General features: G+C 42.8%; 10 protein-coding genes across 11 annotated transcripts in view; 3 read left to right on the top strand and 7 right to left on the bottom strand.

Moving 5' to 3' along the window:
- Positions 1 to 9,668, bottom strand: part of cldn19 (claudin 19) — a 12,272-nt gene extending 2,604 nt beyond the window's left edge. Inside the window, exons 1-4 of the mRNA XM_070841893.1 lie at positions 8,968 to 9,668; positions 3,425 to 3,589; positions 2,987 to 3,071; positions 1,540 to 1,686 (exon numbers count right to left, since the gene is read on the bottom strand). Coding sequence (XP_070697994.1) covers positions 1,540 to 1,686; positions 2,987 to 3,071; positions 3,425 to 3,589; positions 8,968 to 9,190 — 620 coding nt within the window. The 5' untranslated portion in view covers positions 9,191 to 9,668. The remainder of the gene's footprint in view (positions 1 to 1,539; positions 1,687 to 2,986; positions 3,072 to 3,424; positions 3,590 to 8,967) is intronic.
- A 15,896-nt stretch (positions 9,669 to 25,564) lies between these two features.
- Positions 25,565 to 41,090, bottom strand: p3h1 (prolyl 3-hydroxylase 1). Its single transcript, XM_070845510.1, has 15 exons — positions 40,629 to 41,090; positions 38,970 to 39,122; positions 38,489 to 38,678; positions 38,251 to 38,382; positions 36,677 to 36,816; positions 35,435 to 35,524; positions 35,287 to 35,339; positions 35,064 to 35,191; positions 34,463 to 34,590; positions 28,585 to 28,680; positions 28,225 to 28,375; positions 27,484 to 27,601; positions 27,307 to 27,382; positions 27,044 to 27,184; positions 25,565 to 26,485 (listed from the first exon to the last, which is right to left on the bottom strand). The coding sequence occupies exons 1-15, from the start codon at positions 41,088 to 41,090 to the stop codon at positions 25,985 to 25,987; spliced, it is 2,559 nt and encodes an 852-aa protein (XP_070701611.1). The 3' UTR covers positions 25,565 to 25,984.
- A 1,721-nt stretch (positions 41,091 to 42,811) lies between these two features.
- Positions 42,812 to 46,362, top strand: c2h1orf50 (chromosome 2 C1orf50 homolog). The gene is made up of 5 exons (XM_070848819.1): positions 42,812 to 42,934; positions 43,304 to 43,419; positions 43,534 to 43,620; positions 44,223 to 44,354; positions 45,308 to 46,362. The coding sequence occupies exons 1-5, from the start codon at positions 42,886 to 42,888 to the stop codon at positions 45,491 to 45,493; spliced, it is 570 nt and encodes a 189-aa protein (XP_070704920.1). The 5' UTR covers positions 42,812 to 42,885; the 3' UTR covers positions 45,494 to 46,362.
- On the bottom strand, positions 46,279 to 50,331 carry ap5b1 (adaptor related protein complex 5 subunit beta 1). Its single transcript, XM_070848807.1, has 3 exons — positions 50,093 to 50,331; positions 49,113 to 49,907; positions 46,279 to 48,330 (listed from the first exon to the last, which is right to left on the bottom strand). Exons 1-3 carry the CDS (start codon positions 50,228 to 50,230, stop codon positions 46,432 to 46,434), a joined length of 2,832 nt encoding a protein of 943 aa, XP_070704908.1. The 5' UTR covers positions 50,231 to 50,331; the 3' UTR covers positions 46,279 to 46,431.
- Positions 50,332 to 50,701: 370 nt separating this feature from the next.
- Positions 50,702 to 55,674, top strand: nuf2 (UF2 component of NDC80 kinetochore complex). Its single transcript, XM_070847512.1, has 13 exons — positions 50,702 to 50,889; positions 52,477 to 52,551; positions 52,700 to 52,776; positions 53,041 to 53,102; positions 53,196 to 53,293; positions 53,476 to 53,549; positions 54,014 to 54,107; positions 54,191 to 54,253; positions 54,393 to 54,530; positions 54,625 to 54,765; positions 54,854 to 55,029; positions 55,137 to 55,272; positions 55,402 to 55,674. Exons 1-13 carry the CDS (start codon positions 50,767 to 50,769, stop codon positions 55,507 to 55,509), a joined length of 1,365 nt encoding a protein of 454 aa, XP_070703613.1. The 5' UTR covers positions 50,702 to 50,766; the 3' UTR covers positions 55,510 to 55,674.
- A 465-nt stretch (positions 55,675 to 56,139) lies between these two features.
- cfap57 (cilia and flagella associated protein 57) lies at positions 56,140 to 66,210 on the bottom strand. The gene is made up of 21 exons (XM_070850348.1): positions 66,054 to 66,210; positions 65,648 to 65,961; positions 65,290 to 65,549; positions 64,219 to 64,390; positions 63,984 to 64,136; positions 63,471 to 63,610; positions 62,962 to 63,127; positions 62,737 to 62,850; positions 61,881 to 62,093; positions 61,488 to 61,661; positions 60,108 to 60,269; positions 59,719 to 59,874; positions 58,834 to 58,927; positions 58,547 to 58,737; positions 58,273 to 58,446; positions 57,951 to 58,109; positions 57,548 to 57,691; positions 57,183 to 57,299; positions 56,825 to 56,965; positions 56,510 to 56,647; positions 56,140 to 56,309 (listed from the first exon to the last, which is right to left on the bottom strand). The coding sequence occupies exons 1-21, from the start codon at positions 66,208 to 66,210 to the stop codon at positions 56,148 to 56,150; spliced, it is 3,501 nt and encodes a 1,166-aa protein (XP_070706449.1). The 3' UTR covers positions 56,140 to 56,147.
- Positions 66,211 to 69,288: 3,078 nt separating this feature from the next.
- On the bottom strand, positions 69,289 to 85,360 carry efcc1 (EF-hand and coiled-coil domain containing 1). Its single transcript, XM_070848724.1, has 8 exons — positions 84,686 to 85,360; positions 83,065 to 83,504; positions 75,403 to 75,551; positions 74,398 to 74,533; positions 72,927 to 73,083; positions 70,271 to 70,429; positions 69,633 to 69,702; positions 69,289 to 69,472 (listed from the first exon to the last, which is right to left on the bottom strand). The coding sequence occupies exons 1-8, from the start codon at positions 85,358 to 85,360 to the stop codon at positions 69,339 to 69,341; spliced, it is 1,920 nt and encodes a 639-aa protein (XP_070704825.1). The 3' UTR covers positions 69,289 to 69,338.
- A 2,807-nt stretch (positions 85,361 to 88,167) lies between these two features.
- cfap92 (cilia and flagella associated protein 92 (putative)) lies at positions 88,168 to 96,262 on the top strand. The gene is made up of 13 exons (XM_070839373.1): positions 88,168 to 88,248; positions 88,443 to 88,560; positions 89,124 to 89,308; positions 89,491 to 90,353; positions 90,465 to 90,659; positions 92,199 to 92,466; positions 92,542 to 92,706; positions 93,598 to 93,783; positions 93,867 to 94,017; positions 95,203 to 95,231; positions 95,268 to 95,432; positions 95,814 to 95,965; positions 96,076 to 96,262. The coding sequence occupies exons 1-13, from the start codon at positions 88,168 to 88,170 to the stop codon at positions 96,260 to 96,262; spliced, it is 2,745 nt and encodes a 914-aa protein (XP_070695474.1).
- On the bottom strand, positions 95,971 to 106,201 carry acad9 (acyl-CoA dehydrogenase family, member 9). The gene is made up of 18 exons (XM_070848640.1): positions 105,941 to 106,201; positions 104,793 to 104,886; positions 104,592 to 104,693; positions 103,793 to 103,899; positions 103,532 to 103,632; positions 103,265 to 103,343; positions 101,965 to 102,136; positions 101,802 to 101,875; positions 101,645 to 101,720; positions 101,469 to 101,552; positions 101,289 to 101,395; positions 101,076 to 101,204; positions 100,270 to 100,349; positions 99,792 to 99,918; positions 99,628 to 99,705; positions 98,225 to 98,353; positions 96,991 to 97,063; positions 95,971 to 96,686 (listed from the first exon to the last, which is right to left on the bottom strand). The coding sequence occupies exons 1-18, from the start codon at positions 106,127 to 106,129 to the stop codon at positions 96,586 to 96,588; spliced, it is 1,902 nt and encodes a 633-aa protein (XP_070704741.1). The 5' UTR covers positions 106,130 to 106,201; the 3' UTR covers positions 95,971 to 96,585.
- Positions 106,202 to 111,526: 5,325 nt separating this feature from the next.
- Positions 111,527 to 133,506, bottom strand: iqsec1b (IQ motif and Sec7 domain ArfGEF 1b). Of its 2 annotated transcripts, none has more exons than XM_070841919.1 (14): positions 133,347 to 133,506; positions 127,512 to 127,791; positions 123,919 to 125,180; positions 123,176 to 123,337; positions 121,338 to 121,460; positions 120,054 to 120,220; positions 119,439 to 119,578; positions 118,748 to 118,777; positions 118,455 to 118,580; positions 118,257 to 118,356; positions 117,817 to 117,978; positions 117,492 to 117,689; positions 116,132 to 116,181; positions 111,527 to 113,638 (listed from the first exon to the last, which is right to left on the bottom strand). In XM_070841919.1, the coding sequence occupies exons 1-14, from the start codon at positions 133,409 to 133,411 to the stop codon at positions 113,105 to 113,107; spliced, it is 3,399 nt and encodes a 1,132-aa protein (XP_070698020.1). In that variant the 5' UTR covers positions 133,412 to 133,506; the 3' UTR covers positions 111,527 to 113,104. The 2 variants fall into 2 exon arrangements, with proteins under 2 accessions (XP_070698020.1, XP_070698031.1); XM_070841930.1 differs by having other exon boundaries at positions 117,513 to 117,689.
- Between the last annotated feature and the right edge of the window lie 8,013 nt (positions 133,507 to 141,519).

Below are 141,519 nucleotides of genomic sequence, written 5' to 3'. Positions count from 1 at the left end.
CTAGGCTTTGGTTTGGTGACACAAGAGAGTATGGGATGAAGGAGTGTATGAATGGAACGGTGTTAGGAAATGGAGCATGGTGATGTGTGTTAATGAGAACCTCCATGTTCTCTTCTCATCTGTTGACTAAAACAATGAAATGAGCATTAACAGCATTCATACTCAGTACAAGCTAAGCAGGCACCTTCTGCAAACAATTCACCTCCACTGTGCAGCTCTCGTGCAGTGATTTTATGTGTATTAAACAGGACTAGCTTCTTTTAAAATGAGGTGGTCCCTCACCTGTTGCAAAACGGCTGCCTGAGGCATTAATTACGCAGGACACTGAACACACCTGCTTCTTCCTTTTCAGCTATCTTCATCAGCTCCATAGCTACTGAGATCTATCTGGGATGGTAAGGTGGTGGGTCAGCAACCACTGCAGCCACTCGGATAGGCTCCAGTGTTTTTTTAGACTAATTAAACGTAAAGTTAAGACTATTTTTAGGCTGACGAAAAAATAAATAACTAAATGGAGGATTAAGCCTCAAGCCTCACCACAACTGTATTCTAAATGTCTGCCTGGGGACCTGGTCTCCATGTGAGTAAACTTTATCCAAGCTCTGTCTACATTCTTCGTTATGGGTTCCTCGCCCTTTTCTTCTTTGTTACATTAAGTTATGAACCCATAACAGGATCATTTTTCCACAGTGAAACCTCTGCCTCGCTCTTTGTTTATCTGCAGCTGTGCTTTGGGTCTAAGCAGCAGACATCAGTGTCCTCTGTGATCAAGGCCTAACTGCCCTGTTTTCCTGGGTGAGATTGTTCTGTTTCTCCCACAACAGCAGAGGAGCCGCTCAGTAACTTTTCTTCCAAGTTTTTGTACAGTGAATCGGGGCTCTCCCTTTACACAACATTACTGCACCAGTGGACTGTGAATACACAAAGCAATACGGAGGCAAACCACAGATGCAGCTCCAACCAGGAAGCATAGGACATGCTAATAAAGGTTCAGCAAGTTTTGCAGTATTGGTATTTCTAGCTCCATGTCCGTTCTCTCTGGGTATCTGCTGTGATACAACTTATTTTTGGCCTTTTAATTCACTTTATAGGTATTTTTCTTTTGGTGTACCAAGCAATAAATGCTTTGATTTGTTGTGATTTCTGGGATCAGATTTTAGCTGCTGCACTACTCAAGTACATTAAATAATGATATTAAGGCACATGTGAGGTTTCCCTTCACAAAACAAACTTATCATTGTAAGTTATCTGGATGATTGACATGGAATATGTAGGTTGTCTGCTCACAAATTCTTAAAGTTTGAAGCTTTTTTAGCCATGAAAGTGCATCTCACTGGTGGGAAATGTGTGTGTTATACTGTATGTGTACTGTACTTCATGATACGAGTACTACGTGATTGCATGTGTGTACACAATAGTCTTTTTGTTTGCTTTAGTTTCAGCAGGTACAATGTGAGGGGAAAAGAGGAGTGTGTTGCCAAGCCTGTCCGATGCTCTCTGTTTGGGTGGCTGCTGGAAGGGGGTGGGTTTTACACGTACTCCCTGGCTGTGGAAGGCTGTGATTGGCGGTAATATTGTTGCCCTCGCATGTCATCTTTAGAGCAGGAGCAGCACAGCAAGGAGCCGCCCAGAACCGTCAGACTGGCCGCCGCCCAGCCCACAAACAGGGCCGAGCCGAACTCATACCTGTGCAAGGAAGAGGGAGGAGGAGGTTGTCAAGAGGACTGGTATAAAGCATCACTGTGACTGTTAGAGGTTTCACTGTTTTCACCACCTTTAAGATAATTTAATAATTATGATTAGCTTCAGCCTGTTGGGAGCCAAAAACAAGACTTGCTGAAATTCAAGTAGTTTTATGCAGGAAATATCCAAGAATACCAAAGACAGAATAATCCAAAGGATCATGTGTCTAAATTATTTGTTTTACTCAAAAAGCTGCTTTACTGCGTGTCTTGAGGTCTTGCCAATTCTGCCTCTGTATTTCCTCATTTTTAGTAGACCTACCTCTGAGGGAGGGGATCTTTCTATCTCATTTCTCACTAGAGTGAAAAATTACACTAGAATGGATGAAAAAGGATATTATTTACTATCCTTACTATTTACTCATACTCATAGTACTCATACTTTACAGTTTTAAGTGCAATGTAAAGGATGATATTAGCTCTGATACAACTCTTAGCAGATAACGCTAGCCATGTTCATCAGCCATGATTGAGAAATGTTAGCAGCTAAATAACCTGAGGTTGTAGTTCCTGCCCTAAAAAGACTGTGGTCCTCTCTGGATGAATTCCGTAGCACTGAACATGGATGACTGCTTAACACAATTGTTGTAACTAGTTTACAGCATTGCAGCATTAGGACAGTTATTTAAACACTGAACACAGATCAGCGTTACTTCGGAGACAGACTTCCCTCTGCACATCGTCATGGACTCTACCAAATATCACACGCAGCACTTTATCTTCTAATTATGCAAAACGGAAACAGAACTTTCAGGTGTTATCTGCCTAATGCGCTTCCTATTTCATTCAGATACAGCAGAAACATGACTTTAATAAAAAAAAGTTTTAAAGAGTTTTGTTCCTGGGTTCAATTGTTTTCATAGCAATATTATGTTATTTGTTGGCTCAGCATGAAAGTAATAAGAGAGGTTAACCCAGTGGAGTACTGCCTTGCCTAGGGACAGTTTGCCTTAAAGCAACAATTAAAACGAAATACAGTATACATGCACGCTGAATAAAATGCGTCACAATTATCATCAGTTATCTGCAAGGCTCCAAGCCCAACCATAGAAAATTCCCTTTTCAATGCTGAGCTCATAACTTGATGATTATTTTTCTGAGAGCATTTGAGGGACAACAACATCATCTAGAGCAAAGGGCTACAAGAGAGAAGCTCACACATACAATCCCTCCCGCCTGAGTAGGGCCACATCCGCTGAAATGAATAAGGGTTGTATGAGCGTGGCAGCAGTTGTCTCACATACCTGGCATTGGGCGGTGTATTTGGGTTGAAGAACTGATAAGACACCTGAGTGGCATACCAGGACACAGACACCAGTGTACATAGACCTGTGGAGGGAGAAAAGATTAACAAGAGTGTAGTAGTTCTCTGTATGTATCATTAAGCCTGCAAACATCCACTGTGGTTACAACAACTCACAAATGAATTGGTGCATCCTTGTTCAGTTAATTTTCTCCCCTGGGCTTGTGGTTTATGTCTGAGGTCAGCAGCTAATGCTTCTAAAATGACCACTTCCTGTTTACAGCAGGGACTCTAATTACCCAGAAGACCCCCAGTGAGAGATTCAGGCTTAAAAAATGCCACACTACTTTTGCTGAAGGCACTGGTTGTGGGGCGTGCTGCAGCACATTCTTGGTTGCAAACTGAACAAAGCATGAACAGAAAACAGCAGAAATCACACCTGCGAGCAGGAAGAGAGCTCCTCCGGTCACAGCGATGCGGGTCTTGGTGGCCGGGTTGTTATCTCCCACCTTAGTGCACTTCATGCCCACCACGCTGACGATGATGCCGATAAAGCCCAGCAGTACCGACACTACCATAAGGGCCCGGCATGTCTGGATGTGGACTAGATAAAGAAAAAGAAAGCAGGAGGCAGGGATTGCAGAGTGGAGCACAGAACGGTGAATGATAGTGATACAATAGAAGACATAAAAGAAAGGAAGGAGAGGAGAAGGAGGAAAGTGGTGAGGAGATGAGAAGACAAATAGAGCCATTCAGTCCATCGCTTGGAATAAAACACAAACATTTGTGATAATTATAAAAGAATGAAGCTACACATGCCATGCAGGATTGATGGGAAACCACATGCATTTATGACAGAGTCCACCACGGTCCCATTTTACTGCAGGATTATTACAGCCTTTTCATTTCCAGAGGTGACTCTCTTGGCTGACTTTCTTGGACCTTAAATGATCCTCCAAATCTTCTCCAGGTCATTCCACTGTGGTTTTGCCTTCTCTAAATCTAATGTGCTGCCCACGCAGGCCTCAGCACACACATAACTTAGTGGGAGAAACATATTTACACAGACACATGTGCACAAAAGCACAATGTCTGCACACACACAATTGCTGTAGGTGGAATAAACACAGATGAAACACACAACTCTCTCTCTCTCAGAGAGAAGCTGTAGGAGGGCCTGCTTTACATGTTTCACACAGTGGGATTAGTGTGGCTTTGTCACAAAGCAAGATTGTTTTCGTGGGGCTGTCGCCACAGCGATCAGACATTACTGCCTCAAACACAGCCGCTCATGAACGTGTTAACACAAAAGCAATGCTAAGCGCTTAATGATACTGTCAAGGCACTGATGGAGTGTGTCTTATTTACAACAAGCGAGGGGATTGTTGAAATCCCAGCAGCAGGAGAAATCTATCTATCTAAGCTCTCCTGATTCTGATACCTGACAAAGCTAACCAATTATAATTAAAGTAAAACTAGCTTTTCATACTCAGGCATTAGCTTAAAATAAGAGTGACTCGACGTGTAAGACAGCATTTATACATCACAGGAGAAAGAAGAACAAAATAACAGAATAAAATGGTTTGACAAAAAAGTAAAACTTGACTCAAGCTTCACTCATTGTTTTTTGTAGGGCTTTCAACTGCATTTCATGGTCTTCAAAGCTTCATAAATCAAGATTTTTTTTTGTCTAATTACAAATTCCAAGATCAAGAGTGAACTCTCATAGAATAGAGTATTAACAGTATTAACAGTCGTTTAGCTTTTTTACTGAGCTTCAACTGCACCTGTGCTGTTCAAAGCTAGTAAGTAGGTAAGTAAGTAAGTAAATAAGTAAGTAAGTAAGCAGATTTTTTATTTTTTTTGGTTAAACAGCAGTTTCCAAGGTCGAAAATGAATTTATACACTCAACCAGAGTAGTTAAAAAAAAAAATAGTAGTCTAGTACCCTAATAAAGTAGACTAGTTCGCTCACACATCATGGTCTTCGGTAAAAAAACTAGTAATTGGACCTTGAGTTGAGATATTTTCTCAATAACCTAGAAAAGAAAATGAATGTGACCATAAGTGAGAAGGAGAAAAAAGAAAATCACTTCAAAAAAAGCAGTTGAGCAGGATTCTAAAGTCATCATTTGTCATTGTGACAGAAATACACACACCATCATTCATGGTGCTGCAGCAAAGTAGCATTTCAGAGGCTGATCTGAAGGGACTTATGATGGGGAAAGAGAGGATGGAACAATCTTTGAAGCCTGATTTATGGCTCCAGATCTGCGTTTGATGGTGTATCTGAATAGTCTTCAACAGAGAGAGGTTTGATTGTCTTTGCTTTTCATCCACTCTGGGCATTCCTCTTTTCTTCTGAGGGCGTGCGGGGGTTCATGCCGATCCTAAATGAGACCACTCTGACCAGTTTCCGTCAGTGACAAGCCAGAGGGGCAATCGGGGGCCTTTAGGGTGAAGGAGAGGCTAAAAGGAGGGGGGAGGGAGGTATGGGTGGACTGGCTCACCCACTAGGCCCTCTCTTTCCAGTGCCAAGGGTTGGCAGTGCCAGCCACAGCCTTTCAATGAGTGCATGTGCTTGCTGGTATGTGTGTGTGTGTGTAGGCACTGTAAGGTCCCATTGTGAGGTCACTTGTGACTCTGTTGTACGTAATATCTGCTTGCCCACTCACTGCCACACTATAAAACTAAGCTCATGTTTGAAAACTGCAGCCCTTCTAATCCACTTTCACTTTAAAATCAAAGCATAAATTGCTGATATAATGTTCTTAATTGTATTGCCACACTTTTTTGGGGGGCAAAAATTGGATTTCCCTTAACCTGAGTTCACTTTTTAGCAAACAGGGTGGTATTGTGATTATCCTGACTGACCAAGACTGACTCTTAAAGCTAACAAAGGAGACAAGCTACTTGTTACAATAAGACAGGAATAAATGCTGTTATTGCTCACACACACCACCTTAATAGCTCTTTTGGATGGGACGACATTATCTTCACACAACGTGTTTTCCACTGTGGAACTGTGATTCATAGTTATGACCTGAGAACTTGAGAACTTTTTACTGATTTTACTGATACTAGATTTTAATTATTATCAAGAAATTGAATGAAAAGCCAACAGCCAGCATTAAAGGTAACCTACTTAGTACAAGTACAGTGTGTATTTCAGAGCCTGATATATCTTATTCTTCTTTTCCATAGAGCTCCATTGTTGTTCACAAACTATTAAAAACACACCGGTGAGCCACACTGTAACACTGGGTGACTTTTCCTTGCATTACTATTAACAATCACACTAGTTTATTTTGACATAACCCCAGTTACACTTATCGTACTGTCCCAAATACTCTCTAGTGCAGCAAATGTGTATTAACCCGATACTAAAATAGTATAGTATAGTATAATATAGTATAACATAGTATAGTATAGTATAATATAGTATAATATAGTATAATATAGTATAGTATAGTATAGTATAGTATAATATAGTATAGTATAATATAATATAGTATAGTATAGTATAGTATAATATAGTATAGTATAGTACAGTATAGTACAGTATAGTATAGTATAGTATAGTATAGTATCACTGGCAACATTGGGCTTCGGTCTGAAGACCACAAACAGCAGGGAAGCCAGAAAGTATCAAGAGGCGAACTAAATAATTGCTGGTGTTGGTCTTTTCATGGGTTAATTGTAGGGCTGTCGACCATAAGAAACACATATAGTAACGCCAGCCTTATCCCTTAATAAGTGACTAGTATTAATTAGGCAGCGGATCCACTATGAGGAGGGTAAACTGTGAGAAACATTACTGTGTTGTTAAATCAACAGTAACCATTTTACTGAGTGCAGTGTCCTCATCTAATGAATCTTAAGCTGCATTCAGCAAGCAGAAGTACCATTTTACAGGAGTTTACATTAGAGAACTGGACTCAGTTGTCTACTACTACTACTAATAATGATAATAATAATAATAGTCATCATCATCATCATAATAATTATAATAATAATGACAATAACTTAGATTTATATAGCGCCTTTCGAGAAACCCAAGGAAGCTATACATAGAGAGACTACTGGGCAATTATGTGTTGTGACCGAGCAGATTGACAAAGGCGGGTCAACGTGTCTTTCATATCATGCTCTGATGTTTGTGGTTCTGAAGAGCTGTCCTTTCAGCACCACCATCCACACTCTTCTGTCAATAAGAGCCAACCACCTCAACTGTGTATTATCCCGATCATCACCTCCTTTTTGAGCAAAATACTCAGTAAACCTGCAGCAGATCCAACAGTTTCCACTACGGTTGCTTGGCCACATCATCAGTAGACCGCAGCACAGTCTGGTGAACAATTATACCCACCATCACATGCTGCTCCTGCTGCGAATGTAGCCAGGGAGGAGAGTTCCTTCAGAGCTCAAATCACCGCTACAGCTTGATCAAACCAACCTCACGGGGATGTTTGAATGAGATTCAGGCCTGCGGTGCCTTTTCTGACCCCAGGCACATGACTGGATGCTGATCTGCTCCATTTCGTGATCTGTCTGGGGAAACACCTGAATAAACCTGTGATTGATCAAAAAGGCTCGGCCACGTCCTTTCAGTTCTGAGTTCGTTCAGAGGTGCGTAGGGTTAACTCTTTCAAAGGGTTTTCTTCAGTGTTTGTCTTCAGTCTGAATGTGTTCTCTCTGGGTGTGTTAGCGGACAAATGGAACAATGTGCGCGTGTGGGGAAGACAGAGCATTCTGGGAATATCTCTGGTGTTTGGCTCAACACTGCCCTTTTCTTCTCCTAACAGCCCCTATTCATCTGCAAGGACAATACGCTGTTCTTATTGCTGCAATGAACCAAAGGAGATGGGAGATCTGCGCAGGCACCCGTCACACAGAAAGCCACCGAAAATGTTTTGATATAATGACTCACCGAGACACCAAAATGTTTGCAAAGTACCTCATTTGTTATTTCAAGACAAGTGTGCCACAGCGGGAGCGGTGAGCACATGAAGAAAAGCACACAAGAAAAAGAGACAAACTCAAAGCGGTCTATTGTTTGTGAAAATCACTTCTGACCGAGCCCACCCTCCCGTAGTCTTTCAGTAGAAGCTCTAACAGGGTGATTTAAGCAGGCAGTAGATGGATGGATTCCTATAATCTGTGTGCCATTAATTATGAGTCACTAGGTCTTACTTACAGATTGGAGATGACAGGAGGCTCATATTCTGGGCTAATTTATGTCTGAACCCCACATTCCTGACCCCCTCCCACTCCTTGCATATTACATTTCATGATTTTTTTTCAGAGTTTTAATTGAACTTCATTAAATATTTGAACAGAAGCATTTTAAGTGAGATTTACAGCCTCTGAATTAGATTTGTCCCAGATAGTGAGGGCTCGTACTGCTTCTGTTGTTTCTGCTGATTAATACATGTGCTCAAATGAATGGGCCGGCTAAAATACCCGTTGCGATTTGTGATACAACGCCACAGATCTTTCCTGGGGTGACTTGGGAAGACAAACTGAAGGCAAAGGTTTTCCCTGGATCTGTCTTTTGTCATCTTTGCTGATGAAAACTTAAGGTGCTTTATCAAAAAGATGATTATTAAAGAAAAATAAGTACAGCAGCCAAAAAAATCGATCTGAGTATACAGTGTGACACATGATGTGATTTAAAGAGGGAAACCTTTATTGGTGATATAATCAGATTATTGGCTTGCTGGAGTTTTACTTGTGCTTTTCTATCATCTGATAAATTGCTACATAGTGCCCCATGAAGGGTTTTGCACATTTTACTGTTTTCATCGTGTTTCAAATATGATAACAATCTTTAAGACAATATGTTTATAGAAGCATATAATCATTTTATCAAATAGTTGGTAGAATTTCATTAGTTCAAGGTCTAGGTGGACGGTGATCAGAGTAACAAGCCACTACAAGTTAGTCAGGTTGTTGTTGAGCCAAATTCAAACATCGTACTCACTGTCCAGCGAGAGCATGGAGTCAAAGATCTTGCATTGCACCTGTCCTGTACTCTGCGAGGCACAGCTCATCCACAGCCCCTCGTACAGACCCACAGCCGTGATGATGGCATCACCGGCGTACGATGACTGCTTCCACTGAGGCAAGGCGGTGGTGGAGATAATGCCGATCCAGCCCCCTAACGCCAGGAAATAACCCAACAACTGGAGACCTGAGTTGGCCATCCTGATCTAGATCTGTCCCACTGCTTCTGTCTGCTCTCACACTTTCACTCCCTGTTTCACTGCAAGAGCTTTTGTTTGGGTGACCCTGGTGTGTCGCCCTTTCTTTGAGCAGTCTTTGTGGACACACCTGTAGCAATCCTGTTAACTTTCACTTTTCTCTTTACTATCTGGTCCCTCTGAGCATCTCCTTCTGCCTCTCTGCTTTAACTCTCATCTGCAAACCTCCCTTCCTCGTCTCTAACTCTTTCTTTCTTTTGCTCGCCACGTCCTGGGCTGGGTTTTGTCCGTCAGCTGGAACGATGAGTTGATGTCTCCCCACTCAAGGGCAGTCAAGTCCGATTCCTCTGCCTCTCTGGGGCTCAGTCAAAGTGGAAGAAAGACTATCTGGTGGTCAGTGGTTCAGTTCATCAAGCATTGTCGCCGCGCTGCTTCACTCTCTGCATGGCTTCTTCCACTCTTCTCTCTGCTGCTTGCTTACTTTCCCCCCACTACAATCTTTCCATCTGCTCCAGACTCAAGTGGCTCAATGAGGGGTAGCAGAAAAAAAGTAAAAAGAAAAAAAACCCTGAACACAAAACTTAACAGGCTGACCACGGAGGGATGGGGTAAAGGGCTGGTCTGTGATTGGACCCCTATGTGTCAAAGGAACGCCTACTGGGAGGAAAGAGGGATGGGCCGGGTGAGGAAAAATAAGCACTGTTTCAAACAGGGAGGAAAAGAAGAAACAAAAGATGTAGGGAGGGAGGGGAAACAGCATAGGTAAAGTCATAATGACAAGCTCTTCATTGAAACATGTTTCTGCTAGTTATTATGATCCAACTGAGGACTCTATCTGTATTTTAATCATTCAATCAAACCCTTCAACAAAACTTCAGGATGTTTTACCAGGTGAATCATTGATCTTTTAAACGTTTGGCCGCCCCCTTTGGAAGAGTGGAGGAGGTGGTGGTAAAGTGCAACAAACACACGTAAATCAACATCTAAACAACGGCTGGTTGAAAAGGACGTGTCACATCCAGACAGGCTCTCTGGAAATTATGGGCCGCTGGGGAAAGCCTCCCCCATCACCATGGCAACCTCGACAAATGAAGAGAGAGAAAGAGAGCGAGCGAGCGAGCAAGAGTTCAGCCGACTGTACATCCTTACGAGCTGTAAATGCAGACACACTCCAGCCTTTTGTGTCCGTGGAGTGGAGAAACATGTTTTCCCACAGTTGTGCACCCGATCAGCTCTGCTTCAACTCAACTCATTAAATTACCTTCAATCCACTAACTAACTCAATAATTCTATTCTGCCAATTAGACCGTCCACACACTCGTTCTCAGACACAGCCGTTTTCTCACATCTGTAAGAGACATGTCTCACTCCCACCCTGCACACACACACACACACACACACACACACACAACCTGTCTACACAACAACCATGTTCTCACTTAAGAATGACTAGAAATATGGAAAAGCAGGATGTTGTAGGTGGTCATATTGTTTTGCTTGAATGAGTATCCATTTCTCTCAACTTTTGTTTTTTCTCACTTCATTCCTTGTTTTTGTTTTTTTTCTTTACTTACCTCTCCTCTCTACCAAGTCAACCTTGAACTTGAACTTCATCTAGAATAACATAAAAAAAAAAACACTAGCACATGTGAACATGCATGTGACCTCGCTTATCCGGCACCAAGCATGTCTTTGAAAACCCTTAACCCTTCACACACACGCAAATTCGTACATATATATGCATAGAAAGACCCATACATGGAAGTCTAGCCAAGGCTCAAACGAAACTGGTTCATTATCTTCCAAGTATTCCTCATCTACAGTATTCTTATAGGTTTTCATACTCTGGGTGTCTGTACGTGTGAGCGTAACCGCTGTGTGTTCTGGTTCAAGGTGTCTAATGAGGGGCTTGACATATGGGGTGAGTTGTGGTGAGAGCACAGAGGTCAGCTGAGCTGAGAGGCAAGAAGAGATGAAAGAGAGCCAAAACAAGTGCTCAGGTCCGGTGTAGTGGGTGAGGTGCTGGGTGCTTCAGCAAGGCTTTGGAGGTCTTTCTGATTTTGAACCATGACAGCGCATCGGCTCCGCTGAGGTTATGACAAGTTCAAGTGAAAAACTCATCTCAGCAACATTTTGAGAGTCAAACACCCACCGCCTTCAGGCTTAGAGAAACAAGTCCTCAAACCTAGATGATAAAATAGAATGTTTCTCACTGCTCTCCATTATTAAGAGTTCTTCACCTGCACACATTTGTTAGGACAATGTTTGTCAGCACCTTCCAAAATGCATATGCTGCCACCTTTATGGATACATTTTGGTTGATTAACCCTAGAACCCTGACCTAACAGTTAGTAACAGCATCACTAACATCGGGTATAAAAAAATACTTCTCATCAAAATATATTAAAGTACAACAATACATGGCAAATTGAAGTCCTCTTCTTTTATTTTCCCCTATACACCGTCTATGGTAGGTATGAAGGGGGGGACCCTATAAACAGGCTCTAAAATTAGTGAAAAATCCCTTAAAAAAAACACACACACAATGAAACACAATGAAAATCATGTGACCACAATCGCGTGGGTAAAAATCCCCCGACGTTAGTGTTCTAGGGTTAAGACAACTAGAATATAAAATCATGTACATATACATTTCACCTGACAGCCATGCTGTTATGTTACTCTCTTTGAGGGGTGGTTCTAAAAGCACCTTTCATTCAGTAACTGTTAGCCATTTACATTTGTTGTCATGGCACTACATAAGCTTACATGTTGGTTATGAATAACAAACTAAAGCAGATAATCACTCTGTTTTTATCACTGAGCCACTGTTGTTCACCAACAGTGAACAAGAGGATACCTGCAAGGCTCTTCTGTGGTATCGTTTCTGGTGTAGGCTCCACTTTCTAGTCTGGAATGACTCGTAAAACCTGGCAATGACTTTCAGTTTCTGCACTTACACTTCTCTCATCTTGATGTCAATGGGTTTTTCAAATGGGTTTTTTGTCAGATGCCTGAAATAAGGTCTGTGGTGAAGACACGCTTAAGAGATTTTCACATTTTGTTCTATGACATAAAATGCTAAATTTAAAGTTCTTATGTATCTTAAAAAAGGTAGCTGCTAACATAGAATGAGGTCCTATGCCTTGTGGAAAAAGTCTTTACGCATGGGTCTTGTAATGTTTGCTGTCAAAATGTGTAAATCTACATCAATTAAATTACCAAACAATTACACAGACAATCAAGACCAAATATGAAATGTATGGTGTTAAGAATAAGAATAGAAATTTAAAAAACACAAGGGAAGGTGCAGCACAGTGTAAAGGTTTAGAGTGAAGTGTGGATGGAGCAGATATGTAGGAGTTAGGTGGAACCATCTCCTGTAATAGAATAATAGATAGCATGGCAAGTAAGGGGCTGATTATTTTAATAAAATAAATACGGTTGTAACTACCCATTCCTGCCCTCCATGTGCGCCAACATTGCTTGTATAGTTTAATATTCTTTGGTGTATTTCTCTTCTAAAGATCCTCAGGTTTCCTGTACATGTAGACACATCAGCTTCTTGTGTCATATCATATTCTTGTGCACACACTTTTTTATCAAATGTAAAAGTAAAATGCTGCAGTATCTTATTATTCAAAGGAAAAAGTATGAGTGAGAAACATTTGTGTTTCGAGAAAGAGTCGTTCGATCGCTATGACAGCATTCATTAATAGCGTATGTAGATAAGATCCTGTCACTAGTAGAGTTAAATCGATATGTTGCCACACTGGCACAGATATCCACATTACATTAGGCCAATACAATATGTATGCTACTTTTAAAGAGTTGATAGAGTTTACCCTACAATGTTGGCTACTTGATTAAAGATAAGTTCATGACAGAATCTATTACATAAATATATTTTTTTGTGTGTGTGTTTCCTGTCAGGAAAGTGAAGCTGCCCTGAGAAACAGAGCCTGCTAAGTGGCTGCTGCCTGCTGGCTGTAGCTTTAACCTACAGAATCAACCTTCTCATCTAGCTCATGGTGAAAAGTGTATTTTCCAAAGGGTCAAACAATTTCTTTAAGTTTAGGGAGAAGGCTTTGGTTATGGTGAGACAACTAAAAGAATTTTGCGAAGGCTTGGGTAAACGAAACACATTCACCTCTAGTGGTATAAATGTAACTGAAACAGCTCCTTTTATTAATGATGTCCCCCTTACTCTACTCAGTCTACAAACTTGGTGTTGAGCAGGTTTTTTGGGGGGTTAGGTCTTTGGTTACATTGGCATGGCTTCACACCAGAATATATGAAGCATCTTTAACTTTCACTTACTGGCTCAAAACAGCCATAAGTTTGGTAAACAACGGTGTAATTATGGGCTTCCTGTTCACTTCATCTGACTTTAGCCGAAGATCCCTGTGCTGTCTGTCTGGGCTGCACCACTATGACCATTATGGATACATCCCTTCACTTCTCTCACCCCTTATCTCTTTGATATGACTCTCCCCAAACAGGAAACCGGCAAATGTGGTTAGCACAGTCTCATACCCATGCACACACAATTAAGACATCAGGGGCCTATCAGATTAGCCAGTGTTGTCAGGGTTACAGCGAGACACATGTGGACATGTAAACAGCATTGGAGGAGAATTATGTAACACAACAGGCAGCTTGAGGATTAGTCTATTTGAAGAAACACACAGGGATTATTCAGTGAAGCAGCTTCACTTTGATGTCACATGAAGGAAATTTGTATGCAGTCATACATCTGGAAGTTACTATATAATTGATATCACTTGGGATGCGAGCTTGTATTTGAGTTAGCAGTATTCCCAGAGACCTTGTAGTGCTCTCCAGTAAACTATAATTACGGTACGTCAAGCCTTTCCTGTTAATGTTTTTCACCCAGAGAGCCCACATGAGAAGGTGGCGTCTGAATGAATGCTAACTCTGCACAGAAATGAATAATGTATGTCAGTGTCCCGAGGAGAGCTCCTCTGGTCGGGCTCAAGTGGCCCTGAAGAGACTGTTGGCTCAGCTCATTATGGAGTTGAACTGAGCGTCTTTTCCCCAAAGTAGAGAGCAGCATCAAGTGCTTTGACACATAAAAAACGACACTGAGAATGTGGAGGAGAAAAACAGTTTGAGAGTTGAATGTTTGGCAAAGTTATTGTGGACGGATGTCCTAATTGCTTTGATTATGTCATTTTGGATACTTAAATCTTTAAACTACTGTGAGAGGTTGATGGGAGCACTTTCCATGAATGTCCCAGTGTCTAGCGACATACTACATCTAATGACATACAGAGGCAGTTCGTTCTGAGAATTCTTTTCACCCCACTGTTTCCTAATCTCACAATGGTCAGCCTTGCTTTCATGCCTCGCTTCAGTTCAGCGGTTGGGTCAGTGCCTTCTGGTGATGGTAGTCGTGAAGCGTTTGACTGCTCGGGGAGGAATTAAAGGAGACCCTTCCTCTCCATCTTCTCCACCCATTTACCCTCCAACCTGCTTATCCCCCCATCACCATCTTTGCTTTCCATCTTTTCGTCCTCATCTTCCTTCCCCCCCAACTCCCCACAAGAGGATGCATGGTTCAGTGGGTGCCATCAGTTACTCCCTCTCTCCATCATCTCTCCCCACCTCTCACCTCTCTCCCTCTCCCCAGATTTTCCAGACCCCTGCCGCACTAAGCTGAGCTTAAGAGTCAGCTGAGCTGATCAAAGACCGTATCCATGTAGTGGCTAACAAGAGGCGAGAGTTCCCAACGACACAGGACCTCCCATGGGTTTCCACCGGCATAGACTTACTGTAACTAGAATCGACGTGGAGGGACCCGAGCTGATTATACACTCTGCCTGCGTGACTGCATGAGTAGCGGTGTGGTAGACGTAGACAGAAACTGTTTTCCTGAGAAAATGTATTCATTCTTGCAGAGGCTGATCCGAGGTCCATGGGACATTTCGCCAGTTTGCTCTAGTGATTTTAAGTCTGCAGAGAGAGCCACCCTCAATTACCCACTATCCCCCGAACATGGGGAATGCCCATGCCTTATTCCCACCACTCTCCTCCCTCTCACCCCACCATCTCCTCCCTCTTCTCCATCTACCACTCTTCTCATCATGTCGACCCCTTCCAGTTGCCTCTGCATTCTATGGCCCCCTATTATCACTCTAATTAGCCCTAGCAGGCTTTCCCTCCTCTTCCTCCTCCCTTTGTTCCCCATTTCTTCTTTTGTCCTTCATGACCTTTTTTCCTCCGTGTTTCTCTATACTGCTTCTACAGTGTACACTGTATTCCTGCTGGAGGCTGCTGACTGACCAAAGCAGGAATAAAACCACAATCCTCTGCATTTATGTCTTTATTCAAAATTCAAACTATTTAGGATTAAACTACATGGTTTGCATTCACATTAATTCAAACAAATGACCAGTTTCTTCACATTCAGTCTATCCATACAATAATATCAGTTAGATATGTATTTGCAGTACTAAAAAAAGTTTAACTGAAGCTCTAGAAAAATAGTATTTGTAATATGAGATAATATTTATGATAGTAAAATATGTCAAATGAATTGGCAATAAACACAGTTCTGATTCTGGTATGGAAGAAAGCCCATGTAAGAAAGTTATTTAGTGGATAATGAGTTAGGATTTCTTCTTTAAAAGTGTAGGATGCTAATCACAATGACACATACAGATCATATGGGTGGTTGCATTACTTAGTTTGGTTGCGTGATGTTTTCTCTCCTAATTTGGGACTACATTGTCTGGAAGATTGGATAAGACTCAAAATTGGATGTGGTTGGAGAAAATGATTTCCTCTCATGGTGTTAACTTTTAGAAAATTAGGTGTACTGACTGACATGAATGTGACTCAGTGATAAATATTTGCAATTCACCCATTTCCTCTAGTTTTCCTGCTCCTAGTCTCCTTCTCCTTTATCCACATTACAAACATTAATTATCCAGCCCATGCTTTGTCTTTGTCTTCCTCCGTCATTCCCTTCCTGCCCTTCGCCTTTTGGCACCTTATTACCCACGTCTCCTTGCACCATACAGTCGCTGGAACCAAATCTCTTGCACCTGCATGTCCAGGCTCTCTCTGGTTCCCTGAAATCCCGAAAGCACTGTGCTGATCTGACCCTCGTAGAAAATCAGGGTTGTGAAGGGGAGAAGAGAGGGAAAAAAAAGAGGAGGAACAGAGAGGAGAGCAGGAAACCTTCTAGTGGTGCAGCAGTGCTGGTGGTAGTGGGGAGGGCTCCTCTTATGGGTGTATTTTTATCTGGAGCCGCAGAGAGTTTCACTGTAGCATAGGGTTAACCCAGAGCTCTGGAAAATGACTAATGGGGTCCCCGGAAAAAAGCCTCTCTAGTCTGGAGTGGGGCCTCTCAGAGCCTCTGTAACAGGACAGCTTCCTCTAACCCTGGAGTAGGCCCACCTGGGGATATACATTTAAATGAATTTCACAGCAGACGCTGGGTTTCGATCCAAATATTTGAGTCAATTTTAATCGCATCAAACTAGGAAAACTGAATGGAAATATCCTTTAGTTCTCTTGCCTTAATAATATGATAGACATTAATTGAAATGGATTGGCTGGATAAATAATACCATACAGATTTGGCATAATAACAGAGGTAATATTGCTCCCACATATAGTGAGTGGTGGTCTATAGTGATTATATGCCCATCCGTTAGATTAGTAGTAGATTAATATTTTGGCACAATTCAATTTGTTTTAATTTGGGTCTTATTTTGGGGGGTTTTTACCCTCACTTCCATTAGTACTGATTACATTCTACCAACCAAAGTAATTGCTGATGGTTGGAAACATGGTGACATGCAAAGAAGTTGGACAGGAGTGAAAACATCAGGCCAGAAATGTTGAAAATAATCTCTTATCGCACAGGAAGACTTGCATGAGCAGAGATGAAGCATAGAATTTGTTCAGGTAGAACAGTAATCTGCCTCATTCATGAATTATAATCACTGGCTCAGTTATTACACCTGGTTGGCAGTCAGCTGACTAGTAACAAGCATATTAATGCAGGTGTACAGCAAGGCACCTGTACCACCACTCCAACCTTCCACTTATGTGCTCTATTTTGGTATTGCTTCTTTGATTAAGAGTTGAAGTTCATGTATGTTTATTGATGGGGTTTAGTTCTTACAGAAGAATCCTCGTTGCTGCTCAGATTTTTTTAAAGTAAAGAGCAGAGCCCTTTCCTGTTTCTGGATACAAGTGTCTCTGACTGATCTATGCTATGTACAGTGGTTCACGGTGGGAAGGCGATGGATAGTCACAACAGACGGAGGGATAGTTGTCATGTTCCCCTTTGCTTTCTCAGATGGGTTTAGCTAAATTAGGGGCTCCTGTAAAAGTGTCCAATGGTCTGACTGTACGATGTTTTTATTGACCATAAATACAAACATTGTAATTTTTGCACACACACTCAGGGATAAAACCCACTGACTTTGGGGATCCCCTGACTTTTCATCTCACAGAACCAGATGGAAGTTTTCCACTATCTCAGCAACTACAAGATGGATTGCCATAACATCTGGTACAGGCATTCAGGATGATTGGTAATCACTTTTTTATCTGGCACAATCAACAATGCAAAATGTAAAATCATCCAATACTATGATCAAATGCTTGCAAAACTAGATAAGTGATCTGAGTAAAGTGCAAATCTCTGCCAGGTGTGTCCTTAGCTTAAAATGAGCTTTTCATACAGTCAGGTCCATAAATATTTGGACATTGATACAATTTTCAGCATTTACACCACTCTGTACACCACTACAATGGGTTTGAAATGAAACAATCAAGGTGTGCTTTAAGTGCACACTTTCAGCTTTGATTTGAGGGTATGTACATACAAATCAGGTGGACGGAGTAGGAATTACAACACATTTTATGTGTGCCCTCCACGTTTTTAAGGGACCAAAAGTAATTGGACAATTGGCTGGTCAGCTGTTCCATGGCCAGGTGTGTGTTATTCCCTCATTGTGTCATTCATAACAATCTGTGTTTGGAATCTGGTGAGGTCAACTCTCAATATGAAGTCTTTCAGCCTAATGATGGCTTGCTTCACTGATGGTGACCATCAGTGAAGCAAGCCATCATTAGGCTGAAAAATCAAAACAAGCCCGTCAGAGAGATAGCAAAAACATTAGGGGTGACTGTTTGGTAGATTCTTAAAAAGAAAGAACGCACTGGTGACCTGGAAGACCACGGAAAACAAGTGTGGTGGATGACAGGAGAATCCTTTCCCTGGTCAAGGAAAACCCCTTCACAACAATGGCGTGGGCATGTATGGCTGCCAGTGGGACTGGGTCTCTTATGTTTATTGATGATGTGACTGCTGACAAAAGCAGCAGGATGAATTCTGAAGTGTTTCGGGCAACATTATCTGCTCATATTCAGCCAAATGCTTCAGAAGTCATTGGATGGCGCTTCACGGTGCAGATGGACAATGACCTGAAACACACTGCAAAAGCAACCAAATAGTTTTTTAAGGCAAAGAAGTGGAATGTTCTGTAGTGGCCAAGCCAATCACCTGACCTGAATCCAATTGAGCATGCATTTAACTTGCTGAAGACAAAACTGAAGGGACAATGCCCCAAGAAGAAGCAGGAAGTGAAGACAGCTGCAGTAGAGGCCTGGCAGAGCATCACCAGGGATGAAACCCAGCGTCTGGTGAGTCTATGGGTGCAACACTTCAGGCTGTCATTGACTGCAAAGGATTTGCAACCAAATATTAAAAGTGACAATTTGATTTATGATTATGTTGGTTTGTCCAATTACTTTTGGTCCCTTAAAAAGGTGGAGGGCACATATAAAATGTGTTGTAATTCCTACACCGTTCACCTGATTTGGATGTAAATACCCTCAGATTAAAGCTGACAGTGTGCACTTAAAGCACATCTTGAAAATTGTGTCAGTGTCCAAATATTTATGGACCTGACTGTATCTGCATGTGAAGCAGGTCCTCTTTCACTGAATCCATGATGTGGAAGCACCATGTTCCTATAGTAGTATAGTAAAGTTGGTGGTGCGATGGCATGAATGGTTGCTGATGCTGACTAAGCATTTTGTGTTGTGTGATAAGTTTGAGTACCCACATTTTGACAGATGGAGGATTGTATTTATTGTCACCTTAGGGCCGCTAGATGCCACTTAAGATAAGTGAGAAGTCAGAGGACAATAGGACAATAGCTCTCTAGGTTTTCTAAAGATTTTTAAACATTTTATTAATGTTTTTGGTAATAAATAATGTTTGAAGTTCACATATCAAAGTCAAACATTTGTCCATGTGTATATCAAAAGTCCAGCATGCTCTCAGCACAGTGATGATGGGAGTACAGTGCTGCAAATGTTTTATTGAAACGACTTTCAGTCACAATCTGTGAAAAATGTACTTGAATGACAGGATTTTGATGCATTTCTATGGCCAGTGTGTGTGTGTATGTGTGTCTACTGTAAACGAGCCCAACATCAACAGACAGGCAGTGGGAGGTAGAGGAGCAGAGGCCTGGGGGTGAACAGCTGAGGGTGACTATAGAGAGATTAAAATGGGAATGTGGGACTTAATCCACTGTTATACAGCAGTCTCCTGAGTCTCCACTCACAGAGAGAAAGCAAAGAAAAGACAAGCATTCCTCCCAGCCCTTGTGCACAGCACACAGACCAGGGGCTGCAGACGCCATTCTCCTGCCATCTGGCCTTAACCAAACACTGAACAGCCCCTCGATCCTGATCCGGTCCCACCCTCTGCCCCTCAAACCCCTACCACCTCCACACACACTCTCCACCTTCACCATCAACCCTCTGCTGCCTTTCGCCTCCTCCTCAGCTCCCACCCACAACCATCTCCCAAGCACAGCATTAGTATAGTATTGGTCATGTAAAACGGTGGTCATATCTGAGTTAAAGTGTTTATTCTAATATTCATAATTATTAGGTAAATAACAAAAAGAATGCACAGTGGCGGAAGGTAACTGAATACAACTTAATACTTTGAGTATTTCCACTATTGGCTACGTTTTACTTTTACTCCACCACAAATATTCTGCTTTTTAACTGCACTGCATTTATTTGATGGCTGTACTTGCTAGTTACCTTGCTGATTCTGATTAACAATACAAAATATAAATCACCTAACACACCGTGATGTAGTATTATATATTAAACTAACCAACAGCACATAAAGTCACTATATTAGTAATTAAATGAGTAACCTTTACCAGCTACAACATTAAAGTGATGTACATAAATGCACATAAACAACACAATAGCACTTAAATGCATCAACAACGGTAATCCACTAATATAATAATACCTATAATATATTATAGGTATATATAATTTTGGTGCTAGGTAGTATTGCTACTTTTACTCCAGTAAAATGTCAGAGAACTTCTTCCACCAATGCTTAAGTGAATGATGACTTTATAGAATCTCTCTCTTGATCTCCCTTTTCTGTCTTTTCACATTACAAGAGAGAAGTAGGTCAAATTCCTCAATGCTCATATTCAAATATGTGCCACCTGCCTGAAACCAGCACGTTTCCCCACATCCACCAATCCTTGGTCAGGGACTGTGTGTACGTGCTGGATGTACACACTCTGGGGTTAAAGCTCCAATAGAATGGCTGTGGCCTGAACCCAGGACAAATATTGGGTGGTAGAAAAGTGGTACTTTCCTTAGAACCTGAAATGGACAAAACTAAATTCCAGTTTCTTGTCCAGTTTGTTCGCTTGCAAAAGAGAACATTTAAAGGAAACCAACAAAAGAAGCGGGATGATGGATGACAGGCATTTGGAGCGATGTGGGCTCCAAAATATGATCAATCTATGAAATCTGATTGGTTTTTAACTGCAGGATTTGAAGCAACATACGCTTACAAGCCAATAGCTTACACGAAAGCCAGGATACTTTTAAGTGGTGGATGAAAATGACGAGGCGTTAAGACCGACTGGGAGCATTTAGCCCATGGTTTAGATACTAGTGTCTACATAACCTTTCTCACACTCTTTGCCACCTTTTCATTGGCTGCTATTCCAAAAATGTGCCATGTACCTGCTGTCTCGTGAAGGAGGAATCCCGCCCCTGTCTCCTTCACTTCCCCTTTTTGCTGTCTTTCCCACCAACATATGCATTTTTTTTGTAACATGTAAAAAAAAAATTTTTCCTCTTATGCTGCACTCTGTTGTCTGTCCTCATGTTAACATCTCTGCCTGCCTGACTTTCTTCTCTCTCCAAATTCTCTTCTTTCCTCTCCCTCCCACCAACTTTATTCACCCATCTGTCTCTCTGTAAGTGGGTGGCAGTGAGCCAAGCATCGCACGGTCTGCCCTCACCGTAACAACCAGCCGAGACGTCTTCATTTGATGGGACAAAAGGGGCCTCCAAGAATCACTGCTTTTCCCCCAGGGGCTTATGAGTGCTAGCCAGCTGCCTACGGGCTAAGAGCTGGAGGTCTGCAGTGGAAGGTAAAGGTAGGAAGGAACGTGGGAGGGGTTGCCTGGATGGAGCGGTGCTATATATCAACATGGAGTTTAACCTCTCTGAAATACCCCCTAGCACTTTGGACTTGGTCCCCAAAGAGCAGCTAATGCCTTCTCACGGGCTAACATTTCATACATAACGGTACTTAGCGCCACACACACTGACTACTGGACTTCTGCTTTCACTCACAGTAAAATGAAAATGTGTGTGATAACGTGGAATGCATGGCATTCATAAGGAATCATTGTTCCTACATCCTGTTTTATGAGGGCCAATAAAAATGTCATTTGACTGTTAGTGCTGTACTTCACTCAGGCCCATTAGCTCCTCCACACAGCACTAAACAATCATTCAGGTTAATTCCTTCCCAGAAACATAACTTTAACCAGATCCTCACCAAAATTGCTGAGCAACTCTTGTATATCAGAAATGTAAACCAAAGGATACATCATTACATTCTAAACCACAGGATCAGAACACACTATCATTACCAAATGTATAAAGAGAAATTAGAATAACTCTCCAACCCAATCTGCATCAGTCATGCTCAGAAACACCAGGCAGACAGGCTTTTATATTATTTCATTTAAGCATTAAGTTATTTTGTATATTATAGTAATTATATAGAATTTCTTTTAGGTACAGCATCCTCACATTTGGGTTCAAACATGAAATTACCAGTATGATACTTGGCCTGGCACACACAATTTGTAAAATGGTTACCAGTAATTAAAGTATATGCTATTTATGATATTATCTTCTATAAAAGTTCACCGACAGTCCAGTCTGAAACCATTTCTTCCTGTAAGTCTGTATCTATAGGTCTGTCTTCCTGCACATCTATACATGCCCAGCATCTTACTGCTTCCCTCTCAGCTGTGGTCCCATGCCCAGACCGGCACGGCTGTGATCCCAGTCCTATAGGAGAATAAGGAGACAGTTCATGGCGGAGCTGAGGTCATCGGCCAGGCATCCGTCAGAACAGCCACCAAAACAATGAACCCTACTGTCCCACTGACACAAAGTTGGTTTTAGACAAGAGGCCGGACAGTGCTGAGACGGACCGGCAGCAGCAATGGAACTGACAGCTACAGTTTGACCTTGTCTTGTGCCGTAACACCTCACAGTCCTCCACAACCTGAGTGAGCCTTGTATCTCCTAAAGTCAGTCAGTCAAATATTACCATTGAAACTGTATCATTGTGGAACTAAAAAAAACACCATTTCTACAGCAAAACCCCCTCAGGATTGTGCTGTGTCTGACAATCCCACACACACACACACACACTCCCAGAGCGCTGAGCTGAGGGTTTACAGAGATAAGTGAAAGACTGATCTTAAAAGTTGCTGCCAGAACACTGAACAATGGAAAGTTTCCATTGGATGTGCCTCCAGTAGCCGGAGGAGCGGAGAGACGGAGGTCATGTCAGTCCTTGATAGCCTGCTGTTTTATTCTCCTCTCTTCAGAGTCACAGTCACAGTTAATCTCAGCTCAGCGCCCCACTGTGCCCGACCCCAACCTGCCACCTCAATCTCCGTGCCCGCCACGTCGCCATGGCAACAAGGACCAACCATGTGGTACACACAAGTGTACACACGCAGGCCTATAGCAGTTCTTGATTTAGATTTTGATACTTTTGATACATATTAAAATGTATTCAAATGTTGTGCTGCTGTAGGCAGAACAGTCAGAGACGGCTGTACCAATCACGGACCAGACCTCTGTTGTCTACTGTACAATCAAACTCTAGCCCCCAACCCTGCCCCCCCCCCGCCCCCCACGCCCCAACCACCCTGCGTTCTCTCTCCCACTCTTCTGTAGAAACAATGGTCAAATCCATAGGCCACAAATACACAGAGAAACAAAGTGGTCTGTGTGTGTCTCTCCCTCTTTCAATCAAACAAGAGTAAGAAGATACAAAGAAAGCACTGACAGTATACCACACACACACACACACACACACACAAGCACACACACTGCAGTAGAGCAGAGGGGTCCTGTTCATGTATTCTATGCTGTAGGAGGTTGGGAGTTGGTTTATGCATGACAGCTGAGTCCATCTGCCCTTCACATGAATCACAAGCTCAATCAAACTAAAACTAGGCCTTTTCTGAGGGTAAATCCACATGGAACTATTTAATTATTTGACAGTAGAATCCCTGTGTTGATATGTGTGTGTGTGTGTGTGTGTGTGTGTGTGTGTGTGTACTTACATTGACTCTGTATGTGTGTAGGTTCCTATGCATATGTGTGAATTTGTGTTGGTGGATGGGTGGGTGTTGCGTGTACATTTGCATTGCACGCATGTGTTTCAGAGAAAGAGGTCCTGCGTCAGCACTGCCTGCAGTGTTGAACGGAGCTGAGGGAATTTTTCACTACACATTTTGACTCACACACACACACACATTCTGTACATGGGCAGCATATATAGACGAGCAGTGGAACTGTCAAACACCTCCTCTGTACTCCTCGCTGAATGTCTGGGCTATTGCTGATTATTATTATTATTTGGGTTACCATATGTGTGTGTGTGTGTGTGTGTGTGTGTGTGTGTGTGTGTGTGTGTGTGTGTGTGTCCAGATGGCCTCACTGCGCTGGCATGACTTCATCCACATGCTAAACCTACACAGAAGTCACATCACATATCCCAGAGTCATAGCTGCCAACGCACCAGCTCCAAAAGTAACAGAGATAGAACAGACATTTATAAAGGGACCGTGCATATGAAATGAAATTGTAATGTCCAGAGATGAAACTTAGGTGGATCATTAATGCTTGTATTTCATTCCAACTAGACGCGAGGTTACTAAAACAATGTGGCAGTGTGAGAGGGGTCACTCATAATGATGAGCCAACAGAGATTTTTCTCCTCGATCTGCTGCTTTAAGGAGCATAAGAGAGAGTTTCAGCTCATTGTTAAGCTGTCCACCTGCAATGTTACTGTTTTGGTTCGCTCTCACTGCCCTCATAGCATCGTGTTAGTAGGTCTCTGAGGTCTTCTGAACGTTTGTCGCTTGCACCTTGCTTCAGGTTTAACTGTCAACAAAAGTCACCTCTTTTGGACTGAAGATCTGTGGACACATTAGACACCTCTGAAGCTACATGCTCAGAAATACTGTGTTTAGTTGCATTTAATATTCTATATATCATATTACTTGATTATTAATATTGATGCATTTAAACTTGTCGAGGTGGAGCTCACCTGTTTAAGTATATACATTGAGTGGTTTACCTGAGAACAAAGCAGCAGCTTTATAAACTGATGATACGTTTTGAGTAGAATCTAATTCTGCAAAGTATGTAGCTGTAAAATAAATGAAGTAAGTAAGTTTCCATTGAAAATGTGGTGCTACATAAAATGGAAATACTAAAAATGCACTTCAGTGAAGATACTTTGTGACTTTCCACCACTGGACATGCATCATTAAGGATCTGCTTTCTATCAGCTCTGTGGGAAAAACCTAATCCCAACAGATCCAGTGTAGGCCTACGCACACAAACTCACACATGCCAGTTTACCAAAGCAGGCGCTGAGATTTCTAATATGACAGCGGTTGAGCTTCAAGGTGGTCGGTAGAACAATGAGCACTTGGGCTTTGAATTATTCAGGTTGAAATCAAATCACAGCAGGAGAGCGGCTGATTGAAGTTCACTACCGGCGGATTTCTCTCAAAAGTGAATTTGTCATGGTTTGTTCAATGAGCAGTGAGGGCGCGTGACAAATGACTGAACAATGCTTCCATCCTGACACCCAGTGTCAGCTCTGAGTACTGCATCATCATTTTCATGTATTTGTATTATTATTTATATATTATTATTACTCTAATTAAGACCCAATATAGAAACATCATTTTTATTTCACACAGTTTCTCTCAACAGAAGAGTTCTGCTCATATTACCACCTCCTCCCTCTTTGACCCACACGTGCTGAGTTCCACAACAGGACTACAAATAAAAAAAGCTACATAAAATTCAGGTTGAAGACTGAGATGACGATGTGTGTGCCAGCTATACAGACAGAAAGCTTTGGATGCCAAACAAAGATTGTTACAGTGATTTGGGCACTCTAGCAGATTGTCAATGAACAAAACAAATACTCAAGTAGTGATTTCAGTGAGGCCGGCAGGAAAACAGCAGTACATTGGTATTCTTCACTTCTGAATATGCCAAAATCAATGAATTACGGGACAAATAATGTTTTACAACCTCAACCTTTCGCTCTGTTTTCATTCAAACACCCACAGAGAAGACCTTGTAGAAAATAGTAGAAAAATAGACACAGTCACAGGTGCTGTTAGGTCACAGCTCTTCTTTGCCGCTCTGAGAGTTTGAGGCCGACGTGGCGTCAGCTTTAGCTTTTTTAGAGTCCTTCTTGGCAGCAACTTTTACTGTCTTTTTTGCAGCTGGTTTCGCGTCCTTTTTGTCGACCTGCTTGGCTTGTGTTTTCACCGTCTGTTTTCCCTCTTTTTTAGAAGCAGGTTTGACTTTGTCTGTCGTCTTGGTCTTTACCTGGTTTCCAGCTTTGGCCTTTGCTTTAGGGGTAGACTTGACCGCTTTGGCCTCTGCTTTATCCTTTGGCGAGTCGGCAGGTTTGCCAGCCTGCGTATCCGCTGGAGCGTCCGGCGTCTGCTCCGCTGGTTTATCACCTTGCTTATCATCTGCTTTTTCCCGGTCGGCCTGCGCAGGAGACTCCGGTGTTGTTGGCTGGTGCTCGGAGGTGTCAATCACTTCCTTTTTGATGAATTCTTCATTCAAAGGTGTAGAAAACATCTTCAGCATCTCCTGAGCTTGGATTCTCTCCTACAGGTCAGATAAATAATAATTTGATGGGAAAACTCACGTCAAGACCAGAGGCAGAAAAAAACTCCTGACGTTATTTTATACTTTCGAGCTCTTATTTGTCTTTGCAGCAACAAATGCCCCATTGTGGAATTTATAGATTATAAACAGTTATCGTCATTTTTCCTTTTGGCAGAGCAAGGAAAGTTCTTTTTAAAGTATTTTCTCCCCTGATTCTATTCTGTTTAACCCTCGTCTTACAAGAATTATTGTAAAATAACAAAAACTAAATGATTACTTTGGTGCGTGGAGCCGACACATTCACTCCCTAATTGTTTGGATTTCTTTTAGTAGCACATTATCTTATCACTTTGCATGTAAATCTGAATTTGAGTTTACAAGGTTCATTTATTTGTCATTCCACAACACAGACTTGCACAACAAACTGGAAGTTGCGGTCCCATTTATGCCAAACACATGAAAACCTTGTCAGTTAATTCACCTACTTTACACATCAACAGATGCTGCTGGTAACATCGCAGAGTTATACTGATGTTAGTCTACAGAGATCGTCCGTACCTTTTCCTCGTGTGCAGGATCCAGGGTGAACCACAGTGCCACAGCACACCTCTGACCACTGGTGACGGCTCTGACTCCGTGGGGGTTTTCCTTCCCCGCTCCAAACCCGACCACGCGGCCGCACTGTGGACGCACCTCAGCCTGGACAAGTCCAAAAATACAGAGCATGGAACACTGAGTCTCACGTTATATTACATTTATCACTGCTTTTATTTATACATACTGCACATTGGAAAAAACAGAAAGAGAAGCTGATGGTTTACCGTGACTGTTTTAGCGTCTAACTCAGTGAAGATGAAATCTCCTCCCTCAAAGTCATTATTTAGATAGAGGATGGCACTGCAGGAGAGAGACATTAGGGTGTCATGTTCGCTCGTCATCGGGGTTTTCTACTTGAAGGAAAGACTCCGTAATGTACGTGAGTGTGAGTGTGCGCTTACCTGTAGTCTCTGTGTGTGTAGGCAGGAGGTTCCTTCACACACTCGTTCAGCTCAGAGATCAGAAGACAGTTGTCGACATGAACGGCGTGACTCAGGTCCTCACGGTCCTCCTGCTTCTCTGAATAAACAACAAGAAGATTCTTTAAACCACCATCAGCCGCCAAAAGGACGGCATCCAGATCCTCTGCAGCCAACGTGGACGATTTCCTAAAGCAACACTAATCAGTATCAACAACGGGTCTAGGAACGGGATTAATTACTGGATATTGTGACAAACCCACAAACATTAATCTCCCAGATCTTCAGTTCCCGTCAGCTCGTCAAACCTATTTAGCCTCTTTCAGTTCATTGTTTTGGTTTTCCAGCCAGCAGTTGCACTCTAACCAACCCAGCCTGTTTGAACTGCCTTCCTGGTTTGGACCCTTGCCTGTGAATTGTGCTTTTGCTTATTTCTGAGTCATTACAGTGAGAAGGTTTGCAGTGAGGCAACAGGTTTTGCCTTTTTCTGTTGTTTCTATTTCCGTTTAAATCAAAAGTATTTTGAAAACTTCATGAAAATTATTGACTCGAGGGAAAACACTTCCTGAAGCTATATGAGACTGAACTTGATCTGCGGATCATTGTACGAACCAACCAAGAGGACCGGACAGATAAACCAGGACTACAGTATTATGAATATGGAGCAGTGGATCAGACTCTTCCACAGACTCAACACCAACTGACTGTACCCGCCTGACTTACCATCGATGGCGGAGCGACACACCAGGTGGGAGTAGGAGAAGTAGAGCGGAGTGGCCAGATGAAAGTGTGACTCCAGTATCTTCTTCACCTTCTCGCTGAGGTCGAAGAACAGACGAGCGCTCTTCAGTGGAACCTTCCCCTCCTGTCCCAGCTGTAGGAGGTGGAAACACCATTCGACAGCAGTTACAAGGATGAAACCAATGTGGGCCAAAGTCTTTAAATAGAATGTCTTCCAGAAAACTTCTAATTAATTCATTTTTAGCGTGTGGAAAATGAGTGTGGGTGGCTGTAATGAGAACATCACAGTCTGACTAAAGACTTTAAGTTGTGTTTTGTACTTTAGGGAACAGGGATTCTGACCTTCACAGCCTTCAGGACAGTGACCCCCTGAAACGTCTCACTGGGGGAGTGGGGGGATGGTTTCCCTCTGTAGCCATCACCTTTCAGAGCAGCTGCCTGGGAAATATGCACAACATCAGAGTCTTCAACATGATGGGCTGACACACACAAGGAAAATAAACAGACACAAACAGTTATCAGGCGACATGAATGGTTCTTCTGTTAATGAAAATAAATGAATACAAAAACAGATATGCTGCATATATTGCAAATTGATGCCAACCTCTAAAAACAGCAATAACACTGTAACTCTGCTGCCATTCATCTCAAGTTTTAGGGATTTCCATCTTTATTTAAATTGTCTCGTTGTGATAACTTCCTTCAAGTGTTGACTTGACATATTTCTGCTAAAGCTTACAATACTTTTTAGATATGAAATGAATCCTCAGCAGTTTGAACTTCTTTGGCATGAATGAGGCGTTTCTTTGGACAGTGGAACAAACAGTAAACGCAATATTCACATTATTACCAGATAACATTGGTGCCTATTGACACACCCAGCAGCTACAGAGAATTTATTTCTAAGTCGTATTTGAATCCATCCGATGAATATATGTCCAATATTCTCTCTTCTTCTATCTCTTTTTGGTCTCCATCAGCTCCTGAGAAACATATCTGGCTATGTTTTGCTAACTGCTACTGCTTATCAGAGCTTTTTCAACCACAACTGTTGGCAACAAGTGTTTTCAACAAGAGTTTTGGGCCAAAAGACAAAACAATGAGCTAAAAGAGGCTAAAGTGCAGCAGAGTTTGGTGCTCATTCTCTGTGCATTCACCACTATGAGCGGCCCCTTTCACATTACACGTTACTTATTCAACCCACTGTCGATAAAAATACTGACTTGCTATAAAAGTCATAGCTAATTAGTTGTTATGTGTACAGTGTGACATACAAGTTCTGCTGGCAGGGAAGTTATCATTTTGACACAAAGGGTTTCAAAGCTGATTTTGTACCTGTGTCTCAGGTAGAATGTAATCATCAACTAGTCAGAGAACCCTAAAATTACTGTCTTTTCTGTATTCACTCATTGTAATTTGGGTATTTTCACGTCTATTTATATAATGTTTTAATAGTGCATCATTGTATCCCTCCTATTGTACTGCCGAAGCTACTTCTGAACAACTTTTGTTTTCCATAACCCTTTAACGCCAAGTGTATCATATTTGATACATGAGTTTTTGAGACCTCCACATCATCAGTGTGATATTTTTTGTTTTTTTGTATCTTATCTGTGTTTTATATGTTTTTGTTTGTTTAAGATGAACAAACTGTGAGCAATAAATTGCACAAAAATGCCGGATGTAGCAAAAACAATACAAATTAAAGCTGCAAGCAGCGTTGGAGGGCCCTCGCACCTCCGTGCACGTCGTGGCGTGCGGCGGCTCCGTCCTGTTGCTGGACTCCGACCCTTCCACGCGATAAAACAGGGATTTTACCGAACAGAACATCAGTGCTTCTCTTCTACAGCTGACTCAATCAGTGAGTTTGTTTATGTCATTGTGTTACTTCGATGCTTTTAATGGTTAGTTTGGAAAAAGAAATATTTATATAGCACACAACAACACAAACATACTAACCGAATGAGGCAGCAGCAGAGCAGCAGCTTCCTGTGTTCTGTGTGGTAAAATCCCTGTTTTAGTGAATGTAGTCTGGTGTGTGTGCAGAGAGCGATATAACCAATCCATATTTTCTACAGCGCTGCTGCCATCATCAGGTAGTGTAGCTAGTAACTCCTGTTTTTCGTCCTCCAACTCCATGATCTCTCCCCAGGTGAGACCCACAGGCAGCATTGCCTCGACTGGACTGCTGTTGGCTTTCATTGATCTTCTTAATGGAACCAATCGCAGTTGTAACGGGTTTTCAATGGTTGTTGAAGTGTTCTTCGAACGGTGGTGTGTCTCGGATGTGTGGTGAACGTGTATCTCTCTCTGTCTATCTCTCTCTGTCTATCTCTCTCTGTCTATCTCTCTCTGTCTATCTCCCTCTGTCTATCTCCCTCTGTCTATCTCCCTCTGTCTATCTCTCTCTGTCTATCTCCCTCTGTCTATCTCTCTCTGTCTATCTCTCTCTGTCTATCTCCCTCTGTCTATCTCTCTCTGTCTATCTCCCTCTGTCTATCTCTCTCTGTCTATCTCTCTCTGTCTATCTCTCTCTGTCTATCTCCCTCTGTCTATCTCTCTCTGTCTATCTCTCTCTGTCTATCTCCCTCTGTCTATCTCTCTCTGTCTATCTCCCTCTGTCTATCTCTCTCTGTCTATCTCTCTCTGTCTATCTCTCTCTGTCTATCTCCCTCTGTCTATCTCTCTCTGTCTATCTCTCTCTGTCTATCTCTCTCTGTCTATCTCCCTCTGTCTATCTCTCTCTGTCTATCTCCCTCTGTCTATCTCTCTCTGTCTATCTCTCTCTGTCTATCTCCCTCTGTCTATCTCTCTCTGTCTATCTCTCTCTGTCTATCTCTCTCTGTCTATCTCCCTCTGTCTATCTCCCTCTGTCTATCTCCCTCTGTCTATCTCTCTCTGTCTATCTCCCTCTGTCTATCTCCCTCTGTCTATCTCCCTCTGTCTATCTCCCTCTGTCTATCTCTCTCTGTCTATCTCCCTCTGTCTATCTCTCTCTGTCTATCTCTCTCTGTCTATCTCTCTCTGTCTATCTCCCTCTGTCTATCTCTCTCTGTCTATCTCTCTCTGTCTATCTCTCTCTGTCTATCTCCCTCTGTCTATCTCTCTCTGTCTATCTCCCTCTGTCTATCTCTCTCTGTCTATCTCCCTCTGTCTATCTCCCTCTGTCTATCTCCCTCTGTCTATCTCTCTCTGTCTATCTCCCTCTGTCTATCTCCCTCTGTCTATCTCCCTCTGTCTATCTCTCTCTGTCTATCTCCCTCTGTCTATCTCTCTCTGTCTATCTCCCTCTGTCTATCTCCCTCTGTCTATCTCCCTCTGTCTATCTCTCTCTGTCTATCTCCCTCTGTCTATCTCTCTCTGTCTATCTCTCTCTGTCTATCTCCCTCTGTCTATCTCCCTCTGTCTATCTCTCTCTGTCTATCTCTCTCTGTCTATCTCTCTCTGTCTATCTCCCTCTGTCTATCTCTCTCTGTCTATCTCTCTCTGTCTATCTCTCTCTGTCTATCTCCCTCTGTCTATCTCCCTCTGTCTATCTCTCTCTGTCTATCTCTCTCTGTCTATCTCTCTCTGTCTATCTCCCTCTGTCTATCTCTCTCTGTCTATCTCCCTCTGTCTATCTCTCTCTGTCTATCTCTCTCTGTCTATCTCTCTCTGTCTATCTCTCTCTGTCTATCTCCCTCTGTCTATCTCTCTCTGTCTATCTCCCTCAGCTCAGTTTGGGTTCCGTCTCTATTTATATCGTCTCAACATTCTGGAAGCCTCTGAGGTCATCAGTGACACCCTCAGCCAACATTCTGGTTACTTACAAACTTGTTTTTGTTTGAAAAATAGTTTTTCCAGTATTGTTCATCACATAGAAATATCTCAAGACAAGATATCTCAAGATATTTTGTGTATATGTCAATGGTTGCAGGAGTCCTTTAGGAGTTTCTGAGAGCTCTGGAGGTGGCTCTGCTATGACTTTTCATATCCGAAACTTTAAAAATGTCCGATTTATTTATTTCCTCATAGAAATGAATGTGAAACATTTTCAACATTCCCATTTCTTCACCCGACTTCTAGCCCTCACAGCTCCTTCATGCTTTTAGCTAGAAACTCCATTGAAGCTTTAAAACGTTCATCATCTCTCCCTCTTTCAGCACATACCTCTACCTCCTTTGTGCCATTCACCACTTCATCACAGTCGTCTTTTAAAAATTTTCTAAACTTTTTCTCATTTTACATGAGTGTGTATGTGGCCGCGCTAGAGTGGGTGACGTCATCACTTGAGTGTGGAGGAGCGGAAAAATCACATGAAACTTTTGTCTTTAACTCGCTGGTTTGGCTGAACCGTTTCACCCACAGTCACAGTTTATCACTCAAAATGTAGCTTAAGTCTTTGGACACGCAGTCATGTGACTCACAACACACAGAAACGCACGCAGCACGTCCCACGAGCCTCGGAGCGACGGGAGCACCGACCGAACGCCTCATTGACTGCCATGTTAAAATGACAGAGGAGGGAGAGAGAAACACTTCTCTTGCGCTCATTTCACCAGATAGAGACCTTAGATTACATCTACGTGTTCAGGAGACTCTCTTATGTCCACTGGTCTGCTGCACTTTACGGCTGTGACATGGACCGTTTTCAGTAAAACCTGCATTTTCAGGGCAATGCAATAAAAAAAAAAAATCAGGGCATTACGAAATTTTTCACCACGACTGAATTTTCTGCAAACTTTCATGAGTTTTAGTGCATGTTTAGGCCCCCAAAATGCAATTCATTGGGGAAAAGGAGGAGGAGAAGAAGAAGAATAAGAAGAAGACGAATTCCTTGCATTTCAACTATGTTTTTGGCCCCCTGGTTGCTTGCATTTCATATATTTTTCAGCCCCTTCGTGCTCGGGGCCTATGGGGTCCGTACACCTCTTGGTTCTTGGGTACTGGCACGTTTCCTCCCTTGCACATTTTTCCTACTCGCATTTCTATAGGTTCGTCGCACCACTTGGTGCTTGGGCCCTAATTAAATCTGCAAGCAGCGTTGGAGGGCCCTCGCACCTCCGTGCACGTCGGGGCGTGCAGCAGCTCCGTCCTGTGCCGGACTCTGACCCTTCCACGCGGCTCAAAATGTTCATGTATGTCGGACAGTGCGTGAAGGAGTTACACGTCACTTCCTGTTCCCATGTGGCGCCAGAGAACAGCCACTAATCACGTCCTATATTCCAGTATATGAAGTGTTGACTACACTGTGAAAATGTTGTGCAAATCAAATGATCATTGCCATAGATGTGTTACTTCCTGTTGCCACCAGGTGGCAGCTTTTGACGGAGACTCACGGTGTTCGCTCCAGACCAACATCAACATCTTGAGGCTTCCCTGACAAAATTTGAAGTGGATCTGATCAACTGGCTGGTCTTGAGCCATCATAATGTAAAACATAGCATTTCCTGTCACCACCAGGTGGCGCTGTGACTGTGAATGAATATTGACATCTCATCAGACATGTGAAGTTTGGTGCTGATTGGATCATGTACAGTCAAGTTATTAACAGCTTCCTGTTTGACTGCGAGTCATGGTGAGACACTGGACTTCCTGTTGGGTTTAGGTCATCGCTCCAAGAGACTTTTTGTGTTCACCTTGAAGAGATACACGAACCCTCCGAATTTCGTACATGTACATAAAACGCAGTTCCAGGGCTGAGTTTAGGTGGCGCTACAGAGCCATTTTGTCACACACATTTGCGAAACCTATGAAATACGTAATTTTTCACCACGACTGAATTTTCTGCAAACTTTCATGACTTTTCGTGCATGTTTAGGCCCCCAAAAATGCAATTCATTTGCCTAAAAAAGAAGAAGAAGAAGAATTCCTTCAGTTTCAACTATGTTTTTGGCCCCCTGGCCTCCTGGTTTTTTTCATTTCACGTATTTTTTCGAGGCTTACCTGCTCGAGGCCTATGAGGTCCGTACACCTCTTGGTTCTTGGGTACTGGCCCGTTTCCTCCCTTGCACATTTTTCCCCCACGCAGTTTCAATAGGGTCCTCGCACCGCTTGGTGCTCGGGCCCTAATTAAGACTTTTTAAACTTAATTTTTTTTTTTGTAATTTGTCAGAAGGTTCAACACACACTCCAGTTTCAAAGAAATTTGAATTTTCTGGCAATTTTTTCATGGTTCAGGCATTAAAGGGTTAAGTTAACTCAGTAAGTTGTGGATGACTGATTTCTTTAGATAACTCACATTGGAGAGGCGCTGCAGCTCTCTGCACTCGTCATCAGTGATCACCCCATCTAGCAGCACCCGCTGAGAGCCGTTCAGCTGCTTGGACGTCATGGTCACCTTGATATCATCATACAGCAGAGTGCCATCTAGAGGAGAAAGGTCATAACAGAAGGCAGAGGAAAAGTATGACCGACAAAGAGTTCATCTTTTCATTTCTCAGGTGAGTACAGTAGTTCAGTTTAGATTTTAGTGCCATTTTAAGTTGAATATTTGTGTGCGTACAAAATACTAAAGGTTTTTTGCTCCTGCTTCAACTTTTAAGAAATGTGAGTGAAGACATGCCAGTCAGATTTAGGTCCCTTTAGGTTTCCCATAGGTTTTTCCTCACTAATGTCAGCTCCCAGAATAACGAAAATGTAGAAAGCAAGAACAAAGAACACCATGTTTATTGTCCTCTTCTAAAAACAGAGTGTGCACACAGAGGATGAAAACTATTCTAGTCGGACCTCCAACACAAGTATGAGCTTGAAAATGGGACCTTTAAAGACTAATAATGATGCTATTTGGAACAACATTTCACTGACATCTGGGTAACCAGTAATCTGGGTGAAACATTTACCATCCTGCGGCGCTATAATCATGGCCATTTCTGAAGAATCCTTCTTCTTCTCTTCAACCAGAGTCTCAATCTCCTTCATTAGGTTCCCTATTTCTTCTGTGATCCTCGCTGCAGTCTCTCTGTCCGCTCTGACACACACAGAAAGGTGGATTGAGGCCATAGCATCACTTTAACAATACATGTATTCTTGCCCCGCGCTATTGTGTGTGTGGTACAGTCTTACTTCTGCTTGTCTCTGAGTTTCTTAGGCATGACTTCTTCAGGGGTCCACGTGTCCTGAATACAAAATGGCCATAAAGAAAATAAGTCGTGTACCACTGCACCAAATAAGCCAATAAATGTGATGGATAACAAATGATTTATTCACTCACTGGATCTACAAAGGTGATTCCGAAGGCTTCATATCCAAAGTAGAGCAGCTCTTTTTCCAGTATGGACTGCTGAATGTACTGTTTCACCACCTGGGGGTCAAAAATAAATCAACCTTAATTGCATCTTTTGAACACAGTCCCATGAGAGACAGTCGGACGATGCCGCGTTCAATTAAATGTTTAAGAACAGAAAACAGCGACGTCAAAGGATGATCTCTGGTTTTGAGCAGCCTCTACTGGAGAGCAAGCAAAATCAACACATCGTAGCTCTTCCCTTCCCGTTCTGTCCCACCGATGTATAACTTTACATTGCACGTAGAGGTCTATATGAATGGTACAGAGGTGAATAAAGGCTCGTTAGAGCAGATGACACGAGGTTCAACAAAACACTGAAATAACACTTGTAGACTGGGTTGACTTTTTTGCCCTGGCCTTTGCCTCTCAGGGTTATACAGACTGCCCTACCCTCTGCGTGGTTTCGTGTTTGGTGCCGTGCTCTACCCGAGATGAGAAGAACAAGGGAGGGGAATAGTGACTCGAGCCAGGGATAATGTGGTCAATGTTTTGTGCCGTAACCCATAACCGGGGAGCCCCCCCAACAGCACCTTTTGACATGTCACAGCAAGAAAAGCATAGTTGTTACTAATAATACAATGGTTCTGTTTTATCAAAGGTATATGTATATATATATACACATATATATATATATATATGTATCGCTGTGACGATCCGCTTGTAGATTTTGGCATTTTGGTAGCCGGGACTGGGAGGGAGTTGACCCGGGTTCCCCAGGCCGATGGCATGCGCAATTACCCACTGCGCTACCAGCCAGACAAATAAATATAATTATATATAAATGCAGGAAACTACGTTCACATAGTTGAAGTGAGACTCAGCCACACCTCCATCCTTTGAGTGTTTTTATTGCAAAACTGAGAACCTGCTGCAAAGTGAGTTCAGCTGTAAAAGCCAAAGAAATGCTCACTTAGTCATTAGTATTGGCTATAAATACTATATAATATGCACATTTAGAGCCAGGGGGCCTAAAAATCGACGTTTTATGTGCTTTCGATTACCATCAGGGCTTTTTTAATGTGCCCTTGAGTACAGCTGAATGCTAATGGAGACTATTTTTCTCTCACCCCATGTTGTGCATGCTGATTCACCGCTGATAGTTCACACACTGCTAAAAACAGCTTTGGTCAACAGCCTCTATCACATGCAGTGTAAGTTCGACCGTACCTGTCTGGCTGATATGGCTTGCGCCTTGTCTTCGCCCAGCACAGCAGAATAATAAGCCAGGTTCTGGTTCATCACCTCATCATCAGGGTGGAACAGCAGGAAGGTCTTGGCACACTCTATGGCCTGCTCATACTTCTCACCTGGAGAGAGGGAGAAGAGGCAGGAGGTCAAACAACTGGTATGAGATCTCAGGAACTCCAACAGTTGGCTCATGGAGCTTGTGAATAATAAGGCATGAAGTCAGTAATCTGTTGTTTGATCAACATATCATATCTTCTTCTGCACATTTCAGGTTCAGGTTGTAGATTCAGATGGCGAATGACAATTAGGGTTCCTCTCAAAACTGTGTCTTTGAGTTTAGTTATTTAGAACTTTATTCACAGAACAGATTTAGATTCAATAAATTGCTATCACACCCAGATCTTAAGCTCAGGACTAAGTCAGGGTTATGTCAGTATATCTCAGTCTCTGTTGCTTCAATTATTGCTATACCTTTTTAAACCTGCCTCCTCTTGTGAGTCCAGCTCTATGTGTTTTAAATGCAACACTAAATCAGCGGAGCAGCCCTTTAGTGGCAGGAGAACGTACTAAAAAAAAAAATCAATTCTAAACTGTTTTAGGTGGTTAGTGTCTCTCTAATAGAAATCAAAAATCAATGGAAGGCATTACAAGGTGTTTTTCTTTCACTGCAGTCTGCGATGAATCACATGGTGTCTATTTATTATTTGAATGTGTTTTAACATGTTCTGAAAATCTGGTTGATGCTGCTTACATATCTCACGGTGAAATCTCCACCTCCTTCCTTGTTCCAATGCTGGCTGCTGATGGTTGTTATGTAGACGTCACACTGCCTTGCCTTGGTGGCGTGCTAGCTACTTTAAAGGGATAGTTCAGGTTTTTAGGAGCGGGGTTGGATGAGCTATTAATCCATAGTCAGTTTATTAGTTACAGCAGATGGCTGGCAGTCAGAATAAAAACTTAAGCCTCCATTGAGAATGGCAGAACACAGAGTTGCTGCTCTACATTCTAAATGTAGTGTACACTCAAACTGACACATGGCCTCATTTAAAATACATTTTTCTGCTGCCCCTGTCCACAAGATGTACAATGTGCAGGTACTCTCCTCGTACTGGGGGGGTGCTGACCGTCATCTGCTGTCAGTAGAGCACTGACTATGGATAAATACCTCACACAACCACACAGGATCACCTGAGTGTTTGCTATTTAAGAGGCATAGTCGTGACACTGATGAAGTCTGAAACGTTTTGTCTTCTTGTCTCTTGTAAATAAGGTGACTCTGTCCTTATCAGTCGGTTTAATGAGGAAAACGCACCAATTTTTCAAAGCGTGGCGAAAACTCAACAGGGTGGACTCTTCATCACATTTAGTTTTTCATAAAAAGGCCAAGACGTGCCTCATAGTATTCGACTAATACGTCTGACCACCTGCATAATCAGAGATGCTGTAAGTCTCAGTAGATTTAGGGTTTAATTCCACTTCAATTACAGTCAAGGGCGTTGGATAAAGGCAGGAGCACTCAGTACAGGCTGAAAAGGAAAGGCGACGAGACTCACTGTTGTAGTAGGAGAACTGCAGGTAGTTGAAATGCGACGGGAGGAAGTCCTCAAAGGGCTTGTTTCTGCCAGCAGTTGAGGCCAACTCTACTGAGCAGTGCTGCTTACAGTTCAGTACCTGCATGTAGTGGTCTGACACACACACACACACACACACACACACACACACACAGCAGATTTAGCAAACTTTTCATATGAATCCTTTCTGCACAAAACACCCAAGGATGTAGTGCCTCACCTGTCATGGTCTGGAACAGGTCAGCACTGTACTCCATGTAGTTGTATCCGTCGTAGTTGTAGGCTCCCTCACACAGCACTCTGCACTCCTGATTAGCAGTGAAGTACTCGTCCACGGCCACTTGGAAGTGTTCAGCCGCCAGTCCGAAGGAGTCATCGCTGTAATAACTCTTCCCCAGCAAGAACTCAGCCTGATGAGAAAGCAAAGTGTGCATCCAATGAGACTAATATCATTAGTTCTATGAAATATTCAATTCCACAACTCTTTTTACAGCCATCGCCCCACGGGCCAAAAACCATTTGCAAAACTATTTAAAATCTTTAAGGCTGGCCTGTTGCTGCCACCACAGTTCTGAGGTAAACTGAACCAAAATACGACTTAAATGTGAGCAAAATGAAGAACCATTATAGATAATCACCCCCCTCTAAAGACTTGCCTTGAAGCTGCCATGAAACCAATCAGAGAAGGAGTTTGCTCTCACCATATGCTTCCTGGCCTCCAGATCTTTGAAGTCGCCCTCCTGTACTCCCGCCATCATCTTGTAGTACTCCAGGTTCTGTTTCATCTCCATGTGATCCGGGTTGGCCAGGAAGAACGTGTTGGCAGCTGCCACTGCCTTGTCCAACTTATTGATCTGTAAAAACCACACATGGGTTCAGCTCATCAAAGCCTACACGACAGAACTATTCACTGCTGCTTTGTGTGTCTGTGTCTAACGTCAGCGTTTGGTCTGTCTCACCCTCTATTTTTAAAAGCAGCATTATTATTTCACACTTGGGAAGAGTTGCTTATTTACACATCTAACAGTTACGAAGCAACACTGTAATTAGTTCTAACTTCCACCTGGTGAATGGAAGTCCAACGCTCACTCTCTTTTTGCTCAGTTTTTGGTCTCCACCAACACAAACCAAAAAAGCTGCTGCTAGACAAAACTATGAGACGGCGGAGGATAAACCCAAAACAACGTGCTGAAAGATGCTTCTATCAAAACTTTCTTAGTGGTACTTCAAACTTTATCCATAAAGCGTGAATTCTACTGTAAACTACCGAGCCACTCTCTTACTCCAAAATAATTACTTTGGTTACAAAGAGGTAGTGCTACAGAGGCATTTGTAGGTCATATTGCCGTCTACCTTGACTTCAAGGAATTGTAATAACACAGTCCCATCTATATAATCCACAGCAGCCCTCACGTGTGATTTCAGAGGCCTGTATTAACACAGCGAGGTGACATTTTCACATCTGTGACCAGTAAACTGGCTTCACACTGCCACTGAGGAAGTCCTAACATGAAAGTCAGAAATCTGAGAAAAGAGCTTCATGGTTGAGTCTGATCAGCTACTCTGTCATACATGTTATATTACATGTGTAATGTATTACCACACATGTTGTTATCAGTTTGGGTTTTCTTGCTGAATCCTTCCTAAAGTATGTAGGGACAATTATTATTATTATATTTATCATTATTATTATTATCATTATTGTTATAAACAATTATTACTACTATTATTGTGTGTTATTATAATTATATTTATTATTATTATCATTGTAGTTGCTGTCCACACATTTTAGTGCCACATTAAAATTTTACATCAGCTTCTTTCATCATGCTGCTGCTTTCACGTTCTGTCTGAGAGTAGTAATTTCGACCACTCACTCCGAGAAAACAATGAATACTAAAAGATTCATTTGACAGTGAGAATAAAACTGTATATCACATAGCTATCTGTCTTGGCCCCTCCTCACTACACATTTAAAAGTTCCAGTGTGCCAACAAAGCATTTATCACTTTGTCTTGGGGGAGTGTGAGTTCATCGGGAGCTTGCAAATGCAGCATTTGAGGCATTTAAACCGCTGGATCCTGAAAACCGTCCTCACGTCAGACTCCACAGAGGGTGACTCCACCTTAAGACGTGGCATGGCTCGCATGAGTTTTTTTGGGGGCTGGAGGGGGGGTTGGGACATAGTCTCCAAATCCACATCAGCTCCCAGTTCAAGCTTGAATGAGATCAAAACCACAATGTTCTTCACTTTGTCCTGGGCCTGCATGTTTGGCATGAAGTGGAACAATCTCTGCTCAGTGTGGTGCCTTTCACAGCTGCACACTCGGGTCTCAGAGGCTGCTGTATTTACTACATACCTTAAAATATGCCACTTGGAGGTAATTATAGGGGGTCCTCTTGCTGAACTCCAGCTTCACTTCTTCGGTGACTTGATGCACAGTTGGTGAACCCAGTTTCTCAGTTTCGCAGGAGTTCACACAGTCGGCCCGTTTCAGGATTTTCTGGAAGAAGCCCAGGTCCTCAACAGACCCGGCCCCGGGAATGGGAACTCCCATGCCGGCCAGACCATCGCCGAAAGCGGTCTGGTTGGCGCAGCTCAGCCGGCACTGAACCTTCACAGTGCGGACCGTGGCCCTGTTCCTGAGCGCCTTCTCCATGTTCAGGATCACCGCCATCCAGTCCCCCTTATAGTAGGCTTCCACCGCCGCGTCGAAGAGGAAATCATAGGGCTCCAGCACGAAGCGACTGCCCGGACTGGTGTCCGAGGCGCACAGTGAGATAACCAGGCAGGAGAACATGAGCGCGGAACGGAGCTCCATGGTGCTAAAATGTGCAGCAGTCCGGAGCTGGAGGCTGGAGGAGCCGGCAGGAGAGCAGCAGCTCGGGCTTCTGTATCCGACACTAACTTGGCAGGAGGTGGGGTTTGAAGAGTTGAGCCCCCGGTAACACGCCCCTCCAGCCCTCACCTTCCCCCCTCCCCCCTTATTCTACCATTATGATAAGGCCATAACGTAAACCCTCTATAGTTTGCAACCAGTTATCCTTTATAAGAAGAGCATCATAAAACTATTACATCAACGTAACATCATTTCTGAATGAAAGAAGGACTGTATGATATACACTCTGTGGGTTTTACTGGCTTCGCATTGGATTCCCCTGTGATAGAAATGTATGTCTAGGGGGGTCATCGATGACAAACTGTTCAGAGAAGGAATTCAACAACATTTACAATGTTGATAGAAAGATTTTGTCCACAAGAGAAATTGTGTTACTGGCTTTGGTGCAATAATTCATCACTTCATCCATTCTGCTACAGTGCAATCTCTTTGTTATATTTGTGTATATACTGCTTTATTCTGTTTATATTATATTCTACTTATATAGGCACCTGTTGTTTAACTCATCTTTGCACTGTTGTTCTTGTTCTTTGCTGCTGCAAATTTGCAAATTTCCACAATGTGGGACGAATAAAGGTTTATCTTATCTCATCTTATCTCATTTTATCTCATCTCATCTTACCTTATCTTATCTTATCTCATCTTATCTCATCTTATCTTATCTTAAACAAGTGCTGGGGCTTCTTTGTTCTTCAGTAACGTGCTCTAAATTGTGGAAGTTGATGATCCTCACATGTCAAACTCGACATAACAGCTGTCACATTTTGTCCTTATGTCTCCTTGTTGGCCTTAGACTGAGGCTGGCAGATTCCTCAGTAAAACAGCAAATGACAACATTAAGCAAACAGACAATTTATTTAGTAGAACAGCATTTACCAAGAAAGTATGATTAATGGCACAAATAGTCATTTAATGTGAAAAAATGAAGTATTGTTAACAAGAAAAACGACATTAATACAATCATGTGTCAATGTATAGTTGGCCACCATTGTTATAAACACCTTTACTTTTGTCATCCACAAATAGAAAAAGAAACAACTATCTACGAAAAACAACTTTTACCCCCGTCGTGTTTGTCAGACGCACAACTTGTGTAAGTGTGCACGCAATGGATCATGGGTGAGCCCATGTAAGGCGATGGAACAAACTCCAAGAAAAGAGGACTGCTGTAAGTCTGAGTCCTGCGTTTGTTACACACCAGAGGCTTTATGCGGACTGTGAAGCTGTTTCTGTGAAACATTTTGTTCAACTACTGTTTGACGCTGCGCTATCCCAACCTCTACAACTTTGGTTTCTCAACAGTGACACATCTTCTTTATTTATAGGCTCTGTAGCGTACAGCCTGCACTCTGTGGATAGACGGGGCTGTTTTTGGAGCGCCTGTAAAGAATCCAAGTGATAATGAATGATATATAACTTATACCATGAAATTGTTAACATCAATGTCAATTGGGATGAAAATAAATATATCTGATGTATGTATTTTTAATAATATGACAAGTTTAAATAAATCATTTTGTTATTTTAAAATTTTTTATGCAGGCGCAAATCTGGACTGCTATGATAGGCAGAAAGGGGCGGATATTTAGGACCCGCTGGAACCTCCGGTATTTTTGGTCAAATATTAGCTGGTTACAAAAGCAGCAGGTGGACGGAGAGTTTATATTCGACAAAATCACCAGTGAGAGGAGTTTGTAGTAAAAACAGAGGAGTGAACATGGACCGGACGGTCAGCCTTCCCAACCAGCCCGACAAAACCACCACAGGTAACAAACTCACCGAGTTGCTGTTGTTTACTCGCTGTAAACCTTAAATTTAACCTCCTTACCGTACCGACATTATTCAACTGGTTTTAAGTCCACTGTTAATGCTAGTTTGGCTTTAATTGCTTGAATTAAAAATACACAGTACAGCGCACGGTTAACCTGTGTGCTGCATTAGAGGAAACTCACTTAATTGCAACTAAGCATTAGACTATATGTGGATTTCATGAATTGTTTAGTTGTATTTTACATTTATTACAATTAAGAGTCAGTCATAACATCACAGTGTCATATATGATAATTAATTGTTATATTTAATGATAGTTGTAGTTGTAGTTTTAGCTGTTTTACTAACTGTGCCTGTGCCTGCAGTGACTCTGGTTGAGAGCAGCAGCGCCCCCAGCGGGCTGGAGCTGGTCAGCTCCTACCAGACCAACAGAGTGGGAGACCCCATGGACCTGGTGGTCCTGGCAGCACAAGTACAGAAGGTGTGGCCTGAGGTTTTTCTATTTTAATTAATTAAATTGAAACTGTCTAGTTGTACGCGGCAAACCTCTTGATGCGGATGGATATAACAGTCCTGAAAATATTTTGTTTTCTAGGGAGATGAGTTCATTAAAGCCAATGCATGCAACAAACTGACAGTCATTGCTGACCAGATCAGATACCTACAGGAGCAGGCGAGGAAGGTAAGCACCAGTATACCCACTGTTACACTGGGCGGCTTTATCAATATAGTAGTAACTAATACACAAACACTGCAGTTGCTCTGGTGGTAAATGGACTGGGTTTGTATATTTCTAGTGTTTTTGAGTATTCAAAGCACGTTAACACTACACTAACATTCTCACACACACACACACACACTTCGAAGCACAGCTTTGGGAGCAATTAGGGGTTCAGTGTCTTGCCCAAGGACACTTCAACATGCAGACTGCAGGGACCAGCGACCCGCTCTTCCTCTGAGCCAAGCTGCCTACAAACTGTATAAACTGGGCAATTTAAACCATCCAAAACTGATTTTTTTGGGGGGGATTGTGATCTATTAAACAGGACCAGATCCTAAAGCTGTCATTCTCATGGGATCATAATGCAAACAGAGTCTCACTGGGTAATGCTCAGATCTGACTAGTGTTTTGCATCCTGACATTACTGAATAACCACAGCCTATTTGAAAAAGAGATGGTAGTTTTAAAAAAAGGGGAAAAAAGTCATGGTAGTATTTGAGTCAGGCAGACAAGACAAGACCTGCTGTCAGTCCAATCCACATATTTCTCCTCCCCCTTCCTAGGTTTTAGAAGAGGCGAAAAGAGATGCCGACCTCCACCACGCTGCCTGTAACATTGTGAAAAAGCCAGGCAACATGTATTACCTCTACCAGCGGCCATCTGGACAGAGATACTTCTCCATCATCTCTCCTAAGGTCAGCGTTACACCGATAACAGATTGTTCAGCTGCCTTTCATGTTATGTCACCGTGTGGACACTGAGGGTTACAAACTGCCAGCTCTCCTGTTACTTAACGTCCCCTCAGGGAGAGTCCCGCAAAGATGTTATCATGTGAATGCCTAACGGAACACCTGCAAGCATTAGTGTGTAATGCTGAGAGTTGGAGGTGTTTGGTGTTCAAAGTTCATGTAGCTCAGAGGGGAGCTGATAGTGAGCAGGCAACCAAACACAGGCGGTTCAGGTTGGATCTGACTAGTTGCTGACAGGTTTCTACAGGGAGCCTAATAAACTGTCAGGGAATGAGTGGGTCGTCACATTGTGATGTGCCAGAGAATAATTGTTTCATGTGCTTCCTGCAATGAGTTGACAGCTGACTTTGAAGTTTTCTTAAGTGCTAAATCAAGAACACAGAGGCTTTAAAACCTTTTATATGTTGCAAAGATTAAAAAAAGGAAAGTAGGAACACCAATGCTGATTATTTTCATCAGTGTTTGATTAATATACAGTACCAGTCCAAACTTTGGACACACGTCTCATTCATTGATATTGAAGCCACGAAAACTACGAAGGAACACAGACGGAATAAATTAGTAAACAAAATGTTTAACCAGAATGTTTTAGATTTTAGATGGTAGCCACTTTTTGCTTTGACAGCTTTGCACAGTCTTGGCATTCTCAGTCAGCTTCACGAGGTCGTAACACTTGTGCCTTGTCAAGAGTTAACCTGTGGAATTTCTTGCGTTAATGTGTTTTAGACCATCAGTTGTGTTGAGGTGGAGTCGTTACACAGTTCTATACAGTGAACCAGCCCGTTTGTCTACTGTTCTAGACCAAGAGTCACCTCTGCTGCATGTTTTTAATGTTATCTTATGACTTTTAGAGCTGCACATTTTGCCATAACATACTTTGTTTGTCCTCTCCTCTGAAGGAATGGGGTCCAGGTTGCCCTCACTCCTTTGTCGGTGCCTTCAAACTACAATATGACATGTCCTGGACGCCCATAGACGAGGTGGAGAAGAGGGACTCTGAGTTAGCCATCATGGACAAACTCGTCAGCGAACAGACTGCCTTACCTTCTTACACAGAACCCAACTTCAAGGGGCTCTCCGATTAAAAGACAGCTGAACCGGACGGAATAAAAGGGCCGGAGTATTAACAGGACACATGGTGGATGCTCACTTAAGTCTTAATGGACTCACTTCCAACTAAAAATGCATCCATGGACTGGAATTGCTGGTATCAGAGCAGCCATCACACACTGACGGCTACAGGTTTATGTTTGTATACACATCAACTGCTGATGTTAGATGTATAGTCTGAGAGACGCTTTTACAAAGATGAAAATATCAAATTATGCTCTGGCAAGCCTGTGCATGGACACTTTTACATTTTAAGAGGTTTTTGCTTATTAACCTTTTATCAAACCTGTTTCCCACACATATAGTCTGTTACCTCACCAACATTCACCACAAGGATGCTTGTCCCGGGTGGTCAAACATTTTCTGTAAAGCTTTTAAAATATTTAAATCATTCATGGTTAACGTTTGCTTGTTTGCGTTCATCTTTTGTTGGTGCATCAACACCAAACAACTGCAGATCAGTGGAATGGCAAGAAACCAGCAGCAGGTTGTGAATTGTGCATATGAATAAAAACCAGAACATGTGGCACTAATGAAAACTGCTCCATAGTAGTCAGTAACCTTAAGGTGTCCTCCAGCCCACATGCAGTTTATACTTTATACAGCAGGGAAATACAGCTTTGGTATAGCGCAACTCAAGTAAATTATGTTTTTTTTCCTTTAATTTATGGACTGCAACCAATAAGATGTCTGTCGCTGTGACTGTATTTGTTAAATAAATTACAAAATATTTAGTTTAACATTTGTTTAATTTCAGGTCAAGAAAGTTAAAGTGCCAAATCTTTATTTCAAATCAAGTGTCTTCAGCAATTTCATTTTAAGTACATTTGTAATTATTAAACTCCTGAAGATTTTGTTAAAAGTAAGCTGCATTTTTTTTTTAGATTAAAAACAAGCCAGCAAGATGCATCAGTCAGCTGAGAGTGTCCTTCTGTGTGGGCGTGATTGTCAGTAGATAAGAGCTGATGTGAGGGAGAAGCTGCCAGTTATCGGTGGCAACGTTGAAGTGCACAGCGTCTTCCTCTGACCTGATCTTCAGCAGCACGTGAGACTGTGGCGGGAGGAAGAAAAACACTCTGAACTCTTCTTTGTCAGCCAAATCTGATACAAGGTAGGGGAGGAAGTGCTTCTCCACCACGGCAGCCAGAGCTGCCTCCTCCAGCTGGCAGCAGAACAGGCTGGTAGCGCAGTCTTCTCCGCGCTCACAGCTGATTTCATCCCATAAACCCTCAAACAAGCTCCGTTTGCCGTCTCGTCCCGTTGACGGGGGAGCAGGCGGAGGCATGAAGGCCTGCTGGAAAGCCACGTGGATGTCTGGCAGGACGGTGAGCCAGGAGAGCCCGTCCTGGGTGGTGAAAATGGCGCTGACACGGAGGGTGGTGGGGTAGGGGCGCCTGGGCTTCAGTCTCAGCCTCACCTTGGGTGACGGCCTCTCCCTGAACAGACATGGGACACTGATGTCGCTCAGTTCTTCATAGTGGTCGTCTGTGAGGTTGAAGTGGAGGCGGATGCTGAAGAGCTGATCAAAGCGGGCGTCATCGGCATCAGTGTGAGTCAGCTGGTAGTTCAAGGTGATTTCTGAGGCAAAGCTAGGATCATCAAACTGAGCTCTGTAGGCTTCCAGTGTGGCGTTGGGCTCTCCCAGATCACGTTCTTCATTAGTTTTTGTTTCTTCTCGGGGCTCAGAAGGGGCCTCAAACAGCTTGAATATTGCTTTCTCTGTCTGGTGAATGGTTAGCAAGCTCGTGAGCCCCTCGCTCTCGGCCATAATGCAAGACAGCGAACGCTTCTTAACCTGACGTCCTCCCTCGATCAAACCCTGCGCCAACACCCCAGCCAGCTTCTCCCGGGACAGCGTGGTCAGGAGGGTGTAGTAGAGACGGGCGTGGTCCTGGATGTCTGTGTCTCCGTAGCTGCAGGTAAGATGCAGCAGGATGTCGGCCAGAGGGATGAGCAGCAAGTCCAGGCTGGGGTGGACGAGGAGGCGGCGGCAAACCCCCAGCAGACTGTTTCCCAGACGCCAGTCGCCGCTCCTGCACAGAGAAGAGGAAGACGGGGTGATGATGCTGGACAGGAAGCTGAGGGTGCTGTGCTGAGGGATTTCTCCTTCCTCCCCCACTCGAGCCAGTACTTTGAGGTGCCAGGTGAGGTCTTGTAAGGTGACCTGAGTGAGCGGGGACCCTGTGATCTCTCCCTGGACGGCCTTCAGGAGCTCCACAGCCCAGCTGGACTCAGTGAGCCTGTCCTGGGTCTGGTCGGCCAGGTTGATGAGGTGTGGGGCCAAGTAGGTGTGGTGGAGGTAAAGCTCACACAGCTTCTCCACCAGGCTGCTGGAGTAGCGCTCCTCATGCCAGAAGTAGAAAAGGAAGAGGAAGGTAGCTCTGAAGAGGGTCACAACAATCTCTCGGCTGCCTCCGTTTTCCACAATGTGTAGCAGGGAGGTGAGGTGTTCGTAGAGGTAGGCCAGCCCCCTGTCCTCCCCCTCCTCTCCCTCCTCCAGGTACACCAGAGACAGCAGGTTGAGGCGGGCCAGCATGGTGGCACTGTCATTGAACACCGTGGGCACTAGAGCAGAGGCTAGGCGCGGAGTCAGCAGCACGGGGAGGGCCTCGTCACCGTCGCCGCAGCTGATTGGCCGATTCTCAGGAAAGTGCAGGATACAGTCCATGTAGAAAAGCTTCTCCGGTGTACTCAGCAGTGGGTGCTGGGAGAGCACGACAAGTCGCTTGAGGATGAAAGCTTCGTCTTCGGCGCTGAACAGGCTGTCTGTGAAGGCACACTTCATCAGCAGAGTGGTGTGAAAGAGGCAAACCTGGAGGGAGGTCAAAAAAAGATTTACTGCCAGTCAGAAATTCTCACTGTGTCAGAAATGTACAGGTTAACTGAAAGCTGCCATGTGCAGACTTTCTATTTGATCCTAAAATTTAAAATTAAGTACCAATGAAAATTGGTTATGTCTATGAGTTGCGTTCTACCAGGTTTCAAATCCTACACATAAGGGCTGTAGCATTGTGAGCACCATACACATTTGTAGGGTAAATATGAAGCTGGGGCCTGCAGTAGGTTAGCTTAGCTTCACAGAATGACTGGAAATGGGGGTAAAAAGCAAGCCTTGCTCTGTCCGAAGGCTACAGAATAAAACCATCTCTAAAGATTCTTAATTACCATTAATTAGCTTTATATTTAGCACACAGACATGAGTGGTATCGATCAAACTCTCTGCGAGAAAGCAATAAGGTATATATATATATATATCCCCAAATACTGAAGTTATAGTCCTCTGACGTGTATTTTTACATTCTGTAATTACCTGGTTGCTCGTGCCAGTCTGAGTTTGTTTGGCTGCACTGTATACAGATACACCAGTGGAACCTTTGTATTTCTGACAAAGTAGCAGCTCGAAGAGTGTTTACTGCAGTATTATACCACACGTACAGTTACCACGGGCACTATGGGTGTCGCCTAGTCAATAATAGCTAATAAATTGGGGTGAACCAACCATTCTGAACTAAAAACAAATGCTTGTAAACAGCAACAAATGAGTAAAACACATCAGAGAAACCTGTATACTTTTCTGCTTCAGTCCATACAAACCTCGCTCGTTCCCAGCAGTCGCAGCAGTTGAGTTCTGAATACGGCAGGAGGGACACCGGGCACCATGGCAACCACCTCTATCAATCTATGCAGCAGGGCAGCCTGACACAGAGGAGTGAGGAGGTAGGACTCCTCCAGGAGGGAGGACAGGACCGAACGCAGCTCCTTACAGCCCGGCCCGGCCTGGAGGGTCGGCACTGTCCCCATCGGTCCCAGGATAAGAGATGACATTATGGCTGAGTCTTTGTTATTCATCAGGTCGGAGTCCTGCTCTGCTTCCCACGCAACTGATGTATTTCCTCCCAGAAGAGCCGTAAGGTGTTCAGCACCAGCTCCTGTTTCCTGGGTGAGCTGATACACAGCGTTTCTTAACACCAGAGTATGGAGTCCAGCATAGGCCTGGTGGAGCTGGGAGGCTTCCTGCTGCCGGAGCCCACCCAAGAGCTCGAGACGCTGGGCGAGCAGACCTGGAGAGCAGGCCTCCACCTCCCGCAGGCAGTCACAGGCTGTGGCCCGCAAAGGGCGGAGAGCTCCATCACTGTGGAGGTCACTGGTGTCCTGGACTATCTGAAGGAGCAAGTCCAGGAAGTCGTGGGAAGCTCGGGATCGCCTGCTCACAGACGAGGTGCACACCAGCACCGAGGTGAGGGCCAGGAGGAGGTGACACCGGAAGTGGACACACTTGGTAGGACACTGGGCGAGCACAGACATGAGCTCGAGGGCCGTCTCATCACCCACTGAGTCCGAGGGACACAACAGAGTCGGGTGCTCACACAGCGGGGACAGCAGGAGGACCTGAGGTGGGTGACATGGAAGAAACATGGAAGAAGCAGCGTTCACAACACTCAAGACCACAAGCACTACACACTAACGTTAGATTAAACACACACATTCAACATGTCGGAGGAAGTGTTGGCAGCTGTACACACAGTAAACAGCAGTGAAGGGGCTTAATGAAAGTGACCTCCTTTGCCGTTTACCTTGACGCTGTAACCGGCTCTGTCATCCCTGAGCTCACGGAGCAGCTCTGCGAGGAAAGCCTCGGCTGTCGTCCCGGAGAGGAAGCGGGACGGACTGCGGGAGAAAGAGGAGATCCTCTCGGCCCAGCTCACCGCCATTATCGCTCAAATCCCACGCCTTGGCGAAGTGCAAATTATCTCTCTAAAGTCATAGCACACCGTACACACTCTTACTTTAAAATGAAACACAAGTTTTCCTCACGTACATGACACAACCAGAGGCACTCACGACTGAGTTCCGTGTTGTGTCACGTGGACACTTATTACGCGCAGCCTCACATTAGCGCCCCCTGCTGCTTCGGAGTGTGGACCAGGAGCATAGCAAGAATAAAGGTTATTTTGATCTATATTCATACTTACATTTTGTTCAGCAGGGCCATATTAACATTATGTCCAAACAACAGTATGAGGTTAAAACGTGTGATTAAAAACAAAGAGCTTTACACAGTTAGTGCGACAGAGGGTGCAGGTGAGCACAGTAGCATCTCTCTGACAACAGAAGAAGAATGAAATGACCAATCACACGCGTCGGTTAGTGATCAACAAGGAAGTCGTTTTAAGGCGCCAATTTTGTGTCGTCGTTGAATTTGAAATAGTATTTCTGTGTTTTGTCTGTTTTCACTAAAATTTCGACAATGTCTGACAACACCTTCCCTGTCTACACAGCTGACGCGATAGTGAACTTTTACCGAACAGAGGTTCTGACTGGTCAAGAGGCAAAACACTTCACCAAAAGCGACCTGACTCCTGCTCCAAAGGTAACTGAACGTCCGTCCACTGTGGATGCCTGGTCACTGAAATGTAGTATTTATTAAAAACGACATTATATGTACGTTTAAACGGGATGTCAGAAAGTAGTAAACGTACACAATGGACCTGATAGCTAAATTATAACTAATGGTGAGAGAGACTAAACTGAGGAACTTATTTCCAGACATGTTCCATACAATGGGCAGAGTCGCCAGCTGTGCCAAAGCCCATTCAAAAAAGTGGCGTTTTAATGCATTAATGCACCTTTAACCAGCATTAATATGTATTTTTGTACGGAAGTGTTGAAAGAACGTTTTACGAATACGAATGTAGCTGTTACATTAATTTAGAGTTCGACATAATGTTGCATTCAAAATGAAAACATCTGTTAAATCAGGTTATGCTTCCGGAATTTCCACTGCACTTTGACATAAAATGGTCATTACTTGTTGGATTATGTCAAACAACAAGTAATTCTCTGGAAAACAGAGTATGTGAAACAGTAATGTTGGAAAGCATACAACAGTCTACCGCAATCACTGCAGTAACAGGAACATTGACAGTAAACAGAAGGAAAGATGGGTATTGTAGTTGTGATGAAGTCTATAGCAATGATGCTAATGGTTTCTGTGTTTAGTAATAAGTGGTGTCTTTTATCTCAGGACAGTAATTATATGTGTTGCACTTTGTAAGTAAGGGCAGTATTTTGTGTTGTATAAACCAGTTTAGAAATGTATATACATTTTTTCATATTGGTACACTGTTGTAATACAATACCCACATGCCTGCATACACTTAGAGTCTTATATGTGTTATGTAACTCTTCTGCCACTGTCTGGGAAACGCAGAGAGGGAAGTTTATAGTGAAAAGTCTGTGACTTTGGAGAATAGAAGATTAGTTAGATTATCAATCCATTGTTTTAGTTATTTTTTAAGCCATAGAGACAGACAACACCTATATATAGGTACATACACCGATGGGCAATTTAGAGTCACCATTTAAACTTAACCTGCATGTCTTTGGACTGTGGGAGGAAGCCAGAGTACCTGGAGAAAACTCACTCAAACACAGGGAGAACATGCAAACTCCATACTGAAAGGTTCAAGGTTCAAACCACAAACCTGCTGGATTTGTCTATACAATGTCAGAAAATAGTATAAGGCGCCTGCTGTAATTTCCCAAAGCCCAAGATGATGTATTTTTTTATTCAACCAAAAGCCCAACAACCCAAAATATTAAGTTTATGACAGATGTGCTTTTGCACAGTACAAAGACTGTGGATTTTGTCTCACATGTTGTACAGAGGAATCTGATTACCAAGGGATCATTACACAGCCAATATGAACAGGTGGACTGATTACAGCAACCAGTGACTCTTTCATGTGTATACATGTGTGGACATGAGATGAAAAATGTAAAGCTATCCTTTTAATATTGTACAGATTTCCACACCTTGGGATTTGGGTGGGAACAAGCTGTAAACCCTCAGCTGGGTACATGTGAAAGAGACAAAGAAGTGGAACAGGACGAAATAAAGGACCTGTGTTGGAGATGCTGTGTGAGTTTTAACGTGCCTACTGTTTCTGTCTTACAGCCGGAGACCGTTCAAACATTGTACATGAGGGTGTTGCACCTCCTGTATCGTTTCAGACCAGAGTGTCACTCCATGGTAAGTCCTCCTGTCTGGTATTGTGATCTCATTTTCAACATCTACTATTTCTGTAAGGGATGATGTGGTGGTCTATGTTACAGATGGGGACATCACCATATGACTCTAATTGATTAAGACCATGATTTCCCTTGTCATTTTCCCTCAGGTTCCACTTTTGGAGAACATTCAGTACCCAGTATATCATGAGGGGGCAACAGCTATCATGAGCGTCTACATGCGCATGTGAGTTTTCTTGCTTTGTCATACCAACAAAATAATAAAAATAATGAACAAATTCATGGATGTATGGGGAGACCTGTTCAGATATATGTAAGAAAATCAAATAGACTCAAACAAACAAAGCACATGGCAGTTGTTGTTATTCGTAGTTCAGTACTTCAGAGGCTATAACTCTGTAATTGGATTTCAATGTATTTTAAGATGAATGGATATTTGTTTCATCTACAGTTCATATATTTTAACAGCACTTTTTGTGATCTCTGTCAGGCGGCAGTTTCTGCCAATGTGCTTGGTGTACGATTTTTCACTGAATGACCTTTTAGCTCCCAGTAAGTATACATTTTTTTTTTAAACTATATAGCATAAATGGACATTTGATAACTAGATGTCAACCTGGATAATGGCTTGTCCTTCCTCTTCAGAAAAACAGAAGACTCTGACTATTCTAAGTGCCATGATGAACTTTCTTCACTTCAGGAAGCAGAGGATGGACATGATCTTAGAGAAGCAGGCCAAACTTGTATGTAAAGCCTCTTTCACACATAGTTCCTAGGGGGAGAGCAGGGAGGTAGCAACACGCTTTCCTGACTGCTGTGACTGTTAGTCTCCCCCCTGATGACGTAGTAAGCATTGATTATCCTGGTTTCGTGTGTGTGTACATGGAAATGCAGATGTTGTACTAGTTACTGTCTCTGTTGTCAGAGGGCAGACACGGACAGGCTGCAGGCTTACACCAGAGGAAATTTAGAAGCAGAGAAGAAGATTGAGATGCTGACGTAAGTTTTTGATTAAATGTGTCTTTTTTTGTTGCTTAGTGTATGGCTGCTTCCAGCTTCTTTTAATGTTTAGTTTATGTGCTTTTCATGATTTTATATCATTTTAACTGTAATATTTCTGGGATTTGGACTGTTGGTACAGAGCAAGCAAATGGAGATGGCACCCTGGCCTATGGGAATATTTGGAATTTTTTCCTGACATTTTATAGACTAAACGATTAATTGTTTTAGAGCATACAAATCTACAGATATGTATGTTTTTATAGTTGCAGCATCAAACTCAAAATAATCAAATGATCAATTTTGTGATCATTTGAAATGTCAAGATCACAAATTAATAATTTTTTTAATCATCACATTTTCATGATCAGCAGAAATGAGAACATAATGAGGTGCACGTCCTCCCCAGTAACCAGCAAAAGCTGCACTCTGTACACATATCAGTGTTTGTCATTCTCGTTCAGGACCATCCCACCAGAGCAGCAGGCTGAGGCCGACGAGCTGGCAGCTACTCTGTCTGAGCTGCAGGCCACCACCGTGCATGAATACCAGGAAGTGGTAGGTAGTGATGGAACACAGTCAGAGTGATCAAAGCCTGTTGTGTGTGTGATCTCAAGTGAAATAAATGTATCTCCTTTCAGAATGCAAAAAATGACAGCATTGCAGAGTGGAAAACCAAAATTGCAGAGAAGACTCAGAAACTGGTACGTGACTGTGTTGTAAATATTTGGCAATAGTTTATGTCTTTGTGAACAGTGTTATAGGGTGCTTCGTTCTGACGTCTTCCAGAAAGATAAATCGGTAATTGAATAGATGTGTGTACTGTTTGGATGTGTGTATCAGACCCAGGTGAAGTTGGACGTCAGCAACCTGAAAGAAGACATTGGCAAACTCAAGTCTCAGATCGTGGAGTCTCCAGAGGAGCTGAAGAGTCAGATGGAGAAGATGAGGGAGAACGTCAAGAACATCAAGAGCTCCATCGTGAGTGGAAAAGCAGAGTGATCTCCAACAGCTGGCCATTTGAATATATGAGATATATGAGATCAGTTATTGTCATTCACCTGTACAATTTCAGAAAGAAACCGATGAGCGTGTGGTGGAGCTGCAAAACATGGTGCAGAGTGTGACCCACACTGAGACGGAGATCCAGCAGATGTACAACCTGCTGCAGGACCTGGAGAGCAGCATGAACAACACCAAGCAGAGACAGGAGGAGGTATGAGCAGGGTACATACAGGGATCCTTTCTTTGTTCCACGTGTCATAATGCAGTTATTCATTAGCATATCATTTGTGTGTGTGCAGCACCAGGAGCTGACAGCTCAGTATGAGAAGAAGCAGAAGGAACTGAAGAACCTGTGCATCGAGGAAGGCCAGCTGAAGCGAGCTCTGGGCATGAGGCTGGACAAAGAGTCCAAGCAGAATATTCGCAGGCACAAGAAGAAAGAGATGAAGGAGCAGCATGTTCAGGATGTGTTGGGGTATTTAATTAACATGATACACTACTGGTCATTTCTACAATACCGTGGAATTTACATTATAGTTAATTTGATCGGTAGTTAATTGTTTAAAATGAAATGTCCTCCAGGCAATGTAACCAAATCCAACAGAAGCGTGAGGATATGGTTGACAAAATCCAAGAGATCTCCAGAGAGACGCAGCAGCTAAAGGCCAAGATCCAGAGCCTGAGAGACATCTGCAGCAAAGAGACAGAGAAAGCTCAGGTACCAGCGCAGGAACCTCCACCTCCGCCTCCACCTCCACCTCCGCCTCCGACATGTCTGCCTCAGTGCCACAGTCTGTTTGTGTTTGCTTCGTGGTTTGAGACTAACATGTTCCACGTGTGTGTCCAGGCTCTGTATGACACCCTGTCAACTTCAATGGACGAGCTGCACAGGAGGATTGAGATGCACGTCACCGACCTGAAACGTGATGTCACCAAGATGTCTGCAAACTTTTAAATGGATCATTTTACACTTCCATCATTATATTACTATGTGGTATTACTTCTGTCATGTGTTTTTACTGTTCTAACCCTTTGTTGCTTTTTTCACCGTTACTATTTAAAATGTTGATAAAAGATTTTATTATTGAAAGTCATCTTTGTCACTAGTTAATAAATCTTACTACCTTTTCTTTCCACATCTCAAGACAAGTCACTTTTTGCCAACCATGGTGCTGTTTTAGTAAAATATAGTTCCACCTTCCAAGGTATCCCTTGATTTCAATTCATCTCTTTAAAATCTAAAAATTAATGAGCAGACTCTTATTTTGTAGTTTTGTAGTCCATCACAGTGAACATAAGTCTGAGCATGTAGGCTACAAAAATGAATACAAGTACAAGGTATGTGCTCATGGATTATCCTGTGTAACAGTAACAAGGTTCAAGGGTTTGCTAATTGACTTCTACTGAACAGAAATGATTGTTGTGTAGAATAGAAAAATACATTTGTACAGATTTATAGCATGCATTCAGAACTGGTACTGCTAGTAGCAGTAAGAGGACAGTGTGCTATCTGCTGGGCTTATGTCTCACTGCAGGCTCCTGGTCCACATCCAGGGGGTGGGCTGCTCTCTGATTTGGGTTCAGTCTGAATTCTTAGTTGATATCTTCCTCTTTGGGTCCCTCCTCTGAGTTGGGACGTGACTTGTTTGACTTCTTGAACGCAGCCAGCTGAGCTTTGTGCTCTTTGACCTGTGTCCTCACCAGATGCAGCTCCTTGCGCAGGTCATTGATTTCAGTGATCAGAGTCACATTCTCCTGCACAGTAGATGACAGGCACTGTTACAATAAATCTGTGCTCACGCTTGTGTCACAGGGAGAAGAGATACTGAATGCCACGAGCATCAGAATCAGAGAGTTATTTTAATTATTGAATAATTATTTTATTTATTTTAAGAAACATAAGACTTGAATCCCCAGTGACTTGACAGAGGAATCGTCTATGTTTTAGAATTTACCTTCATGATCTTCACATAGACCTTATCGTGCTCCTCAGCAGATTTAGCCAGCCTCGTCTTGAGACTGCTAACAGTCCGCTCTAAGTGATCGCGTTGCCGACACAACGCTTTCTGAATATCTTCATCTGCGCTGCTTTTCTCCAACTTAGAAACAGGAAAAACACATTCACATATCCCCTACATGTCGGACAGTGTATAAATGACAGCTTTCAATAAGACTGTATGTTAGAGAAGTGGAAGTAAGAATGACCCAAACTGGTATTAGACCCTGCACTCAGTGACATTACAGTGTTAGAACATTGAACTACATGAGACGCTCACCCCATCAGCCCGCGGCACATAGCGGGAATAGATCATCTGCACACTGTCCCTCAGTTTCTTTGGCTCCTGGATGAAGCTGACACAGTGATGGAGGTCTGATTTTAGCCGCTGAAGATGTGTCTCCAAATCTTTCACCTGGGCACAGAAACAGTATGACAGGTTCATGTGTTTTCATGTCTTCCTTTTTGGCTTATATATTTGCTCCTGCCGTTCCTGATTGCAGCAACCAGTGACCTCTTAAATGTACACATGGGCATATCAGTGTCAAAATGTGAACCTATCCTTTACTATACAGGTACAGGGTACTGTAATCCTAATCCTAATTCAAAGCAAGTGTTCGGTATGGACTCACTTTCTGCATCTCCTTGTGCATCTCTTTATCCCTGGTCCTCAGTTTGAGCCTCAGTTCAGAGACAGTGAGCCTCAGCTGAGCGTTGCTCTTGTCAATTTGCACCAGCTCCTCCTCCAGCTGTCAAACAGTAGGAACACATTACTGTCAGTGATGTTTCAGTAGCATCCATTGGTACTTTTGACTTGACTGAGTAAAACAAGACTAACAAAAAGACAAAAATGTCTTTCTAAAATACACATTTAACTCTAATTCCTGTTTTAGTGGATGTTTTAATGAAACCTGACTGTATTCTGTACTGTAGAATACTGGAGCTTCTAGAAAACCTGTTCCATCACACACACACACACACACACACACACACAGACCTTATGGATCCGCTCCCTCTTCTCATTGATGTCATCTTGCTGAGGCTCCGTCTGTTTTTTCAGCTCATTCAACTGGAAATCAAGAACAAACTTCAGCTTCTCCAGTTCCTGGTTCTTCCTCTTCAAGCTGGAGATGGTCTTATCCTGTACGTGTGAAGCGAAGAGAATTTCATGGAAGACGGTAATTCTTTCAGTTTATTTTCTATGATTAACAACATCTACTATTTTAATGTCTCTGCAGAAGGACAGGCTGAGAGCGAGTCATTTTTCAAAAGGTTAAAGAGGCCCTGATGTTTCATGTTGAAGCACTTAAAACACTGAACGAACAGGTTTCTCCCACCACAGATCCAAAAGCAGTAATGTTCAATTTAATTTAATTTTAATTCGCCCTGATCTCAGCCACCTTGTCCTGGCTGGTCTTTTCGTGTCCAGAGATCTGCCTCTTCAGGTCCTCGATGTCGCTCTCCAGGGAGCGGATCAACCCCAGGAGCCGCTGCCGCTCCTGTTTCAGCTTGTTGATGTCTGCGCACCTGTCATCGATCTGTCTTTGCAGACCGTAGAACTGGGATCGCACAATCAAGCGCCCAGGTGGAAGAAGACACACAAAAAAGTAGGAGATTACATGAGAAGCAGAGTGGGAGAAAGACAGAGACAGAGAGAGGGACGCTTTTTAAAAAATGCAATAAGAAGTTCAGATTCCACTGAATAACAAGAGCTTTGGTCACCTTTTGTGTCATGATACCACTTTCTCCTTTCAGAGTGGTGTTAGTCTCTTTCTCAGTGTGAAGTTTCTTCTCATACTTGATACGGATGTCATGGATCTTCCTCTCCTCATCCTCCTCTACTTGCCTTACAATCTCTTTAAATACACGAATCTGCTGCTGTGCATCCTCCTGGCACTGCACAAAATAAATGCAGGAGGAGAACAGTGTTTCATGTGGTGTCCCCTGTACGTCATTTCTCACTCTGTGGTCAGTGAAGCTGCCCCTCCTGACTAACCTGAGCCAGGAGCTGAGTCTTCTCCTGCAGCTTGGCCTCGTAGAGCTGCGTCAGCTCCTCCACGGCTTGGACTCTGCTCTCCTCCACAGCCTTCAGCTGCCTCTCATTGTCTTCCTGCGTTCTTTGATATTCACGCTGAAGATCTTGGTACCTCTCATGCTCCACAATCAGCTTCTGGCTAAAGGATAACTCTGTATTTGATTGAATAAGAGACAGATAAACAGATGGATTTAGCCGTTTAGATTGTCTGTTCCTGAACTGTGCTGACACCGATCCTGTCCTCTTACCTAAATCCTTCAGCTCTTTTGAGTGTTTCACAGTGACCTCTGCAGAACTCTGCTGGTGCTCACGTTCCTGCTTTTCCATGTCTGTTTTCATTGTCTGTAGGTGCAGTACATGTTATGAACAGACCACAGAGGTCTTAAAGGCATAGTTCAGATTATTTGAAGCTGTGTTGAATGAGGTACTTATCTATAGTTAGCAGCACACCCCCAGTTTGGAGGAGCAGGTAGGAGTACCGGGAACAGATGCTATGCAGTGTGCGTGTTGTGGACGGGGGCAGCAGAACGGATTTTACCTGCCTAAACAAGGCCCAGCTAAAAAAAACACCACAACACCGCGCAGAATAGAGAATTTTGCAGTGCTGCTGCCACAATCAATGAACTGACACGTTAGTTCAGATCTTAAGAAACCATTTAAAACACAAATTTCACACAATAACACAAACAGACTAACCAATCAAAGTGGCAGTAGACTAACTCCTGTTTTCTTCTAGGTAAAATGACTGTTTCTATCAATCGAGTCTGGTGGCTTTGAAGTGGTTGAAGGGAAAGAGAGAATGGCTTTAGTTGCCCGTTGAAAGGCCTGTTTGGCAGCAATGTAAAGCAGTGAAAATGATCATTTATTCATTATTTATTCTAAATATTGCATACACTTAAACTGACGGTGATTTCTTTAGGTGGCTAAAATTCATTTCTCTGCTGCCCTCATCCTCAGCAGTAGACTGCTTAGCATCTGTGCAGGGACTCCTGCTGGCCTCTATAAACTAGCTTATGTAAGAAATTGAGTTATAGTGATTAAATGCAGGCATTTTTGGTGTCTGGTAGACATTCTGACCATTAAACTGTGAGTAAAAAAGTTATTATATAGGATATAATAGGTGATCAGCAGACCTGTTGCATTGTTTTCAGAGCTTCTATTTGCTGGGTAAACTTGTCAGAAAGCTCCTTCATCTTCTCGTTGTAGTTCATGTCCTTCAGGCGGAGCTGGTACTCGTTCTCCATGTGCAGCTCCTCCAGACGCATCTTCAGCTCCAGCATGTTCTGGGTCTGCAAAACAAATGTCACGATGTCTCCCCCATACTGTGCTTTTACAGTCATCACTGCAGTCAGATGGTTTGATATGTATAATAATTTATTAACATTGGTCTGTCATTAAGATCCATTAAGAGAAGAGCCCACATCTCAGTGTCAGTTTCATGTGGAGAATGCTGACACATATGCAAATACAAGGGCCTAAAGCAGACACACACACACACACACACACACACACACACACAGACCTTCTCCTCCAGGTCTGACTTGGTGACGAGGATCTCTTCAGTGTGGATGATATGCCTGTTGCTCTTCAGTCCTCTGCCCTCTTTATCGATGATCTTCCACATCATCAGGCAGCCATCTTCAGATGCTGTCAGCAAGAACTGATTGTCAAACGTGATCACCATCTGAGGACACACAGAGTTAATCAATGATCAGTTCTTAATGGTTCATATAATTGATCATTTCAGCCATCCAAATCACCTCAGCTGGCTCTTTTTAATGTGAAGGAGCAGCTGGCCGGGCTCCTCACCCTATCTCTAAGGCTGAGCCCAGACACCTGATGGAGGAAACTCATTTCGGCAGCTTTTATTCGCAATCTCGTTTTTTCAGTCATTACCCAGAGCTCATGACCATAGGTGAGGGGTGGAACGTAGATCAACCTATAGATCAACCTTCCGACTCAGCTTCCTCTTCACCACAGTGGACCGATACAGCATCCACTCTACTGCTGACGCCACACCAATCTGTCATGAACAAGACCCCGACATACTTAAACTTCCTCACTTGGGGCAGCAACTCTCTCCCAGCCCACAGGGGGCAATCCACTGTTTTCTGACAGAGAACCACGGCCTCAGACTTAGAGGTGCTGACTCTCATCCCGACTGCTTGACATTCAGCTACAAACTGCCCCCTTTGGCCTGAGGTGGTCTAGTACCATGTACACTTATGAACCACCCAATGCTTGAACTGGTTGTTCATTATGGCCGATCAATGCCTAGCACACAAGTCCAATAACAAAGCACCACTCTGGTTCAGACCAGGCAGGCCGTTCCTCCCAATCACCCCCCTCCAGTTTTCTCCGTCATTAGCGTTGAAGTCTCCCAGTAGAACTATGGAGTCCCCTGACAGAGCCCCCTCCAGGATGTCTTCCAAAGACTCCAAAAAGCCTGATACTGCTTAAACACACACAACAGTCAGAGCCTCCCCCCCCATCAACCTGTAGTTGCATGGAGGCGGCCCTCTCCTTCACTTCAATACAGTGGGGCTCAGCCGGGGGCTCACAAGTACCACAGTACCACACCCTCACCAAATGCGGCAACTCCGTAAAAGGAGAGAGTCCAGCCCGTCTCCAGGAATATAAGTGGTACCGCTTAGCCTCCAGCACCAGCTCCTGCTCCTTCCCCACCAGAGAGGTGACGTTCCACATCCCTAGAGTCAGTCTGTGACGTTCAGGACTGTAATAGCCCCTGTGGGTGGTGAGCCGACAGGGCGGTGGCTCCAGGTCATTACTTCGGGCTTGGCCCGGCTGGGCCCCGTGGATCCAGGTCTGGGCACCAGACGCTTGATTTCTTCTTTTGAATCAGTTTAGTGTGCGCTCAGTATACATCAGCATGCAGACCAACCTTGGTGATGGGGCCACAGTGAGCCTGGTGCATGATCCATTCTTTCTGGATGGGTAATGGGTATTTAATGGCTCTGACGGTTCCACTGGAAGTTCCGGTGAAGACAACCCTGCCAGAGTGAGACACTGCCAAAGTGGTGTGAGCTACTTCATCAGCAGGGACCTCCCTCAGGACCTTTGGAATCAAGGTATACGGTGCATGAACAGATAATATGATCCTGTACATCTGTGATAAAAAAGACTATATTTTCTGCTTCGTCTTATTTTCTGCATGTAGCTAAAACTTTTGATAGTGCACTGACAAATGCTTATGCAAGACGCCTATAAAATGCCTAAAATGACCCTGAAATTTGAACAAAATATCAACAAGTAGTAGTGAGTCGTTCTTACTGACCTGACAATCTTGGACCTCCTTCAGTGTGAGGTCTGTTCCCACAGCCAGGATGGTTTTACAATCTGAAGAGAAGGCAACACCTGTGTAGCTGCAGGACTTGAGGACACTCTCAGACTCACGCTTGCCGGTGTGTGTGTTCCACTCGTACACCGCGCCATCCATCCCACACGACACCAGCCGGCTGTCATCCAGGCTCCACTCAATACCCCGCACCTGCAAAAACGTTTGGACTGTACTAAAGCTTTTACAGCACGACTACTCTATCTGACTTTAGACACATATCCAAAGGGAAAGGTTACCTCCAAAGATAGACCTGTAAGATCCTTTTTGTTTATAGCCATTGTATACTAACCCTTTGAAACACCACAATAACGCAGACAGACTAACTCATCAAGATAGTGATAGACCAACAACTCTCATGTGAAATTACTGCTTTTGTCAGTGAAGTTTGATGGCTTCGAACCAGCGGTATATAGCAATATAATGGCTATTTCTGGTTAAACAAGCAGGTCTACAGGTCTATATCTGTAGGGATCCGTTCTGTAATGAAGTCAGAAACTTCAAATAACAGTCTGGGCCTGCCATTGGCTAAAACAAGCACTTCTAGTGGACGTACGGCACTTTGCCCTGAAGAATTACATTACAACCATTGGATCTTATTCATCGCCTGTTCTTGGCTCCAGGCTGAGGTGATCTACTGGACCCATTCCAAAAGTTTTTGTGCCTATCAGTCATTGCTGAACCCAAAATATGTAAAAAAATAAAAAAATAAGGGCCAGGTTTCAAAATATAAGTTCTCCTTAAATTCTCCCTTTTTCCACATGCTGTCTATGACACACACTTGTGCCTGACTCACCTTTCCATTGTGGCCCTTCAGATTGAGGATGTTCTCAAAAGAGGTGACAGAGTAAATGTGGATGACATTTCCATTGACAGCAGCAAACATGTGGCCACCGTAGCTAAAAGCACACTAAGGTGTGGAGAGGGAGAGTGATACAAATGGTAAGTGCATTACGTGGTAGCAATATTAGTCATTTTGACATTCTGACTGAACAACATGATCAACACACATATAACCCACCTCTCTGCAGCCGCGCACAGTGAACTCCTTGAAAGTGCGAATGTCGTCGATAAGCAGGTTCATGAGCCTGAGCTTGTCTGAAAAGCCCACCAGGATGAAGAGGCCAGTGGGGTGCAGAGCCACGCTGTACGCCTCCTCCTGGAACTCCCTGTACAGCTCCAACACTCTAGTGACAGTTCACAGATAGAGGCAATGAAAAGACACAGTAGCAGGTCCTTAGCATTTCATACTTAGGCTCTGTGTTTCCTAGCATTTGTGTTCTGTGTATATAAATGACAGTGAGTACAGGGCTTGACTGTAAAGGACTGTCACAGGACTGCAAAACGACTCCCTCCTCTCCTCCCTCAGAGGTTTCCACGTGTCTCACCAAACTTCAGCATACAGTATAAAGTGCAGTAACCCACTTTGTTTATGTGTGATTAAAAAATAACTGTGTTCAGAAATGAAGCCAATGTCTCACTCAAGAAGGACCAAATAGCAAAGGGCCTGGGTGTGCTTTTGTCTCCTACTTTGTCTCGTAGTTCCAGATGCGGACCGAGTGGTCCAGAGAGCTGGTGGCCACAAGGGGCTTTCGAATGCAGATGGACAAACCAGTGATAGACTTGGAGTGGAAGGACTGTGACAGGAACTCAAATTGAAGGTGTTCCTCCTGATAGACAGAGTTAGAAACTTTACATTAGAGGTCAAGGAGAACTTGCTTTAATGTCTAAAACACGAAGAAGAGAAGGAGAGCACGAAAGAAGGGGGAGATGGGACAAATTGGTACGGAAGAAGGACTTGAAGCGTCGGCTCTGTGAGGCTGTACTTCAGGATGGTGGTGCTTTGAGCTAAATGCTAACATCATGTTTGCAATGACAATGCTAACATGCTGAAGCTAAGCAGGTATACTGTTTATCATGTTTGCACCTAGCTGTGCTAATGCAGTGGTCTCATTGAAATGAACAAGAAGGCTGTGTAGTTTTCATTACACCACCATTTCTATAACACTACAGTGGTGGTGCTTGTTAAGGTGACTGTACTACCTTGTTCGTCTCAACAGAGGACAGGCTGAAGCTGTACAGCTGTCCTCTGTCTGTACTGATGGCCAGAGTTTCCTCTGCGGGGCTGATGCACATGGTGTCTATCCCCTGACCTTCAGCCAGGGTCAGCTCGTTGGTGTAAGGGTCCAGAGGGATCTGACAGAAAAGATCACATATGCAATCACTGTGAAGCACACATAGAGCCTGCAGAACCACTGCTACCTGCTTTAATGTTTACCCGAATGTCCCTGCGTCTTCTATAACTGTCCTCGTTCTTTTCAAACAGACAAACTGTGCCGGACCCCAAAGAGCATGCGAAGCCCTTAGAGTAGGACAGAATGGCCGTGATGCGAGACACACTGGGACCTTCATCCACGTCAGCGTCTTTGATCTTCTTCATCTCCACTTGCCTGTGCAGTGAATGAATGAATCACATTTACTACAGGAAGAGCAAAGAACAAACAGATCAGTCAAGGACGCCCCAAAAAATGTTCACACTTGTTAACAAAGTCATCAGGTATGGCATATATATATATATATATATATATATATATACATATACACACACACACACACACACACACACTACTCACAAAAAGTTAGGGATATTCGGCTTTCAGGTGAAATCTCAGGATGAACCTAAAATGCATTCTAACCTTTCCAGGTGAACTTAATGTGACCTTCTCTAAACCTTTGAATGCACATGTCCAACTGTTCAGTGTCTCAGTACTTTCTGCACCAGCTGCTGTTCTCTAACAAGAAGCTTAACAGCAACATTCACAACAGGTTTGATCCATGAATCCACCAATACATTTCCTGCTTCAGGTAGAATTGGTATTTAAACAGTCCTCCTCATCCTGCTGTTCACATTCTGACATCATGAGACCAAGACGACACCTAACAGTTGATCAGCAGCACCTCAACACTGGAGGCTTCAAACAGGAAGTCCTCAGACGGAGGTGTTCACTGAGCTTAGAGGGTCACAGAGTGTCATCAGGAGGTTGGAACAGTGATACAGAGACTGGAAGAGTCACAGAAAGGAGAGGAGTGGACGTCCTTTGGCCACATCCCTGCATCATTGCATACTGATACTTAAATGCCCTACTTTCATGATATAATATCACTGTAGCATTCACTTTTTACATTTTCCATAAATTTCACCTGAAAGTCGAATATCCCTAACTTTTTGTGAGTAGTGTGTATATATATATATATATATATATATATATATACATAGAGAGAGAGAAAATAATCTAAAATATCTGTGGATAAACAACACTGACACAATGTTCATGTGGTCCAACCTGACCTGTCAGACTGCTCCTGCACAGCCTTAGAAGCCATGTTGATTTCTCTTCGCAGGTCTCCAGACTCAAACACCAGCAGCCTGCCCGTGTCCGTCCCTGCGATCACACGCTCCTCCGTCATCCAGGTATGGCACAGGAAGTTGATGGACTCTACCTTTGAGAAGCTGCTCTGTTTCAAAGCTCCCTCTGAGTAGCGGAAAAGCTTGAACACACCGGCTCCACTCACACAGAGCTGCGTGTTGTTGTGAGGGTTGAAGCTGACCTGTAGGGGACATCAGAAAAATAGCAAACAGTGTTCAGTGCGTGCACGCCTGCATGTGCAGGAGCTGGGGCTGCACTGACACAGCATGGATGAATCACCTGGGTAACGGGATTATTTGAGTTACTGCTCTTCACTGTTGCCAGGACTTTATGTTTTTCCCAAAGCCAGAAGATCAGCATCCACTCTGGGTCTCCCGTTTGGCCAATAAGGTACTTGGAATCGGGGGAGAAAGCCATGCACACAAACTCTTGAACAAGCGTGTCTCCTGCAGTCAGGACTTTTCTCTTCCGGCCCTGCTCATGCTGCAGGTCCAGCACCGTGATGGTGGCCCCCTCACCACCCTCTGACACTGCCAGGTAACGCCTGTTGGCACTGATGGCCAGAGCCCGCATGCCCTGGCTTTTCTCTGAGCCTGTGGAGATGAAACATAGGGAAATAACTGAATGTAATTTCAAAAGGAACTCAGTAATGGGAACATCAGCAAGGTCCACCACTGAGCCTAACCTGGGATGAACCTCTGGGTCCTTTGGGCGCTGTTGTAGCACACACAGTTGTTACCGCTGGGGAAGACGACGGTTTGTTCATCGAAGAAACACAAATTGTTACTCACACCTGTGCGCAGACCGAAGATGAAGTGGGACTGAGCAACAACTGCAGCCATTTTTCAGTGGACTTTAAAGTTTGTTTAAGCCGCGAACAGACTTTAAAATGATTCCGACCTAAAACCCTGTCCACACACACACACACACACACACACACACACGGTGGTCACGTCCCCCAGCACACATTCACTCCCGTTTGAAAGCTAGAAAAGAGCTGAGGCGACTGAGTAAAACACACCGGGACAGGTACGCTAGGATGATTAGAGTCCCGTCGCTAGGCAACGCCGGAACTCCCGCGAGAACTTGGACACTGGCTTAAAGTCGCTTTTCCTGCTGCGCTGTTTTGACCAAAGTCCAGACTCCGTCCACCCACCGCCAAGACTTTATTTTCACCCCTCTTTCTTTATCTTCATCTGGCGAACTTATGATATGGATTTCATACTGGATGGCAACGTCTCGCGGGAGTTCCGGCGTTGCCTATAGCGACCCAACACTTGAGCGCTGCTAGTGAAAGTAAAGGCATGAGTGGTGCTGGTGATGAGGGGCTGAGGTCTGTCTGGTGGACAGGACTCAAGTGCAATGCTTACAATGCTTCTTACAGCCTTGAAGTACTTCCTTAACTTGAGTACTGTCATATTAGAGGTGCAATATTACAATATTAACCCCTTACTGCCTGAATTTATTTACAATTATATAAAAAAATAAATGATTTGTGTTTTTGCATTCAAGCAGATGCTAAATTAAGTGGAGATTGTTAATTTGAATATAGCATAGCATAGAATAGTACAATGTAATAATAGTATAATATAATATATATGTATATATGCAAAGAATATATATATATATATTTATTTATGTATGTCTGCATCTATGTATATATAATATATACATAGAATATGCATCAACCAGCATTAGTGGGATACAGAGGCCACCTCAGCTGCATCAAGACCGGAAGAGGTTTGAGGCGAATTTGCGACTATAGGCAACAAGGGATTAATACTGTTACTCTATACTTCTGCTCCATATTTCAGGGGGAAATATTGTATATTTTACTACATTTCTAATTTGTCACACTAATTTCCTTGACTACAAAATCATTTATTTAAAACAGATTTATGGCCAACAGTAAATAAAGTGGTTAGTGGCTTCAGTGATAATAATCCAACAATATAATCCAACAAAATGATATTCAATAACATAGCCTTACTCTGACAAGGCCATTCTGCTGCATAATCAGTACTTTAACATTTGATAGTTCACCGTGAACCATGAGTAGGATTTTGAATGCAGGACTTTACAGTATCTGAATCCTTCTCATACAACTAGGTTGGGCTTTAGGGCTCTTCATTTAAAAGGAGGCAACAGAGTCCGGTAGATTTGTGCGAAAATACAGTAACCAGGAGATTAGGAGTTAATGTTAGAAGAGGATCAACATATGAACAGTGCATGCAAATGACTTAGGAATAAAAGATTGTGATAGTTTGGTACTAAAACAGACAGTACATTGGAAAATGAATGGATGAAACTGAGAAAGAGTGCACAGTCCACTGGAGGTCTTGCACAGTAGAAATTCAAGTCTTCATCATTTATTCACCAGTGAGTGGAAGTATTTAAATGATCACTAAAACAACAGGAAACCCCAAGTCTGTATAGTGGACAAAATGAATTTACAATAAGAAATAAAGTTGGGTTGTGGGTTTATATATTGTCATATAAATGAATGGCCAATGGGAGTGTGATCTGACATTGCAGTGCCATCTTGGTGGTGACATGCTGTCTGAGGTTTTCAGTGCTGCATTGTTTTCGTATGGATGTTCCAGCTTGTTTGAGCTTGCGGCAGAGGGACCTGCAGAGGGACTTAAACATTTCCTTTACACAGACATAAATGAATAAATCACAGCAATCCTGACGGCGTTCGTCAAAGGCTTTAATGGCACGATTCACACCAGTGAGAGCTTCTGCATCCAAGACTCTCATTTCAAGACACCAATGGCAATACAGCCAGCTGACATAAACACGGTTCATGTGTCAGAAGGAGCATTTAATTGAAGGTAAAACTGCTGTGTTATACTGAGAAACAGGAACTGAGACGCTGCTGTTAATAGTTGATGATGCATTTTTGTCCATCCCTCGTCCCTCTTATACTTAATAACATGTTCAACTTTAGCCCTAGGACCTTTCAGACAAACTACTAAATACCAGTGGTGATCCATTCAACCTCAACGTATCACTAATGATTAGTGTAGCAGGTTGATGTACTGCATTCAACAAGTCTGCATCTGTCTGTAACCTGTAATGAACTACAGGCTTTAGGCCGACCAGAAACAGCTGGACAGTCCCATTCCTTGATCTTAGAAACAGCAGGTGGCAAAACAATCTCAAGTCAAGGTCCACTTACTTATTCTGAACTTTTGACCATATCTCATGGTCTTTATCAACAGGTGGATTTTGCTCAGATGTCAGGGAATTGAAATTGAAATGAGATGGTTGAAGATTTACAAAAAAATCAATCTGTGTGCTGATGAAAACCCTGCGATATGGTCAAAAACTCTGGTAGAAACTCCAGTTTCTAGAAAAGAAAGAAGCGGGTGTAAGCCTGACTGTGAGTGTTTACATTTTGCTGGGCTTTTTCATTGGTCCAGTTCTTGTGATGTGTGTACCACTGGCAGATGAGCCCCTGAGGGTCCTGAGGGTTGCCAAGTACACATTAATAGCATTCCCCACATCGGGTCAAACATAGTAGGCTGCACGTCTCTGCTACGCTCCGTTTGATCTTGAACTGCAGACTTAGATGAATGAAGGCACTGATCAATTCCAGCAGGGATGCTATAGACCTCTTGGCCGGTGGAGGTCGGTACATTTCAAAGACTACTTTATGCCCCTTTAAGGTTTAGCTTATTTCAACATTTTCACATTCAGAACTCTGTTGTGGAAAAAAGAAAATCCATATTGGATTATGAAAGAATTATGTGCAACAAAAGAACTTAGAAAAAAATGAATAAGCAAGAATTTCCTTTATAAGTAATAAAGCCCTTTGCTACACAAATTAACATTCTAGACTAATATCCCTTATAGATAGTAGGGTCTGGGGAGTAAATAAGCCTCAGTATAATACACTATACACATGGTTCAGTGCCCTCTGGAGAGGCTGCTGGAGCACCACTGGCCCAGCAGGAGGCAGTCTTGATTAGCAGGAGATGATGAGGGTGTTCAGGGACTGCTGACTCTGTGTTCGCTCCAGAGGTCCACCCGTAGACAGGATCTCACAGGCAGCCAGCTCATGATAGAGAGCGTTGAGCACCTCCAGAATGTGGGCTTTCCCTGTGCAAAAACAGAACAGATGTGACTGCTCAGGGAGTCATGTTACAGGCGACCTGACCAGAATCTAATTCAGCTCCCCGCCCACAGTAACTGTACATTTTCATTATCACATTTTGACAGGACTTGTATTGATTTTACTGGCCGTGTGAGCTCTTCTAACCGTGCTGCGGGTCACTGCAAGACTCCAAAGTGCTGAGCAAGATTTTCCCGAGGGACCTCCGCGAGACATTCTGAAACAAGAGATTGCTGTTCTCAGATGACTATCAGGCAATTAACAGGCACTTTAACAGGCAATCTGAGTCTTGTAACCACAGAGGCTCTCACACATGTTCAACAAAAGGAATTAATTCACCCTCAGATCTGCAATTAATCTCCCACCACTAGGGATACATTACAAAAGCATGGCTGAAAACAATGACAGGTAAGACATCTGTTTGCTGACTCAAAAGGTCAAAGTGGACTTTTAATTTCGAAGGATTCGTGGATGAACGTTCATATGGAGGTTTGTCCTGAACAATGCTAGTGAAAACTTTCAATTTGCTTTTCTGTCTGGTGTCTAACCCGAGCAGATCATTCCAGTGCAAGCGTGGGTGGATTTCTCTGAACTGCCAACTCAGCACGATGATTTCCACTACTTTGAGTTTCAGTAAAGAGTTTTGGTTCACATGATGGTCTGTCTGCTGTTCACAAGATTTTTATTATGAAAAACATGTTGAATATTCACAGAAAGCCTTGGTTGTTTTGCGGTTTTGACCTCCTCTGACTCGACAGTGCAGTTCTCCTGTGACTGTGACTGACCAGGTCCCTGAGCTGCTGCAGGAGCTGCAGGATGTCCACAAGTTTCTCCTCCACCAGCGACAGACGAACCCTCTCTGTCTCCAGCATCTGCAGCTCCATCTGAAGCAGCTCCGTCTCCTCAGCCTTCTGCTGCAGCTCCTGCACTAGAGAGTCCTTCATCTGGTAAAACACAACACAAACCAGTAACCTCCTCCTGTCCGTCACAGGTCAGGTCTCATTCCATGGTTCATCTGAACTCAGGTTTAAAAAAAAAAAACAAGCCCTATTGGAATTACACAAAGAACACTAAAGCACAAAGAAAACACTAAAGAAGCATTCAGACCCCTTATGATAAGTAAAAGTACTATTACCAACAACTGTTACTAACTGTTACAAACAACAGTCCTGCATTGAAAATATGCTTTCAGCATTAAAAGCCACAGTACTCAGTATGAAAAGGGGCCCCTATGCCTGTTGTACTACTATATTCTATCAGCAGATTATTAATCCTCATCATTCATGCCATAGCAGGACTTTACTGTTGGAATTGGTATAGCTGGAGTCTATTTTGGACTATCTAATATTGCACTGCAGCTAATGATTATTTTCATTCTGGATCCGCTGTTTGATTGATTGTGTGGTTTGTAAAAATGGTAAAAACAGTAAGAAATGCCATCAGAATGAGCCAGAGCTCAAAGTGACTCCTTCACAATGCTTGTTGTATCATAACAGCAGACCAAACCTCAACATTATTAAAAATATATTCAAATCATTCAAATGAAAAGCTGCAAATCTTCACATCTGAGAAGCTGGAACCATGAAATATTTGACATGAAAATTGACTCCTGAATCAGAGTAGCTGCCAATTAACTGTACTTAGTTTAATTAGGGTTAAGGGTGGTTTATTAGATTATTAGGGTAGTTGAATTGATTACAAAACGACATATTATATTAACACTATTTTGAGTACAGAAATCATAATTAAAAAAATAACTAGTAACTAAAGCTATCAGAAAAAAGTACGACATTTCCCTCTGAGATCTAATGCAGCAGAAGGAGCATGAGTAGCATGAAGTGACATCACAGGAAAACAGTAACAGTAGTAAAACTTGAGTAAATGTACTTAGTTAGATTCCACCACTGAGATACTGCACAAGAAATCAGTGTGCTTTACAGTTCGGGGCTAACAGGAAATAATACAAGATGTGCCTCGATGCTTGTTTGTTTTCTAGGATCTGTCTCACTGTCTCACCACTGTTACATGTTTTCCACCTGTGAGTAGCATCAGTGTGTGGCACAGTTTTGACTTTAAAGAGGTCTTGCACACCAAGTCTGAGTGACAGGTGTGATGGATGAAAAGCTTTTTTGAGTTGAAAAGGAAGTAAAAGAATCTCAGACACTGTCCATCACTTGAACCTTGCTTTCAACAGCAGAGTAAAAAAAAACAACAGGTTCAGACAGACAACAGGAATAAATACGTATATAATTGGTTGGTAACTATTTTCAGCAGGGGGACTAATAGGAATTTGGTGCTTTGGTGAATATTTACAACAGCATGAAGGTGTGGAACTGAGTCAAAATAAACCACAGTGGATGTGTCTGTGTGTGTGTGTGTGTGTGTGTGTGTGTGTGTGTGTGTGTGTGTTCATGGTAATGAAGGAACATGTCACGCAGTGCAACTCGGAGGCTCACTGGTGGGTTTTTGGAGCTCCATGATACAAAGGAGAAAGATATATCAGCCTTTGGATACACAGCACTTGTTAAAGGGATCAATTCGTCGCTGCCTTTGGTCTTTTCTCGGGATTTGTTGAAAATAAGAAAAATGTAGAATACCAGCAAACTTGTTCTTTAAGACCAAGCACAGATGAAGCGGCTTGTCACAAAATCAGCTGGACATGTCACTCTGTTTTGGCCGGTAGGCCTGTTACACAGCTTAATACAATATCAATATACAAATGTAAATGCATGTCAAATGAGGAAAGTCTGAGTGAGTTTTGAGCCGATGATGCCTGCCAAAAATGTTGGAAATCCCTACAGTGCCTTTACGTCATAGCACATTGAAGGACAAAGGTCTCACCTCACACATCCTGCACATAAACAAAGCCTCACAGTCAGGACTTTGTTTAGTTTTAACTTTTCCTCTCTGAGCGCTGAGACATTCTGGGAACACATTACATCATCACGGCTCCCCTTCTGTCCGTCTTCCTGTGTTGTGAAAATACTACTCAACTGTAACAAGAGGGCTTTAATTTATGATATTCCTAAGTGTCATGCGGGACAAGGGGGGAGTGTTTCTGTGGTCGGCTCCAGTGAGAGACAGCTGCAAACACACCCACACACACACACACACACACACACACACACACACACACACACACACACACACACAGGGAGGCTTTGGTGCTGCTGCTGGTGGTTTGGTTAGGTGGAAGCTGCAGGATCAAGCCACTAGCTGTGGTTTTGCCTTTGAAGCCCTCCACTTTCATAACAACCTTCAGCAGTCCTCTCTAATCTAGTTTAACACAGCGCACACAGCCACAAAATGCCTTGTGATGTAAAGCAAGGCACAACGTTGTCCAGAGAGAACAATTTCATTTAAACTGATCCAGCAGAGCAGGGCAGAGAGGATGCTGTAGGAGCCCACCCTGGTGGGACGGAGGTGAGTGGTGGTTCGTACCTGGTACATGTCTATCTCCGACTGGCTCTCCTTCAGCTCCAGCTGCTTATGCAACCTGGTCACCCTCTCCAGGAGCTCCACCACAGCGCTGCAGCTCTCCTCGCTCCTGGAGCTCCCAAAATTAGACATCAGCTTCTTGAACGCCTTGTCGTCGCACCTGGTCAGCAACACGCACCAGAGAAAAGAAACTCTATCAGGCACACAGAGCTGCAGTGGCTGTCAGATGGGATGGTCTCATTATTGTTCCTCACGGTTGTGAGCAGTTTTACTGTTACTCGCAGCATTTTACTGTATATTTAGTCTTTGTTCAAAGCTCTAGGCTGGAGCAAACTACCATGTTTGCTAGTCTGTTGCTTCTTACTAAAATAATCATTTTACATGTTTCCAAAGTATGTTTCGAACATTGAACTGACTGACTGATATAGACAGGATAAGCAGTTACAGAAACAGTAACAGTGTCTTTTCATTTCTGTAGATTCATCTCTATATTGCTGGGCGACAGATTCCACAACTCTAATATACTTGACACATAACATAACACATACTTAAGGATTAACACTTAACAAAGGATTAATTAACACCACTAATAATAAATCTAATAAATGTGTGTAATGTGAAAGTGAATGCATAGTGGCTTATCACACCACATGGAGTTCAGCAGCAAAGGGTGACACAGAGGTTTTTCTCAAACAAGCAATTTCAGTGATTCAGTTTTTCTATTCTCATCAACCTTATTTTCCAGCTGCCTCAGGTAACTATTTTCAGTTTAAAAGCTCTGATATACCCACACATTTAGCAACTAAGCTGGCTGGTGAAGAGTCTCGTTCTTTTGTCCCCCACTGGCCAAAAAGACTTTGGTTGTTTTGAATCTGTTTTCACAAGCTTGCTTTTTTTCTACTCAGAGCAGAAAAACGCCCGACGACATTTGGGTTTTTTTCCCCAATGTCCCAACAGCTGAACTGAGATCTGTGGTGGTCTCATCTATCGCACAGATCTCTGTTTACCGTCTCCAACACTCTATTTGAGGTTCAGACTCTCACCCTCAATCAGAGCCAGAGCTCATCAAGTGTCCTCTGCCTGTACATTGTTAATGCAGATGTTTTTTCACAAGGTAAGGTAACTAGCTTCTAACTATCTAACTAATTAACTATCAAAATAATAAAAAACAACAGTTAGGCTAAATAAATATGACTGGCTCAGTTCTAAATAGGCCAAGTATTTAGTTTTTTGCAAGTTTTCACCGATTAAAAAAATGAAGGAATGTATAATATTATGTATAATATCAATATAGGCCTACTTAGATGATCCTAACACTGTTAAAACTTGGAAAATAGGATTTTTTTTTCACACTTGCTTCACTTCCGACATGTACTGTCTGTGGAAAATGTGACATTAATCTTATGTTGTGGTCCATTGTGCTGGCTATCCTATCAGGAAACCGAGGCAGACCCTGAAACAATCCTTGCTTTACCTTTCTCCACAGCAGGACAGCCTGGTCAAGATCCTCTTCACCTCATCCACCTGCCTCTGCTGATCTCCGGTCCACTTGTCCTCCTCCTCGTCGGAGGCAGCCTGGCCCTCTACTGAACGAAACAGCTGCTCCTCCACTAGACACCACAACACACGCCGTCAATAATATAATCAGTCATCATTACCATAAAGGGTGCTGGCCTTTGGTGTGGGGCCTCAGACTACAGCTGAAATGAAATCATTGGTTAGTTGGTTAGTTGAGCGAAAGAGAATTTATCAGTAACTATCTCAATCCTTTTTTTTTTTTACATTAAGATTTTATTACAGATTTTCCTTGGCAAACAGCGGAGGAAGTCAGTGTGACAATACAAGGACAGACATAGCTATTACACAAACAAGACAAACTAGTGGAAAGGGGGAAATAGAGGCTGACAGTATTGAATTATTTTGAGTATGTCTTTTATATTTGACACATAGTGTGACCATAGGGACACAAATCCATGTGGTTTGACTGTTGATCGAACATATATATATATACACACAATAATAAGATGTCACATTGGGGTCTGAGAGGATGTTGCATTCATTTCACTATTTTCAGTTTTAAAAACTGAACAATTAATCTAATAATTATAAAACCTTCGATATGTAAAAATACTATATGTGAGTGTAAAGGATTTTGTTGGAAGTGCTCACACACACACACACACACATATATATATATATATATATATATATATATATATATATACACACATCAAAATCATTAATTTTCTATCGTGTTTAGATGGTAACCATAGATTGTATGCATTATTTCTTCAACCAGCATTGTTGTTTGTCATTATGTACCACTAACCCTAACACTAACTTAACCCTAAGCCTAAGTCCTAATGCAAGAGTGTCACCATCTACATGGAACCTTGATTTTCTAATAATTTTCTTCATGCTGGTGAAGTAAAGAGCCGATAGCCCTGCTTTCTGTTCCCTCATGGGAAACAAGTCTTACTTTTATCTGGGGTTGTCACAGCACGCCCTGTCGGAGAACAGCGGTCATGTTGGGAGTCTGAGCAGCATCTTTGGCCCGTCCTGCTGCCAACACTCAGCTGCTGCTCTGCCCTGGTGCTGCTTGGGAGTTGTAGTTTTGACACCTCTGACCTGAGAGAGAGAGAGAGCGCAGTAAGTTCAATGTAGCTGTTTGTCTGAATGTTCTCTGCAATTACACGAGCCCATCTTTGTTGCTATGAATGTCACGCAAAACGACACTGACCGAAGGGATACAACTGCTCCGAGATGAGAAAGACTCAGTCCAAACCAATTGCAAGCATCAAAGAGAACATATCAAGTAACACAAGGCAGTGTGTATTAAGCCACATCTACAACCGCCATGATAATTTTATAGAGGCCTGTGATGTTGTATGCCAAATCTGGGTGGGGTAATTGAAGCCAGACATTGTATCTTTAAGACATTTTTACAGTAAAGTGGGTCAGTGGTAGAATGACGCTGTTACTGTGCATGAATTAGCTTGCAAGATGTGAGGTAAAAGCACGCAGGCTGACACTGGATGGAACAAAAGTGGAGCACAGAAATGTTTGAGAACACGAACACTTTTCTAAGCTCTGCTCACATTCTCATAGAAATGCATGTCACACCTTTATTCTTAATGTCATGCTCTCCCATACGTCAAAGGCACATTCAAACATTTCTTGCTGAAAAAACAGACTGTAGTTTGCACGGATCAATCGTTCTGTAATGGTTTGAATTTTCTAGGTTTCTCCTGCTGTCTGCTCTTTGTGTTGGGGGGAAATCCGATAGGGGGCCTTCGTAAATCACAGAGTAAGTGTTTCCAGATGATGATGTCTTGCCGGAAAAAAAAAAGAGAAAATCTCAAAAAGGTTTTCAACAGCCTGACTCCCCGAAAAAAGAAAAAAAGTTAGAGCACTCATGCTTATATCCTGTTGGCACGAGGGAGACTATGCCGTAAGACAACATTATACATCTGTGTACAACTTTAGGCTTCTTTGTGCAAAACTGGGGAGAAACAACTGACTTCACTGAGGGTCAAAGATTACGGCATGATTTTAGACAATCAATCAGAGACTCATGTTTAAGTTAGCGGGGGCCATGGTGGAGGAAAGGAGTTAGCTCAAGAGGGCCAGCAGCTGCAGCCACACCAACATGGTACTGATGCATGGACGTGAACACACACACACAAAACTTTGCTGGTTGCTGTGGAGACACTCCGACTCTGGAATGAACTGGTGGCAGGCTTTTTCAAATGCAAGCTTTGGTGTGACTAATTGCACTTTAATTGACAGTGGTTGGAGGAAGGCTGCTGCCTCTGTCTAGTGAATACTGTAGCGAGGCCACAGCTTCTGGCTCGGGCCTTTGACATACATAGAAAATGTCTTTGTGTCCCGAGAGACAAAGAAGGGTTCCAACAGACACCCTCACTTCTGAAGCTAGTAAGAATGGCCTCCAGACTGTCATATGAAAACTGACTCTAATTTGTTTTTGTCTGTGCATGAGATTTAAACTGCTTAAGGAGGGTTTCCCATCACATGGTTTGACAGTGATGAGGTACTGTGGTGGTGCTGAGCATGATAATTCCAACTAGATGAACACAGACACCTGAAAGCAGTCCAGACAGACGTCTTGGATAGTGGTCAGACTGTGGGATGCAGCAGACATAGACATGGACCAAATACAAGAGCAGCATGGGTGGGATTGACTTGCCGAAATGAAAATATCTGTTCATTTGCTTATTTGACTGAGAGAGAGAAAAATACACTGCAGACTTTGAAGTGTAATATGAGTGTAAACATCTTTTTTTTCCACATATGAGAGATGACAAGTTGTTGAAAATTCTACCAGAATATATCGTTATGTGACATTTTCACAATATGTACTAATGTTTAACATTTTGTGCACAGACACAACTTAAAGCTGCACTAATCAATACTGATCAGTACCAACAATAATGTGACAGCAGTAAACAGGACAACTCAGTTTTAGCTTCTTTCAGCTATTTCAGCTTTGGGCATTTAACTTTATTGTTCCTACTGTACACTACCTGCGCAGCCCCAAAAAGACAGACACATAACTTCAAATGAATGCTAATGTTTAGCCTCTAGTGGCTCATTATTTTGACTTTATAGTAGTTTCACAGTACAGACCACAAACTCAAGAATCCTGTTTCCAGCAGAGCAATAGCTGGAGCTTTCACAAAAAGGCCCTGATAAACCACCTGCTCAGCACAACACCGCAAACAGACAAAGGTTAGAGACTAGCATATGAAAGCACTCTAAGTGTCTAAGAGCACTTGGAGGAGACCAAAACAGAGCCAAAGGGAGAGCGAATACTGTACTGTACTGAGCAGCTGGTGGAAGGATGCATTCATATAAATGCAATGTTGTGTGTTGCGCGTTGTTGTTTGCTGGACTAGTAAACAGGAAATTGTTTGCTAAAAACAGAAGCCATTCAATACAACAGGGCTGTGTCAGTCTTTGTCAGTTCATTTTGGAGTTCCTCCCCCAAGAGGTAAAAACGGATTACTGCTGAATTAAACATTCTAACTTAAAGAACATTTGGCATTTGTACTGCTTATCATGTGTCCTGTTTTCTAAGGACATAATTCAGCTGGTGTATCAAAAGTATTTAGAAAAAGGCCTATTTTTTCGAGGAAGTGGAGCAGATAGATAATCAGTTTACCATTTCCCCTCTTTTATCATATTCCTGTATCAAAGGCACCTCTTGGCTTATCTGTATCCAAAATTAAATTGAGACTCATTAATGAAATGTAAGACTGCATGTGATTATATATTACATTTTTTTTTTTTTTACAGTAAAGGAAAATGTCTTATAATTCTTAGATTGGTATATTATTGGCTTGACACTTAAGCTCTTGGCAGAGAAAAAGAACCAGTGGTATAGTTAAATGTATGTGGAAGCATTTTGTAGCCTATGCAGGTCTAATCATTACTACATCCCTCAAGGCACACTCTCAGGAGTAAAATTATACATGAAGAGCTCCATTGTGCTATGTCAGGGCATTTCTAATTAATATGATCCTGTATTCTGCCCTATTAGCATCAGTCAAAAGCTCTTTCAGCCTGTGGAAGCTAGTCCAGCTGTTTGTTGTTAGCGCCAGGACACCCAGAGTTTTCCCTGTGTTTATCACAGTGTGGCACTGAAGTGAACTTTCCATCAACACTCCCACCCCCCACCGCCCCATCACTGGTCCTCCTCCTCCTCCATACCCTGAAGAGCAGTTTCCTCTTTCAGGTGTCATCAGTCAATGACAGTCTCCTTTCTCTGCAGAGGTTAAAAATGAGGGCACGCTGTAAACCTGAGCTTGAACTTGAAGTTCAGCGCTTGTTGGTGCCCTGCGGCCATGACAGAGACGGGTGAGGGGTCATGTTTACATAGCTGACAGATATTAATCAAGTCCTTTTGGGTCACACCCATAACATGAGGTGGTTTCTGGGATACAAATAAAGCCACTTCAACGATGTGATTATTATTTAGCACTAGCTGAGGAATTAATCCAAAAACCAATGGCTGTAACATGTACAGAATGTAGTAAAGCTTTCTTAGCAAGGAAAGTGCAAAGAAACCCCCAAAGTTAAACAAATAAGGGTATTAAAAGTAAAGGGAACTATACATTGGTAGAAGTCCAACATGGGTGGGTGGCATGAGTTTATAAGATATTTTGCGTGTGATGTATTTCTGCTGATGTCAGCATACCTCCAAACCAGAGGGAGGGAACGCAGGGCAGCAGTTCAATGTGAAAATGAGCCCACTTGGCAGTGTGAGCTTTTGAAGGCTGTTCAAGAACAACAGTAAGGAAGCAGCAGCAGAATGCCACAGGTCCCACACATCCCTTGAGTGTGTCCTTTCCACATTATTTAAAGGGCAGGAATGCCGCGGCAGCACCTGCTCCACACAATGCTGCAGCTCTTGTGCAGAGGCGGATAAATAGTCTGCTAGACACTCCTCTCCTCTCCGCTTTAAGGCGCCATGCAGAGAGCATGAAAAGGCTGGGAGATTATGCCTCCCCTGGGGGCTGCCTTCAGAGGGCCAGGGGTTAGAGGCACACAGAGAAGAAGTCTGCGGGCGTGCTGATAAAACGAAAAGCGAGTTTTAAACTTGCACACTTTGGACACATGTGCTTGGGTATGCTCTCTAGAAATCCCTGGACTATATATACAGAGACACCTGGAATCAAGAGGATAATGAAACTGAAGCCGTTCTGGATGACAGTTCATTTAAACGAGTGACTTTGTATCTCCAATTTACATCTTCTCTTTGGAACACAACAAGAAGATAGAAAGATGAATGAAGTCGTTCCTCTTTGTGGGCCTTGCAAAACATGTCTGTCATTTGATGAACAAACAGTTCAGTGTTTGCTTCTTCCTCCAGATGGTCGACTTTCCTCCCCCTCATTTCGTTTTGTTCCTCTCACCGTGCTTCCTATTGTCTAAGCCCTCTGGCCCACAGAGCTCTATGGGCTACAGTGACTGATTTAGACTCCTTCTCCTTCTGGAGTTAAAAAAAAAAGAGCAGAAATAAAAGTGACACGTTTAGACGATCCCAGTGGTATACAAAGACCAATTAATTCCAGCCGAAGGCGCGACTCCCATCCGAGTATCACCTTCTGCTATGTTCTAGCAAATAATCCAAAGAAATCACAGACATGTTATGTAACAACGCCCACACATCTTAGGTTTCATACCAATGACCACAATTTTTTACACCCACTTCTGCTGAGAAGCTGATGGAAAGCTGAAAGGAAATTGTCTAGATAATCAACAAAAACATTGCAAATCACATGACAGGAGCTGTTCCACAGCTCAAGAAATATGCCAACTGGCTGAGATTTAGATGAGAAAAAATGATACCACACTCGTGTTTGTACGGTAAATATATAGCCAAAGAAAGCTGGATACAAAGTGTTATCCCTCTGGACAGAGCCTGACTAGCTTTGTCCCATTATTTCCAGCCAAGCGCTAAGCTGAGAGCTAACTGGCTGCTGGCTGAAGGTTCACATTCACCATAGCGACACGCGAGTGGTATTAATCTTCTACTCGAAATTTCGGCAAGAAAGCCTGCACATTTATTCCTTGAAATTCCTTTTGTTTGCAAAACTATACTCAGAGGCCCACTGGACCAGGTGAAATGGATGGTTATTCTAGTGGGTTAGAACTCACACTAGATGCTTTACCAGCACAAGGAGGCATAAGCATTGACTAGATCCATCTTTATTATCACGGTGCTTAAGTGGAATCTGAAGGACCAAAACGGTGCCAGTTCCCATCCACCCCCCCAAGCCATGTAACTCTGTATCTCTGAGATCCAGCAGCATCGAAGTTAATCTCATTATTTGTCACAGCAGTTTAGGAATAAGCCGCTGGGATAAAGTTACGGTCAATCATTTCAACAGAAACCTCCACACAGTACTTCATCTCTAAGCTCAACCACATATGATCTGAGACATCTGACACCGGGACGGCGCGTTGAAAGAGGAATGACTTCATGTTGAGGTGACTCACGTAAGAGTCGCACAGTTTATACGCAAGAAAACAATTGCATCCCACTCAAATCTTAAAACACAACACCACAACTGGCACCTACACTACTGACTAAAGTTAGGGATATTCGACTTTCAGGTGAAATGTATGGAAAATGTAAAAAGTGAATGCTACAGTGATATTATATCATGAAAGTAGGGCATTTAAGTAGAAGCATGCACTGGTCATTTTATTCATCTCAAACAATTTATTGAAAGAAAATCTACCAACAGTGGTAGGTATACCACAACAAAACATTTTCAGTGTCTCAATAAATTGGGATGTGGCCAAAGGACGTCCACTCCTCTCCTTTCTGTGACTCTTCCAGTCTCTGTATCACTGTTCCAACCTCCTGATGACACTCTGTGACCCTCTAAGCTCAGTGAACACCTCCGTCTGAGGACTTCCTGTTTGAAGCCTCCAGTGTTGAGGTGCTGCTGATCAACTGTTAGGTGTCGTCTTGGTCTCATGATGTCAGAATGTGAACAGCAGGATGAGGAGGACTGTTTAAATACCAATTCTAACTGAAGCAGGAAATGTATTGGTGGATTCATGGATCAAACCTGTTGTGAATGTTGCTGTTAAGCTTCTTGTTAGAGAACAGCAGCTGGTGCAGAAAGTACTGAGACACTGAACAGTTGGACATGTGCATTCAAAGGTTTAGAGAAGGTCACATTAAGTTCACCTGGAAAGGTTAGAATGCATTTTAGGTTCATCCTGAAATTTCACCCGAAAGCCGAATATCCCTAACTTTTAGTGAGTAGTGTATCTTCCTCTCCTCTCTCCTTGGATGAGACGTGACTGAGCAAGCATGAGGCTTTCAGTGGGAATATTCATGGAGCTTGGTTGCTAAGATCCATAGGACGGGGGTGCCTATGTGGTATTGTTCAGTTGGGAGCAGAGTGAAAGAAGTGAGCAGAGATTGATGAGAATGGTCAGTCTGTTGAGGTTCTCACTCAATGGAGCTTTCTCTTGACAAGTCAGGGCCTTTGTGGTGTTGAATTATTTGCCATTAGAGTATCAATGGAAGGGCAGTGAAAAGACTTTGGAACGCAGTCTGCATAGATTAGTGGAGTGTAGGGTTAAAGGAACGGGATTGTGGTTTCAAAATGTGTAATTTGGAATAATCTGAAGGTAGGTAGTAGTCAGTACTTCAATTATGTGGGTCTGGTTTGTGTGTAACTCGGTGTTTGACTTCATTATAACAGCATTATCTAGATGCTACAACCATTTAGAGCCATCTGCTACCTAAGAAAGCCAGACCTGCAGACGCTGATTATTGGTTAGAGCAGGAACAACAGACACAGAGATAAACATTAAACCAACGGCTTTGTACTTTAAAAGTCCAATTACACCCTTACTTCCACCAAAATGAATGGTTCCCAACAGTAGCTGAGCTCAGACAAGACCGACCTGCCACACACGATGCCTCTTAAATAAACTAAAACACAACGAGGCTGCAAATTGGAACAGTGAACCACATCAAGCCTTCATAAGTAGCATGGCAGAATTTTCTGGGCATAAAGCCAGAAGTAAACAGAGTCATTTTATTCTAGGAGGAATTATAATTCATTATGGTTCGTTCTAGCCACAAAGGCCTTCCTAATGTAGTAAACAGCCAAAAAAAAAAGTTCTTCTCATGACACGATGAACAGCCAGACACTTGTTTTGCTCAGGACTCGACAGCTGCAAGTTGTTAGTTTGTTTATACGATTTACACAATTTATTCATGTGATTATTTTGGTGTTCTATTATTCCTCAACTGCACAACAACACTCAGACCCTGGTGTCAAACTGCCTTCTCGATCTCTCTCTCTCTCTCTCTCTCTCTCTCCTAGAAATGTGTTTCTTCCCAAAATGAAATTGGTAACACAGTGAATACAGTGTAAGGCTGAATGAAGTGAAACAGTTCATCCTGATTATTGTGTGGTGACGTGACGCTTTTCAGTGTTTGTCTAGGATGCAGTGTTACCCAGATGCACTCAGTGACTACACCCTGAGCTGCAGAAATGTGTCCTGTTCTACTACTGCTGCAACATTAACATGGTGGTTTGGTTGGTGCTAAACTGCTGCGTGTGACACAGTGTTCCCAGTGTTTTACCTGTAGTAGAGGAGCTCTGATTCTAGCTGGAGGATGTGACTCTGCAGCGCTGGCACGTGACTGGCCTTGGCCTCCAGTTCCTTCACTTTACCCAGGCCGCTGAGCAGCGCCTGCCTGGCCTCTTCCACTTTCCTCCTCATGCCAGTCTGCTCCCTCCTCAGGGCTTGGTTGCAGTCCTCCAGAGCGGTCACAGTCTCTTTAGAGCTCCACAGTTCCTGCTCCAGTCTCTGATTACACAGCATGGCTTCCTCGACCTGTCGGTCTCTAGAGCTCCGCAGCAGTTCTATCTCATGGATTATGTTCTGCAGGCTCTTCAGGTTACTGTAGGTGCTGCTTCTCAGGTTGCTGTTGCTCATACTTTTCTGGGCAGCTTGTTTCTGATGGGCAACAAAACAGCCTTCCTCTGCTTTGTGTATGGAGTGGCTTTTCCATAGTCCTACCTGAACAGAGGTCAACAAGTGACTGGAGGGGACCAGAGAAACACATTCCTCACAACCAATATTGGACCTACTCAGTCACATCCCAGTGAATGTGACTGAGTAGGCCCAATTTATAAATCTTCTATTAAGGACTTGTAAATTGTATCTAACGGCTTTGTTCATAGATCACTTATAAGCCATCAATAAGAGCACCTTTTGGATTACCTTATAGGTTATGAAAAATATCTCTTGTTGGTGAGTCATTCAAGTCAGTGATAAACTCTTCTAATAAGAAGAGTTGTGAGCCATTATTCAGTGATATTGGATTTCTCACTTTATAATATACCACTAATTCTGCAGGTAAAATAAAAGTATCCATAAATGGTCACAGGTTTCAATAGCACGTTCCAATAAGGCATGCTTTATTAGGGTTTGGTAGTGAATACGTTGTAATTAGAGAAGCATTTGGGTTGTTGGGTTGTGAAAAATCTCTCTAAAAAAATGATACATTTCTTACTTTCTAATGAGCCACCAGGTCTGCTGTTATAACTGTTACTGTAACTGTTATAACTGTTACTGTAACTGTTATAACTGTTATTGTAATATACATAACAACTTGTAACAAATGACATTATCAATACCTAACAATACTAATGCTGATTACTCAGTTGTAAGGCACGGGTTGCCAGGCGGTGGACCTTGCTGGTGTTTACCTTCCTCCAGGATACAGGTTGATGTATGAACTCTTTGTCTGTTTAGACAGCTCTTTAGTTCGACACCCCTCCAGAGGACACTTTGACCACTTACCTTCTTTAAAAGGGAAGCAGGGCCTCTGAACCAGACTCCATTTATGTTCAAGTCATTAACATTTAAAGCAACAGACCTGATGGATCATCATAAGAACTTTTTTTTTTATCAATAACTAAGAACATTTTGAAAATAAACTAGTGTTTGCTGTTGGCTGGTTAGTAGTGAGAAACCTGGGCACCACTTATGAGCTAATAACTTGTAACCTGTGTCTTAATTACAGATGATAAGTTATACTCTACTGCTTGATCATTTATGAGCCATTAATAAACCCATTTTCTGTGTTTGTGGTTGTCTTTCCTGCATGTATGACTGTTGTGCTTAGTGACACTTGATATTTACAGTCAAACTTGTAGAAGAGTTTTGTGTGTTAGGCCAACAGCAGCATCACCCACCTGGAGAGCCAGACAGCGGGCATCGCTGCTCTGAAGTGCGGCTCTCATGTCCTCGATCAGCTCCCTCAAACTCGCATTCTCGTCCTCCAGCTTCGCTATTCGGTCCTCCGCTTCCTCCAGCGCCACTATCTCCTCGTAGCACTCTTTGGTGCAGGATCCCAGTCTGCAGCCGGAGGCGTGCCGTCCCTCCGAGGAGGCACAGGAGCCTCCGCTCACACCCACACAGAGCAGCTTCTCCCGCCGCCTCAGAGGGCTTCTCAGGCGGATCTGGGTCTCTATATGCTCGCTGTCCTTCCCGACCAGCAGCCGCCCATTCTCATACTGACACCCCGCCTTGGTGCTGAAGTATCCGCACAGTTTGGCGTGGAAGTGCCTGAAGGTGAGCTCGCTCGGTAAACTGTCCCAAACACCGGCGCACTCTGTATCCCCCGAGTCTTTGTTCAATCCCAAAACTTCGCACAGGATTTTAAAGTCCTCCACGGGGATTTTGCCTCCACCTTGATAGTCCATGTGATGGAAAATCTCCTGCAGGTACTGATCCAGTCCGGTGGCCAAAACTATGATCTCGTTCTCCACTCCCCGGTCCAGTCCGTAATGGTAAGCCAGGGTGCTGACTATCCATTGCGTCCTGCGCGCTGGTCGGCTGTACGGATCAACGGAGTCCATCGCATCCATCGTTTCCACCGAGCAACATCATATTTCCTCTAACTGGACATGAACGTTGTCTCCCCTAACACCTCCCTGTGTGTGCTCCATGCTTGTCCTCTCAGCAGAAACTCTAAGCACACTGTGCGGAGCTGAAACGAGGCGTGTGTTAAGACGGAGCAGATTTGAATTTAGCACAGCCCCCCATAATATCCCAAAACCAGGGGCCCCAACCAGGAGTCGGTAACATACACGAACTATAACGGTCCCACACTGCCCCTTGCCTGAGTGTAATTGCCACCAGGTGTGTAAACTTTTGTCATTCACTGGGGTTGGACCTTGTTAAGATGGAAGATGCCCAGGAGACCAATAGGCTGAGCTGCACAGCCACACTGTCTTTTTTTTTTTTTTTTTTTTTTTACAGCATGCTCTTTACGCAGAGCTCAAACACCCGCTTGTGCACGTCTTTCTGCACAGTTTGCACCTGGCTTTGTCCCAGATGTAGTCTGCGTGAGTAGTCCGAGTTTTTCACCAGAGCTCCTGGAGTGTGATGCTCATCTGTAACACGGAACCTTCTGGAAGTTCCTCTATATTGTAGGAATGTTCTTCTCTGCGTTACACAGTCTGAGTCTTTGGTGTCTGGACTCTTGTTAGATTATAGCAGAAGCCTTATGATGTGCTATATATTGTTTACTTGCAGACAAACAATCCAAGTGATCGCACATGTACGACAACAAATTCAGGCCATATAACTTGTGAGGAAGTGACACATAAATAAAACTCCCAACATTATTTTAGAGTGGATTACTTTCACTGTAGATGGCTTGAACTTGTGCTTTCTTCCCTTCATCAGACACTGGCCACATTTCTCTGTAACACTCTGGTCTTGGGTTTGAACTGAACTATAAGACAAAAGATTTCATTAGTATTTTTCTTCCTGCACGTGGGGGCAGCTGCGCCCCTCACTTCCGCACTACAGTGGTTGTCATGGCGACGCGTGGCACTCACACACATCAGGCAGAGTTTGGAGTTGAAGTGTGTGTGTGTGTGTGTGTGGCAGCCGGACCCACTGAACACAGGAGACCAACGGGAGAAGAGGTGAGTTATTTCCACAATAAGCTGCCTTATTTCATTAGCTTTCGATCATCAATTGGTCCTGATGGAGAATAAATCCATTCTTACCTGAGTACTGAACACAATATCATCTGTTATTCATTATTCCAGACTACAACCATAAACCAGTCCCAACATTAATAACATTTGAAATTGGATTATTGTTGAATTCTTTGAATGTGCAATTGAACACAGAAAGGGACTGTTAAAATCTACTTCATTGGTTCATTACTTGCTTTTGGGAAATGAAGTGTTTTAGGGTGTTTTCACCATTTCAACAGTTCAAGGTCATTTGAAATCTCAAGTTCATTTAAATGTGTGGGGTAAACTAAGGATCAAGTGTTGTTTTAAGAGACTGTTGTCTCATAATGGTTAGAGGACATATGTGAACTATGTGTACATTGTGTTAAACTGTGGCACTTAACTCTTACTTTTACAGGCTACTATGAAAATCCTCCGTTTGTCCATTTCCATTTACCATCCTCTTACTGTGTTTTTCATGGAAAATATGACAGTGGAATCAGGCCCCTTGGTCAACATGTCAGAGGAGGCACTTTGTGATTCACGGCCGCACTGTGATCATGGAGAAGTTACAGATAAAGGACAGGAAGATGTTCTAGCCCTTGAGACTAATTTGTTGTCCTTGAAGCATGGTTCGGAAAGCAGGTCAGGTTCAGAGGAGGATGTCACAACACACACGGATGGCAGCTCTTATAACGTCACATGGACAGTTTACATTGTCCTAGCCGTCCCAAGAGGTGAGACTGTCATACAGAATGTTGAAATGATAATAACATCAGCACCGTAGAGATAAACTACTCAAACTGAAGGAGGGATGAGTTGGAGTGAGAATGTTATTGTGCTGAAACGCACTACAAATCACAACTATAATGTAAGAAACAGAGATTACAGATTCATTTAATTCTTGATCCAATTCATAAACATTTGTCATTTTTAGGGGAAGAAGCCGATGTCCCTGAAGCTCCTGCAAAGGCTAAGAAAACAAATAAAGATTCTTCTTCTGGATTGGTGAAAGCCTGTAAAGCTCAGAGCTGCTATCATATTGAATACAAGTTGCTGCCAGGTGATACACAGACAGTGAAAGTGGACCTAGTAATGTTTGGGCCGGTAGTGAAAATGTACAAAGAAGATGAGTTCAAGGTAACCACGACCTGGTGCCTGTGTGTACGTTTCTCTGTGTGTGTCCCCTTAATGAACAATTCATGAACATCCTGAATGAACAATAAGGCAGCTACATTGTCTAGAGTTACAGTAAATGGCCCATCACTGCACAGTGACTGTAGTTTTCATCATAGGGATGATAATCTCTGGTAGTATATACAAAACAGTAACGCAAAAATAAACGTGTGCATTTTGTAACAGATACTGAGAACGTGGCACGAGGGAGATCAGAAATGGGTTGGTTGGTCCCAAAATTTCAACGTCAAAGTCAACAGGGACATTTTGATCGGCCTCCTTCGTCATAAGATCAAGCTCCAGATATGGAACAGTAAGGACAAGTTATCCAGTCAGGCCCGCTATGAGAGACTGATAGCCATCAGACTGCCACAGGATCAGCCTGAAGATGCAACAGACACGAGTGGTGAGCATCAATTTCAACGTGACCCAAAATGACCAAACATTGCACCAATAGTGTGTGCTGTGTTTTTATCTAAAGTGATTTAATGAATATTCTATCTTCACTCTAAGGCGACATCAAGACGATGGTGAACAAACTGAGAACTTTATGCGAGAAGAAGGCAAACACACCTAAAAAACACAAAAGTGATGTACTTTTTAATTCCATTTCAGAGGTTGGCTCCAAAACAGGTAAATCTACAAATGTTGCCTTATCAAATATGGAATCATAATCAACTGTAAACAATGGTTCATGACTCTACACTAGAGTCTTATTATGTATCTTTACCAAATGTCAAGCTAATATACTTTCATGTAATCCATGACTATTATATTTTTCATAACCCTTATAGGAAATAACCATGCTCCTGTCACCAAAACAGGATTTCAAAACCCCACAATTGATGCTTTCAACCTTGAAGATATCAAAAACAATGGCACTGCCTCAGCTGAAATCAGTACCATTGGTTTTCTGGCAGGTGAGTCAGCCTGTTATTACACAAATGGCCTCTAAAATGGTGTTGCCCAACCTTGCTTGGCTTGGAACACTTTAAAACAAAGAAAAGTCTATTTATCCTCAGTTGTGTACTGTATGTCTCTCGCTGATGACCACTGCAACCGCATGGTGACTTATTTCTGTTATTTCTATGTTTAGAGTGCTGAAGAGGTACAGTTATCCAGTAACTCACTTGAAAAGTGGAAATGGGAAAGTCTGAAAAAATAATTATTACAGTGATTGATGTAGCCGATATTTCATCACCTTACAACCCCTCCAATTTATTTTTTTGGGGGGGCAGGTTGAGAACAGCTCTAAAGGAATGAACTTTCTTTTCTTCAATTAACATGTCTTTGGATATAGATATATTATAGTCATCTGATCACCAAAAAGTGTGAACCAATGTTTAACTCCTTTTTTAGGTATTACTTATATTAAATGGATCAAATTTTATTGCGACCAAAGTGGTGGACCCTTCTGCCACCCCTTGGCCGACGCTATATTAACCACAAAAGAATTTATTTCTGTTGTTTTTGTGATGAACAGGTGATACTTCATTGACCGAACGCTTCCCAGTCTGTTCGTCTGACGTGTTTGAGGTCATGTGCAACATCTCTCTGGACAGACCCTTAATGTCTGACCAACTGATGGCTGATCTCAATCCGCTGGCCATCACAATTTTGTCAGCCACCTCAATGCCTTCATCCCCGGTCCCTTTCAGTGTCCTGCAGGTGTGACGCACAGCTCACTTAATGTTTAGTAACGATGTCACTTGTACAGTACATGTGTGTTTAACACATTCCCTCTTCATTCATTTTTTACTAATGTTTTTAGGAGATGATGCATTTCATTTAAAAGCTTTGACATTTAGGAATGAGCTTTGATATGGCAGTTTCAATTTTCTTTTTCCCAGGAAAAATGTGTGCCTGTATATTGCAAGTACAAGTTCCATAACTTGTGTACGCACAGAACAAACTATCACAAGCAGGGCACCAACATCTACTTCAGAGATGTGAATGTGATCCTGACTGGCTTAATGCATCCTGAAGAGCTCAAGGAGTTCCTCTCTGGTCCACCTCTGGAGATAGAGGTTCACGATCATGACAGAAAGTTGGAAGAAACACCAAAAGTGTCTCTAATGTTTGGCTCTGAGTCAGATGGCGATATCCTGTGTGGTGCAGCACTATCAAGACAGAAGAAAACAGCCATTGACTCTTATGGTATTGCAAGCTTGGACCTCTCAGAGTTGCTACGTGGGCAGAAAAGCCTAAAGATGCACTTACCAATCAAGTGCTGCCCTCCACCTACACTGATGGACAGGGAGCCAAGTGCACAGAACAGGAATGTGATAGACTCAGCAGCTTGCAGTGAGCCCATGCCACAAGGGCATTATTTTGATGCCAATTCGCAACTCAAAGTCAAGGTTGAGATAGGTTATCCACTCAATGTTAAAAATGACAGCTGTGAATCGGAGCCTGTCGATGGCGCGTTTGGACGTATTATCTACCTCTTTGATTACAGCAACTTCTCTGTGATGACCAAGCTGAGGTCAGAGATCCTCAGGATCAATGCATCAGCTTTCCATCTGGACTTACGCTCAGTAGAACATATCGAGAAAGCCCTGTCAAACTACTTGTTGAATTTCAAGCACGATGAAAGCAAGGATCTGGATTTTGTCACAGGATTCCATGTGCTAGATAAGAGGACACACATCTTTGTTCTTGAAGGGTTGAAACATGAAGCAGTGAAGAGGCTTTGGGAGGCTGTTCCTATGAAGTAAGCTCATGAACACTATCTTGCTAAACATCCTCGCTAACACTTTTCAGCTGTGCTTTCTAGTTTTTTAAATTCCAATGAGAATCCTGCTGTTTGTGTGATGTTTTGCAGGCTAAGTGGGAGTGAGGAGGAGCAGGTGATAGTCCTCTACAACTCAAACCTGGGTTTCTTCAAGCGCATCTATGACTCATTAGATATGGGCCTGAGTCCTATCCATTTATGTGAGTCACTAGATACCATCATGAGACAACCTCTGGTCTACATTAGAGGCATGGTCCCACAGCCCTGCTTCCAAGCTTTGTCAAGGTACCCATATATATCTGTGATTTGAATAATGTAGACTGTACAAGACAGCCAGCAATGCTGTTATGTTGGAAGCAGCATAAATTGATTGGTTTTGGGCACTTGATTGAAGTGAGATATTATCACTGTATGAGTTATTGTATGTGTTAGCAAACCATTACTTATTTACACAAGTGTCTCTCCTGTTATATTGCTATTTGTTTAGATTCAGTCTCCACCCACCACTAGAAATATCTGGCTCTTTCAAATTAATCTGCAACCTCTTAGTTCAGAAGGGGGCATTATCAATGAGCTTAAACCAAAATGCCTCTGGATGCAATTGGATAGACTTACAACCAATCAGGTTAAATTAGAGCATAAAGCAGCGTGTGCTTTAGGGTGGGGCTACCCTGTGACGAACCATCAGAGGCGGTTCATGTCTAAATCTAACCAATCAGAGGCAGGTCATGTGTAAACCTAACCAGGCAGGAGCGGGTCGTGCCTATACCTAATCAATCAGATCCAGGAAGAAAAATCAACAGCTCCGAAATCAACAGCCATTAAACCAAGATGGCGATTGTAAAAACTTCACTTAGCTTCAAAATGGTAGTCCACAAAACAATGGGCGATGTCATGGGGGTGACGCCCACGTCTCATATACAGCCTATGGTCTGAATGGTAGGGGGTCAGCAAACAGTGAGCAACAAATTTCATTCAATCTAAAAGACCCTTTGAACTGTGTTAACTTTCAAAAGAAGGAATAAAAATGTTTTCGCTCACAAATGAAAAGTGGAATTAACAAGTGATAAAATGCAGCATTTCTCAATTCAATACAACGAAGGATTTCACTGCTACGTTCTGACTGTGTGTGTTAAGACCAGGGGCTTACGGTCGCTAATTGTAGCTGATGTTTGCAAATTTTTACAGAGATATACATTATACAGCAGACATTAGTGAGTCATGTAGTTGACTTTTTGATTCTTTCCTGCATTTACTATTGTAGCAAGAGTTAGATAGTATGCAGTACTCAGAGAAAAATCAATCAATTTTGACAAAAACATATGAGGACTTAATGTTCGTTATTATGGACCACAAGACTCATGCAAGTTTAACGAGATGCAGTTTTTATATCACATGCATGTGAACAGAACCATTGACCTTTGAGTCAAGCATGAATTTCCATATTTATGGACAGCAGATGTTTGAAACAGGTCAGCACAAATGTTAAGCATACACAGAATGTTAGTTTATTGCTAACTGTGGACACAATCGTTTAACAAAATAACCTTGATTTGAGGTCTATTTACCAGATGAAGTTAGTCAGTAAACTTGGACCAAGATAATTTTGTGTAAAATAAACTACAAGTCACATAACTAAAGCATGTACAATTTGTAGTTGAGCAGGGTCAACAATGGTATGATCCTTTAAACCCTTGTATGAATCTGTTGGAAGCTGATAAAGTCAATGTATATTTTTGGGATAAACTGTATAATATATGGCATAATAGAGTTCACCAAGGTATCTACTTATTACATTCTGAGAAGTACTTTTATTTTGCCTAGGTTGAGCCAGCTTTGTCAAGTAAGGCAACTCAAAGATGTGGTGCAGTGTAACCTCTTCCCCTCAGCCGACATGATTCTCAGCATGAGGAACGAATATGGCACATATGCTGAGCAGTTGGAGCAAAAAGCCGAAGCAAACACTGAGGTGCACATGCAGCCTCTGCCTACTCGGATGAAAAGACACGCACCGCTTCACACACACAACAGAGAGTACATGAAATGGAAACGCAACAGCCATCAGTTCACGCAGTGCAAGGATTTCATTCAGGTCTGTTCGTTACCCTAATTCTGAGTAGAGTCTGACATGTTGACAGAGCCACTCATGTGTTACATCATGTTTAAGGACAATATTAAAAAAGTGCAAGAGAAAAGTGAGCGGTTGCAGAAGCCAGAGGCTGCCGTGTTAAGGATGGAACAGTCTGCAGCGAGGCCAGCACACAATTACAGCATCCAGACCTTCAACTCAAATGAGCAAGCCAAGGAGCTGCTCTGGAAAGAGATGGCCAAGGTATGATGAATATACAGCATGTAATGTAGAACACCGTTTTATTTACATATGTGCATCTGCATATGTTGCATCTCAAGATATCAGGGTATGGTTTGATGGTTCAAGAAAGGTATGCATGCAACTTCTGTGTTTTTACTAGGTTTTCTTTGACATGATGTGATTACTCTGTGCTATAAACCTTAATAACAGTGCTTAAATTGGCCAAGTTTTTTATTTAACTGAATATAACAGGCTGAACCAGAGACATACTGAACTTACCACTGAGCTGACTGCAGAATCAGCGCTGAACAGAAGGGCAGTATGAGTGGTGATACGTTCACTTAAGGACGTACGTACTGATGAGGTGATCCAGCTTAGAAAAAGTGACTGAACTCCAAGTTGGGCACTTAAAGCTACACTTCCAATGGATCAAATGATTAGGTACGATGTGGAAGGAGTGACCTGCAGTGACAAACCCTCAGAGAATTATCCTACGACTCTGCATTTCTCTCAGCTCTAGTTGAATGTGGTTTAGTGTCTTTCAGCTATCTATTCTAGTTTTACAGTTTTTAATTGAACTGCTTTTTGCACCATCCACAAGTGACCCAAACACTTATTGCTGCTTTAAACAGCATTACCACACGATGATAATGCAACATGCAGCCTGTCACTGTGATGGTACAAAGCAAGCAAGCTTCAAGAGTCTGCTCATGCAGTAGATGTTGGTGTCAGGCAGAAACAAACACATCCAATAATCGAAGCCCTTTTTTCAGATATTGTCAGCAAGAGTGTAAACTGTTCAAAATATGCAGTTAAACGATAAGGCTGGTACTATTTTTGTTTTTCCTGGGACACAGAGAGAAAGTGTTTAGTGAAGTTAATTGTATTGTCTTTGTCTGCTGATAACTTGAGGTGCCGGGCCGAGGGTTTACCTATAGTCAGCAGTATCACGGTGCCACAGCGAAGCCAGGAGACGTGACTTCTAAAAGCTCTGCTGCTGCTGCTGCTGCAACTGTTTGGTTCACAAGTACGAGCAGTGAGGAGTCCAGAGTGCACCCTAGACACCCAGATGAGGCTCGCGTGGAAGAGCTGAGGAAGGTGAAGTCACTCTTCATCTAGTGGTAGGGTATGTATGCAGTAGAAGGTTAAGTTGATAATACTACTTTTCTCTGTGCTTCCAGCCATGGAGAGAGAACATCCTACATGCCAACATACTGAAGCCCACACTTTCACGTGACATGTGGGCCTGGAGCCAGCGCTTTGAGGACTTTCAGCTGTACAGCAAACCTCCCCCTTTCTTCAGCCAGCCTCCTGTCAGCATTCACCTGGCTGGTAGGCTGTGCTGCATCGCATGTTGTACCTTTCATCTAGAAGTCCGTTTTGTTGTATAATGGTGTATTTTTCTTCTCTTGTGAGTAACTAGCCAAATATTAACTAGCCAGATGTCACACTGAGATATTTTGACTGCAGCCATCAAATACTCCAGATGTAAACGTCAGCATTTGGTGTCAGAATCAAAGAGCGGGCTTTTTTACAGACTTGCCACCAGCAGCTGCGCCAATATACCAAAATGTCATCCAAGCATGTCAGTATGTTGTCAGACAGATGTAAATAGCAGCAAATGAAACCCATTAACAAAAACCACAACACAGCACTCAAAAAAGGTTTTAAACATCTTTGTCTTATTTTCAGTGCTTGATTTCTTTCGAGACATCACTGTGCCATGGGTTTTAGGATTTCTCAAAGAGTCTGCGAATCTTCCAGCTAACAAAATCCAAATTCAGTACATTTCTTTTAAACACAGATGTATTTACTAACACAGTATGGAAGCTGATTCATGAGAGATGAAGCACAAAAGTAAATTGCAGATGCATCAGTTAGTGTTTGAAACGTGGGAGCTGAGAAGAAGAGAGACTGTATGTGGGTGAAAATGTGAAGTGAGTCACGACTTTGGCTTTGACTGGAGTCGTATGTCGTTAGTTACATATAACTAGACAAAATATGTCTATGACATATTCTACCTTCACGTAATAATCATTGTTGTGACGCTGTTGGGACACACAGCACTGTAGTTTTCTTTCCACACAAGCTGTGCATGTGCCATTTCATTTTAGCACCAACTAGCACCATTTGTTGAATGATACAATTCTACAAACCATGTGAAGACAGAGACACTAAGCTTTAACTAGCGTCCAGTAAGGCACTAAGACAAACAGTCTAAAAGTATCTAAGAGTGGATTTTCTCCTGTCTGTGCTGTGAGCTTTTTTCTCAATAGAAAGGCCAATATTGATATGTTTTGATTGAAGCCCCAGATGGCGACTATTTAAGCCAGTAACAGTTTTTTCCTGCCGAGTAACACACTCCCACACCACACTGGAGAATACATTGGGTCTGGGAGGAACCTCAGTGATATGAGCAGCGAACGAAAATGATCTGTCCTGGTTAATTTATCAGTTATATGGACAGTAAAGCACAAAATCTATTGAGAGACAAGTGGGTGTGCTTTTGATTCTTAGGAGACCGTCTTCAGCAGGAGCAGCTGGAGGCAGCCCAAACTCAGTACAGTCGCTGGCTGAAGAAGCTGCTTCCTAGTGGCAACCCACCAGGCGACGGCCCCTTACCAGAGTTCAAGTGTCATATGGGAGGAAAGTCAGGGAGAATTCAAGATATACTGAAAGATGAACCTAAGAAGTATTCACTGAGGAAACCTGGCATGATGCTGAAGGTACAGTGCTTTCTGTCACCTGCAGGACTTAACGACACACAAACTGGACGGCAAAACATTTTCTGATGGTAACAAGTAGAAAATCAAACTCAGAAAATAGGTGGGATTCAAGCTGCAGAAAATCGCCACCGGACAGCTACACAAAGAGCTGAAAGTCATGTTAAAGCTCCGTAAAGGTCAAAGGTGGCTGAAGACTCACTGATAATTTTCTGCAGGTTCATCACTACAAGCAGCTCCTTTTCACATTGTTACCCTATGACTTATATTTCAGTGTTTGGTTTTTCACAATTCTTGCTCGACTTCAGGGTTTGTAGACATGTTTTTTAGTTCGTCATATTTCTGGCTTCAATTGACGGTAACAACCTTCAGTTTGTGAGCAAACAGCTGTTTGTTGTGATGCAGCCTTTACCTCAGCTCTCTGTGATGAACGTGGGTGACGACAAAGCGGAGGAAAGGAGCGTGGCTCTGGCTCCAGGACCGTGTACGGACTGCAGCCTGGGCAGCAAAAACAGCGCCATCCCCAGACACAGCTCTTTGTACAACAAGTACCAAATGTCAGTTAAAACTTTGCATTTTTTATTAAGAAAAGAATCTCCAACAGACACTTGAGAAAATAATGAGAAGGTTTTTGTGTCCGTGTGGTCTGTTCTGCTTCTTCTTACAGTGGATTCAGTAAGCAGCATTCATTCCTGTACAAGCGGAGCGCCCTGCCTCTGACAGACAAGGAGAAGAGCATCTTCACGTTCCAGAAGTATGTGCCTGACATGAAGACGCAGACATCAGCTGTGCAGCCTTTTAGGAATATTGTAGAAGCCAGAACCCACAAAAGCTGTATCCTGTATACCAAGTAAGCTCCAAAGCATTAAAACTAGTGTAGTGTAGAATAGCACTAAACTTAAAGAGCACTTGAGGTAACATTTTATATCAAGTCATCAAAAGAGAATGTCCATTATCCAAAGATCTACTGTGTTACCTTTAAATCCATGGTTAATAAAATGCAGTAACAGAAAAACAGTAACAATCATAAATCTCTTAATTTATTAAACAAGTGTACAAATGTCAGCCAAAGTAAGTAGCAATAAAATAGAAGTTACTATAGCAAAGACAAATCACTGTGATTTGGACTGGTCCTACTGTCCAATCAGAATAGAGGAACCAGTCCTCTGGTCACGGCTCAGTATGTTCTTTCCAGAGGGTGAGAGCAGACATAGGCTCTCTTCTCCAAGACCTCTCTGGCGATCTTCTTGATGTTGGCATCGTTGTTCTCAGGAGAGTCTGGAAAAGATTGAGATGGCAATAACAAAACAAGCCGCTTTCATTCGTTAAAAACACAAAACACAACATTCTCATCTGTCTGGATCACGTCACTGGATAACTCTGGATCACATATATAGGTCATTAAAAAACCGAGCACAGTGTGAAAATGAAAAGCAGCGGGGGGTTTGAGTGTTGGTATGCAGGGTTTGGTGGGGAAATTCCGCAACACATGCAAGTCTTTTGTACTTGAGATGCAGTAAAAAAAAAAAAAAAAAAAAAAGGCACGAGGCTGTTCTCAATTACCGTTTTGTGTTGTACTTACGTTTTTGCAACTGAGTCATCATGTAGTTGTTCTTGAAGAAAGCTTCGGTGCAGAATGTGTTTGCGAGCAGCACCTAGAAAAATGAACAATGCTCACTCGTCAGAAAACACAGAAATGAAAACTAAACGTGATGCAGGATACACTTACAGTCACACAATATCAGAATGAAATCAAATGTTCAGTGAGACAATTGCAAACATTTGCTGGTTCCGTTTTCAGCCGTAAACACATCTTTCATCAGTGACTCTTGTATTTTGAGTATTATGAGTAAATATTAACAGGCACAGAACGAGAACACATGAAACCTGTAGAATCGTAGTGAAAACAAGCTGCTTTTAAAATGCTTTTGTGACGCTTAGACGAAACATTTCAGCATAAAAAAAAGCCAAAAGAGATGAGATGGGATGGGATGGGATCTCTGCAGTCTGTGTGTTTTACATAAAACATGAAGGTGGACCGATGCATGTTTGCTGACATCTCTGCCTGTAGCTACAGTGGAGAGAAATACAGGGAGGAGCTGATGGCTGCTCATCTGAAACACAGAGGAGTGTTGCAAAAGAGAACACAAAGCATTCACTGCCTCCTTTATTGTGTCTCTGTTGAGGATTACACTTATCATAATCAACTGTGAAGAGCAAATGAGTATTAGCTTAAGTACAGGCACTACAGGTCTGAGTCGGCCTTCTCCACTAAGACAAATGAAGCATTAACCAAACAGCTTCATAAACCTGTTTCTTTTAATGTCCATGGCTATTTTCCTCCATTCTATGTGAATAATTACAGAGATGCTAAGCCTCCAGTGTAAACGGTGAATGGACTGTACTTGTACACATCCATACACTGATCGCAGGGGCCAACATGCAAGGTGCCAACCTGCTTATCAGTTGGAAACTAACATTCACATGTAAGCTTCGGGAGCTCGACCGGTGGTATACATGATAAGGGAGGCAGCTGTGAGTTTGAAATGGCGTTATTACAGAGGAACTGGTGTTTGCTCCGATCTGATGAGGTCATGGGAAACTGCTTTAATCATGAAAAAGAAAAGAAAGACAAGAAAGAAAGAAATGGATTGAAGAGGAGTGTTAATTCCAGCTATAGAGGAGGGCAACAGCCTTTCAAAGCTGTGACAATGGACACACTTCTACGCTCTGATGGCCTGCGCGCATGTTGTTTTGTAACCGGGTCTGTAATGGTTAAGACTTCAGGTTTGAAGCAGATTGTGCTTCCTGCTCACCTCGTGGTCGTGATTCCTGAGGCCAATGCTGATGGAGCGGCTGGTCCTGGACAGGACCGCTGTCATGGCGTAGAGGTTGATCACCACATCTGCTACCCTCTTCAGCACGAGCTGCTCATCCACTATGGTCTAAGGAAGTCAGTGGATAAAGACAAGGACACGTCACTCGTCGATCATTTCTAACCTCAGAAATGTGTGAATCTGTGGGGCAAAATGTGGTGGTGTATCATTTTGCAACTGATCAGATGATAAAATTATTTTCCATCGCAGAAGATCAAGTGAATTTTTTTTCTTGGCTGTTGCATATTGGTGGTTTGTACAAATGACTGCACGAGTCCAGCTGTTCTCTGGATGGAACGCTCACTCGCTCCTGCTTTGGAAACGGCTTGGATTTTGCTCTCGAGTTGTGATGAATGACTTCCTGTGTTTGGAGATTTTCTGACAGAAACCTCACAGACATCAGGATCATTTCTGGGCTTATGTGATACCTACGTCTACGTTAGTGGAAACAGGACTGCGACTCTCTTGGCACGTTTAAATCTTTGTGAGGCTTAAGACAAAATCTGACCTCTTACCTGTGAGGTAGCTTGGTCCTAAACCCCACACCGTCTCTGTCCACCTCAAACACATATGGTAGTTAAAGGAATATACCAGTGTTTTATAAGTTGAGTCTTCTTTTCACTGTTTTGGTCTTCATTCCTATCAGCTATAACACTGTACACAGTACCATGATCATTGGTGTGATCAGATAATCAGAATACAAACACACAGGTCAAACTGTCCACCAGAATTATCATCATAGTTCACAGCCTCACTTCCTGGTTACATTTTGGCCTATTGTACTTACTGTAATTGTAAGTACATTGTGCCCCAATTTCCTCAAAATACTTTGGTCTGATCTTCAATGTTTTAAAAGAGAGGACAAGAGGAAAAAAAAAAACCTACACACGTTGCCAAATACTAAACGTAAAGGCTTGTTTAGTTTGATTAAAGCAGTTTGAACTTTAATGTCCTGTTCTTCAGCAGCTGAAGACTGCAGAGTGGTGAACGCCCTCGGAGGACACTTCTCATGCAGACCAAAATGGAGGCAAACGATACAGGAAGACGGAATTCGGAAAGCTGTAATGTTTCCAAGAGGTTTATAGCTTCTGTGGGAATGCCGTGATTACAAAAGCACAGTGACAGAAGACAAAGAGCAGCTTTGGAGCAGCTGTGTAACAGACAAACACCCACTCACAAACACTGACTGGAAGACATGAGCCGATCTCTTTTGTCATTAAGAAACAACTCGTACATTCAGCCCTTTAAGACAAATGGGAATTTTGTTCAGAAGGAATTGGAAACACTTGAGTAGGAAAATTGAACAGCTGTTTTTCCAGAATGTAAAATCAATCAAAAGTTACCTTTCCATATCTGTACAGCAAGCTCTCCACAGTAAGTCCCAAAGAGATGACATTCTGTTCCAGCTTCTGGGCACTGTCCTGAAAACAGAAAACTCCTGAAGCTCTGGAAAACAACCTGAATACATCTGAGACTTTCGTTTGAAAACTCTAAATGAAGTTCTTACTGTTAAGCTGGGATGCACCACGCCATCTTTTCCCGTCAGACCGAGGTCCACTGAGCCCCCAAATGAGTTCCTCATTTTCTTGGCGACCATGCCCAAAACCATACCTACATTTCCTTTCTTCATCTCCCTGCAGGCAGAGAAGAGGAAAATCTGAGAGACTAAAGACCTCTGCAAGTTTTAATGAATCACACAACCTTGTTACGACGTTATAGGGAAGACTTTCTATAGACTAGACATCTATAATATAGACACCAGATGATTATGTGTAATGTGAAAGCAGTCGCTTGTAGTGATGTACATGGTAAACATTGTTTTGGAGGTCTACTCTGAAGTAGCTAAAATGAAAATAAAAAGATGAATGCAGCTTCAGACTAAATATTACATTAAAAAAAAACCACAATTCATATCTAGTCACATGTCATCATATCAAGATTATATGAACACATTTCCCGGCCTTAGACAACCTTCACATTCTTACTTTATTTTCCCTGTGAGGACTTTGCCAGCATACTGCATTCCAGTGAGAGCAATGTACATCCTCAGGATTTCATTGGTCCCCTGAAAACAGATGACAGAATCTTAAAATGGCGCACATTTCCACATTTATTATAGGCTACTGGGTGGAAGTGGCAATGCAGCCCATTAGGAACACACCAAGGGCGGTCTGTCCAGGAGGGTGTGTCCTGTGGGATAATCGGGCACCACACCACATTTTGATATTTACAAGAGTTCAGAATTGTCCTATTAATAAAAGCATACATGGGTCTCACAACAGGGAAAAGTTTCCTTTTAGAAATATAAAAATGTGAAATCACATTTTAAAGAAATGTGATTTGATTGGTTATGATTGATTCACACCTTCTGGATACAAACAGATAAAGTGATTAAACGGCTGATGAGCTGCAGATCTTCTCAGTTCATTTATTCCACAGCAGAGGGAATCTTTCACCCCCAGCCTGTGAAACCAGCCAAATGTGCCCCCTATTGGCCACTTACAGAGTAGCTCATCTGAAGGAACCACCCAGGTTTTTAAAAACGTGTCTTAGAAATAGGTTTTAGAAATAAATGTCATTTTTTGATTTCCAAGAAATTCTAATACTCTTATTCTCAAAATCATGGCATCACCTTTGTCTACTTTTTTAGATACATGTAGTATAAACAAAACATCAGAATTAATTAAAAACATCATGTGTAAAATTGGAATAATCAAACTGTAATATCTCAGAAATAGACACAGGACTTTCACTTTTATTGTCTTCAATGAGTGAATAACTGTTAGAGTACCTCAAAAATAGGCAAGATGCGACAGTCCCTGACGTAGCGCTCGTAGGGGTAGTTCTTTGTATAACCCAGACCTCCGAGGATCTGCAGGGCTTCACTGACACAAATCCATCCTCCCTCTGAGCTGAACACCTGAACAGAAGAATACACATCATGAGACATTTTGTTTGGTAATGTTTCTAAGTGAACAACGTTTAATGACTCTACTAAACTAACCTTAACCATGGCGGCCTCCACAGAACAGTCTGGAAGCCCTGGTCTGTCCATCATCCCTGCCGTCAGGTACGCCATGCTCTCCATCACAAAGGCATTAAGGGACATCAGTGCAAACAGGGTAAACACACACCTTATTCACCTCAGGCCAGACAGACTGTTCGTAACACTGCACTGAGGGAGAGGCGGACTGTACCTGAATCATACCAAATTCACCCAGGCTTTTGTTAAACTGCTTTCTGGTTGCCGCATACTCTGAGGTCATTTCTAACAGAGAGCCAGACAGAAATGATGTCAAAGTAAAGACATTTTACAAAACCCACACATGTATCTGCTTAGCTGATGTACAGGGTTATTACCGATCAGTTTTTTTATCATTCCAGCTGAAGAACTGCCCATACTGAACCTCCCCGAGTTCAGGATGTTCATGGCAACCTGTGAAACACAAAGCGAAGGCTTGCAGCACAAATCAACGTGACCTCATACACAGTCATGTGCACCGGTCATAAAGCTTACCTTGAACCCACCACCTATTTCTCCTAAAACGTTCTCCACTGGCACTGGCACATTGTCATACGACACTTCACAAGCTGAAAGAGTCAAAAAGTTCAATTAGAACTGACACGATGAGGTAGAAGCTCCACTTTCGTCCTGATATCTGAACTCATGAGAGGCTTACTGTTGGAGCCCCGGATGCCCAGTTTGTCCTCAGGCTTGCCGCTGGTGATGCCCCCAAAAGCCCTCTCCACAATAAATGCTGAAATCTTGTCTTTCTTCACGCCATCTACAGTCACCTCCGTCCGGGCAAACACTGTCATGATGTCTGCCATTCCTCCGTTTGAAATCCAAATCTGAGGAGATAAATTGAAAGGCATGGGATCTTCAGAGTGTAAAGGACACATACACTACTCACAAAAAGTTAGGGATATTCGACTTTCAGGTGAAATCTATGGAAAATGTAAAAAGTGAATGCTACAGTGATATTATATCATGAAAGTAGGGCATTTAAGTAGAAGCATGCACTGGTCATTTCTTCATTTTAAACAATTTATTTGAAGAAAATCTACCAACAGTGGTAGGTATACCACAACAAAACATTTTCAGTGTCTCAATAAATTGGGATGTGGCCAAAGGACGTCCACTCCTCTCCTTTCTGTGACTCTTCCAGTCTCTGTATCACTGTTCCAACCTCCTGATGACACTCTGTGACCCTCTAAGCTCAGTGAACACCTCCGTCTGAGGACTTCCTGTTTGAAGCCTCCAGTGTTGAGGTGCTGCTGATCAACTGTTAGGTGTCGTCTTGGTCTCATGATGTCAGAATGTGAACAGCAGGATGAGGAGGACTGTTTAAATACCAATTCTAACTGAAGCAGGAAATGTATTGGTGGATTCATGGATCAAACCTGTTTTGAATGTTGCTGTTAAGCTTCTTGTTAGAGAACAGCAGCTGGTGCAGAAAGTACTGAAACACTGAACAGTTGGACATGTGCATTCAAAGGTTTAGAGAAGGTCACATTAAGTTCACCTGGAAAGGTTAGAATGCATTTTAGGTTCATCCTGAAATTTCACCTGAAAGCTGAATATCCCTGACTTTTTGTGAGGAGTGTATGTTGCTCATTTTCAGATCCCGTCTTGTATTTAGCTGTGAGGATCGAAAAACATCATCTATCTCATACTGCACATACGTTTTCACCTTCTTTCTGAACACTTTGTTTTAGCATTTTAGCAGCCAAGCACAATTTGTGTGCTTCCCTCTACCTTCAACATCCTATTACAGGAGCTAGCATGAGTGTGACGTCACACCCAGGGACGGTCTTTTCTCTTACTTTGGACACAGTGTATATTTAAGCATATTTATGTTGAGACATTAAAAGAAATGCATTTTACATAATATGTCCCCTTTAAAACTGAACAAATAACGCTGGAGGATTCCACGGTGTCAAATTGATGTCCATATTAAACATTTGCTTTCCTCTCACCTTTGAGCCGTTGATCAGGTAGTGCTTTCCATCTTCTGACAGGGTTGCACGGGTCTGGATGGAGGCCGCGTCACTTCCACTGAAATGGTCAAACGTATGCGAGTTAGATAAGAAGGAGACTTTGGCAGGAAAACAAATGTGGTTTTTGTTCAGGGTCCGTGGCTTTTGTGTGGCAGGCAGCTGTCTGCCTCAGTTTATCCTCTTAGGAAGCTGGAAATTGGAGCAATATTCTGTCAAATCACTGCAAGACAAAAGAGCACCATTTACCTCCCAGGCTCTGTCAGACAGAAGGCTGCAATGTGTTCTCCTGAAGCCAGTGTGGGCAGATACTTCTGCTTCTGAGCTTCATTTCCTGCAATCAGAATCCCCTGAAACACCAAACGGCTGTTAGCAAATCACACAGAGGAATCGTCTAAACGGCTCATCGCTGACTGACAGACACATAGACGACGAGCCAAATGATGAGACGGGTTTTCTACTGCAACAGAAAGTTTCTTGTACAGCTTTGTTGCACTATTTTATTTTTACCTTCAGGCCAATGGCTTGGTGTGCAGCGAGTGTCACGGCTATAGATCCATCTAATGAGGTGATCTCTGCCAGTCGTGCGTACACGGTGTTGGATAATCCGAGACCCCCTGGGATGAAAAAAAACAAAAAACAAAGACAGTGTCCTCAACTTGTGCTAGTAAGTAGAGTTGGGAATGATTTAGATTTCATAGATAATACAAACTAGTCAATCCACTTCTTATTTAGAGAATGGTGCTGAAACGGTCAACGCTGTGTTTCCTCACTGGCTCACAGAGCTCTATGCTAAAGCAACAGCTTTAATTTAACAACTTTAATAATAATAATAATAATAATAATAATACATTTTATTTATAGGCGCCTTTCAGAACACCCAAGGACACCGTACAAGACACAGATATTAACAGATTAATACCTTTTATTCATCTGTTCTGTAAATGTTGTTGGAAATGCAGACTTAATTACAACTGGTGTAACTTTAATAGTTTAACATTCCAGGAAATCCACTTGTTTGCTTTCTTGCCCAGAGTTAGATTAGAAGATTGACGCCACTCTCGTGTTTGTGCCTTAAATGTGAAGCCAGAGCTAGCGGCCACTTGGCTTAGCTGAGCATCAAGACTGGAAATAATGTTCAGCAGCTAGCCTGGCTCTGTCCAACAGCCAGAAGATCTGCCTAGAAGCGCCTCTTAAATAAATGAATGAATTCAACAGCAGTTACTGAGTGCAAATAAGTAGTGACAACTACAATTGTCTATCTAGGACCTTGTTCATGTGGTGCAGGTCCAGGTCACAATCATCTTACCATACTCCTCAGGAACCATGATTCCAAACAGCCCAAGCTCCTTCAACCCATTCAAAGTCTCTGGAGGGATTCTGGCTTCTCGGTCGATCCTCGCTGAGTCAACTGAAATCACAAATTACAACAAAACAGTTCATGTCATTTACTCAGAGACAACAGATCCGTTTTATTTGACTCTTGCGTTCATCAGGTCACCCCTCTCACCTTCCTCATTGAAGAATTTTTCCACTGGTGCAACAAGCTGGTTGATCTCCTCCACTTCCTCATTTCCAATTTCTGGATAAGGGAAGACCTCCGCCTGGAGGACAAACAGGCTATTTTAGAAAATAAATTACAAGTTCTTAGAAAAAAAGCTTCAATCTCCTCATTTCCTGTGTCCAGATCAAGTTTGTTTGGTCCATAAATACTAGACATGTGCTGATGCAGAGTCTCATCAGATGGTTATATACACCTAGATTATAATTAAATAAATGTCTGACACTGAAACAATTTGATCCAAATACTGATTCAAAACTATTGCACTTATAACCTTAAATTATTAGTATAATGTTAATGACTATTTAACCGTGATAATGTGTTAACAGACAGTACGTTTGCTCTACAGACAGCAAGCTGAATAATAAACTTGAGTGGAATGCTCTTATAGGCCCGACAACCGATCAGCTTCTTACTATGAATGATGTGTCCTAAGTGAAGATGTATTATTCTGCCACAGTTTGATCATTTCTTTTTTTTTTATTTTTCAATCCATTATTTATTTCTATATTAAAGTTTACTCACTGTGAAAGCTGTGAAGGAACCGACTTCTGTGCACCAGGATCAGACACACACATGCATGTTAGTATCCTGGTTTTTTTTCATTATTATTATTATTATTATTTATTCATATCCCTGTATATACCATTCAACATTATTCAAGGTTTCTGATAAGCTCTGTGCGGGCTGAGTCTTGATCTATGGCCTGTGTGAATACCCTGGGTTCTACTGAGGTCTCTAAATAGCACATCAGATTTCTCAAAACCAGAGAAAACTGTTTCCAGGTTTAGGGAACCAGGAAGTGACGTTCACATGCGCGTAAAAATAACCGGAAGAGTCCTGATCGTGACCAGGACGCTCAAACGGACACACTCACTGACAGCTGACAGTGGGTCGGTTATGTTCTGGTGTTTAAATCAGACTGTCCATCAATGTCTCACCCATCCAGTGACATCCTAGTGGGTTAGCTTAGATGGTTTGGGTTTGGCTACGGCTGAGATCAGGTTAAGCATTCAGAAGACGAAGGGTTGCCGCTAGTTAGTGGCATTATAGCGACATTAATCGTGCTCTTGTCAGTTTGCTGTCAGCTCCGTTACCTTGTTCAGCTGCCCGAGGAACAAATCCTTGGCATAAGCGAGGTTTCTTGACTGAGTTTTAAAGGACCTCCGCTGCTCAAGATGTAACGCTTCTTTCCCAGCATGCCTCAGAGCGACGTTACAGGCGAGCAGCCGCTTTCCGACGTGAGCAGCTTTAGAGAGGACGACAAGTCTGTTTACATTCATCATTATTCTTCTGGCACAGACCTCCACCTCTTACAGTCCCTTTATTATCTACATCAACAACCGGAACACCTTTCACCCACTTCTGTCTCATGCTGATGACGTAGGTGGTTAGATAACACATTCAAGGACCCTCGGAAACGGTAGACTTCGCCAACATGTACAGACAGACGGGCGCTATTATAGCAAATGAGTTTGACAACATTGTTGGAAAAAATAAAATAAAATAAAAAAAAAGACGTATTGATAGAAAAATTAAAACATTTTATATGTTTCATTAACTGAACCGAACATATATTTTACCTTTATTTGATATGATCCAATAGTTCGTCGTATGCTTATGATTTTGTGAATGTTGTTTTTTTTTTCTTTTTATGCCCTTTTAGGGAGAGAATGATTCCAAATCTCAAACACTATCAATGCAAAAACATCACTTTTGTTGACTATCTTTTAAAAAGATTTTTTTTTTAAAGATTTTCATATTTTTCGAAACGCAGCTGAAATCCTTCAAAGGTTTTGACTTCCCTCAAAAAACAAATGTCTTATCTCATATTTTATTTAAAGTAAAGCATCTAGCTTTACGTTCTTCTTCAATCTTCTTCCCCGGAAAAATATTCTGATGAGGAAAAGCTGTTATGGACACTCACGTTGTGATATGTCGGACAGCACCTGAACACAGCATTACAGCATAATAACTATACCAACTCACCACTTGGTGGCGCAATGCACAAAGAAACGAAGCAGTACTAAGTAGTGGAGGAACGATAAATAGGGGTAGGGTTAAGTGGAAAATGAGAGAGAACTTGTAAAACTGATGTCACAATTGTGTAGTAACTTCAAAGATGTACCCACATTAAAAAGCTTTAAAAGTCTTCAAACAGAAATAAGCGAGAAAATAAAACTAGGTGGTTTGTTTAAGCATCACTGAATGCACAGCTCTATAATTCAGACCATGTTTGCTGGCAGAGGAAATGAAGTCCTGTGCTGGGTCCCTCCCAGCCGCATGATGACGTGGTCCTGCTGACACTGAGGATGTGGCCCTCAAAGCTGGGATCTATTTTTAGCTCAAACCTCAAGGGCCGGACAGACAAAAAGGGCAAACTGTCACACAGACCACCTGCCACGGTCGGGCAGCCAGCCAGCAGTGGTTGTGCACGACTGAGAGAAGAATTAGTGCACAGCTGTTTTGCCTTCCATCACCAGTGACAACTTCCAGAGGTTTACACAAACGGTCCGGTGCCCTGAAGAAGGCATGTTGGGAAGCTACAGGAGGCTGGGAACACAAACATGGTTGTATCACTTTTAGGCAGGGCCGCAGAGCTACTGCTGAGGACCCAGATGTCATGTCCTGGGTATTGTTTCTGGGAATGCGGGGATGTTAAAGGGGAACTCCGCCAATTGTGCACATAAAGGTCAATTCACTCGTCATGGCCATGAGGAGGACTCACCCTGTGAAGATAGTTGTATGATGTCTTTTGTCAAAAAACCCATGTTGCCATCAGGGCTACCTCAGAGTGAGCCAGGACACTACACATACAGCTTATGTTGCAAACTGTGGGTGTGGAGTTACATGATCTAACAATCTACCAAGCAGGGAGGATCTAACAGAAGATGTCACTGATTGCATCATGGAAAGGACCTAAGGACCCCTTTAATGACCCAAGGAGGAGTTTCCATTCTACAGTTACACACAAATTACACATCATAGGCTTTCAGAGCTGACTGTGGCCTTTTACTTTTTCTAACCAGAACTGTGTTATGGGGGATGGGTGGAGTTGTACTGTGTGAACCTGGCCTCAGGACCTCAGCACTTCTAAAATCCTGCCTAATGCCCTGCTTTTGGTAATCACATTGATTTATATTGATTTGTTGGATGTTCATCCATGAATACTAAATATTATAGCCCTGAAGTTGACCAAAAACACAGAAACTACTTTAGATTGTGTTGAATAAAATGACAGAGATGAAATGGGCAACAGCAAATTCATCAAGACATGCAGCTGGTTCCAGTTAGCTGATTTGAAGTCTGGAACTGGTTGCCACATGTGACACACGCCAGCCATACTCCTGGCACAACTGTAGATCTAGTCCTAGTCTAGTTCCATACTGGGTGGCTATGGCTCAGGAGGTAATGGTCCAATCATCACAGGGTTGCTTATTTTATCCCCAGCTCATCTTTGCAAGACCGTGAGGCCCAAATTCACACTGTAGTTCAGTCCTGGGAGTCGGTAGACAAGCCTGTTTAAGTGCTGCCCTTATGGCCTAAGTTTGCTCCTAGGACTTTTAGGTAGAGTGGCTTATGTAAAGGTGTTCCCAGGACTCTACACCCACCTCTGGGTAGAACAGCCCATATAAGTGTGGTCCAGAGTCTCTAGTGCCACTTACCTTTTGTGGGTGGAGAGGCATATCAAGGTATGACCCTAAGAGTATAAAACCACTTAGCCCTGTATGGTCCTGACAGATTCTAGGTACACCTGTACAATTGCAGTCATAGCACTGTCGGAGCACTTTTAGGTAGAGAGGTCTGTACATGTAAGTGTGGTCCTAGGATTGTAACTGTATTTTGAATCTTAAAGCAGAAAGGCCTACTTAGAAAGCACAGCTCTACAATTCCAGAGCCTGTTTCCATTTTTAGGTTAGAAAAGCTGGTAAAGGTGCGATCTGGACTCTGGACCATTTTCCAATTGAATGCAGAACGGCCTTGTGCAGTCCCAGGACGCTAACACCACATTTAGGTAAAAAAGAGAGTAGAGACACTCCGAGACAGCTCAGGTTTTACAGTATATCGCTTTATTTTGCGTTCTCAACATTGTCACAGTACTAGTTTTACATCAATAGGGGTTTGTCTACCTAGAAACAGAATGCATAATAAAATAAGAGCACTCCTCCCTTCCCTTTGACTTCAAAAGTGGGCTGTAAGTGTGAGAGAACGGGAACGTCTCATGGAATAAGTCAGAAGCGGTGTTAACTGTGTAACAGTTGGCTGTTCATCTCTAGATCCTATGATAATTCAGTCCTGTCGGAGGCAGAGAGAAGCAGTTGATGATTATGTAAATATCAGAGGGGAGCAGGAATGCAGCTTCAATGTAACTGCAGACACTGAGTAATAATAATAATAATAATCATAATAATTTACAAAGTATTTACATATGTTTTCTCATCCTTTATTAGCGACCCACCCTTAACGTGTTTCCTCCCTTTGGAACCCGCTTCGTCAGCTTACATTAGATTCCCCCAGATGGATTGGCTATTTACACTCAGCAGTGCGCTGCCATGTCTTTGTACTGTACATTGGAAATAGAGGTGAAATGCATGCCAGAGGAGAATGACACAACTTTAAATGAAAAGTAGGGAAGTAGGGAAGAAGCATCTAAATGTAAACAAGTATCAGTCAGAAAATTCAAAGCTACATTTAGAGTTTAGGGTCTAGTCAAGCTCGCTGCTCAATTGAACAACACTTAGAAAAAAGAAAAAAAAAGAAAAGACAAGAAAAAAGAAACAGTAGGCATCAATGGCATGCAATAAAGCACCTCACACGGAATCTGGACAGGTTTTACAATAGATCAGTCGTCTGAAGGAACTGGAAGGTTGTGACTGAAACCGATTTGACACATTTTGGAAAACCTTCTAAAAGGGTGTCTTCTTCTCTGGTGTCTGCACTATTATTCCATAACAATTAGTTAGTGATCAGACTTTTATCTGAAGACAGAACCTGGGATTGGTCAACCGCGGGGTTGTGGTGGGTCGATTCAATTTGGTCCCCAATTGATTTGGTATGTAAGTGATTTCAAATGTGATGACCATGAAACATTGGCACTTTCCTGACTCGGTAGGATCTAAACTATGCTGGATTAAATGCTGCAAATCTGAGTATAACCTAAAGAACACAAACACATCTAGGGGTCGTGAGAGATATTTTAAAAATGGTACCACTGTCTAATTAGGCACCCTTTATAGAGGGTTCATAAGTTGTAATTAAAGCCTTCATTAATGGGTAATACATATTTAGATCAGTATTTGGACATTGATAAGATGACCTTCTTGGTTGCCAGGTTGTGAAAAATCTCTTTGGCAGATGTTTAGTCTAGTTTAGCAGAGTGGGAATGTCTCCCAGACAGCTTCTAGTGATCAGTTTATTTAGTCGGGGATGACCTAAACAATAGGCGCTCCGAAAAACAGCACCTGTGCTCTAGTCCCAGGAGCTTAATGTTCTATTTCATCAAAAGTTATGAATTGTACGTGTTATTTGGAGGTGGATGCTAAACACTGCGGGACTCCTGCTTTGTCTTTATAGCCAACTCTTCAGTTCATCACTGAGACTGTCTGACCAGCTAAATGTGCCCCTGTAGAATGCATTTCCTCCTCTCAGGGCCTGTTTTTAGGTTTACTTTACATCGTATAATGTTCATATCTTTGTTTGCGAGTTTGCAGTCTTCTTCCTCTCTGCATTTGCCCACATGTTGCTATGCGTCTTTGAGCATCAATCAGCTGATCCGCTGAGTGACAGCAACACTGGCTGGAGGACAAACGCTAGGCAAAGGGATATTCTTTCAGAACATGCCAACTCAAAACTTCTTCTTATGAATGGCTAATTACTGATTTATAAACATTATTAAATTGCTTATTAACCATTAATAATGGCAATTGTCAATTAACTTGACTCATAAACTATTAATAAAGGGTGCTGCACAAGAAACTGGGACCATGAAAACTTGAACCTTTAGGAAATAAGTATTTAAGAACACTGATCACTTGACAACAGTAATGTGTGATGGAGACAGATGATAAATATGAAGATAAAAAAAACTTCCATTCATTTTACTCATAGCTATCTGTTCATTATCTCTCTGACGTCCAGATGACAGAAGAGTACATCTTTCATCACGCCTGCTCTACTTTACCTCTCACAGCTGTGATAACATCCAGCTTTAACTACTGTTGTACACTAAAGATCCAGTAAACTACTGTATGTGGATCAGGAAAAGATACAGATTTAGTTATCCTCTGGAGTGACACAAATACATAGTTGACTTCAGTTAGCTGTAATTGAAGAAGTCAAAACTATTCTACTAGTCATTTTTAACAACTGTCGACTGCAACACTGATATAGTTTGGGAATACACAAGAGTTAGAAAATAGCCTCGAAATACATTGTTACATGCAATTATTTTCTTAGACATTCTGTATCAGTGTGGAAGGTCCAGTCCCTCCGAATCCATGTGGATACTTGCACTTCACTGAAACACTGAGGAAAAAATGATAAAGGATGTTGGGGGGGGGGGGGGGCAAAAAAGACAAAACAAACAGAACTAACAAAACAGAACAACCACCAGACTGCAATTGTTCTCAGACGAGAAAAAGTAAATACATATTGCACATACATGTTAAAAACAATCCATCTCATTCTCTCTGCAGCAGATACAGCCTAACTTCTGCCATTGATATTAACTAAAGTAGAACAAGTGCTGTGTCTATCACTTTGAACAGAAAATATACTCCAGCACACCAGCCCCCCGTCTCCACTTGCCCCCACCGTAGATACTGTGCACAGGACGGCTGGGAGGTACATCCAGCCACCCCATAATATGTCAGAAAGATGATTGATATAAAACTGACATTTGTGACCAGTGAAGCATAAGAGTGTCATCACATCACTGAATGATAATTATTGATTTTTGTACTGTGGCGTCCATGTGGCTCCGAGGAAAAGTCCAGCCGAGGGAGTAAACAGCAGTGCACGACACGCTCGCTTCTCAAGAGGCGCACGGTGAAACCAAAGAGGGACAGGGCACACTCAGCCAGCTGAGGGCTTCCACGTCAGGGGAGACACTTGAACAGTCGTGTTGCTGTTTTTCCTACTACACAGTTTGCACAGACTCCCTCCGTTTCCATGAAAATCACCACCAACTCCTCCTCGTCCTCCAGCAGTAGAAGAAGTCTTCCAGGTTGCAGTACAACATATAGAGCATTTCATAGTGTTTATTGGACTCTATAAAAAATAGTTAAAAAAAATAAAGTGATGGCGGACAAGCAGGCAGTACTTCAGGGTGGACATTCAGATCAATCTGTTTGCTCAGCAGCTCGCTGTGGCTTCCTGTTTCCAGGGCAGGGGAGACGACTCCGAACCAAAGACAAGTGCAGTGGATGAGACTGTGTGCAGGTGGGTGTGCAAGTCTGCTCCGTCCTTCAACAATCTTAACGGAGTTCTAACTCAAAGGCAACCATATGCAGTAGTGTTCCAGCTTACTGAATTTCTCTAACTATTAAAAGCTTTTGATTGTTTTCTCAAGAGTGAAACTACGCCACCTATGTGCGAGTATAATACTGAGAGTTTTAATTGATGCCATTTCCGGAATAATAATAGTAATCATAATAATAACAGTTGATATTATTATTTTACAAAATACTATGCACAATAGACATAACGCATTTTTTGTGACTAAATTAGTAAATGCTTCAATAATTGGCACATTTATCACTGCTAACAGAGATATCACAGTGCACTGTGAGCTACAGCTACATTAAATACTCTTACAGCTACTGCTGAGGATGACTGTCTGTCTGTCTGTCTGTCTGTCTGTCTGTTCAGCCAAACCACCCTCACACTAGATAAGTTGTGTAGACATTAAAGTCAAGATTACTATTTACTTCATCTGTAAAATGCTAGTAAGCAAGATATTTGATCATGTTCCTTTAGTTTAGTTGAAACAGTAGTTGTGGTCTTTGTGCATGCTCTTATGTTGTCGTCTGCTGAGCAGACATGACTTATTACCTGAAAATGAAAGGAAAGGAGCAACTGGAAAAGAAATGTATCTATATTGAATAAACTGCCCCTTTGAAGAGCGTAACAAAAAATGCTGAAGGAGGCACAGGATCTCGTCTGGCTTCACATCCCCAGACCAACGACGCACAGTGGGACTGCCTTGTCATCCGAGAGCCTCGGAGTAAAATCAAAGTTCAGTCAGAGAGCCCCTGTGTGCCTCAGACCACCGTACTGATGCCGCTGTGCTTGGGCTTGGTGCTGCTGGTGGACTGGGAGGGTGGTGGCGGCGGGCCGTGGTGGTGGGGGCCGTGAGTGGGGTGGGAGGAGTGTGCAGGATGGCTCCCGTGGACATGCTGCGTGTGAGGCGGGTAGGGTGGCTGCTGGCCGTGAGAAGGGGTCGGATGGTACTGGTGCGGAGGGTGCTGCAAGTGGGCTGGTGGGTGATAATGGTGGTGGTGGTGGTAAGGCGGCGGGTTCTGGGTCATGTGGCAGAACTGGGCGTGGTGCATGGAGGCCGGCGTGTCTGTCTCCGCCCGGGCCGTGTGGTGCAGGTTGGCCGGGTGAGGGGTGTGAGAGATGAGGGTAGGGTGCAGGGCCTGCGGGGTGGGGCTGGGGGACTTCACCCGCCTGGTGCCGAACAAAGATCCGAGCAGCGAAGAGGAGTTGGGCAGGGATTGGCCACTGTGGCGTGACGGGCAGTCTCGGCTGGAGGGGGTTCTCCGGCGCATGTGAGGACTGCTAATGATGGACCCCTGCAGAAGAGCAGAAGGTCAGATCACAACAGACACAGCAGAAAGTCCAGACTCCACTGTCCAGTGGGAAAAAGTCGAGAGAGGTAGGTGAAGGGACACCTGCTGCAGATTCATTCATTTCTTTAAAGGATAACTTGAGGATTTTTGATACATGTGTCATTTTTACATTTGGGTTCAAAATGACTGGTGATGCAAAAAGCTTCCAGTAGATGGCCTCAGTCGGCAGTTGTGAGACATGCTGCGAACACACCTCAGTGGCTGTAATGTAATCCTTTGGGTCCACTTAAAGTGCTACTGACAGGCTCGGATTGTTACAAAAAGGATCCCTGCAGAGATTCACCTGTGAGATCCTTTTTTTTTTCTTACCAGGAAGGACATTACTTTAGGATTAAAGCCACTAGACTCCCTCGTCATTTTACCTTGCAGAATACGTGAGTTCGTGAGTATGACTTTGGTGTTTTAATAACATTAGATCAGACTCAAACTAACCTTTTAAAACACCAAAGTTACACTATAACTAGCCTAGCAACTAGCCTAGCAACCCCTACATTCTGTGAGGTAAAATTACTGTTTTTGTCAATGGAGTCTGGTGGAGAAGCAAATACAGCGGCTGTTTCTGATTAAACAAAAAGGATCTTATGGGTCAATCTCTGTAGGGATCCCTTCAATAATGCTGTCAGACACTTTGAATAATAATCTAAACCTGTCAGTGACAAAAACACGAGGTTGCACCACAGGATTACATTACAGCCATTGTAGCTTGTTTGCGGCTGCTGGCTGAGGTAATCTTCTAGACCAGTTCCAAAGCTTTTTGTACCTGCTAGCCATTGTGAACTCAATTATGTAAAATAGGGCCCAGGTTTAAAAATACCAAAGTTACCTTTTAAGGGCCAAAAGCGATATTTGTGGAAAGAAAAACGCCCCTCTGGTCTGTCGACTTCTTCACACAGCAGCACCGACCAGCTTCAGCTCATCTACAATCTCACACTACTGCTTGTGTTACCTTGTGGAAAAGCTTCTCCATTTCCTTCTCTGGTTCACTGCCTTTTGTTTGTCTATCCATGCTAACATCTCACGGTTGACTCTCTCTAAATGGTTTAGGGGCTCGGCTTGCTGAGCTTGTCAGAGCGTTACAGCAGTACAGTATCTGCACTGTCATGAGCAGACAAACTGCCTCTAAGTCTTCAGACTCCCTCCCTCTCTCTCTCTCTCTCTCTGACTGCTGATGCTGCTGTGAGTTTCTGCCGCTATTATATCTGATCTGATCCGAGGTTACCATACCCTCTTTCATGTTTGTGTGCCCCCACTTTGGAGCATGTGCAGAGTACACACATTAGTGTGCGGTACCGTTTTCTAAAATACCACTGAGCAAGACAAACAATTATAGCACAATAACACAGAAGAAGAAGATAAATACAGAACATTAGAACAAACATTCATATTGAAGAAATGAAGCAGATCTTTCAGAGCCATGCATAACATGCAAACAAAACTAATCACCAGTGACTTAGATCCAAATGATCCTGAGTCTTGAGTTACGACGTGTTCCTGTGTTTTCATAAATGGTCACTTAATGTGTTTGACTTAAGTGATCAGTGATCAATGATTTGTTCATGAACTTCTGAAGGATTCATGATACTGTTGGACAATCAGCCGGCTGTGAATTGTACCTGATGTATTCTTATGACAGGGTATTCCTTTCTATTCACCTATTTCTATTCACCACCTACTGATGGAAAGGTGGCTAAATGATGAAAGAGAAACCCAAGACAGCATGGAGTTTTAGTCTTTTCACATGATTTGTTGACAAAGAGAAACAAACATATTCTGACAGCAGCTTCAGATTCAAACTAGCACTGAAGAAGTGACAAATTTAGGCTCCTGTCAAATGAAATCAAGCGAACTGAGTTATCCACATATGAATGGTCCTCGTCATAGAGACTGCCCTGCTTCTGAGAGCATATATTCACAGCTACACATTTGTGCCTCCATGCTTGGATTCTTTCACTGTAGTGCAGCGCTTGCTAAGGAAAGGAACTTCTTGTCAAGATCAGGGGTCAATGAAAGGAAGCAGTGCGAGTCAGGCACTCCAGACTGTGTGAGCATGCAGCAGCTGGAACTGACAAAGCGCAGCCAGTATCGCTCTTTGAGTGAACAAAAAAAAAAGGACAAAATTCAGGATATAAAGCTAAATATTGATCCCACTACACAAGAGAGGATGACTAGTCTAACATCGACACAGAGCAGCCCTAATATGAGTCAGTAGCATTATTAGTCGTGCCATGCTGTGTACTTCAAGGGTTAACATGTGTCAGCCACAGAGGATCATGACAGCAGTGTGCATGCACAGTGACCAAGGTGCTCACAACAAAAACACCACCAAAACAGAAAGAAACTCGAACTACAAAAAAAAACAAAAAACAGAGACTTGTGTGGTCAGAGGGAACAACATAACGTCTGAGGACAGCTCAGCATCAGTTGCGTCCTACTTACTTCCATATTGCTGTCTAGTGATCCTGCACTGCTGCGTCTCCCACGCTTGCCTGCCCAGAACATGTAACATGACAGATTAGACACGCCTGGTAAACACGTGAAGGTGCACATGTCCCTTCTGTCTAGTACAGAGGGGAGGAGGAGGGGGGGGGTGCTAGCACCCTAAGGTTGTAAAAGTGGCACATGACTAGACAGCAGACTGTCAGTATGGCAGAGGGAGGCGAATAAGCACTAAAGGGAAGGCAAGAAGCAAGTCACTGCTACGACTCCAGCACAAGATTAGCCTCTGGGATAACTCAGGCTTGGAGATTTCTTTATGCGTCTACACAGCAACATTTAGGCACAGCTGGCAGGAGACCATCCCATCAGGAGCAGACCTGCAATCTGACCGTATTATAGGGGAACTCTGGCAATTTAGCATTTCACATCCATTAAGTTGCAAGACTCATAAAAGACAGATTAAAATAAGACTGGTCAAAATTGAAACAGCAAATGCTAAAACACTCTGAATTCTAATCCAGAGCATGAGTCTCAATCCCAAAACACTGGATCCTAACATGGCACATTTCCCATAGTGCCCTCCTTGCCTTGTAAATATCCTCATCTTTCAAATTCCACGTCTCCAGTTTCTAATGGAGGCATCCTGTTAAAAATCTGTAGGCTCCAAACCCAGTCTGAGATTACCCATTATCACTCACAGTTACCATGAATGGTAAACTGACCTTGTAACTCCATCTGTGAAATTAGTAGGCTTCACCCTCAAGGACAGAGGAAGCTGCATTGATATAAGTCACTTTTCCATGAACCAAAATGTAAATCAAATCTTTCATTTTAACAGAGTCAAAAGAAACAAGTCATCCTTTGATGCTGCTTTAAAAATCTGAGCCCTGTGTTGAGGTCACTGAGTGTGTTTTTGCAGAGCTGCTCTGCAGTGTGGAGGCCACTCTCTACACCCTGCCTGAATCAACTACACAACATTAATTCCTCTTACCACTAAGACGCTCAAATTGATCACGCTGACCTACATAGCGCTGTCTCCTCCCCCGCCAGTGATGCAGGATTATTAGCAGATAGCCTCTAGTAAATTACACCTGGGCCCATCAGCAAACACACCCATCTCTACCTCATTGCTTCACTGGCTTCATGGCTTAGGGGGCGCGCTCACAAAGAGACTCTGCAGTGTTGGGTCAGTTACGGCTACCGGCCAAATTAAATCTGGACAGGTTCAGGAACTCAGCTTCTTCCAAGTTCCCAAATCAATAAACATCCAGAAGGAGCCAATAGTATCATACCAGCATCCAGCGTGGGTATAGGCTCTACTTCATCTAGCAGAGGGCTAAGACGTGAGATAGTATGTTACCATGGAAACCCCTGATTTTACCTGCATCCGAGAGGTCACGTAGGGAGCTGCTGAGGGCGCTTCTCTTCAGACCTTCACCGATGGCGTAGCTGTCGTCGAGGCTTGCTCGGCTCAGGTTTCCGTTTCCCGTTTCCTTCTTTAACCCTGAACTCTGGGACATGCTGGGCCTCACCACCCCCTTCTGTTTTTCTAGCTCAGCTGTGTAGGAGACACAAATGCAGCTTTATCAATAATCTAGGCTCCCTGAGAGTATAAAAGTATAGTCTGGTGAATGGATGGATTTGCTGAGCACAGTTATGTAGAGAAAAACAACACTTTTGCTCACACTCTATCCGGTACTTCTCCATCTCCTGGACTTCAGCTATAGACTCTCGCAAATCGTCTGTAAACTTTTTGCGGTCCTGAGGATTGGGTGCATTGAAGTTGATTAGGACTTTGATGTCAGCTCCCGGGATGGCTGAGGTCAGGCGGACTCCATTGGGATAATCTAAAGAGTGACAATATTATATAATATAGCACTTTAATCCGTGCCAGCACAAAATAGATCACTGAGAAAGTTAACTGAAATTTCAATAAAAGACAACACTTGTGCTACCATTAAGATGTCAGTATGCCACGGCCACGACCACTTCATTGCAGCGATCAAATGGCGGCCATTAAACAGCCAGCAACACTTTTGCCTTTAGACATGTTCTCATACGAGTTTGTTTGAGACACGCTGACACCTTTAGAAAAAGCTGACACAAAAGTCTGTCTGGTACTTACACTGATTCTCAAAGAGCAGCACTTGCATGCCATAAAGTGAGAAGGACTGCCGGAAGCTGTATGTCACAGAGTTCTTCTTCTTTTGGAAAATTTTAGTAACCTATGAAAAAAAAGCAAAGCACATGCTGTGATTTAGACTCTTTCAGTGGAAGGTCCATGTGTGTTCCCAATGTGCTGCAACTGTAATGTCTGCCCTACCACAAGCAGGTCATTAAAAAGGAAGATCTCCCTTTGGTGCAGGCCCAACTTTTGTGGTTTGTTGGGGTCGGGCACTTCAAAAAGTCTGCAGTAACAGACCAATCTCCGGTGGGGAAGCGACAGTACCTGCACACACAATACGACATCGGTTCTGAATTGGTCTCAGGCAGACTGGCAAAAATATAATTTCATACATTCCACAATGTTTTGTCCGTTTCATAAAGCCTTTTTGATATTTTACAATTATTTCCACTCAACCCTAAGATGTAGATGACAGAAAGAGTAATACTTACACAGCCCAGACCGTGGTGTAATGAGCCAATCTATAGAGTGAGAGATACAGACAAGAGTCATTTTAAATGGCACAGTGAGTACAGATACATCAAAGGAAAGACTTTCCACCTAATGTTCAAAAGGAAATATGGCCAAATTTAAAATCAGGAAAACTAGTTTTCTGGATCACAGAGCAAACATCTATACGTCCCTCACAATCGTTTTTCAGGCTTTATGATCATGACATCGTCAAGGTCCCTTAAACTTCTGCTGATATATGTCACTAACGGGGAGTTGGTCTGATGAAAAGGACATCAATAGGCCGAAGGGAAGGAAGGGGTTTCAAGTAAACACCTTTGAGATCACTGGGTGTGAGGCTGTTTATCTCATTTATTATTACAGAGCGTATCTTTTCTTAGCCGGCACTTAGGGCAAAAGACATATTACAGTCATTCAGCATGAAGGTCTCTGGCCCTGAAGAATTGATGTGTCACACAATGAGGAAAGTAGGTTCAGGTACAGAATGCTCTTTCATTTCAGTTCCCTTTTAGAGGACGTTGGTCATGAATAAGCTAGTGCTCTCTGTGACAGCTCAGAGGTACATTGGGTAATTTGGTTCCGCATGCCTCTGCTGGATTCAGCTCTTGAATGGAGGGAAAGATAAAAGTAGTCACACTCGGCGCTGCAGCCCAAGGGCAAACTCAAACTTACCGGCTTTTTTCCAACAATGAGTTTTTCCACTTTCTGAACCTGGGACACGTGGTCTTCATTAGTCTTGAGCTCTCGCTTGCGAATCCGCTCATATATCCCTACCAGCATCTCTCGAGGGATGTCCTCCCCATCATCCACTCCTGTCAGAGGATGAGAGGAAGAGAGAAGGATTAATGATTAATTCACAGATTTATGAGAGTTGATGAACCCCTGAATTTATTTACATACTGCTGTGCTGCACATATTTCTCACATTACAGACAGAAATGTCCTTCAGACCTCTCTGAGGACGAATATTTCTCCTCCACTCAATACTGTACTTTAATTACTGACACTCCAGTAGGCAGAGAAATGAGTTAGCCATGCCACAAAGCCCCTGCTAATACCCTCAAAATCTGTTGAGGGCAACTAAAATGTCCTTTGCCTCAACAGCAGAGCTTTCTTGACCATGACTTATAAAAACCTTACTGACACGGCCATTAATCAATGCAAAATCCATGCCCAAAACTCAATTTCAGTTGAGTATTTATCCTTGAAGCTGCTCAGTAGCGTTTGAAGATAATATTTGTTTTGTGACAGTAAGCTGGTTGTGGTGCAGGAAGGGAGAACAAAGTACCTCGAAGGTTCTTAACAAAGTCCTCTAGCTTCATCTTCCTCTCAGGCTTGACGTTGGGGCTGTACATGTCAGTGTTGAGGAGGATGATGGCAAAGGCCAGGATGAAGATTGTGTCAGGGTTCCTGAATTGTCGCACCACACCGGGGTTGCAGATGCAGTAGCGTTGGCTGTGAAGAGGATATTGAACACAAAAAGCTGAATTTATTTTTGGCCATCACTCAGTGAGCATTAACAAAAAGCAACATCTAGCTTACATTGCTAATGGTAGGTAGATAACATTATGGGGCTTGTTGAATATATGCTCTGTGTTCTTTAAGTTGTCTTACAGTCAACAGCACACCATGTCACCTAACAAAGTCGGCTCTACGTTGTAACTCAACTGAATCCCCAGGAAACGCCCACCCAGAGGCTTTATGCTTTATCAAACAAAATGAGAGGAGAAGTCAAGATCTGAGTGAAGCTGCGAGAAGAGACAGACAGTCCGTCATTAAAGGACAAAACATCAGTAAGGAGACTTTCCTTCAAGGCAAGATAAATCAATAATCCTCCCTGTTAGTTCCATTTATGGGCAGGAATATCAATATCAATATTGATATAGATATTGATGTCTCCACTATCTGAGCCATGGTCATGTATGGTTCATAGCCTTGAGTGAAAAGCACATTGAGCCTGTACCACTGAAGACAGTCAATACAGCCTGAAGCCATGGAACAGGCCGTTTAACAGCTTTCTGAGTCACCATTAAGTGACTTCATGATCATATCTGGACTGGGCTGCAGGCGAACGCCAGATGATCAGTTATCGTTATCTCCCCAGTGTAACAGTGACGGCCATGGCTACTGAGGCCGAAATGTCCTTGCTCGGTGCTGATGGAAGCAAATTCTCTGTGGGCATGAAAGCACCTTTCTACTGCAGGTCTGGAGTAAATAAATGAGGGACAAACAACATCTATCAGCAGCCCTGAGGGAGGTTTTTCTCAACTCTATAAATTATTTTCTGCAAAGATCTGGATTTAAAATGGCTTTGCACTGCTACAATGATGCTCTTGTGCCTGTGTGCTGAAGACGGTGACTTTCTGGTGTCACTTCTGTTTTAGAGGGTTTTTGAAATGGCGCAAAGCCAACATGTGCTATCCATTAGTCATACATGATGTGTGGTAGACACTAGACATTGTCATGGACCTGATAATGATCATCCTGCCACATAATCCTCGACTGGTTTAAGATGATGTAAGACCATTCGAGAGGTGAAGCCCTGTCATGTATTGTGTCCCCAGCTTCTCACCTGTAGGCCTCTATCAGCCGCTCAACCTTCTGCGCTTCTCCCTGGACTCTGATGTGTGCCTGAAATTTCCTGAGTGCTTCGTCCAGCTCCATACTTGAGAAGTCCATTTCATCCACCACACAGCTGGTGAAAAACACACAATTAGCAGTGAGAAGATCCGTTTGGATAGGAAAATGATACGCCATCCTTTCAAATGGCAATAACGTGATCGTTCAAGAAACTTCAATGGGATTCAGTAATGTGTAACTGCCTTCAATGTGTGAAACTACATTCATTAGCTACAGTTCCTTGCTAATATGAAAAACATATGGCTTCTGATGTTGGGTAAAAGACAAGGCAAAATCTGTGTGTGAAAATAGCTTTGTGTCAATGACACACTTCCTAGTAGACATTATATAAGAGTTTCAGTCATTTCCTCAACCTGTACTAGACACTTTCAGATTTTCATCCCTGCCACTGTCATTAAGAAGCCTTCTTTAACTTTTGAAACTTGGGTGCTTTACTGCTAACACATCTACTTTTACTGAAGCACCACCACTCATTTTTTGGCCACTTGGGAGAAGAACTCCTTAACGAGCCCAACATCCTATACATATTTGACACATTAGCACCTTGTTATGGCCAATGAGTTAGCAAACATTTGCCTATTTACCCAAACAGTAGACAGAAAGCAATATTAGCATTCATTTAGAATCGTATGTCTGACAACCAAATAAGTCGAAGCCCAAATAGTCAGTCTTTTAGCTCTGATTTGATGTCTGAGAAAAAAACATTAAAATCTTATTTTTTTAAATCCCAAAATCTGGTTGCTATAAATGCTCCATTAATCTCAGTGGCTTGTCATTAGTGATGTCTGTCTGGGCTTTGGTGTTGGACAAGTAGTGTGCAGTGATTTTATAAGAGCTTTTTAGTCAAAAACAGATACCTGCTGCTGGTAATAGGGTTCATGAGACTGAACGAAAACAGCAACAGTAAGATGTGGCCTATAAAACCAAACACAACGACCTGAAAGCTCTGTAGAGCTGGGTGATAATTATTCACCAAAAGCAGCCCCTTTCACTTTACAAATTGTCATTTGCCTACTGTTTATTCAAAAATATTGATTATTGCAGCCTTAATGCCAGACTTGTATGTGTAATGAAATATTTTTTCCACTGTGATACTGAAACTTCGACTTAAATAAATGACCCGAAAACTCTTTTCTCAGGTGAAGTGAGGATTCTGACTCAGCTCTCCAGGGGCTTGATACCTTGATACCTTGCATGCCAGGATTTATAGAGGTTTTCTCAAGGAGCCCTTTAGATATGTCTGTCAAACTGACACTGACGGACCATTCCTGGCCTTATCCTTCTTTGAATCTCAGTGGGATCTGATAGAGCTGGTGTGCGTCCAGTGTGTTTCAGATAAGTCTGACTAAAGTCTAAAGCATAAAGTAGAGAAGAATGACTAATGGAAAATATGAGATCTTTACAACATCTCCTCTCTGTTAAAAGGGCTGAAGAATATAAATGAGGTCTATATGTCTATCAGAGCATCACGGCAATTTCCTGAGTGGATTCTATTTATGTTTATTTTCTGGATGTAACTCGAGTCATTACGTAGTACTCAGAAACTCCAAAGACTTCTTGAATGAGTGTAGATTGCTAACTGGCAACCCTATTTGCATCTAAATGACAATTTCTGTTCCTGGAGGGCAGATAAAATCAAATTCTGTGCACTGGCATAGTTGGCACATCAAATAAAAAGTTGTTTAAGATGTTTCAGGGTTTAGACAAAAGGATTCATTTGCCTACACAATGCGTCAAAGATTACACCAACTTTACTCGCTGGAAACTCACTCGAGGACATCTCGGTTGAACTGTTTCTGTCGGTTACCCAGGAACTCGCCAATCATCTGCCTACTCAAGCCCTTCCTTTGGAGCAGGAAATGGGCCACACCCACTGGAGTGTCTGGAACAAAGTTTCGCTCTATCAGATACTGGATGCCTTTTTCTGGTTTCCTGGAGACACAGGAGAGGGTAGAGAGAGAGGGAAACAGAGAGAGACAAATAGGGAAGCAGTGAGGACACATTCCAAATCTATGATTATCCCACTACACTTCTGCCCCTGGCCAAATGTGTGTCAGATGAAGGACAGGATTTAGGGAGGCCAGGGGGAGGGGGGGCAGTTGGAATGGGCTGAGAGTGGGGAGGAGGGAGCTACTTTTTCCTGCAGTGTTGATCACAAATGATTAAAAGGAACTTAATGGCCAGCTCTGAAGGACACCAAATACACAATCTGATTTCTTTTCTACGATTAAATGGAATCACACATGCTCAGATGCATTGGTCTGCCTGAGATGCAGCAGAATGAGTCCCAGACTTGTTTGTACCTCAAGTAGAGGTGTTTCAGTCCACATCGTTGAACATTTATTGTTAAGAGTGTCATGTTGGATTCTTCCACAAAAACATTTCAAGTAATGGAATGGATCAATTTTATATAACCTCTTCAGTCGCTCATTGGGTATGTAATGGGCATCAGATAATGTCTGACTCTGTGTAAGCAGTTTGGTAACGGTTCTCGTATCGTGGAGTGTACATACTTGTTGAAGAGATTTAGGCCAATGCGGTAGTGCCTCTTGCGGATGATGTCATTGCTGAATGCAGGTGAATCCCAGCTGTTGCGAGTCTCTTTGTGGTACGTCTGCTTGCTGAGCGTCTGTTCCCTCAGGCTGTCCCTGGATGAGGACTCAGAGCTGCAGTTGATGGTGTCATTGGAGTTGGATGTGCTGTTGATGCTGTCGTTGTCACCGTCAGAGAAATCAGACTCCGACTTGCTCTGTCGGTTCGCGGTGCCGTTGATGGCCAGGTGGGCCTCCAGTTGTCGTGGCCGATGGCGGTTGCCGTCGTCTTCTCTGGAAGGCCCTCGGGGTGGCAGGCTGTGGCTGATGTGTTTGGGGCTGCTCTGCTGGTTGCTGAGGCTCCGGTCGTAGGCGTTTTGTCTCTTCAAAGAGCTGCGATCAGAGCGGTCACTGAGCTCTACTGAACTGTCACTTGGAGGCTCAATAGTAAGTAAGGGTAGATGGTCTACCCGTAAACGCTGCTCTTGACACTCCAGAGACGGTGTACTGCGGCAGCTCGTGTCTGTGTCTCCTTTCTCATCCTTATGAGCCAGTGACCAGTAGTCCTGGGAAGAGTTCAGAGAACGCTGACGCAAGTCTGACTCCGTGCTGGAGGGCCGGTCTACAGATTGAGTCAGGGGCAGTGGCGGTGATAATTCTTCTTCATCGATGTAAAGGGTGACATCGCTGTAAGACGCTGTCATCTCATCCAGTTTGCGGTGTTCTGAAGCGCTGTGGGAGGGTTTTACCTGGCAGCTGACCTCCCTGTCCATATCCTGGTGGCCTCTCCCTGGCTCTGACTGGTTGTCATCACCATGCAGACTGCGACAATTTAGAGCATCATCTATGGACTCCGCTAGAGATTTGACCTGCCTGGAGAAGGCATCTTCTAATTCTGTGATGGCGTCTGTGAAGTCACTCTGTGTCGTAGGGGTCTTGGCCTGCATGCCCATCTCCCCACCATGTTCTGACTGCACCAGTGAGCCAATTTTGGTGCCGTCATCTGTCAATGAGACCTGCTTTCCCTCGAAGTAGGAGCTGTGGACTTTTTCAGGTCCTTCGAAGGAAAACTGCATTCTCATATTGGATAGGACGATTCGTCTTGACATACGGTTCTCAGACATAGAACTTCTAAGACGCTCAAAGTTCTTGTTCATCTGGTACTGGCGGAAGGCTGTCTGGATGGTGCGGGCTGCATGACGGGTTATGAAACGCCCACCATATTTACGCTCTAGCATCTCCACCTGCAGGAAGAGAAGGGAAGTTGGTGTTATAAATGTATCTGAGAAACAGATTAATTAAATCTAATTAGTCTCATGTGGTTTTATGACAATTCAACCATGCAAATGTTCTCCGTAATGGGACTGGTGAGGGCAGCTACTGATTCTGGGTGAAAGCAGGGACGATGGACACATACAATAGTCTGAAAAGTGTTATGTTTTGGATTTTATAGGACTAAAGTTAGAGGCAGCATAGTGGTCCGGTGTTTAGCATTGATACCTATGTCTATTAACTTGGAAATGTAGATTAGACAGAAGAATAATGCTGCAGATTTATTTGCTTTTGTCGTGACTGAAAACTCACAGAGAGTATGGATGGTGTTTAAAAATGGCTGGAATTTAGGTTTTATTGGACTCAAATGAATTCCCATGGAGAATGTTGAACTGTGATGGGACCCAGATTGACTGCTAAACTGCTAATGGACCAAATACTGATGAGTAATTGCTCTTGGGAAACTATCACCAACAAGATTTAGAGGACAAATGTGATTATAGCTGGGGACTGCTGTGCTGGTGGACATATCAAAATACAGACTGCAAACTTACAAGGCGCACTAGTGAAGATATGCTAAACTATAAAATGTATTAATGGTGCAGTATTTAAATGTCTTTCATCAAAATGATGATTAAAGAATTACAGTGCTTGAAAGGGATCAGGGAGATGTACACAAGACTGAAATGAGTGAGAGATAGATAATTCTCCTTCAATGATACACCTATTATTAGAACATATCAGGGCTGTTTTAAATTAGTCCCCTCTCTCAGCCCTACTCCTTTAACACATTGACCCAGTTTACACCTACAGTATGGACTCATGGAGTAAAATGACACTAATCATGTTTCTCTGCACCGTGTGAGGGCCAAGGAGCCCAGCGGTCTCAAACTTGGCACAAGGACTATAGACGGTGACATTGAGTCTCTCTCCAACAGGCTACAACTTTTCACTGCTTACTGAGGAGCCACACAGACACAGCTGACGGGGCACCAGGCAAAACTAGACCACTGTTATATGACTTTCATTTGACCACCAGGAAGAGCTTTGAGGTGATGTCAGCTTGTTGTAACAGGTATAATACAATAACCTTCAGATAATGTAATATCTATCTAAGTAAAATGAAGAACATTACAAAAAAATATGAAAGTAAATGTGGGTCTGTTTGGCTACATTTTGGATCAAGTTTTACTATCCTCAGGTGTATTTGGCTCCCGTCCAACTGTTCATGGGTTCCTTTTTGGATGCAATTCAAAATACTGGACCTCTACTGTACTTTGCAGCAATATAGAAAAATCTCCTGAAAAAACATATTAACGTAAATGAGATGTCTTTAAAAAAAAAAAAAGGTTGCTGTTGTTCAGCTGTTGATAGAACTTACATTGGGGTATGATTTGTTTTAGCTCAGTAAACCTCACAAACCGTTTTTTAATAATAGACTGTAGACAAATTTAGTAAAGCAACTGATTGGATGATAAACATTTATACACTAGATTTAAGAGGGATGTGCACTCAAAAAAGAGAAAAATGGCTCAACCCAAGACATCAAAACACTGCAGGACCATGTTACTTATTGGGAACCAGGAAACACAATCAATATTTTAAGCACACTTGGACTCTCTAAGATTTGAATTTGATTCACATGTGTGTCTCCTGCAGTCCAGCTGTTTTTTGTCCTCATATTTTTAGGCACTTAGGCACTAGTTGTGCACTTGCTGTTTGACAGATTTGTTAGGACATGCTTAAAGTGCTGATATGACTTGTGATGTGTTTGTTTTTCTATAGATTCTCTTTCTCTCTATCAGTGGAATAGTGTAAAGATGTTTGTCCTCTTATTTATTACATTTATTTATTCATTTATTATTGGCGCTATGTCCCTCTGTTCATCTACGCAGGCCAAGTACTATGTTAGGAACAAATTCATTGTATGCTTTTTTGAACATGTGACTCCTTGCCACTACACACAAGTAGATAGCGAACGGTAATTAGGTGATCATTCTCTGAAGGTTTGTCACTTCAAGCCACACATTTAACTTTACACGGACTGATATGTCCCATTGTTGATCTGAAAATACTCATTAGTGCTGCTTTAACTTCGAGCAAATAAAAATGTATTCCAAAACATTTCTTTTTTGTTTCTGCCTGATAAAATAATTTTCATTATTTTACATGTGATCTTTTTTTATATCATGATATGCTTCTGTTCTTATCAATATTGTGATATGGTTTCAACCATATCACCCAGCCCTATGTTAGGTGTTTACAGATGGAAGTTGTCCCTGTCTTTGTGGACTCCCCCTCACCTGCTTGTCCTGTAGGTCTGATGAGAGCTCATAGCTCTCTGACAGCGAACGGGAGCGCTTGATAGCCTCCTCCTCTGCCTGCTTGCGGAGGATGGACTGGGAGTGCTGGAGCTTGGGTCGGCGGGGCCGCGGGTGGCCAGGCAGGAAGATGTGTCCGTAGAGCTGGCTGTCCAGGTGGTCGGGGCTGAGCCCGCCACTGTGGGTCACTGGGACGCAACTGTAGCCACCGCTGGGATCCACAGAGGCGCCCACCTCGCTACCCGGGGCATCACCTTCCACACTGCAAAACACACAGAGCACACTGGGTTAGTTTGCCCGAAGGCATGCACTACTTTGTGTTTCAGAAAGAAACACGTGACAGATGGGAAAATGAACTTTGCTGGGAACTACTGCTGGGAGGGTATAAATATGAGTGACAGAAGCCTGAGTGCTGCTTCATATCTTCGCACATTCCCTCCACAAGGCAGAAGGGAAGTCATCCTAAGTAGCTATAATACTGAACCACTGAATCTTGATCAGAAGAAATTAAATGCCTTTGAATATATTATGAGCACAAAGAACCATCATAACACTGAAATCACTACCGGCTTAATCAGCAGCTCAGTCTTTCAGTAAAAACAAAGCGACATAATGTCACGGGTGATTAAAGCATGTGAAGCAGCTCCTTTAATATTAAGATCAATAAGGATCTTTGTGAAAGGCCTCTTCTCAAAGCAGCTCAAACACCATCCTGGACAGCTGATTGGATAAACCCCACACCCTGCTGCAGTGGCTAAATGCCAAACCCAGATCTGTTCACTTCTTCCACGCCTCTTAGACTGTTGGGTTTAACTGAAATGGCTAAAGTGCACTGTGCTTTGGACACAGCTCAATAACTACTACTTTGAAGAATCAAAGCCGTGTTTACTAGAAGCAACCTGAGGTGACTGCGTATGTGTGAAATAACAAGCTGCTGCTCTCCAGAACTGGATGCCCATATGAGACTAAAATGCTTATTCATATGTGGACATTTCAGTTAAATACAGTAGAAGCCAGCTCAGCAAAGAGGGACTGCTGATATGAGGACAAGAAAGGCACATGAATATGTCCTAAACCACCGTGAACACAAGTTGAGCACGCAATTAAGGCACCAGCATGTGAACCATGAAATTAATCACTCAGATAACTTGTACAAATTAAACTTCACACCAAAAACACGTATGGCTGCAGCCAGTGATGAAGCTACAGTTATTCTTCTGTGTTGTTCACTTAAAAGAAAATTCAAGTGAGTTATTATTGCTATTATTGATTGGGGGGGGGGGATTAAAAGTAATGGCAAAGAGATACCGAGATACCTTGGGCTAAAATAACCCTGATGACACCATGTAGCAATCAACTTCTAGCTATAGAGGTAGTTTGTATGGTGAGTGGGAAAAAAGCACCACATTTCCTTCACTGATCAGTTGCACACACAGTTTACAGGCCTATTACTGCTTGTGTACCATCCAACCTTATATCAACAGCACATTCATTCAGTCTGAGAGAAAAAATGTCTCCAATTCGTCAATCAAAGTCAGGATTGAGGTGACGCTATTATGTGGTTATGGGCCCAGGCTTTAAAAAACGACAGCTGTTTTCCTGAACTTCACCTTGCCAGGTTCAATCTATGGTGTAAATGTAAGCTTTTCTACCTTAAAGAAGCTTTCTTTCTTTCTTTCTTTTAGCAAAAATACGATCAATATAATTTCATCTTGTTGGTCATGAGCTGATGGATGAAGTGGAGAGGCTCAGAACAAGGACATCCATCTAGAGGCATCTATCACTGATTAACCTTGTCAGATCCCCCTGTCTCTGTGGGAGATTGTGTCAAGGTTAGATAATAAAGGCTAAAGTAAAAGCTTTAATAGGAAAGAGATTTGACTTCCACATGGTGCTCAAAGCAGTAACTACATGGTCCGTGCAAGGTGAAATGAGTTGTAATGAATGATGCCTGTCATTAGCCTGTGCAAACTGAAAACCAGAGGGGGCCATTTAAATGTGCTCATGATCAGTCTTTTTCATTCTTGCACAATTATTTTCAGTGAGCTATAGAGATGCAAAAGCAGCCACATTTTACATTTTTGGTGAAGGGGGGGGGGCCTCGCTGCCATAATCTAGACCAGTGGTTGCTAACATTGGGGTTGAGACCCCTCCAAAGAAATAAGGAAAACAAATGTTGTCTTGCTGTTCGAGTTCCTGCTTTTTCCTGACATTTTATTGTAATCTGTGCTTTTATCCAGCAACGCTGGAGACAGTTAGGTTGCTGTTTCCCATGTTTTCAGTCTTTATGCTAAGCTACGCTAAATACGCCCTGTCGCCAGCTCAGTACTTCATGTAAAAAGTTACTTGGCTTCCCAACCACGGTCAACATCGGCTTTTCCTCTACCATCATTTTGAACATATTTGGAAGGTAGCCTACCGACAAATGTTAACTAATATGAGTTACTTTACAAGGCCATGAGAGACAACCAAATTTGTCATTTATTCTTGAGAACAAAAGTCTGACGGTCCTCTGTCAAGGGATAACATCTCTTAGCTCATTAAAAACCCTCTCTGCATCTTCATTCTCCTCCCCATGCATCCTTATTTCTATTTCTAAAAGGAACAAATCTAATCAGACAGAGGCCTTTAATTAGACTGAAGGCTGGGCTGTAAATGTCTACCCCTGCAGAGGGTGTCTGTTTGGAAAGATCCATTTGTTTAGATGGAAGAGAGACTTAGCATGCTTGAAATGTGGCACTCAGCTCGTGGTAAGAGTAAGCTAAAGCCTCTAGGAACTCTGAACACTGAAAGTATGATAGCACTCAAGGCATGTTTATGTCTTCAGTTAGCTGGTTTTATTGCATTAGAGTCACTGAACAAGATGTTCTGCTCTTAGATACACAATAAAGAACTATGCAATGTGTTTAAAAAACTCAAACAACAAAGACAAGCAGCTTCACCAAGACGGGGTTGGGAACAACCACTCCTTGCCAAATATAAAAGACGCTTGAACACGCATGAAGTCACTCACACTGGCGGCACAAAGTTTGAGTCATCCCAGCAGTCAAAGCATTACTGATCCAATTCCCTCAGAAATGAGGAGGAGAGAGAGGGATGAATTTGCTCAGACCGTTGAGAAACTGAGAGCCTTCTACAGTCAAGCATTCATCCAGCCTCATTAAAATTACTATCTTTCCCCCCAAAAAATCCCATTTTCAGGCAGAGGCAAACTGGATAAAAAGGGCAGAGGAAGAAGAAAAAGAGTCCAAAGGTCCAAATATGTCAAGACAGAGGGAAGCTCATTCTGAACATACTGGGAGTCCTCTTCACACGGAGAGAAAGTGGAGTTGCCCTTTTTTGATGTACTGAAATGTCATCATAATATCAAAAGAAAACTGGTTTTTGTTTTATCTTGACTTGACACAGTACCACAGCAGTATGCTACAAAGGCTGTCATTGAAGTTCCTACTACAGACAGAAAATAATTCAAACTGCTTACCTGGAACTCACATACTGTATACTACATGACATACAATTAAAATAAGTGTCAGAGACACTTTTTAGAGATCTATTCTTCACCAATGTCCATCCTTTACTGTCAGTTACAGAGACAATGATGACAATGATTAAAGAAAAAATACATTATTTCACACTCACTGAAACAAAAAAACGTCTTGCATTAGGGCAAGATGTCTATGTGTTTCATTAATTCAAATTAGCCCGTGGGGACTGCAGTGGTGAAGTACATCCAATGCTTGCTAATCAAACAGTACAGATTGAGTCTATTGGCCTGAATTACATTCTGATGCTGGTTATGGTCACTGGAGGGAAATGTTACCCTCCCAAAATCCACACAATATCCAAATCTATAATCACAATGTAAACTGTACAATAACAGCCTCCATCTGTGATTCAAATAAAAAGGCAGACTCACCAATGTGATGTTATCACACTCTCAATTCTAACACAATTTTGAACACAGAAAAACATTATTTTCATGTATGTGCCAGTATTTCCTTGAGGAGAAAATGGTCAGACGAAGGATAACTTAATCATACATCTTCAATTAATTTGAGCAAACAAAAATCTGGTTTGCATTTAATACATTTATGTACATGCATTAACCATACAAGTGCAAAATTAAAAAAAAACTCGCTCATTTGCACTTGTTAACCTCTCTCTTAATTCCCTGCTGTGTGCTCAGACACTACAGTGTCTCTCTTTCTCTCTCCTCATCCTAGATCAGCTACAGATGTAGTCCTTAGAGTTCAGCTGTAGGCTGCAGCGTAGCTAATGTGCAAAAATGTGACTATACACCCGTCCTACTGCAGCTATGGAGATACTATATGTAAATTGCTAGAACTGTGATACACTGAAATTTATAACAAAATGTAGGTAGGCGAAGTGGGACTGCCACTAATGCCCTGCACCAAGCATAAATCTGGCTTCAAGTTTGCCACGATTTTAGCCAACTGTAGGAATGAAGTCATTTATTTCTAATTGGCTGTTTTGTCTCTAGCCTGCTCCTCATTGGTCACTAGGGAAGTATGGAAGCACAGGGAAACACATATTTTAAAAAATGGTCTTATAGCATGGCTGATACAATGCAACTTAATCATCATCTTTGGTTAGAACCTCTGGTTCAAGCTCCACAACCATTTGTATCACAGACTTTCCATCAAAAATGTGTTAGTGTCGCAGCCCAAGCCAAGATCACTTGATCAATGTCACTCGAGTAATTCTCTAAGAACCTCAGCAGACATTATACAACTGTTTTTACAGGCTGCATAGTAGTACCTGTGATAGGCACATTAACTTTGACATGTAAAATCAGAGGAGAGTCTTTTTGAATTTCAAAAGCTCACTTTGAGGCTGCCAGGTGTGTTTTTAAAACATCAAGCCTCAACACTGGTATCATCAAATGAATCACAGCCACACAGAAAGTTGTGCGCCTCACCCTAACCCTCTTGCGTTACATTACAGCACTCAATTAAAAGATTCACAAAGTACTGCAACAGTCCATGATGGCACACACAGTGCTGGCTGAATTTTAACGATGCGTTTGTGGCAGAAGGTGGTGCGATGGACTCAGTGGAGGGGGACAGCTGTGGTGTCAACACTTCTCCTGGAGACACCCTCTTTGTGCTGCTGAGTGGCTTCTCCAAGTGGAGCCTCTACTCACTGTGTCACTCCCCAGTGATGACTTAATTACTCCGACCTGCCACTCACACACACACACACACACACACACACACACACACACACACACACACACACACACACACACACAACCTGCCTCTTCTGCTTTTCTTTGTTTAGCTGTCTATTCACACTGACTGTCTCCCATTTTTCACAACTGACTAATTCTTAAAATCAGTTTATGTTGATTGAATACGAGTTAGAGGGCACTGGTTAAAATGAAACATGATTCAGCTGCATTCACTTGCTTGGCACACACCAGGAAAATCAACTGCTGGCTCATCAGTGAAGCAGCAAACCTGTCTTGCATCACAAATGAAGGACACTTTATTTACACAAACCTTATTCCTTTCATCAGCAGCTTCACTCTGGCACAGAGTCCACTGCATTAAAGGCAATTCATCCAATAAGGAGTAACAGCAATTTTGTTGGACTTTAATAAATACTTTCTCAATTGATCTCAGTCGAGTCTGGCAGCAGTCCATGAATAAAGCAGCCACCATTAGTGAAATGTACCACCCGCATCACGAGACAAATTCAGAGCCAAATCTGAGATTAAGTACATGTCAAGCAACTATTAAGAGTATCGACCTCTACACACAGCACCAGCACGCACACGCTCAACGTTGGGCTTACCAGCTGTCTGATTCCAGCTCCAGCAACGACTGAGTCCGATCAGAGGCACACTGCAGACACCACATGTTGCCTTCTGAGTCTCTACAACAAACCCATCACCGCCTTGCTTGTTACTCCATACCTGAGCTGAGTTTAAGCTTTGCAGCCGAACTACACAGCTTCACTCTCAGACGCCTCTCCGGCTCTGGCCTTCCTTCAAAGCCTTGTGAGGAGGGGCGTTCGCAGGAAGAGGGAGGGAATTCCTCCAGAGGAAACTGGGTCGTGTGGCAGCAGGAGCACTGGTGCCCCGCAGATGAGGAGGGTTTTAAACAGGAAGGGGCAACAAGTTAGAAGTAAAAATGGAAGAGAGATTGATGGTGGTGATAGCATCAGATGGGCTTTATTAATAGCAAGAGAATCTGGGTGGTAAGGATGAAGCCTGGGGAAACCCCTGGATGTACCACTTTTGCTGCCATGACTGCGGAGGTACGGCTGCAGTAACGTGAGCTTTGCCTCAGTACAACTGTCCACAGAAAGCCAACCTATGGAAGACATATACAGTGTCTGACATTGATTACTTTACAACTGCTAATAAAAGGCCTTAAGAGTGCTTAAAGGGACACTGTCACTAGCACGGCCTTCTAACAGACAATGCAGAATGAGCAACAGCTGCTTGGCCGGTCGACCCGCCGACGTATCCTTTAAACAAACAGTTAATAGGGATGTTTGACTCACAGACCCTCCCATCTGATGTTTATGGTGATTCCCCCCCACTCCTATTCCCCTGCCTCAGCCCAGAAAGTGAGCAGTGAGGGTCCATTTCCGTATAATGACATCATTACCCAAACAACGGGCGTGTATCAAGCGGACCAAAGATGTTATCGAACCAAGGCGACCATGCAGTGTACAGCACTGAGATAACACAGCTAATGGCTTTGGTTTGGGTCGAGGTCCGCCTCAACGGCAACGTCCACAAAATGTCTGATTCTGCCTTGCATACACGTCTCTGGTGCATACATGCCTCAAGAAAAATGCTCAATGACTCTATATAATGTGGAAAACAATCCTAATTAAAGTACATGATAAGTAAAAGTGAAAAGGGAGCTGGTGCAGAATGCTTGTCTCATAGGCCATTATAGAGCTTCATAAAAAGGAGCAAAATGTTTCCCATATGGTGAGGGTTCATGCGAAGTGCATTGGAGAGAGACACTGAGAACGTAGAGTTCATTATAGTTAATTATAATGGGAGTTATCATGATCTCTCAGAGGACAAATGTGAAAAAAGCTCCCTGACCCTCCATTCTGAAAGCGCAACTCAGAACAATGCTAACCATGGAGCTCTGGGAGATCTCGACCAGAGCCAGACAATCTGATCTTTATATGGCCCAAAGCTGAAAAAAAAAAACTACTGAACTGAGCCCAAGTAATACACAAACCGAAATAAGACCTGGAATCGATAAAAAGTCTGGATCCCTGGCCCAGTCAAACCTGAGTTTAGTTTAAGGAGACTCTAATCTAAAGATTCAGCCCAGCCCTACACTGTCCAAGACAGTTGGTCGTTAATCATGATTGTGAGGCTTAAGGTACAGCTGCAGCACTTAACACCTGCTGCATGTGTTTCAGTGCAGACAGAGAGTTTAAGACTGCTGCCTTTGGTCAGACCTTGGGTTATTTTTGTCCCTCTCATCTCTATCTTGACAGTGAGTAGTCAGACTGTACAGTAGCTAGGAGAGACGTGATGTATTTTTACCTCGCAGATAAGTCTGAATCTGTGCCATATGCTAAAGGGGAGGCACTCGTCAACATGACTCTGTGACAGATTTAAAATGATTCACGGACTCAGCTGCTATTGTCCCTTTGCATTGATAAAAAAAAGAGTTGAAATGGACAGTTTGATGGCAAGTTGACCAATGGAAAACTGCAACAGCCAGATATTTTGTGAAGTGCCGATCATGAGGCCCGTTATTCATAATGAAAAAGGAAGATCACGCCGCTTTTTGCTCTCCTGGTTAACCCACAGTATATTTGATGTACCTCCTCATAAGTGCTCATAAGAGAGGTTGGGCACCTGACACTTTGCTGGTAAGGTCAGAGGTCATCTTACACCACCAAGTGAGTAGATGTTGTGATGGCATCTTTGAAGCTACTCTAATGGTATAATGTATTAATTTGTGTCAAGTTAAGTGAACCATGTACATTAACTAGTTGCTAACTAGTTTGCTGACACTCTCTACATGTGGTGTTACGGTGCTGGAGCTGACTAGGTATGCATTGTTTTATTCAATTACATTGTAAGTTTTAGTTTTTTAAAAATTGGTTGAGCTACTACATAATCTTTCCCCATAACCCTTGGCAACAGTAAAAAGCGCTGCCTGGGTACAGGTAACCCTGGTTGAGAACAACAGGAATGATTATATAAGGAAAACATCTGTTCAGGTTATGGCAGGTATCTGTATGCAAATCTATCAGGGTGACAGATTTACATAACGAGACATAAACTTCATCACGTAGTGTGTTATCTGTACTAACTTTCTACTGTTACTGCAAAAAAAAACAAGTCTTATTAGTGCACAACTGAAAACTGGGCTGCTGCTAATTCAAACATACCACTTTGCATCAGGTTCCCCTCATGACCTTCGAGGTGCGTGCGCAGAATGACAACAACTGAAGAAACCAGACTGGGCTGTACATGACAAGAATAACTAGAACCATTACCTGACTTATGTTTATTCTAAATATGACCTCAATTCATAAGATGGTGACATGGCAATTTTACGTAAATATTTCCTGTTTTATTACAGTCGGATCACATGTGTCACTGATGTGCTTCCTCGTGTGTTTATTATCTGTTGATCGCAATTAAAAAGCCATGGAGGAATCCATAAAACAGCTGGCCCTTCTAGAGTAGCTGAATAACTCGGACAGAATGCTTTCATAGTGAGTTTGCAGAGACATCTCAACACCGGACGGCTCTCTTAGGGGCTTGTGTTACAGACGCACCTGTCACACCTTGTCTAGACTCCAAAGTGGAAACAGCAGGCACTGTCGTCCTTGTGTTAATCCCAACATCACTTGCAGCTCCTCAGGGGGCTGGACAGAGGGTGTCACAGCTCCAGTCCAACTAGAACCACTCTCCTCCTACACACTCAGCTACCTCCATCTATAATATCCAAATCTCTCCACCTCCTCCTACATTCGGGGTGACAACATGACACTCTTGCAGCGCTGATGCTTTTCACATATTGAGACTGGGTCTCATCCAGCAGGGACAAAAATAGAGTCATTGACAGACATTGCATTTTCTGCTCTGCTTGGTAAGTAAATTGACCAGTCTGTGAGCGGGGTAGCAGGAGACAAATGTGTCTGCGCACCCACCTCCCCAGATGCGACGGTCTGTGGCTGAAAACAACAGCAGCGTTGATTAGAAACACAAGGAGCTCGCTGAGATTCACCACCGGGGCACCGAGTGGAGACATTTTCAGCAGGGAGCTCTGACAAACATGCAGTTACATGGCACCATATCACACAGAGGCAGCACCATGTTCTGTACTAATACTACTGGCACAATCGGTCTTTATACTATATACTGACTGCTTAAACATTTATCGACATTCACAAACATTCACCGGGTTCAACTTCACAAATGTGAAGACAAGCAGACTGGAGCTCTGTGCACTAGTGCTATTTTTCAGGATTTCTTCACCATTTATTAAACAAAGCCTGCTGCTACTATTACACAGCTTTTTAATAAGCCAATTCCACCCCAACATCCACCTGTAGTTCAGAGCCCAGATGCTCCATATCATATACTGTAAATATTCTATATTCACATAAAAATGTATTCCTCTAGTGCCATCTAACGGAAATGAATTTTTAAAAAGGTCTGTCCAGGTTGACTGGCTGACACTGTGAGTATTGGTGGTAACAGAAAGTACAAAATTGAGCACTGGTGGCTGCAAACAGGCTTTGCAGCTAACAGCTAACAGTACTGCAGTATTACTAACAGGTGTATGATGTGTGGCATATTGCTGTATATCTTGGCTCACTAATGCTACCCGTAGATCAGTGGAATCATGTAATAATATTGGAAGTAATGTGCATCGCACATAAGATAAGACAAGACAAACAGGGACCCACTCATCCTAAATCCTACATGATGGCGGCGGTATTCAATTAAATTTGTCATGCTTCCTGAATTTGTTTCATATGAACATAATAAGGAATCATATCTGCAGAACTGTCAGTGCCAAAATATTTAATTTGCTTTCCCTTCAGCATCCGCTCATGATAACTAGAGCATGATGAACATGAGCATCATGGGTTTTACAGAACTTGGTTTTTAAAAGTCAGATTTTTACAAAACAGGATGTGTTTACCAACCAAGACGCAGCTCATTCCCTAATGGCAACAGAAATGTTTTAGTACCCTAAATCTACCCATACATGTTGAAGAAAACCTTACTGGACTGGAGGAAAACATTGTCAGCGAACATGATATTACATCTCCAGGGTTGGTTTTAGAGTGTGTTTGTTGTAGCCTGAAAAATGAGATTATATTTGACCTGATTCTTTTTACAATCCACTTCACCTTAATTATGAGCCATGATTAAATGTACACAAACAGACACGCTGTTTACACACCAACTTAGCACAGTCATAATTTCTGTTTTCCATTACCCTACATCAACTTCAAGGCTGTAGCATGTTTTTGTAAGTGCGCAGGGCACACCAACAACATCTCAGCACATCTATAATAATCTCCTGTGTAAGCATCATGTCCTGTTTACAGACACTGGGGAATAAGTTCATTTTGCCATGAAAACAAAGATCCAGGCAGCAACTGCCCTTGTGCTCTGGCCAGCCTCCAGCTGTATCACCCACGCCCCAGTGTGAGTGTGGCCCAGGCCCGGCCCAGCAGGCTGACTGTGTCTCTGGCTGCCCGCTGTAAAGCTGTTTGGCTCCAGTTCAACCCTGTAATCCCTGAGCTCAGAACCCACCCACGTGTGGCCTTCAGAGGGAGGGTTTGGCCCTGCCCTCTCAGCCTCAAGCCTGTCCAGCAGAGAGAGAGCGAGAGCGAAAGAGAGAGAGAGAGAGAGAGAGTGGGGAGAGGGAGGATTAACTTATTTAACCACTGGCTCCGATGATGCACATGCACGTGGTCTAAGGTCAGTGTAAAATATATAGAAGATGCACCACATACTGCTTACTAAAAGCCAAATACCACCCACATGCAAACATCTACTGTATACATTTATGCACCCATTAAGTGCAAAAATACACACACGATATAAAGCCAGCGAGCTGCAGAGTCAGGAGCTGGCAGATGAAAACACAGCCGATGTGATGTTGATGACCATATGGCAGTGAATCTGTTCAATTTTTATGCTTTGCTGAGGAAGCCCCTCTGACCAGAGTGCAGTTATTCAGCTTATCTCTGCTAATCCTCTGGCTGTACCTCTTTCTCCATCCTGTTCCTGAGCTGCCTACAGGCCCCAGTGCCAAACCAACACCATTAAGCCACAACATTGTAGTGAGAGGTAAATACTGAGTAACCGAGGTCGGTAAGAGTAGTTTCAGTTCTTACATTTAAGTTTTGTCCATCATTTCTATCAGCTATTATATCATTGAGCTCATTTAAGTAACAGCGTCTGACAGGAGAAGTCAGAGGACCAGACAGTAAACAAGCCAATGGTTTAGCCAGATTATCTAAACAGTAAATACCACAAGCACTACACGTACCAGAGAGTTAAGGTGTCAACAGTGATAGATGTTTACAAAGGACACTGGGTATTTCCACAGGGTTGACTGTAAGACCTTTCATGGTGATGCTGGCTAAAGTATGAAAAACATGAGAGGAAATCAGCAGGAGCGACGAGGAGCCTAGGAGTTTTTAACAGTTGACGTGTACATCTTTGTCACCACTTCCCTGTTGTATATAACAGTGATCTTTATTCATACAATTTATTAAATCATTTAAAAATAATTAGTCAACTAAACGTCTACATATGTTTTTACATAAGGTCAGGAACAATGCCAGTAAAACGCTTTGTTCCAAATGAAAGTCAAAAAGTTATTCATTAACATTAAGTTATTCATTAAGTCATTAACTTTACAAGAGCGTCATATGATTTAATCTAGTGGTCTGGCTGAGATTTGGTAACGAGGTGCACTCCGGCTCCCACTCCCCAGTTTTGGTGAGGTGTTTGGGTGAAGTGTTTAGGTATAGCGGATAAACAGCACAGGCTTTATTCAATAGTACTACTTCTTATTTTCTAGCCAATTTTCACTAAATTCAACACTTTTGTTTATGAGACAACAACAACAACAGCTTCTGGGTGTTGTTACTCTTTGAGGCCTGCATATACCCAGGGGCAATAATAATTTTACCATTTGTTCTAGTTTTAAATAAGTTTGGCTAAGTAATTCAGTCAGATTTAATCTCAGATAGACAAATAAGGTATAGCTCTGTTTCTGACTCTAAAGTCAATCAGTGCCACCTCGAGGCATGAATCATGAAATGGTACTTGGTTTAACTTTCTGTATTTATGTTCTACAACAGGGTTGAGCCTTTGTATCATCAATTCCCATCTTCAGTGTTTGTTATTCTCAGGTCTGAATGCTGTGCAGACAATCCGAGCTACCCCGATGCCATCAGATGATTCAAGACAGGAAGTATTGTTCAGATGTCCTCTATAGATATAGAGTGTGACACTGCATGATCTTCCAACTCAGGAAGTCCAACTAACTGAGACTTTGTCCATAAAATACTCCCTACCAATTAGATTTTAGCCTACCAAGTAATACTGAGAAACAACTCATCACCCTAGACACGCGTGTCGAGACGTGCCTTTGCCTCACATGGGACACACAACAGATCCTGACATGTGTAGTTTGCACTGAGAGCAGATGAGAGCCTTGCAGTGACGTAGACCTGAGGCGCCGGTGGACGAGCTGCTGCTTCATTAGTATTCATAAACATTTGGCTATTCTGGGGGGAGCAGCCCGGCTGAGCGTGCTCAGACTGTGTCTGAGAATGGCTGGACACCATCTATGTGTGAAGGAGGAAAAGACAAAAACACAGAGGAGGATGGAAAAGATGAGACTAGTTAAACACAAAGAAGACAGGGTTCTGGAGCACACAGTTCATAACATGAAGACTAAAAATACCCCTTCATCATTGCTGTGGTTGAATATTGACTTGCTCTTTTGTTCTTTGCACAGTTTTTTTTAACAAAGTCAGGATTTTACGGATAGTAACAACACAACACAACACTTATTACTTATCTTTCATGCCACCCAAAGTGGACACATTTAGCTTACTTACTGGTTAGTTTTGTTATACTGTTCAGATTTTGGGTGCAGTTTTAAATTCTTACATCAAAACTGTATGTCACGTGCTAAACCTTGCTGGTATCAAATGAGGAACTAGCAGACTGTGAGCGCCCACACTGTCAGTCCTTTCCTGTGATTTTGTTGCAATGCTCTTTTCAGACACAAGACGTTGCTTTATTATCAGATGTCAACATTTGCATTTGTATGCCTCCAAACCTCGGAGTTTATGGTCATTTGCATCATGTTGTATCCAGAAAACACTCTGAAACAGTCTTGGAAGTTCTATTTTTTACATTTGGATGACCGTGGTTATTTGGTGCCACCTGTTGACTCAAAAAGGACTTAAGTTCAAATACATAGTTGATAAGACAATCTCAGCTCAAGATCCACGTACTGTTGTTGAGCTTGAGAACATATCTCAGCCATGCCGTCCCATCATTGAGTTTGGTCAGCTGTAGATGTTCAAACCTTCGAACCCTGATGTTTCAGGATGGCTTGAACTTGACAAGAAAACAGCAGTTGACCAGGGAAACAGCAGTTGACAAAACAATCTCCACTCAAGGTCTACTTTGTGCTGTTTGCACAGTTTTTGATTTAGAACAAGAACAGATCAAATTCCAGCTTTTGACTTTTAGCGCTCAACCTTTATGCCAACATGGATGGATGCAAAGTCCAAGAGGTTTGAAGAGCTACAGGGCCGTAATGAATAAGTAAACTCAGTCTGCTGATGACCATGTGCGATATGTTTCAGAAAAATAAGTCAGTGGACTTTGAGTTGAGGTTGTTTTGTCAACTGATGTTTCAACTGTCATGCTCAAATAGAAGTCTGAGCAGTATAAACCAAACAGGCTTGTTGTGATCAC

Source organism: Pempheris klunzingeri, chromosome 2, assembly GCF_042242105.1.
Source record: "Pempheris klunzingeri isolate RE-2024b chromosome 2, fPemKlu1.hap1, whole genome shotgun sequence".
Lineage (NCBI taxonomy): Eukaryota > Metazoa > Chordata > Actinopteri > Acropomatiformes > Pempheridae > Pempheris > Pempheris klunzingeri.
Note: the sequence above shows the minus strand (reverse complement) of the source record. Positions and strands in the feature narration are given on the sequence as shown.

Bases quoted from the DNA above. Each gene is read 5' to 3' on its own strand.
- acad9 (XM_070848640.1), bottom strand. From the start codon at position 106,129: ATGATGAATGTAAACAGACTTGTCGTCCTCTCTAAAGCTGCTCACGTC. The intron at 103,900-104,591 runs GTAAGATGATTG...TTTTCATCCCAG, and splicing joins CATGGTTCCTGAGGAGTATG to GGGGTCTCGGATTATCCAAC. The intron at 100,350-101,075 runs GTACTCTAACAG...ATCTGTTTTCAG, and splicing joins GCATCTTGCCTATTTTTGAG to GGGACCAATGAAATCCTGAG.
- p3h1 (XM_070845510.1), bottom strand. From the start codon at position 41,090: ATGGAGCTCCGTTCCGCGCTCATGTTCTCCTGCCTGGTTATCTCACTG. The intron at 38,383-38,488 runs GTGAGGCACTAC...TGTGTGTGTCAG, and splicing joins CCTGTTCCAGACCATGACAG to ACCACTACATGCAGGTACTG. The intron at 27,383-27,483 runs GTAAGCGCACAC...TCTCTCCTGCAG, and splicing joins TACACACACAGAGACTACAG to TGCCATCCTCTATCTAAATA.
- efcc1 (XM_070848724.1), bottom strand. From the start codon at position 85,360: ATGGATGCGATGGACTCCGTTGATCCGTACAGCCGACCAGCGCGCAGG. The intron at 75,552-83,064 runs GTAAAACACTGG...TCTCTCTCTCAG, and splicing joins TCAGAGCTCCTCTACTACAG to GTCAGAGGTGTCAAAACTAC. The intron at 69,473-69,632 runs GTTAGAAGAGCT...GTTTTTGCACAG, and splicing joins TTGCAGTGACCCGCAGCACG to GGAAAGCCCACATTCTGGAG.
- iqsec1b (XM_070841919.1), bottom strand. From the start codon at position 133,411: ATGTGGTGTCTGCAGTGTGCCTCTGATCGGACTCAGTCGTTGCTGGAG. The intron at 121,461-123,175 runs GTGAGTTTCCAG...GTTTTTCACCAG, and splicing joins TTCAACCGAGATGTCCTCGA to CTGTGTGGTGGATGAAATGG. The intron at 116,182-117,491 runs GTAACATACTAT...TGTTCTGGGCAG, and splicing joins TAAAATCAGGGGTTTCCATG to GCAAGCGTGGGAGACGCAGC.
- c2h1orf50 (XM_070848819.1), top strand. From the start codon at position 42,886: ATGGACCGGACGGTCAGCCTTCCCAACCAGCCCGACAAAACCACCACA. The intron at 42,935-43,303 runs GTAACAAACTCA...CTGTGCCTGCAG, and splicing joins GCCCGACAAAACCACCACAG to TGACTCTGGTTGAGAGCAGC. The intron at 43,420-43,533 runs GTGTGGCCTGAG...TTTGTTTTCTAG, and splicing joins TGGCAGCACAAGTACAGAAG to GGAGATGAGTTCATTAAAGC.
- ap5b1 (XM_070848807.1), bottom strand. From the start codon at position 50,230: ATGGCGGTGAGCTGGGCCGAGAGGATCTCCTCTTTCTCCCGCAGTCCG. The intron at 49,908-50,092 runs GTAAACGGCAAA...CACCCACCTCAG, and splicing joins GAGCCGGTTACAGCGTCAAG to GTCCTCCTGCTGTCCCCGCT. The intron at 48,331-49,112 runs GTTTGTATGGAC...ACCTCCCTCCAG, and splicing joins GACTGCTGGGAACGAGCGAG to GTTTGCCTCTTTCACACCAC.
- nuf2 (XM_070847512.1), top strand. From the start codon at position 50,767: ATGTCTGACAACACCTTCCCTGTCTACACAGCTGACGCGATAGTGAAC. The intron at 53,103-53,195 runs GTAAGTATACAT...CTTCCTCTTCAG, and splicing joins GAATGACCTTTTAGCTCCCA to AAAAACAGAAGACTCTGACT. The intron at 54,531-54,624 runs GTGAGTGGAAAA...GTACAATTTCAG, and splicing joins AGAACATCAAGAGCTCCATC to AAAGAAACCGATGAGCGTGT.
- cfap92 (XM_070839373.1), top strand. From the start codon at position 88,168: ATGGTGAACAAACTGAGAACTTTATGCGAGAAGAAGGCAAACACACCT. The intron at 88,561-89,123 runs GTGAGTCAGCCT...TGTGATGAACAG, and splicing joins TACCATTGGTTTTCTGGCAG to GTGATACTTCATTGACCGAA. The intron at 92,467-92,541 runs GTCTGTTCGTTA...ATCATGTTTAAG, and splicing joins AGTGCAAGGATTTCATTCAG to GACAATATTAAAAAAGTGCA.
- cfap57 (XM_070850348.1), bottom strand. From the start codon at position 66,210: ATGGCTGCAGTTGTTGCTCAGTCCCACTTCATCTTCGGTCTGCGCACA. The intron at 63,611-63,983 runs GTAGTACAGTCA...TCTGTCTATCAG, and splicing joins CCTCTGTTGAGACGAACAAG to GAGGAACACCTTCAATTTGA. The intron at 56,648-56,824 runs GTCTCATGTAGT...TCTAAGTTGGAG, and splicing joins CGCGGGCTGATGGGGTGAGC to AAAAGCAGCGCAGATGAAGA.